At 43.6% G+C, this 144179-nt stretch overlaps 4 protein-coding genes across 6 annotated transcripts; 3 read left to right on the top strand and 1 right to left on the bottom strand.

Annotated features, from left to right (window-relative positions):
- Positions 1–43467: 43467 nt before the first annotated feature.
- Positions 43468–50434, top strand: eef1e1 (eukaryotic translation elongation factor 1 epsilon 1). The gene is made up of 4 exons (XM_068581847.1): positions 43468–43588; positions 44321–44518; positions 47141–47236; positions 48691–50434. Exons 1-4 carry the CDS (start codon positions 43505–43507, stop codon positions 48832–48834), a joined length of 522 nt encoding a protein of 173 aa, XP_068437948.1. The 5' UTR covers positions 43468–43504; the 3' UTR covers positions 48835–50434.
- Positions 50435–66291: 15857 nt separating this feature from the next.
- Positions 66292–69385, top strand: bloc1s5 (biogenesis of lysosomal organelles complex-1, subunit 5, muted). The gene is made up of 5 exons (XM_068582032.1): positions 66292–66587; positions 66962–67044; positions 67755–67875; positions 68114–68172; positions 68445–69385. The coding sequence occupies exons 1-5, from the start codon at positions 66569–66571 to the stop codon at positions 68616–68618; spliced, it is 456 nt and encodes a 151-aa protein (XP_068438133.1). The 5' UTR covers positions 66292–66568; the 3' UTR covers positions 68619–69385.
- Positions 69386–83917: 14532 nt separating this feature from the next.
- On the top strand, positions 83918–92655 carry txndc5 (thioredoxin domain containing 5). 2 transcript variants are annotated; one of them, XM_068581635.1, is made up of 10 exons: positions 83918–84129; positions 84943–85095; positions 85596–85701; positions 85806–85902; positions 86696–86811; positions 87761–87847; positions 88163–88309; positions 89576–89658; positions 89800–89929; positions 90572–92655. In XM_068581635.1, the coding sequence occupies exons 1-10, from the start codon at positions 83945–83947 to the stop codon at positions 90692–90694; spliced, it is 1227 nt and encodes a 408-aa protein (XP_068437736.1). In that variant the 5' UTR covers positions 83918–83944; the 3' UTR covers positions 90695–92655. The 2 variants fall into 2 exon arrangements, with proteins under 2 accessions (XP_068437736.1, XP_068437735.1); XM_068581634.1 differs by having other exon boundaries at positions 88163–88315.
- Positions 92500–131510, bottom strand: bmp6 (bone morphogenetic protein 6). 2 transcript variants are annotated; one of them, XM_068581632.1, is made up of 7 exons: positions 130981–131510; positions 107925–108117; positions 104329–104477; positions 103938–104135; positions 95627–95703; positions 94719–94829; positions 92500–94249 (listed from the first exon to the last, which is right to left on the bottom strand). In XM_068581632.1, exons 1-7 carry the CDS (start codon positions 131387–131389, stop codon positions 94100–94102), a joined length of 1287 nt encoding a protein of 428 aa, XP_068437733.1. In that variant the 5' UTR covers positions 131390–131510; the 3' UTR covers positions 92500–94099. The 2 variants fall into 2 exon arrangements, with proteins under 2 accessions (XP_068437733.1, XP_068437734.1); XM_068581633.1 differs by lacking the exon at positions 94719–94829.
- Positions 131511–144179: the final 12669 nt, after the last annotated feature.

The raw sequence follows: 144179 nt of genomic DNA, 5'->3' as shown, positions 1-144179 counted from the left end.
TCTCAGTAGTGACAGAAAACCTGGCCATAACACAGCATTTAGAGGTTTTTTTGTTTTTTTGTTCTGGTAGTGAGGGACCCCACCACCAGGCATTCATTCAAATTCAACTGATGCAAAATAAAGCAGCGGAGCACTAATCTTCTGGGCACCAGCCACAGTGTGTGAGTCACCTCCTTCTACTCCAAGCTCAGCCACATGGAAAAATGGGAGGGTTAGAGGAAGACGGGTAAGGAACGTGGGCAGGAGGCTAGAGGACCAGGTGAAATAGAGCATAGGGAACAGGGGAGGAGGCTCGGCAGCCTGGTAAACCTGCAGCTGCCATGTTGAATCCTCACTGCGGACTCACAGAGGTGCAGGGGGCTAACCAGTCAGCTCGGGCATCGTCCCAGAACATGAAGGGCGGGCTCAGAGGACACACACACACACACACACACACACACGCACAGCTATACCTGAGCGCGGCAATCATCGCTATCAGCAGGGAATATGCTACCATCAGGCCCCATAACGTCAGAGTACACCTTGGCGCTGACACCACATGACATGCATATGTGCAGAGGCAGCGTGAGGCGATGCCAGGCCAGGCAGCAGCAGGGGTTTGAAGGAGATCCCCATTGACAGTGGTCCAGTGAGGGAGGGGGGGCTCCACTGCAAAGGGAAACAGCAGGCCTTCTTCACCGCATGATAGGAGCACAAAGAGAGCAGCAGCGCCACACGGGCACTGAGAGAAAAGGTTTATGTCGGCTGGTGTGCGAGTAGCCGACACGCCGCATGGCAAGAAACGGTAACAAGCGTGAAAATAGGGATCTATGTCCATAATGGAACACTTAGTGCTTAAATGGGAAAATATTATATCATATAAAAGTCACATTTAGCCAGCAGCATAGATTATATGCTAGGGTTGCAACTAACGGTTCTTTCTATCATCAATTCATCCACTGCTTTTTTTCTTCTTCTCTCAATCAATCAAATAATCCTTTGGTCGATAAAATGTCAGCAAAGAGTGAAATATGACCCAAAACAATTTTCTAAAGCCCCGAGCGACGTCCTCAAATTGCTTGTTTTTGCTGGTCAACGGCACAAAACCCAAAGATTAGAGCAGCACATCCCCATCACTGATTAACTGAAATTGTTGTACTTTTGTTTGAAAAAACAAATTAAGAGTTGATCAAATAATCTTTACCGATCTAGACAATACGTTAAAAGAAGGTACCATTATCAAATAAGTCAGATCGGAGCTGAAAAACATCTCATGCCACCATTACGCTGTCTCTCAAAACTAGGGCTGATGATCATGAACAAGCAGGATTATGGATTTATTTAAATAATCCAACCTATAAAACCCTGCCCAGTACTGCCCACTGTTTTCCAATGAAAGTAGCTCGCAGCGCTGGCTCTGTAAGTTGATGAATCTCGTGAGAAAGTCGCCAAGTCGGCAACACTGACAGACCTTCCCTTCAGGCCTCCCTCCAAAGCCACGCCCCCAAACGTACCATTATGAACATTGTATTGTTAGTATTACGGCTCCAGAGAGCCAGCATATTGTACAGGTTGAGGATTAAACACGGTAGTAGTCAAGTCTTAACAATAAAAGTGCTTAAGAAAGTAAAATGTTTGGTTTAAGGGCAGTTTGGAAGAGTATATTTTTAGAATATGTTGTAGTCTCTTAATAAAGCATCTTTGTCTCGACATCACAACCATTAAATGACATCTGGAGCACTGATCTGTGCACAGAGAGGCCCGCCCAGCACTCAAACCCAAGAAACTCAAACCTGATGCCGTCAACCAGTTGGTGCTCCAGACAAAAGAAGAAACAACATAAATGAACACCTGGCAGACAATTATTCACGTCCACGTGATTCCTTTTATTCTTTTATGAAAGATTATGCCTTGGAACAGTCCACCAGTGAGACGTCAAACTGAGGCACAAATGTGCCCTTTATTTTTATTGAAATATCACATTTGTTTCTATTAATATTCTGGGCTTCGTTTTATTCCTAAATGGGCAAAATAAGTTTCTGTTCAAACATCACGAGACTAGAGATTATCAAACCTCCAACCATGTGATGGTTTGGAACAATTACATACAGTATCTTTTAACGCTACGCTGGGAAACAAGATCTCATTTAAAAGCAATAGCAAAGCAGAAGGCAGTTGTTCCAATATGGAGAATATAAAGAATAAATAATCCAGTTGTCTACGGCGCCCAACGCAAAGCAATTTAACGCATCAGTGGCAGCCGCCTATTAATTTCCTGGGGAAGGAAAGTGCGTGTGTGTGTGTGTGTGTGTGTGTGTGTGTGTGATGGGGGTGGGGTGGGTGGGTCTTGGAGCACTGATTGGAGAGACAACACAGCCGCATCATGTATCACTTCAGAGCCAAACAAGGCACACACGTGCAAATAAATTCATGAAAGCGCACGCACGTGAATCCCCACAAGCAAACGCGCGCGTCATAGTCGTAACAGTGCTGTTGTTTCCCACAATGTCAGCAGCGGCTGCATGCGAGCGAGGTGGCACTTTGTGCTTAATGATAGTGAATTAAAAAGGGAAGCCTCCAGATAGAGAGGCCCACATGTGACTCGTGTCCTCAGGGCCTTGCATCAATAATAGCCCCCCCCAGGCAGGACGTCCCTGCTTCTCCTATGCATTGCCTGCGAATCCCAGTCTGCTTTAATTAGGGACCCAGCTTCTGACCCGTCCCCTGCTTTCCCAAATAACTAAAGAGGGCGTGGCCGCGGCAATATCGCTGGCGCCGATCCAAACAACGACACCTCTTTCGCCACGGGGCAGGAAGAGGGGGAGACCACGGCGCTATAAATCCAGAGGTATTTGGACACGGGCCACCATCAGTCCCAGACGACCACTGTGGTGGCAGTAAACATGCAGGGGCCACGGCCAATAAATACACGATCCTAAAAACATCATAGCTGCTGAACCTCGCGCTGTTTTTCCTGCAGAGGGTGTCTTCAATTTCAATACAGAACAATCTGTTTCCCCAAACCCACAAGACAAACTAGGACTTCCTTTGTCACTTTTCTGCCTCCGAACGCTTTCTGTTTACCAGTGGAAGAGAAATTCCTCATTCTCGGTCTGAAAACCGCAACACTGGACCGGCTCTCTGCCACTGTGCCAGCTATTCATTTGACCTGTCTCGTAGAATCAGTGTTTTGTTTGATGCATGGTTTTTCATTATCACTATGGCCCATCATTACTTTCCTCTTATTATAGTCTGGGGGACATTGGAGACAGTTCAGAAGAGCTGTAGATGAGGGACAACACACACACACACACACACACACACACACACACACACACACACACACACACACACACACACACACACACACATATGCATACTAGCACACGCGCAGTCATTTCTTTCTTTTGGGGGAGAAAAAAAATACGTGCCCCACAGACATAATGTCTGTGTTTTCCTGCAATTAATTAATGGGTCCCCAGCTAGTTAGCAGTAGGCAGCACTTGTTTCACCGTGGCGACTGAGAGAGGGCGAAAGGGGTTGGAGCCAGGCTCGCCTCGGTAGCTGCAGGCTTTTAGTTGTGAGCCACTGGATTTGGACTATTTTTAACGAAATCCTTTTATGGATAGATAAATCTGATTTTATGCAAGAAGAGTCTCCTGGGTTTCAATTAACTGGGGGTCACGCTGCAGATCTATCACAAAAAGAAAGAGGGAAGGGAAGAGCGAGAGAAAGGGGGAGAGGAAGAGATAGAAGAGAAAGAGAAAGGGAAGAGGAAAGCCTTTGATTAATACGGCCTAATTAAACATTTGTAAAATGTATTATCTGCACTGCTTTTTTGTTTTTTTTCTCATGATGAGCCACGGTTGCCTAATTGTCTGTTTGTCCCCCTCCTCCCTCTCCTAAAAGTTGTTTTGTGGTTACATCATGGTTGTTAATAATGCAAAAGATGCTTTGGAGTCCCTTTTAACTGCAGTTTGTCTTTCCACAATTGAGGATTCAAAGAACATTTGTAATTGGGATGGCTGTGTTTCTCACCCTTCCACTAGAGTCCCCTGGGTGCCTTTTGAAAACATCGGACTAACTGCAAAGATTTGGTGGCGCGCAAGCGCGCGCGTGTGTGTGTGTGTGTGTTTGTGTGTGTGTGGGGTTGGTATGCACTTCTTCACGAGACTCTGGAAACTAATTTGATTCCTAAAACATGCGAGATGACAGCTTCCCGCTGCACGGCGGAGGTAGATTTGACTTTGAATCATGACACACTGTTTAATCACGGGCCACGAGGCATGGAGAGTCTAGACCTGAGGAGAGTCACATAAAGAGTGTCAAGCATGCGGGGCGAGAGATAGAGAGGGAGACACGGAGAGAGGGCGCGGAAATCCATAACAGATTAAACAGTGTTTGGTCAAAACACACAGCGTGATATGTGCGTCTATCACCTCGCCGCTCTCTCTGTCTCCCCGCGATGCATATTTCTTCCCAGCCGGCCCGCTCTCTCATCGTTAAACTACCCACAGGGCACTTCTTAATGTGAAGATGATCTCAGGTTGTAGTCGTTCTCACACACACACACACACACACACACACACACACACACACTTGCGTGCACACACGCGCACACCGGTTCCACTCAGCAGACTCAACCCCCATTGCTGCTGTGACATTTCTCTCCCCATTCAATTCCCAGCGTGTGCAGCAGTAGCAAAGCGTATTATGTCCATCTTTCTTCTCTCTCTCTCTGCATAGTGAGGGAATGATTCAGTTCATCAGAGCACGGAAATATGCTTTTATACCTTTGGCTAAAAAGCACACACACACACACACACACACACACAAATCACACACACACACAAACGCTGGACCACCACAGGTTTATTAGATGATACGAGTCACGTAGCTGAGCTAATGTAGAGGAGCATATACTCTCTCACACACACACACACACACACACACACACACACAGTAACACGGGTTAAACAGGCAGGTTGAACAGCGCCAGTAACCGGTTCCTCTTTCATTATCTTTTATTATCTTGAGCACAAACACTTGTGGGTCTCCAATAATCTCCGTCACACATGTACAAACATCCAGACCGGCTGGTAATTTTGGGCCTGGATATCAATATCAATACGTTTTTATTTGATTATCAATACTACCATCAAAGGCTGATCTGTGCCACGTTATCGACATTTTTAATCAACAGTAGAACACAGCTACAGCCTACACATTGTTTCCATTACCATCTTCAATTCATTATTGCTATTCTCCATTAAAGCTGCCTGATGTTTTAACATCCTTGTGGTGTTGTGGTTAAATCCATGTTTATATATTGAGAATAGGTCCCACGACTACTGAAAAGGGGTTGCTTGTAAGACGGAGCAGTGGAAACATCTTTCTAGCGCTACGCAGCTCTGTAGCTTGTTTCAGCTGATTGTTTCAAGCTTTCCTGTTTTGGTTCACTGTTGTAGCTCAGAGCCTCACGTTGGGTCACAGTAGGCAGCTTTGGAGTGGAAACAGCCGACTGTACTCGGCCTGCCCAGCGCCCAGTGGCCGACAAAGTTAGCGGCGCTAGCCGGTGAACATGGTGGAGCAGGCTGAGACAGAAAACAGAGCGGAGAAGGAGTGAATGCTGAACTGAAAACTCATCGCTGAGGGCCACCTGTCTTACGGACCGTTTGTAATTTGTACCGCCGCACTTTGTGCACCTTTATAACCCCACCCAACAGTGATGTCACTGTGTACTGATCACACCCAGGAGTGCACTTGTATGTACATCACTGCAGAAAAAGGTCACTGGAGCTCAGCAAAAATAGACATCCAGAGGTTGTGGAGTTACTTTTTAAAGCAAGAACGGCAAACTCACTCTGTGTGTGACACAAAAGTGTCGCTTATTGAGGCACTCATCTGTCACTTTAAGGTCTAATACGCTACACCCTAACACACCCTCATCCCCCATCCCCTCCTCTCTCTTCTCTTTCTACCCAGTTCTTGCTCTCCACTCCTCCCATCCTCCACCTCTCTCTGGTGCCTTTACCTCCCTCTCCCCTTTGACCACTGTCTCCTATATTGAGCGTGTCGTCCCTCGTTCCAAGGTGCTGGACGTGCAGGCAGTGCTATGGCGCTAGCAGGGTCTGCACTGAGCATGCCCGAAGAGCCAACCTTACTAATTAGAGATCCAACCTTGATGAGTTCTTTCTCTCTTTTTCTCTCTCTCGCTCTCTCTCTCTCACACACACACACACACTCACTTTTTTTCCCCTCCATAAGCATGTGTATCTGGGCCCAGAAATTACTTAATATGATATATTAACATATTTCTGGCAGGAACAGCAGGAGGAGGGTGCTCGTTGGAGACAAATTTTCCAAATTAATTTCTAATTTAAAATCCTATGCCTTTTATTATAAGCTGTGGGCGCCCTTGGTAGCACAGACACAGCGAGGAAGAGAGAATAAAGGCAGATAGAAACCAGTGAGGGAAGAGTGAAGTCAAGGATGGAAGGAGGAATAATAACCAAGGCCGGTCTTTGCCCACGAACCAAATGAATAAACGGAGGGGGATATGAAGACACAGGAAGGATTTAACTGCACATGGCCGGCTGAACTCGGCCCAGCTTAATTCAGCCATGAGAGAACATCCCCAGAGAGGAAGAAGAGAGAGGAAAATGGGCCCAAAAGTTTTAGGCATACTTGGATCTCCCCTTTGCCCTAATTAGGGCCTCACATCCTCGCTGAGCCTTTGAGGCAAGAGAAGCCAGCAACCACGACCATGGGTCAATCTTTTAGAAATTGTTATGAATCGACACACAATAACCCCGGGTGCTCATGGGAAATGTAGGCCTGGAAGCCTGTCGGCGAAAAATGGCAATGGAGAACTTCAGAAGATCAAAATGACCAATTAGGCCTTCTTATTTTGGCCAGAGATAATGCAGGAATCGGTCAAAATCTTCTGTTCATGATTTATGCCAATTACTGAGGATTAGCTGCACTCGTCTTTTCAAGGGCTGAGCAGTTACATGCAGTTAAATGATTCATTGAATCACAAGCCATGAGTTGTTATTACTGCACCAATTGGGAAAGGAATTCTCTTTGGTCAGAGAAAGCAGAGAGTGTGAACATGTGTGTGTACTATTGTGTAACAATATGTGTAACATGTAGGTCAATGTTCTTGTTGTCAATGTTTGATATTCATAAGACAGCGCTCTGGAAATCATGTTCAAATGAAAAACTGACAGAGCCCTCGTGCCTGCACTGAAGGTATTATTAAGCACTGATATATTGTTCTGAGTCGACCTCCTTCACATATAAGTGTCAGTGTGCATTTACTTTTACAAGTAGCATTACGTGATTAGTTGTCATTAACATAATTGTCACATCAAATCATAATTGTCACATCATTTCAACACCAAAATAGCAAAAAGTGTGTCTCTCTAATTACAGCTCCGTGTTTTGCCTTTTCTGAAAGACAACTGTGAGCTAAATCTTTTGTTTCCCCTCTGAAGGAGAAACATAACTTTGTTGACTGTACATTTAAATCAGGCACTTCCACAGTGGTTACATCAGTATGTTAATAGCGCGTGGATCAGTCATTATACTCCTTGTTAAGCTATTATCCACTGACGCACCACGCGACACGCATGGACTTGTAACTGCATGTTTAATCACCAATCTACCCAGGAGCCTACAGCTTGTTTCAGCTAATATCAAATAATAGCACAGCTCACCGTGTAATGAACAAACACCCTCTTCCCTACACAAAGACACACACACACACACACACACCCTTCAAACATGGCACAGGATCGCGGACACGGACATGGGTCTTCTTTTTCGGGCTCTCGGGGACGGGGAGGTTTGTGGCTCTTGTGTTTCAGCCGGGGTGTTTTTGTGCTGCAACTCTGGGTGCCGTGTTGGCTCGGGGAGAAGCACGGCGCTGTAATTAAGGACAGAGGGAGGAGGATGTTCGTTAGATGTAGTGTCCTCATTAGTGTAACTTCCACCCGGAGGTGGTGCTGAGCAACGAACACCTAATGAGACGCATATTGTAATGAAAGCGGGGAACCAACAACCGCCCAGACTCAGGCAAGGGGCTCCCAAATTGGGGTGTGAGAGACTTCTGATACGTACTGCACAATGTATAGATTTCTTTCTCTGGAGGGTAGATAATTAGTATCGCATTCAAGGAGCAGGTATAACATGACGGCGTCTGGGAATCTAAAGACTTGCCACATGTAAATGTTCTTCGGTGCATTCAGTGTTTGAGGTAAGTGAGCACGAGAGACGGTTCAATTCGACTTTTTGTTTTCTCTTTCACTCCTATCTATTAATTTAGATCTCAGATGATAAGCGCTGCATTGGTGTGCCAGGCTACAAATCACTGTTACATACAGTAAGCAGCCAGCCAGCCATACAGACACTGTAGGGGCTCACCTGCCCTGTGGCTAAAGACGACTGTAGCTAGCTACTGTACCCTGCTCACACACTCACACACACACACACACACACACACACACACACACACATATATATATATATGAAATGTCTCACAGCATGCTTCTCGCCACAAGTACTGTACAGGTAATCTCACTTAATCATCTCAGAGGTCACCGCAAAGCGAGGTGGGGCGATAATTGCTGTGCTGAGCAGCAAAAAGTGAAGGATTGCAGGGAGAGAAAGAGGGAGAGGGAGGCAGAGGTGAACAGAAGAAAGGGAGAGAGGGAGGATGAGAGAACAGAACAGAGATGGAGAGAAAATGTTTGCGTGTGTGTGTGTGTGTGTGTGTGTGTGAGTGTGTGAGACTGCTAGAGGGCAGATTATGGCGCTGCAAGGACGATCGTCGGCCCTGATCCTTAGACAGGAAGTGGTGCTTTAATGGGGGATAGTGTACATTTATATTGTTAAAACTATGTTATTTTGATTCATTTTGTGAAAGATTTTCCGCCAACGTCCAACCAGCGTTCTGTTATTTAATTTTTTCAGAACGGCATAACAAGTCACTGTGACAGCTATACTTGGTATGTGATTAGGAAAGCAAGAAAAAAAAAAGAGAAATAGATTCAACAAGAGGGAGGGAGGAAGAAGGATAGTGAGAAAGGGAGAGAGGCAGCGTGACAGCCTCTCTCCCCCTCGGGGAATAACAGGGGCTTCTGGCCTCCATCGGCCGCTGACAGCCAACCAAACAGGTACACCGTGGGATGATTTAAGGCGATAATAACCTCCACTTTGGCGGATGGATGATGCCTCTCGCGTGGCGGCTGACGCTTAATGAATGAAACATTAGTAAACACTACTAAAAACATGATTAGGGAGCCCCCCTGCTGACAGCAGTCGAGGAGGAGAGAGAGAAAAAAAAGATGAGTACGCAAATGTGTCTTCACCACGACACACAGCCGCTCGCCTCCCTCTCGTCACTCTGACTGGATTGTCCAATTTTTTCTTCTTCTTTTTATTCCTACTCAGCACTTTTGAATAAAAGATGAAAGGGAGGAAAGGGGACCTCAGGAGGCAAATATGTATCTGTGTGTGTGTGTGTGTGTGTGTCTTCTGGGTCTGTTGCCACTAGACCAAATGATATGTGTACAGCAATGTGTGCCGCCCGCAGATATGCACAAGCCATACAAAGTGGCTTTATGTATAGGCAATGAGACAGAGCTCTCCAGATGCGAGGTGAAAAGAGGCAAGGACTCACTAAAATAGATATGCACTGTCACTGCCCTACCTAGCAGCCGGCTTTAGTCGAGGAGTAATGGAAGGCACCTGTGATCGCCTCAATCCATGGGCGAGAAAATAAGGAGTCAGTTAATAAAAACGCCATGCGAGGGACCATAAACAATGATCTGGGCATGGCATGTTCTCAGGAGTTTGTTTCATGAGGTGTGCTTTTGAAAATGTATGTTAATATGCAAGAATGAAATAGTTGATGCTTCTTTACAGAAAGACAATATTTATTTGTCTCCATATTTGGGACATCACTATTGTGTTTTGGCATTATATACTCATATATATATATATATGCACAAACTTATGGTAACCTTAATGCCTCCTCTACAAAGAAGGGCACGTCCACTGAAGACCAAACTATAAACTGCAACCTGGCTCAGTGTGCAACAAGGTCGGCAGAAACAGCAGTTAACTGTCACCGAGGGGAAACGCCGGAGCGATATCGCCGGCTAGCAACGCTAAATAGGACAACAGCAAGTCAGAGGGGACACAACTAGAGGAAGTGCTCACTCACCTATTTCTAATCATGGACACGTCTTTGGCAGAGACGGAGGGACACACAAGGACACACAAGCAGGCCAGGCCTATCTTTGACTCTGGGAGGGACGATAAAAAACAAACAAGGGCAGAGAGGAGAGAGGGTTTGTGGCAGAGTTTGGTACACAAGGAGTGCAAGTGTGGAACGCAAGAAACAACATTTACCCTTATGAATGTTAATTATCAGGAAAAAAAGAGGTAAAAAGAAATGTGGACTTCAATAGTTACCGACAGAGCTTTTAGGTTGGTTATGAGCTCAGTTGACATATTGATGATAATTAGTACTGTGTGGAAGAGAGTCATTGCACTAATATGGTCACAAAACTTAAAAGGTCCCCACATATACCTAATACGTGATTATTTATGGGTCTAAGGGGCTCGCTCCTCATTAGCTCTCTCCAAAACTGTCAAGGGGACTCTTTGGTTAGTCAGATATACTGGAGATGGATGTAAAAGTCTCAAGTTAAGCTGAATTAGCATCAAATCCATTAATAACATCAAAGATGAGAGATAAATTTCCACTGAACATCGACGGTTACCATAATGTTCATATGTATAACACAGTGTGACTTCAGAGTCAAATTAAGTTCACTGGGCTAAATTATGCCAGGCTGAATTTACCCAGTTATATGACTCTTTTTATGGCTGATTCAAAGCCGCCTAGCTAATCAACGCTCTATTACAAAGCTCCTCCATGGCGGCAGTTTGATTGGCTTCAATTTACATAATGGTGGAACGCTGAGAAAGTGAGGCCTCAACTGCTTTCCATTTCTCCGCCGAGCCGATTAGATAGGTTTATGGATTTGAAACATGTGCGCGGCATTGATTTTATTTATTTCATTATTCATTCATTGGTCTATTGCACCCGGGAACAAGCAAGTTGTCGGCCTGTGACAATCATGAGGGGAACATTTCTCCCGTCCTGGCCTGCGCTTAGTGCCAGAATCCAATTTGTGTTTGGAATGAGAAAACTGTTTCATCTGCAGGTGTAGACCTCTGAACGTGACACAGATACACACATGAACAAGCAGAGGGACTTGCAACATCAATAGCGGTCATTTTTACACCTATGTTATTTGCACATTTAAATGAGCACCCTTGCTGTAACATGCAGTCACAGATAAGGACTTGATCATTTTGCTTCCTATATTTCAATACCTCCCTGTTTGACTTATCTATCTCCTCTTTTCCCCCCTTGAGATTAATTTATCTGTAGCTGTATTGATGTTAGTCATCTGCTACTATGCCATTAGGAGAAACAGCTAAAACAAAACTGTGTCTACAGTTAGCGGCTCTACCAGGCTGCACTTAGGCAGCGTTGCTTTGAGCTAAATGCTAGTGTCGGCATGCTAATACACTTACAATGACAATTCAAACATGCTGATGTCAGGCAGGTGTAATGTTTACCATGATCACCATCTTTGTTGAGCATGTTAGCATGCCATCATTTACTAAATAGGCACACACAAAGTCATTCGTTTTGCAGGTTTTGTGCCAATCATTGTGATAGATTGAGATATTGCATCGGGTAAGTGACAATATTCACTCGCTGGTTGCACGTAAGAAAAAAGCCAAGAGAACACCATCATCTTTAGGATTCATCCTCTGGGGACCATGAATGTCGGCACCAATTTCAGTCTGAATCAAAGTAGCCGACATCGGCATCCCTGGGGTCATGTGGACAGCCTGGCTAAAATTAGAGTGTTACCAGTCCCCTTACGCGAACAGAAGATTTTAAAAATACATTTCCACAGGCAAAATTTTGACTGTAAGCGTTTAATATTTTGTAGCTGCGTAAAATCAAATAAGAAATCAAATGTTGCTCAACTCTCGGAGTTGCATTTTGCAGTCACATCGTTTCTTTAGCATCCAGAAAGCACAAGGGTCTAACAACAGGTTGAACAACAGTACTTTCACAATGTATTATGCCTTTTCAGCTGTGCAGCAATTGAGAAAATAAGATAAGGGGCCGTCGTTCCTGTTGCAATAGGCCTTTTTATGCAAGATATGGAGTTTTTATGCTAGCTGCTACTACAGTGTATATTGTGGACCTGTAAAGAAAACTGGGTTAGGGAGATAATATTTCAATAACACAGTGGTCTGAACATAAAATACAGTGTGTGTGTGTGTGTGTGTGTGTGTGTGTGTGTGTGTGTGTGTGTGTGTGTGTGTGTGTGTGTGTGTGTGTGTCTGGCTGCCAGAGGCACCTCAGCAGGAATCTCTGCAGTCAAATGATTTCACATTCCCTTTTCTCCTTGGCTGCCTGTGCTGCCATTTACAAAAGAGCACCAACAGAGGACGGTCATACATGCCTAGAACACATACACACTGACACAGACACATACACACATGCACCAACCCAGCTTACACACACATGCAGCATCAAAAGCAGAAGACACACACCGTTGTCTTTGATTGAGGCCTTGTGGCAGTCAGTCCCCAGTTTTAGGAATAAACAAATGAAGTTAAGCCGTGTCCAGAGTTCATGTCACAACAGACGAGTAGAAATAAGGACTTCTATAAAACTTTGATAATTACAAATCACCTGTCAAAAGTCAAGGTGTCCTCATCTAACGTGAGCACAGCCTATAAAGCGTTATATCTCCTTGCAACACCTTCAGCTGTTTGTTTAAATTGTTTAATCTGTTTCATTAAGATCTTTGATCTCTCACACACACACACACACACACACACACACACACACACACACACACACACACACACACACACACACACACACAGCATCAAAGGGGGACGCCCCTAACGCAGCACCTCTCCTTTGGTCTCTGGCTCATGAGCAAGCCTGAAAGCCAAGTGGTGGAGGATATTAAAACAGGAGAAGAAGAGCAAGAAGATCAAATTTTCCAGAGCAGCAAAGCTGGGGGCGCAAAGCACCCATGTGTTTCCCCCTCTCATCTGACGCCACATGAAGCCTGGCGCAGGTAACTGCACTTTTTAATGATGCCATTTGCCTAATGCCTTCTTGTGGTTGTCAATCTATCTCACATTATCCCTCATCTCGCCTGTCTCGCTGTATCACCCGCACCCCCTGACTCCGGCACACCAAAGAGCAAAGAGCCTCGCCTGAAACATCGCTGCAGCGGCCCATTAGGAGCATCCTCCAGACTAATTGGATGGGGAGACGCCGCGTAAAAGACGAGCGGGAAACAACAACAAGCAACAACAAAAACAGGGGAGAGGAGGACGGTGATGGGCATATCTTTTATCCTGCATCCTCCCCAACTTCCTCTTTTCTGCTGATCCGACTGGTTCCACAGGGGCACAAATTGGGATGAGGGAGGAAGTCAAAGGGGAGAAACCTGTTAAGCCATAAGTTGACAGCTCACGTTGGAGCTCTCTCTGTTGCGTTTTCTTCCTGTGTCTGTCCTTGTCAATCTCCTCTGTACCCTTACACTTTTGTCTTAACCTCTCTCCGTCTATCTGCTGTGGACTCTCTACCCCCGTCTACCGCCGTTTCTTCTGCATCACATCCCTCGAAGGTGTCTACTGTCAAACTGTACTGTCTGTTGCCTCATATCTGCCTTCCGCGTGACAAATCGTCTGACATGACGGCGAGGTAGCTTTCTTTAAAACGGGGTGATAATTGGCGATACTATGCAACACATGCAGTTATGAGACATGTATCCAAATATTGCCACGCATGCATGCCTTTTTGTTAGTGCAACGCAAGCATTGTTTGAGTCTGTCAAAACGGAGGAACACAAAAGTCCACCTGCTTGTAGAGTCAAAGAGGAACACCTGAATGAGCAGGCACTGCACGCAAAGTTATAGGCACAGCACATACGCATACATACACACTTATCTTATTCCTCAAACTTGCGTTGGTGGAACCATGCGCACTTGAAAAAAAGACAAGTGTGTCAGGGATTTGGCAGACTCATTCCTCTCTACCATAAACACACCACATACACACCCTTCACCTGAATCACTGGCGCAAACACACACGTCTCCAGCACACATATCCCAACAGAGGCTTTTATGACAGGACCGGGTGACATGGAGTCCGCTGGATGAATAGTTTGATAGCCCCGGGCGGGCGAGGGGAAAGGATAGGCTGTAAATAGGATTGAAGTTTAAATGGAATAATGCGGCCTGGAAAAGAGCTAGGGCTTGGAGTGGGGGTGAACCCAGAGGTAATGTAGAGGTGACGAGTTCGCCTGGAGAGCGACTGGAGCAATAATAAGACTTATTTTTTGGGGATGGATGGAAGTGAGAAGAAAGAGGCGCTTGAGACAAAGTTAGAAGACGATACGACGGCACAGTCAGGAGTGCAGATGAGGAGTGTTGCCTTTAGCTCGTGCACACACATGGAGTCAGTGTGTTTGACATGTTTCGTCCACAGATTCTGTATTTTTCCGTCTGATCAGATAGGGATCAGTATGGATGAGACGCAGACAAAGGAAAAATAATTGTAGCATAATTTACAGGTCTTGAAAGAGAAAGGAAGGGTTGTCCTCTGGAACTGATGAGTGGACAGCCTGGTGTTCGGGTATGGGGGTGATCCCAGTAGGCCCACATTAAGAACAGAGCCCTGCCTTCGTTACGAGTCATTAGACAGCCTTAAAGCTGACGGCACGGGCAGAGAGAAGATTAATAAGTATCCAACAAGAAGGCCATTTGCAGGATGTTTGTGTAACATTTGCATGCTATCGCTTGTCTTGAACAATGTACTAGCTAGCTAGGTAACAATCCTACCTGATGTTCTTTAAGCAGCGAAATAATTAACTTTTGTAACTTGCAAAATTTTGCTTTAAACTGACAAACATATGTGTAATTTCTGGCGTGATTCAAACAGGATCAAGAAATGATTTGTCTCAATTTAAGGTTGCATAGTGGTTCACCAATGGGTGGGACTTCCTCTCTCTATATCACCTGCGACTGCACTATTTGTGCTTTTTTATTGTGTGCCTTGCATTGCATGAATGAAGAAACTAACTAAACTAATTATGGGCACAGCGTAGCCATACATGGCGATATTACATGGGCAACATAATATGGAGCAATGGTCAAATTGAGGTTGGATAACAGCTGCTTTTAGCCTGCTTACACATCCTTTACAGTACTTCAATTGAATTACCATCTTTGTCTGATCGCTGCAAAGGTGGTTGTTGGGACATAGCGCATCTTGGATTTCTGCCTTTTGCATGACTTTAATTAGAGCTAGCGATTGACAACCTAAATTAATATTATGTTTCCATACATTTTCTTTAAACTATAAACATAATCCAAACCTTCTCCAAACACTAATGTATATCTTAGCCCTCTTTCCTCTGCTCTCTCTCCTACTTACATCGATAAATAGCAAGCATAAACACCATTATGTTTGCTCCCCCAACAACTGCAGCTTGGGCCAAGCTTCACAGTAAATTAGCTACAATTAGCGCTGCAGCAGACATCGACAAGACCATCCCCCGAATGCTATTAAATGCCCACCCAATCATATCTGAGTTAGTACAGTCCACTGGATCATTTCTCAAATCAATGATCTCAGTAAGTGCTCTGTAAAAAGGCCTCCTATGTCTGATCAGCTGGATGTGGACAATTAGATTGGAGTTAGGGGACAGCCTTGATTAGCGCGACGCTCGAGGGCAGCGCAAGTCATTTATTATGCAACGCTGCGCCCGAGTACCTTGGTGCACAGTGACAGCAACAACGTCAACCTCACGGCATGCCGATGAAATGTGTTTTATTTGGGTGATCACTTCATGTTCAGAACCTTCATAAGGTAACTTCCAACATTTCTTCTTCTTGGATTTATTTTGTCATTCGTGTAGCTGTTCTGTTTCTTCTAACTGAGTGTACTTGTTTTTTTTTAACGATAGTGTGTTTATGGAGCTGTCAATGCGAGAAAACCAAACAAAGCCAAAATTGAACCTGAAATGTCTAGGTCATGCAACAGTTTCAGGCAATATAAAAAGGAATGCAACTTTGGCAATTTTTGCCATCAATTACGACTAACCTTAGCTTTCATTTTACTTTTGTTTTATCAAGTGTATAGTGTCACCCACTTTTCTTTCCTCATATCCCCAGCTTGTTAAAGTAATGTAGTCTTGTGCTTTCTTTTTTCCACTGTTACCAAGAAATTTCTGTTTTTTATCAGTTTGTTTTTGTGGTGCAGAAAGCAGCACGGGCAGATAGGACCCAATCGCAAACTGAAACAGTCAGATACAAAGAGAATACTTTTTAATAATTTATCACAACGCTTAATTAAGAATCAAAACACCAGCAGACACAGCAGACAAACGCAGAAAACAAAACTCCATTCAGAAATGAGGATGAATGGAGAAAAGACAAAGGGAGCGCAGAGACTAAATACACAAGGAAAGCAGGGAGATAACGAGGGACAGGTGACAGCAGCTGCTAACGAGCAACAGGTGAAACTCATGAGGGCGGGGCAAATAGACACACAGGCAGGAAATAAACAAAGCAGGAGGCAGAACAAGACACAAGAGGAGAGGACTGACAAACTAAAGCAGGAAGCAAACTACAACAACAATACGAGAGGAGAATAAACAAGAGGCACCTATTTTTCACAGCGGTGTCATTCTATTACCGGTCACGTGCGTTTAATTACGGTAATGTACTGGAAACCATGCAAAAAACAAACAAACTTGAACACAAACTCATGTATTGCAGGATTCAACCCTGCACTACACTATGCTCACTCAGCCATGCCACCCACAGCCACCAGGTAATAGTTCTGCTGCCAAAGCAGCATCAGCTTGTCCTCACCTCCATGAAATTAAGCATAAAACATTGATAGAGTCAGATTAGGTCTTAAAACCAGACTAATGTAGCATGAAATGCTGCGGCCATGCTCTAGCGGTTAGAAGCTCTGAGAATTGACCCATTTTATACCAAACTCCATCTAAGGTCTCAGTATTATGCACATGTACGCACAGGAATGCAGTATGTGTTATTGTATATTGTCTTTTTCATGAACGTTTTCACATATGTGCATATATGCACACAAATGTAATAAACATGATTTTTTTTTTAGCTTTAATATTGTGACAGATGAGGAAATGCTTATTCATTTGTGAAGAGGGGGGGCAATGATATGAAAATGTAAAGAAATAGCAAAGACACCAACAGATAAGGTACAACACTTCCCATTTAGCAATGTGAGAAAGTTCGTAGATGAAAATCAATTAGTAGCTCTGCAGCATTGCTTCATTATTGTCATTTGTCAGGTAAAATCGACCACCAGACTCACGGTGAAATGAATTGGAAAAGACTCCAAATGCTCTAAAGGGGAACAGACTGAAAAAGGTCAAGGGTTTGTTGATTTGGAGGTTTTTATTTGTCAAGTGGATGTTTACTGTGCTTCACTTTGGAGAGCAGAGTCTGCCCCATGAAGGGAAACCGAACAAAGACAGATAGGCAACGAAGCGGGCAACAGCACTGTCGGATGTTGCTGTTTATGTTCCCCATCACGCACACACCGAACACACACACGCACATGTGGGGACACACAAACACACGCACTCAGCAGCAGACAGCAGGGCCTTGTCTCCGATCACGACGGAGCATGGATCTGCAGCGTGGTGAGAGCAAACGATTTGAGGCATATGTCAAGTCCTTGTGGATTCAAAACAAAGCACTGTCAAGAACGCTCTGCCTTGGCCGGGCAGCCTGCTCCCTGCTCTGCTGTGCTCGGCGTGCGGCGGGCGATACAATCCTCCAAGTCCAAGACGAAACCCATCATCATCCTTTCACATCGGTCTGTTCTTTGCCCCTACAGACTGCTGCAGACTCCGCGTGCGCTGCTCCCGTCTGAGCGGCTGCCGCAGATTTGCCTTCGAGGCTCGAGAGGGGGCCACGACACCCAGGAGACTGAGTCCATTCACATTACCCACTGCGGGAGAAGCTGCATGGCGAGCAAGGGACGGGGGGAAAGGGAGGGGAGGGAGAGAGTGTGTTTGTATGTGTGTGAAGAAAAGACGGATAGAACTTGCTGAGGTACAAAGACAGTCAAAAGGTTTCGAAAAGAACACACAAAAAAAGAACAAAAGAAGTAAAAGTCTTCAGAGAGAGGAAAAAAAACGTCTCATCCAAAAATGCTGGCTCCTGAAAACATTCATGTTTTAATCAGAACCAAACTGTTCCTGTGATGTTCCTTCTAAACTGAGCTGGAGGTATTACTTTACATTTACCACGGACATAAGAGTATTATCACTCTTCTCTTCTAAATCTAGCTTCCCCATAATCTTGAACTATTCCTTTATTTTCTACTCCCCTTTCAGTAGCCTAATAATTAACTTACAATAATGATTTAATGTTAAAGCGTGCAAATCCCTCTCTTTCCTGGTTTACTCCACATCTAATTATACTCAGATAAAATAAGCTGAAGAGACACCTTCATTATTACAATCAAATAATGTGGAAAACGTCACATATAAAGGGGATGAAAATGCAATTTCGGGTGCAATTAGTGGCGACCAAAAATATTGTGGATTAACAGATGCGGGCCCCACTAATGGCATTCTCTCTCTGTTTGGATCATAATGACAGTGGGCTGCTTAATTTAAAGAGCCCTCTGATTAAAGGGAATTAAATAATCTCTAATTGCAGTATCGTGATAGTCTTAAACGTCTAATTCAATTATCAACACAAGTGGTGTAAAAAGAAGAGTAGAGGGGGAAAGAAATCTCATTGAACATGCCGTGCCATGTCAAATGAGTCTCCCCATTATCCAGAGTCAGAAAGTATTTCCAGCCGGCCCCTGTTAAAAAACGAATTGGTAAAAAGAGCCTTGTTTGCTCCAGGGCAGTGTTAGACTGCATAGCCTTGTAGGTAGCTTGCTAACCTCAATCACCATAATCCAACATAAGCAAATAAGCAGTTTCTCTATACGAAACCAAAGATATGAATACAAATCCATGCATGTGTATTGGTTTCCATATGTCACCCCATTATTATTTTTTATTGGAATGAACAGATAACAATAAAAAAAAATCTATCTATCAAAACTAGGACCGTGACAACATGATGCATTGGGAGGGAAGAAAAAATCTGAAGCATGTAAATATTAATATTTTTCAGGAAACAAATAGTCATGGCAATTAATTCTACTTGTATCGTAAGGATAGGAATTACAATACATGAACAAATGACAAAAGTCTAATTGTAGGTCTGAAATGCAACATAAATAAGTCCAAAAAAGCCAGAAAAAATATTCAAGGATATTGTTATGGCCATTCTTCATTTCCCTCTTTCCCCCCTCCCCGAAGCATGATGGATGTTTTTTCTCTGCACCCCACAGGGAGATGTATAATGGAGTTAAAACAGGGTTTGTTGAGTCCCATATAGACCTATTCTCGAGACCCTAGAAAATGACTCTCATAATCCTTCACAGCAGGCAGGAAGGATCCACTCAGTGTGGACTTGTCGCTCCCTGAGCCAACATGGCCGCCCTGACTTTCTCTGTTTATTTATCAGGAGGCCGTTTCCAACACACTCATAAATGATCTTCTCGTATTTGTGTCTGTTGTGCAGATGTTTTCACATACACACAGAAACATGCGTAAAGACATTTTACCCACCATCTAAACCCACGTCATACACACACACACGCGCACACACACACACACACACACACACACACACACTCTTAACATGCTGCTAATGGTATTCTTCTCGTTGGTCTTTAGTATGTAAAACTGATGTGATAGATGATCATAGGAGACTGGGAGCAGGCAGGAGCACAGTGGTGGTGGTCGTGGTAATACATGGCGCCCAGTTCACAACAGAGTCAACCCAAGGCCCCGGCTAACGACTCCTTGCCAAGTAAATGATGATAAACACAAGCTCTCCTTCCACCAGTGAGTGCGCATTACCTAATGATGTTCAATGGCAGTGGTGAGCGGTAAAGACAACAAATATATTATTCCAATGCATCTTAAATGGGCATCCCTAAGGAAACCCATCTGAATTGTAAATTCATGCACAGGCCTCATTTTTCATATTTGGCAAGGGTAAAATTCCGAACAACTGTGTACTTAATGTGCAATGTGTTTTTTGCTATTCTTACATCTTTATTAAGTACTTAGTGGGGTGTGTACGTATGTATTTACATGAAATGTGCAGCACTTACCCATTGTCAGAAATGGACTAGGTTTAGATTGATGTGTTCATGCAGTAGCTCGCCAGAGGTCAAACTTCTAATACTTTGTAACCATGAAGTCTGAGAAGTGGAGAAATTGAAATGTTAAGCTTATTTGTAATGAATAAATCTTAATATATTCAGGCTCTACGTCTGTCATGCTGTAAATCTCCCACTAAGAAACTTTATACATTCATGACTGCGTCTCAAATTGGAGCAGTAACTTCTCCTTTATTGATTTTCCATTCTTCCGTATTACTTTTAACAACTGACTCCAGTTTTGTGTCATGCCTTTCCAATCCAGGAGCCTGTGGTATTGCTATAAATCCTCTATATAAGCATCAAAAGTTTATTTGGGATCCATTACAGTGTATTTTGGGGATTTTAAAGACAAATTGCACACTCAGGTGGTCACAAAGACCCTTTATGTACAGAAACTAGGCTATTAGCTGGAACCAGAGATGTCCTTTAGCCTCAATTTGAAAGAATAGCTGGCATCAGGTCCACTACTTAGAAATCAAGCTGCCTTTGAGAGACACAAATTGCAAGAGATGGCAGGCCAAGTAGCGAATGAATGCTGGCCGGACTTAAAATGGTTGTGAGATGGATAACTGGCAGGTGCTTTGGTGCGGAGACAGGTAGAGTCTGTTGGATGGAAAGGGCTGGGAAGGTAGGGAGACGAAAAACAAGCGTCCAAAAAGTGGAACATGATCTGATAAGCCTGGAAAAGACTCGGGCCTGGTGACATCTGCGCCAAGGCCCTTTCAGCAGCTCCAATTTAAACGGCCTGGACCAGCAGGTCTCCTGGGAGAGATGGAATGGAGTAGCACAAAGAAACACACACATGGACCACACACACACAGCACACCTACATGACAAGTGCACAATGTACACATCAATACACACATCGTTACGCCAGATCAAATCGGTGCACATCTGTGTCGATGATGTTCACGTATACGCGCGTCTTCACATGTTTTTATGTTATTGTAATAAGTATAAAATTCAAAGGTTTATACATCCGCAGTATGTTTTTTTTTCGTATTAATACAACACATTCATCAAACTACAGTACCTGGAATAATTTCCCCTGAGCATCTTCCTTCTGTTGTGAGTATATTCAGACAGACTGCTGAGTAGCTGAACTCTGATCATTCACAAGCCGATACAGATCTTCAGTCACCCACCTCAGAACGAGGAAAGAATAAAGACAAGGAGACACAGAGAAAAACAGAAACATTTGATTCCCTCTGGGCCCACCTATCCACACTGTGTTGTAGGGACTGTGGATAAAACCGTCCAACAAAGGGCAAGTGCATCTGCTCCCTGAGTCAAATTTGAGAGAGGTCGAACCTATTCTATTTCTGAAATCGTGATCTGTGGGTTGTCTGGGTGGGTGTAGCACTGAGAGCCTCTAATGGGGAGGTTCAAGTGCATCCCACTCGCACACGCACACATACACACACACACACACACACACACACACACACACAGACACACACACACAGTGCCTCACGGTTAAGCAGTCAAACATTGAAAAGTAGCTTAGTAAATAAAAGAGAGCTGCCACAGCCACACGAGAGATGCACATGGCTGATAAAGTTCCTGCACAGATATATTGTACAAAAAAAGCGTTCCCATTGCCAGTGTACCCTGAAGCCGCCACCCCTTTAGCCTAGCTTAGCATAAAGAGGCCAGGAGCCGCTACAGTTAACACATAAACACATACGCACATTCACCTCCTCTTCTCGTCCTCACTCCATCGTGTTGAATGTGTCTCGGCGCTACTGAGGGGGTGTCAACAGGGGGGATTGGTTTGTCTTCTTAGATTCGGGGGCTGCTGTCGAGGCTTCCAGCCACCTTTAAAGTGCTGAACATGGCCCATCTGACACATGAAATAACACGTAAGCACTCACTCGCATTCAGAGCACACTTCTGTATATTTTCGACTGAAGGTATGTCAAAGCAGGGCCGAGGGGATAGCTGCTAGCATGTCACCAGGGTGGACGTTAGCTGTCACACATAAACACACGCAGACCAGGCTCATGCCCTCTCTGCTTTTATCTGCAGGCTGTATGATAGACAAAGCCCTTGACACTGAGGAGCAGGTTTGAATCTCTCTGTCATTGAGCTTTGTGGGGCTTGAAAGGAATCTGCTGAGGCACAGAAACTGTCTAGAGAAAGTGGTGGTGTGTTTGTGAGGAGGGTTGGGTTTGGCCTGTGATACCTTTTTTCCATTGGTCAAATCCCTCAAAAATTAAGATTGCAGAGGAAGTTATTTGATTCAGTATTGGATACAATGAGCCACCTCTCAAAGCTTCATGCATTATTCAATTCAGTTTATTTTGTATAGCCCAAAATCACAAATTACAAATTTACCTCGGTGGGCTTTACGATCTGCACACATACAAAATCTCTGTGCAGGGACCTCTCATTGGATCAGGAAAAACTCCCCCCCCAAAAAAGGAAGAAACTTTCGGGAAAGCAACCGAGGAGGCTCCCTCTCTCCAGATGAACAGAAGCAATATCATGTGACCAGATTGAACAACGTTATACAGTTACAGCACATTCAATAAATATGACCGATATTATTCATATAATGAGTAGTAGGCATGGACCACGATCCACGTCAGCAGAAGGCGGTAGAGAGGAGGGGCATCAGCATGGCAGGAGTAACTCCTCCTCATCATGACAATGTAACTCTCCAGTGAATAATTGTAATTAATCATGTCAAGATGTAACATGACATAAAAGGCTTTCAACATCAGAGGTCTCTGTACTCAAAGTTGCCTCAGGTAAAACTAGTAAACAGCATTATATGAAGGGTAAACAAAGGGTTAATGAGAAGACCCCCATGGCCACCAGTTTCCATGCCAACATTTATCCCTCCGTGACCTGAAACATCCCCAGATGATGTCATGTTGCTCCATCTATGTTTCCTCTCTGCGTCTCAATCCCTACCCTTCTTCTTGGTCTCGACCCCTGATGCCCGGCCCCGGCGGCCCCTGGGCCTCCTCTTCAGCCCTGCACGGCCCCTTCACACCAGTCAGCCAGCAGCCATCTGTCTGTTCATCCGTTTCCGTGCCCGGCTCATTTGGCCGCTCAGTAGGACTGTGTCGATTCTCCAGCGCTGGAGAGCTCTTCTTATCAGACCCATGCGGAGGGCCTAATTAGTCGGTGGGCTTTTGGAAGTGCCTGGCGGGTCTGACATACGCGGAAGCTGGGGTTAAGAGGTGGCCAGCAGGGCCTAAGAGGTGGTCCGCGCAATCCCCTCCAGCAAAGCACAATGTGAGTGGAGCAGATTGATATGGGGAGTTTGAATATTCAAATGTTTGATAATAATAGACACTGGTGTCAAAGTTTCCTCCCCAATATTGGTTTGTTAATGTCATTGTTGTGGGTTCTGTTTGTCTACTGTGGTGTAATTGGGAGCTGACATTGTCCACAGCACAAACAACATGTTTTATTGCCCTGGAGCCAACACAGCATATTGGAAATGTGTTGAAAGTATGACAAAATGTCAGCGAGCAGTTTATTTCTCTTTGGACTGTTGCTTTTTGAAGCACACAGGATCTCTGTTACACCAACATGTGTTTTTAAGCAGCCGAATTTTTTTAGAAGTATTATCAAGGATCACAGAAACTTTTATTTACTATGATGTACAAGTAGAGAAAGAGGGTAGAATTTGTTTGGAAAGTTAAGTGTCATGGTTGTTTTTTTACTGGCGTTGCAATATCTGTCATAGAAACTTATAGAAAATCACCATGAACACCAATAAATATAATTTAATCTAATCATTATTCATCTAGATCTGATGAACTGGTGCCTAAATCAAGGGGTCAGTGCTCTGAGGTCAAAGGTCATGGACTTGAACACACACCTTTAGCCTGCTGCGTTACTTACCGTAGTTGCAGCGGACAGAACAATGAACTCCGTGAAACCGACAAAGTGACGACGACTGGGAGAAGGAAAAAGGGCGGACGGGAGGCGTCTGGTTTGGATTAAAGTGGAGGAGCAATTATAGTGAAGAGGAGGAAAAGGGGAGGAGGAATGAGGAGCAATAGGAGGATGATGGGAGGGCGTTCAAAAAGATGAGAGGAAGAGGAGGCAGGGAATGAAGACCTCACTCAAACAATTAGGTCACTTTAGTGACGTGTTGTGTGGAAAGGGGTTTTGGGGTCACGTTGTGTGACGGCACGAGTGTTCATACATCTCTATGAGTGTGTGTGTGTGTGTGTGCGCGCATGAAGTATTGACATTACGAAGAGTGGGAGGTTATTTCAAGGCTGTCATTTCTCTCTCATCAGGTCACATCACAGCCTCTGAATGAGACAACCCACATAACCAACCACACCTCTAACGGGATGTGGGCACAGCCAATCACAGACTACTCACCTTTAGCAAAGCAAATCAGTGTCTGTAAGTTGTTGTTTTTTTTCCTTCTTTTTTGACAAAGAGGGTGCAGATTTTTATCCTTTCCCATCAGAAGATTTTTGTAAACCGGTTTTGACACAAATCCAACAGCATCACCATTAGCCTTCAACATTGATACCTTGTTTAGACAAGATCTTGACAGCCCACGTCAGCAGACTTGATGGGAAATGATTACCGTTATAAAAGTACAAAATACATGTTCCTGTATTTACAGTAGCTGGATAGAAAGATATAAATTAATAAAGGGGCGTACACTCCATCAAAGTCCTCTGAAGACGTCAGTCAAAAGGATTTTGTATCTCTGCACTGACAGTATGCAGTGATCTGAAATACCCAAAATGTGAAAGTCAACCAATTCATCACGTCTGATGCAGCATATGTAAAGATACGGCACGTCTAGAGGGAAACATATCTGACATGTATGAAATACAAAACATAATATGTTTAATTGTAGAGCCACGACGAAGCCCGCACTATCAGCTCTGACTCCTTCAGCTCTACGTGCTGCAGACAAAGCAGCCCTGCTGTACTCTTTGTATACCTGGTTAGCACTTTGTGTGTTTGTCATACATAAAAGAAGGCCTCTGAGCCTTGGCAAATTATTAGATACACACACTCACACAGGTGTGACTTCCTCCTTCGTCTCAGCCGGCCAGAACTGTGTGTGGCTTCGCACGTGACAGGGCCCAGGGTGAAATACAACGGCGGTGAGGTAAATTAACGAGATGAATGGGCGCGCTTTGGCTCACTCTGTGACTTTCCCCGTCTCGCCGCCACCGTTCATGTGGTGGCTTAAAGTGTGTTTGTTCATGCATCGGGGTCGTCCAATTAGCCCCCTCTCTCCATCTCTGTATCTGCCTCCACCTCGCTCCCACTTCTTCTCCCTCTGTTCTCCCGAGGCCCGTGGGCAGGTGATTATCAGAGACCAGTTCTTCCTTCAATTCCAGAGATTTTAAATGAAAGATGACTGTGGCCATCGAGTCATAAGTGATTCCTTCATCTTGGAAACAAGCGGTGGCCGTTTCATAGGGACTTTTGTGCATTTATGTTTGCGGTGAGGGAATGCTGTCATGGGAGATGCTGCTGGGTGAAGGTCCCCATGAGTTTTTCCAGGACCTTTTTGTGTTACAGCACGGCAGACTAAACAATTGCAGTAGTTTGTTTTTTTTGGAGAAGGGGGGCTTTATTATTGTGTTGCCAAATCAGCACATACGTTCACCCGCGCTCAAGGCATTTCTCCTAGACTTTACTCATCATCAACACCGTCTTTTCTCACAGTTTTTCCTTTGCACTGTGTAAAAGTTTGGTTCTTTAGATGTGTTAAGATAAAAGCGGTACGGCGATAGCCAGCTTTAAAGAGACTTGGTAGATTTTACCTGAGGAATGAAGAGATTTCTCACACCTCAGCGTTGGAAGCCGCAGCTATAAGAAGGACACGCCGGCACCATGCTGGCGAGGTGGGGATTGATTTGAAGGGAACGTCTCCCTTTCAAGCTCTCTTCCACAAACACATGCAAAGACACACACACACACACACACACACACACACACACACACACACAGTCGCAGTAATCATTCAGCAGAGACATGTGCAGGTGGCTCAGGAGAGGAGGCAGAGGAGAGAGTCAAAAGCCTGACTTAAATGAGAGAGAATGACCGCTGGCGCTGCTGTATGGTGTCGGGGTTTGACAGCAGCCTGAACAGAGGCCACTCTGACTAATTGGGCTAATTTGGCAGCAAGGGAAGAAAAAGAGTCTCAAAGGACCAAGTGGCTACTCTTTTCATCATCTCTCTCGCCTCATCTGAACCCACTCACACTCTCACCGACTCTCCTTCTTTCCCCGCTCACTGGCTCCATTTCACTTTCTCTTTATCTCGCTTTAATGACCGCCCCTCATCTTCCAATCAAGGGATAGTCGAGCCATCTGAAGTTACCTGGCTGTCAGAGCCGTGGCTATCCATCGCACAGATGTATGTGGAAACGCTACTCACGGGCGCATTAGAGTGGCCCTGCGGTCCCGATGCGCTGCTTGTTATATATCGTTCTTCTAGGTTTGCGCTTATTTATCCCCCTCTGTTTGTTTTTTCTTTCTCCGGAACAAAGCTGCCGGCGTGCCCTGCAAGCTTGGTGTTGAGTGAAAGATTAGCATGGCCAAGACACCTAGTGAAACATGATACGATGCACAAAAAAGGAAAAAGCACAGATAAAAACACACACCCTCCTGGAAAGCAGCACCAAGTCAGAGTACATGCCAAAGAAAAGATAATCTGCTTTGTGAAGGTTCCTCAAGGCAACGCAAAGACTATTCTCCTCCGATATCAATAAAACATACAGGCAATACATTACAGAGCCATGTTTGGTGGTGGCGGTACTCTGAATTTAATGCATTACGGCTCCTCTTCTGGGTTTTGATAGGGAAGATTCATATTATTTTGTTCCTCACTCTGGAGATGAATGATAGTCTATGTGACATGTTTCCAGAACACCCTCTTCTTCCTCCTGCCTTCCCTCTTCGTCCTCAGCCCTTGGCACTGGCAGACTCACTGGTCATCTGCACCAGTGGGATAAGGGGAAGAAGGGTGAGTCTGAGACACAACATATGTTATTCGCTTTTCCAATAGTGTGATGCCTCGCAGGGAAATTTGTGCTATCGCATTATGACACAGAAAATGAAAGAGGCTCTATTGTGCCCCAAGATGGAGTACGGACAGCCAGAAATAATATCTAGAATGTAGACATTGGGGGCTGGTGACAGCCGGCCCTGCATGGAGACATCACAAACAATATATCTGACTTTGACTTAAAAAGAAATACATCATACCAAAGATAGCGAACGATAAGAAGAAAAAAAAAACACTCGCAGAAATATGTGTGTCTGTTTGGAGTCGAGGAAGGATGGAGAGGAAATTACAAATTGAGTTCTTTTGTTCTTCTTTGCTCTTCTGCGTCTGTCGTGTTGAATTTGCACACGGATAAAAGAAAAATTCACATATCAATATGAGCAGGAGAATAATAGATGATGTAAGGTTTTGAGATAGGGCTGGAAAGCGCCTGGAGCACATGTTTCCAGCCCCAGCCAGTCACAGCTTCTGGCAGATTGTCACTGTTTGCTATTCTTAGTGGTCGCTTCTCTAAAAGGAAGATTAGCCCACTTAACAAACAGACATGGATCTGCAGATGAACAAATTACTACATTTAAAAGCATTAATTAAAGGCACACAGACCATACACTAAACAAGCATACAAAAATAGATACGCAACTAAATGCATCGTGCAAATGTTGTCATGTGCTATTCTCTCTTCTTTCATGCCTTGGTCATAAAAACAAGAGAAAGTTCAGAGTTGAACAAAATGGCAGCATGCCCGTACACTTTGAATCGTAAAGGCCTACTTTAGCAGCACACATGTAATCCTTGTACTTATGCACATATGTAATCACGTAGATATGACATACATGTGCTACATGCGGGGATTTCTGAGGATAATCACTCATAATCACCCCCATTTGCAAAACATGGGGTGTGATATATATATATATATATATATATATATATATATATATATATATATATATATATATATATATACAACCTGAAATTATTAATGCTTGTGTATCAGAAAGCTCGGCACCCCGCATTGTGCATTTATGCTCACAGTAAGACTGTAGCACCCGTGAATTTACAATCACTTAGAAGACGCCGCAGCGTGAACATTGCACGTTGGGTTGTTGTATGATCAGTGCGGGAGCATTCACAGCACAAAGTGGGAGGTCAGGAGCCAAGGACACACATGCACACACACAAACACACACCGACATGCACATACATGGTACAAAAGAAATGTACACAAAAACATACATGTACGAATGTCAAATATCCATGGACATAGAGTATTTGAATACCACACACAGTACATCTTACATCCCATCATCTTCCATGAGAAACAATACGTTCATTCAAGTTCTAAATACTTGTCACGTGCATATGCCAGTCAATGTCGGGATCCTGCATAACTACAAGTACTGCTGTTGTGTGCTGCTTTAGCTCACATGTGACGGGGCATCGAGATAGACGTGAGAAGAATAAATAGCTGGAGCGTTGGAATCGGATGAACCTCAGAGACGCTTTCTAACCCAAAACTGAAATAACATGTTTGTGCACTTGCAGCAGGGAAGGTGAAGCAGAACCAAGACACACAGGCACAACAACACAGAAGCACACAAGGCTCAGCAACAACGCAGGTCATCTGCAGCGATCTCGGAGCTGTGTGGCCAGGGTTCTCGCAGCAGGGGATCTGCAGGGCCAGTCGGTCCTCCATAACAGTGCTGCGCTGCCAAAAGCCTTCGCTCAGTGTCACAGCTCTGAATTTAGCAGAGTCAAACAGGCAGGAGAGGAAGGGAGGAGAGGAGGGAGAACAAACAGAGGGAGAGGAATGAAGAACAAGTGCAGCTCATCTGAGAGGGAACAGATATGAACGCTAACTTATAGTTGATTTCAATGCGATTCTTCTTTGATTGTGATTCCCATCTTTTATTCAGATTATATTATTCTGTTGTGAAAAATCGCACATGGTAAAAGCAAAGTTCTCTCACTGTGATTGTATTTATATATAAAAAAGACACTGATTAATGATATATCGACACCAGTATGAATGACAGAAATGTTTCTATTGTTAATGTTAAATGACAGAATATTCAGTTGGTGTCTCCTTTCCTTGAGCCAAAGCTGAATTAAACGTCTGAAGGATCCGGCAGCATACATATGTACTGTAGATATGCATGAAGGCAAACTTTATTACTACTTTCCACCTTGACAAAGGTAGCGCAGACCAGATCCACTCCTTCCATTCCATTCTTACCTTTCACAATAAAAGCTCTCCTGCCAGCATGAACAGTTATAATGAGAAATATGTTCTGCTAAGTATTTGGCATTTGCGTGATGTTCACATGTCACAGCGCCGGTACGTCCAGGCCTTCATGCTCCCCGTGAAGGTCAGAAGACAAACCTTTGGCTGCAGCTCCTGCAAAGGTGACAGGAATGCAGAAGAGGGGAAGGTGTGATGAAGACGTGACAACACAACAGACAACAGGAATAGCATTGTGAAGACTACGTCTACTGGTGGCACAATTGACACACACACACACACACACATACATTATGACACATTTGACACTTCTTGGTTGAATTCAGTTGAGCAGTAACTCAAACATGCACAGACAGCAAGGTAGTAAAATTAAAAGAAATGTCTTGTGGGCACACTTTCAGGTGCACACATGCCGACACACCCAACACCACTCCCACCGCTGCCTTGTGAAATCATTAGCAGGAGATAATGTGTGCCAAGGCACGGCAACCTAATATTACTAGCAACTCTCTCTCTCTCTCTCTCTCTCTCTGTAGTGTAGGTCCGATGCAGGCAGGTCTGGGTCACCCCCTCGCCTGTCTCTGCAGAGACGAAAGGGACAGATGTGATTGGCTGTGACAGATCCTTGACGAGTAATTGCTCTAATCACTCGACGGCTCACGACTGAAACAGCCCCTCCCTCTCTGGCCACGTCCCCCCCGCCCCCCCCTGTTCGTTTGCTCGTCGGCGTGGTAACAACACCGGGGTGTGGGCGGGCAGAGCGGCGCTGGGATGGCTCTTCTTGAGTTGTCCTGCGATTATTAAGGCTTCAGCGTTGACATATATACACGAGCGTCTCCGGCTAGCGGGATCTCTTGTGGTATATATGGTGCGTGGTGTGCTCCCCACTTTTTTCACCCTCCGCCTTCCCCTGTCACTCTCTTTTCTTCTCTGTCCATCTTCTCTTTACTCGTTACAGCCCTCCTTATTTTCTCTTTTCGGTCTAGATGTCAATTCCTGGATTTTTCTTCTCTCTCCGGTGAACTCTGATGTGTCTCCACAGAGCACACGACACAACACTTAGTGAGCCTCCTTCTAAGGCACTATATTGATAAACTGCATATTTACATATTTGTTCTCGCTGGAGCAGCAACTTGCGTCCGATTCTTTCTGCTGTTCAAGAGACGAGAGATTGAAGCAATAGGAGAGGCACACTCTGAGTAAATGTGCCAGACTTTGCAGAGGAGCAGGAGATGCACCAAGAGGGGGTGGGGTGATGGGGATGGGGGAAAAGGGGGACGTCGAGATATCCAACCACCCCCCAATTCAAGAGCAGCCACCCCCACGCTGCCGCACGCCCACCCAGGCCCACCCTCCCCGGAATAAGAGACCATCAATTAGGGCCAGTGGGTCCGCGACCGTCCCTCAACCTCCCCACCGCTCCGTTGAGCTGCTGCTCAACCGGTGCAGAGAAGACGGAGGAGGAGAGGGAGGAGGAGAGAAGCTATAGGTAGGCCTCTCGCTGTCATCTCCACTCATAGGTAGTGCTGCATTCATGGCCCTTAATTATACGTGGGTTGTCAGCACTGGTAGGAAACCCGGCCTGTGAGTGAGAGAGAGAGAGAGAGAAAGAGAGAGGGAGAGAGAGAGAGAGAGGGAGAGCCTCGGCCGTGGGAGAGTATAGTTAGTGAGATTGGCGAGCGTGGACGAGACAGAGATGACAGGCAGGCTACCCGTTCTGCAACAGCGTTGAGTCTTCCATCTCGCCCCCCATCCTCCCCTTTCCCCCCCTCTCCCCGCTCCGGTGCCATTGTCCCCGGCCTGACTGGGCCAGTTGACTGGGAAGGTGAGGTGGAGGCTCCCTGCTGTTACTCTGGGTAATGATGGGGCTGTCCGTCTCGGTCAGTTAGCGCTCGCCTTCAAAACAGAAGAGCCCAAAAAAACGAAATCGATATAATGCATCCCCATTTCATTTTTGTGTGTGTTTTTTGTTCTATTCTCAGATGATTTATGTGTACTTATTCACGGCCACTGCACGCATAGTCTGGTTGTCTTCAGACAGGTCATACTGGCTAATCTGTTGGGTTTTCCGGTCTGTTATTGCTGTATTGCTTCTAAAACACAGAGGGGTTATCATTATTATTGTTTGTTAGTCTATGCCTTGTTACATACACTACATGGTGGCCTATCCCATAAACAAGCAATAACAGGGTAATACATAGATAATCATCTCATAATAATCCTGTATTTATCCAACCAAGAAAAAAAGCTTGGACAATAATTAAACCGTAATTAACTTGTGAGATTAAACTCTTTTTTTTCTAACTGTATGAAAACATAGCAAGTGAAAGGTTGAATATTCAAAGAGGTGCCTCTTGTGCAATAAGAAGGAGCAGCCTGCACTGTATTTGACATTCATTTGATGAGTGACAAGACTAATAAACAGGACATCCTGGTTAAGTGTTTCCAGGAAGTGATTTTCTATCTGGGGTGATACACATCTCTCCTGTCTGTAAGTGGATAAGGCAGATGGGAAATTAACAGAGGCACAAACCCTAAATGTATATGAGTTTGTGTTTTTAAGCTGTGTTGTTTTTCTGTCTGTCTCCCTCAGGGCTCCACCGCCACTCCCAGAACCCCCAAAAGGTAAAATTATTCAAAATCAATAATGCACAAATGACTTGTTTATTCTCTTTTTTTTTGGTCCCTGGATGGATTGGGAGTAAAAGACAGAGAGAGCATAATTAGTATATTGTTTCACAGTTATGCGTCATCTTTGTTGAACCACAAACTCTATAAAAACCACAGAAACTCAAACAAAAGATGATAATAGATGATTTTGGTATTACAGCTAAGCGTTGATTTGCAATCTTACCTAGACAAGATCAATGCCCCTTTGTTTATTAAATATGATCCTTGTTCTGTCCAAAGGTAAAAGAAAACACAACCCACCTCGACGCACCTCGAAAGCTCACGAATTAACACATTACATCCCATTTGTTGAATCCATATCAAAAATCTTAAAAACAGAATTAGTGGACTTTGTGAGCATAGGCTAACGGTTTCCCCCTGTCTTAATGCTAAGCTAGGCTGACAATAGCTTCATATATGAAGTATCCATATATACATATATTTTGTATAAATGAGAAGGGTATCAATCAACTCATCTAACTCTCAACAAGACAACAAAATAGTGTAAATCACAGTGTCAAACTATTGCTATAATAGCCTTTTAATAGCAATACAGGAGAATTGTAGGAATAATGTAGATGGTGACACTGGCAGTATATTTTAAGCATGGATATTTTGACAGTCGGTGTTTTGACCAGAGAAAAAAACAAAATAATGCAGTCCAGCAGAGTAAACCCAGATATAATAAAACATATTTATTAACTTTGTCTGCACAGCAGCCTAGCGTGCAAACTGAGTTGGGCTGAAGTCCCTTCAGAGAAAAAGTTAGAAAACCATAAATGCACACAACATAACTGTTTGGATCTGGTTCAGCAAACAGTTTGCCATGTTTTGCCGCAGGTATGCTCGGTAAACACCACTAGATCCTAGTGAGAGTGACGAGCGCAGTGATTCCACCACAGAATAAATCTCATGCTCAGCCCCCAGCCTAAACAACCGGCCCTCATCGTGGCCTTCAGGGGCTTGGTCCCAAAACAAGGAGGAGAGCACCTGGGACCGCACTCTGTACCCTGACAGCTTATAACATCAACACACACACACGCACACTCTCACACACACACACACACACACACACACACACACACACACACAACCCATGCTTACCAGGGTCAACACTGACACACATGCAGGGAGACTGCGTTTCCAGAGTAGGTCACTTTATTTGTCAAAGTGGTTGTTTATCATCATTTTCTAACAAGCGAGGCTGGTTGGACTGCAGAAAGTAGCCATCAGAGTTCATCCATCAGCAATTAAATCAAGTACCAGCTTTGCAATGTTGTTTTACTTTACCAGTCATGTCGATTTAAATCAACTTTCAATAAAGCTGTCTCGAATCTGAAGTCAAACAAGTTAAAAATGTTGGTATTTTGGATGAAGAAAACTGAATTTCAAACCAGAGTTATGAAACCAAGTACTGGCTGGGCAAATGAAAAATAATAGAAACCTGTGAAAGGATAAGCAAATTTAAAAAAGGAACGAGACACTGTCGGCCAGCTCTGCATTGCTCATGAAAATAAAACTGTTGAGCACCTAACTTTGTTTTGTTTTAAATGAAATCTTCTTGTAAAGTGAGGAATAAATGAACCCTCTATTTACATTGTATTAATCATGTTACACGTGTCTTTGTGTCCATTAATGGCCTTTGGTTCAGAGTGCAGAGGCTGACGTTGACCCTGATAGAGCCAAATGAAAGTTGTTAGTGCCGGGTCATTAGACTGCTAAACTGGGGTGTCACACAGAGGTCTATAGGGGCGATGACATGGGTGAAAGTCTCACTACGCCCATATGTATGTATCTATCTGTCTATATCCTTTTATAGGTTATATCTATGTGTCGAGCTACCTCGCGACCTATTTCTAGCTAACTTGCCAGCTAGCGACAGAGTGGCTAGTTTGTATTTTGCTAGCTAACCAGCTGAATTACGGATTTACGGACGAATTATAAAATATAATGTTTTACATATAAGACCTTGTTTGAGTCGTGACAATTTCGGCCATTTTTACTCTTGTTATTTCCATTGGTCCGCACCAACATATTTTCACGTTAGATTTGTTTGTCCTGAAATGATCAATTCAAGCCAGCCGAGAGAACTTTGATGTCGAATCAGTAGGCCACACACATTTTTACCTTTTGGGCATTACACATAACAAATAACTCCTTCTGCGTGTGAAAAGCCTCGGAGAGCTATCTCTTTAAAAATAAATATCCCTGAAAACAGAGCAGCAACTTTCCAAGAAGATTAGATTCCTCTCGTTCCCCTCTTGTCGGGTCTGGCCCTGCTTCACTTCCCTTTATTGCTGTTGTTAGTCTCCTTAGTTTGGTAACAGTCCCTGTGAAGCCCTCAGCACGCTGATGCTTTGAAAGCATCCCAGAGTAAATCAAGATCAGTCAAGATTAACAATGGCAAATTATTCATGAACACAAGATCTCCTGGAATAGCACGGAGGGAGTGGCCTGGGCAACATGTCACAAAGCATCGGGTTAAAGGACAAAAGTGCACTCACACAACACACGCAACCACACACACTCAAACACACATCTCTCCAATACTTACTGTTGCCACCGCCACAATGAAGTGTTTTGGTTATTCACCGTGTACACACACTTCATCCCTAACAGCCAGAGGGAAGGCAGGAAGGTAGAAACAGGAGTGGGTGACACCAGAGGTCAACAACACAGAATGTGGTTATACTTCCATTTTTACAAGCATTACATCTGCTCACTGTTAGCCAATCTCTGTTTATGTAATCAATAACACAACGCAGTTTCGAACGATGAGGGATTTCAGCAACATGATTACCGGCTGCCTGACTGGCTGACTTGAGCGGATGTGGGAACAGCGGCCCCAATAATGCAGTCAAGGCTGGGGGAGCTCGGAGGGAGTATCCGTTTAGCAGTGACCAGCCGCGGCCCGCGCTGATTCCCCCGTAATAGGCTTTGGGCTCGGCTCCCACCGGAGAGTTTGGTTGACAATCTGACAAAGTTATCTCAAGATAAATGGGTTACGGGTCGGAGGCGGCAGGAGGGGGGAGAGAGAGAGTTAGAGTGACTTGACTTCTCTGTCAGTGGTGTTTTGATGGAGGATGTGTATAGCCGCCAGCTCCTGCGTGAGCAGGTGCCCCCAGGTAGATGGGAAGATTGTCTTTGGCTGTATCTGCAAACAGAGCACTATTGCATGTGTTTGTGTGTGTGTGTGTGTGTGTGTGTCTCCCTGTTTCTCTGTCTATTGGGAGATCTGATAGCTTTATTAAGAAGGAGATTTGCAAAGACAGAACACAGCGCATGAGAAGCGCCACCAGCAAACCCAAAGAAACCTGAGGCAAAGGTCACAACATTTTAGATGGACAATTTTTGGATGGGCAATGTTGATAGGCCTAAACAAGCGGACGCTCCGTATCAGCCCGTATCATAAGCCATTTAAGTAATAAATGGGCCTGTCTCTCACTTATACACACAAACACACAAATGCGTAAACCCAAGTTCACACACACGTACACATATACACACACACGCACACACAACATACAGGAGAGTACCTATCACCAAGCCAGGCCTCTTTTTACCCTTTAATTCCTCAGATAAACAGACTTTTCTCTGATCCTGTCAGTCCGCGTTATCTGCAACGCTGGTCAGCCGATCCGCAACTGTGGAGCAAATTAGGCCCTAAATGTCAGAATTGCTACACTTTATTAAGTTAATTAGAGGCCGAGTGTACATGGAGGCCGGCATAGGAAGACAAACATGGCCAGACAGAATGACAAACACTGAGGAGCGCTGACAGCGACTGCAGAGGATACAACTCAATGCACCAAAACCAAACACACAGAATTATATATAGAAATATAGTATACGTGCATGCATTGACTTGTACGGGACAGATGAACAGTCACACATATGGACTGTGCGGTACTATTTGTGCAATGAGGCAGACACTTACAGGCACCTACACACATGGAAGTGTATTATGTAATATGGCTTATTACTTTAATACAGTCCACTGAAATTAAATACCATAAGCCTGTGCACCTGCGTGTCTGTCATCGCTGCACATGTGGAAGTGAAATCATAATTGACTGCATATTGCGATAGATCTGGCCAATAGCAATAAACACCACAGTTTCTAGATATTTGCAATATATCACCAATACATGCACAGCATGACACCCAAGAAATCCATAAGATTTTGATTAAAGGATTTACAAGCTAAATCAAAATTCTCCATCATCAACACCATCATGAAACTTTCTGTTTTACTTTGATTTTCACATTTACTCTTACAGCCAAGACTACTATGTTTAAAAAGCCAGAGCACAATTGTTATCAGTGCATCAAATGATTGTAAGGTATTTTTCAAGATGACACCACCTCCAAGAGGCTCTTGTGTTTTGTTGACTTTAACCTTTCTTTCTCATTATTTGGGCTCCACTCACTGTGTTATGCTATATTTTCCTCTAACCAAATGTTACATGCAGACAACTATTTAAGTAGTTTCTCTTCCCTTTGCCATAAACTGGGCATAAATGAACAGGCAACATTGCTAATATACCAAATATGCAAATATTATACAATATATGGTTAATGCATGGACAAAAAGATGCTCATTTTGTTTGCCAACAAGTCATTTATAGACAAAGGAATGTACAGTATGTGGCCTCTGAGATGTTTGGGGTCAATTAGATGCAAGAGAGGTCTGACTCTCATTTGTGCGTCTAGCCCGAACGTGAACCCTACCCCTGCATAAAAAGCACTGTCAACACCAATCACAGCTGTAGAGCATATGAAAAGCCATTGCATTAATTGTTTTGCAGCTAAAGCAATGACATGACGAAACAAATCATATTTATTAACACATTATTTGCTCATGTAATTAACAAAGCAGAGCGTAGCATTAGGATAACATGACCTTAAAATATCTTTATAGAAGGAAGGAGTGAAAGTGTGCATATACTATTCCCTTTTCACAAAACCATAAGGCTTGATAGCTCCACTCGTATCCTCATACTCTTCTGCCTGACTATATTCAAACCCAAAAATGGAGATTTTATTCCACTTCTTACTAAACCTGTCCAATGCCCTAAAATCTGTATTTTCTAAACCTCTCCGCCATTCCGACACTTGAAAGCGAACCGCTGATCAATGCTTTGCCGACTGTACTAATCGATTAGGAGTGAACAGAGAGAGACGGGTCTAATGGCTGGTCCTGACTGAACAGGCCTTCTCATATGAGAGCAATTGTTCATTACAGGGCTATTTCATGGTGTTCGTCACTTTGCAAGCTTCTGTCTTTCATTCAGCAGCGTTGGATGGAGGAATGGCCCCGGGATATATTGTCTGCTCAGAGCTTGAATGTTGTCATGCTAGTTCCCAGTGATTTGCCTCGTGCGATTCAAGACTTTGAAAAATGGGAAAATGTGTTTCGCAGACTTGGGAGTGCAGGGCTGAATGTGATATCAGTGTTACCCAGTGCAGCCTGTTAAGAAGCGTCTGTGGGAGAATGGAGTTATGTTTCAGTTCAATCGGAATCTTCAAGTCATGTTTCAGTACTTATGGGGGCTTTAATGTTTTATTACAATCAGCGTTACATCCAGGTTTTAAAATGCTTTTTAATGTTGGGTACTCAGGCTGAACAATATGCAGCTCATATACAGCACAGAAAGAGTTGATGTGGTTCACATGCAGTGCAGTATGGCTTTGTTATAGGATACGCATGTTCAACAGTCATGTTACTCCGAGGAAGCCAAAAGCAATAAGTCACGGACAGATCCTTGACTGTTGCTCTGAGTTGAATTATTTACCCTACACTCCAACAATATGTAAAGTATCCAAACCATCTCAATCGAAATCTGCCTGCAACACAGCTCAGTGATTTTCTCCATACTAAACAGAGACCTCTGGGCATGACAGCAGCCATACATTATTTCTACCGCACACACACACACACACACACACACACACACACACACACACACACACACACACTCGTGGCTCATACATCTACACACCACACATAGCTCCACATATAACCTCTGATGCATTATTTCTCTAGCCTTCAGTGCGAGAGTCACAGGTGAGTCCTGGGCGCTTTCATCATAGTCTGGCTGTCCGGCTGGCTGGCTGCAGTCTCATCTGTCCCTGGGTTGAAATTGCCAATAAAGAGGGTCTCATATAGATCACCCCCGACGGGGGCTGGCGACCTGTCATGCGGACCATGATTCCTAGCTCTCAGAGAGGGGAAGAGGGACAAATAACCCTCTGAATCTCCCTATATCTATCTCTCCTTCCCTCCCTCCTCCACTCTCAGTCTTCTTTCTCAGTCACACACTCACATACACACTCATACATGCCCCTTTCACGCTCCTGCAGTAGGCCATAAAGTGCCACGCGAAAGGGATATAGTGGACACAGTCATAGGAGAGACAAGTGCCGGCCTGAGCTTTCACTTTCTCGCTCCAGAGGTAGTGAATCAAACTAATGGGTTAAAGACATGAAGACGGATGGGCGGGAGGATTAGGACCCGGGCGAAGGTTTCCCAAATGCGATCTCATACGCCTGTGATTCTTAAACATTTCAAACTTTGCAATCAAAAAGATGGAGTTTCATTTTAACCTTTTGGAAACTGGAACAAAAAAAAAAGTCATTAATGTGCCCCGGAGCGCTGCACTTTAACAAAACAGGCCCCTGAAAGGGACTAAACACTGCAACTGTTCCTCGTCTGATATTATGGAAGATGAAGTGACCCAGCTATTCTATTTACACAATATAAGGTCATGCGTGGAGCATGTTAACACATAGATTTGACTCTTTACTTTCTAATGTAGAATTATAATCTTAAGTGCCCCATTGTCAGCTGGGTAAGCTGAACATACTGCTTTCCTTCTTTTTCTAGATACAATGGTCCAATATGGGTCTCTTATATGTTTCATATATGATCCCATCTCTTTTTGTGAATCACTTTCTTATTTCTAAGTTCAAGTCCCAGTTTAGATGCAACTGGACTGTGAAGGGAGCTGGACTTTGTGATTTTTGAAAGACCCACAGTGCTCCCTGCTGGTGAAGCGCAAAACAGCAAAAATTCTGAAGCCGCACACTGACGCTCCAGCTTGAAGCCAGCGCTTGAGCGTGCGTTTGTGTGCACGCTTCAACCTCTCGTCGTGAGTTGCGTGAGTTCAGACCTCTAACAACATGGGAGTCTCCCTCATCAACCTCCTGGCCACAGCGGGAGCTCTGGCACTCCGGCTTCCTCCGAGACTTCGTCTGAATCACAGGGCGAGAGAGACCGAGCCAGAGAGAGAGAGAGAAGGAGATAGAAGAGAGAGAGAGAGAGAGAGAGAGACAGAGAGAGAGAGAGAGAGAGAGAGAGAGAGAGAGAGAGAGAGAGAGAGAGAGAGAGAGAGAGAGAGAGAGAGAAACCTGCATGGCCAGTGGGCAACTTCAATAAAAGACAATCTGACTTTTCAGAAGCTATAATAATCAAGATCCTCCCACCGAGGTTGTTTGTCTGAGGGGGACACGGATGGCTACGGGTAAGGAGGAGGAAATTCAGAGCAGTAATTAATAGTCCTAAGTGACTGCTGCTGGATGGGAGGCAGGGACAGGCCTTGTTGTTACTGCGAGCTGGTACTGTGTCCCCCAGCATGTCCCACAGCCTTGTGGGTTGGCATGTAAGCAGAGGAGGAGGAAATGGAGAAACTGCCTTTATTACTACGTTCATTTATCTCGAGGGCCTGTCCTGATCAGCCGGAGACTCAGCCACCCTGTTTCCACACACACACACACACACACACACACACACACACACACACACACACAAACGCACGCACACGCGCGCGCACACACTCATGAGCCTGCCCTCCAATGCTAATCTCGTGTCACAAATGTTAAGGGAAAGACATGAAATGCCACAAAAATGTCATCATTCCACTCCTGTCACTGGCTCACCCAAGCCTTCCATCCCCCTTGTAAACATATTCTAACATACACTCATTTGCATGTGCGCGTGTGTTTGTGCGTGATGGAGTAGGGGACCAGCTTGTTGTTTTTAGCCTTTGGGTGCCTGTTTCTGCATGGAGCAGCAGGGTGGTTCCTATAATCCCATCACTGTTGTCGTCACAAAGGCCCAAAGGTCCCGCCTGGAGGTACGACATTTCTGGCATCCTCTGACTCTCCTCCGCTGCAAGAGCCAACAGCTCTGGAGCTAAAAGACACACTGTGTGGACTACCACTAGTCCCACACTACACTGGCTGAAAGTCACTGTATAGTAGGCCTGGCTTGGAAGCAAAGGTTTTTCATGGAGATGAGGTTTACGTTTTGTCCTCAGATTAAGACTCCATATAGGAGCATTAAAACTAGAGCTGAAACAAGTCATGGATTAGTTGATTGAAAGGAAATTTATCCGCTACTATTTTTGATGATCAAATCCAGTCCAATGTGAGGATTTGCTGCTTTTCTCTGTTTCATGTGATAGCATACTAATAGCTTTGGGTGTTGGTCTGTAAGTGGGACAAACAAAAGCATTTTAAGGTGGCACCTTGGGTTTTTAAGAAGTGTATTTATTTGTTTTCCCCATTAAAAAAAAAGAAGATATTTACTCCACAGATTGTGTTGTTGAAGATGGTTGAATATTTTCTTTGTGTCAGTTTTCAAATTCCTCTTTCACAAAAGGCAATTCTGGAAGAAAAATAAATATATATGTTTAACTTAAAGCCTACTTTGTGTACTATACAAACTGTCCTCCAGTTATCAAAAATCAATTTTCCTAGTTTCTTGAAAAAGTCGAACATCAAGCATCAACCTCTTTGGACAAGATGAAATCAAAAATAAAACCTGACAGAAAGTGGAAGGTACGGGCAGCACGCCGGCCCCCGTACATCTGTCTGTCTTCATCTCACAACTTCTCCTTCTCCCAAACTGTCACCCCGCCTCCTGGCGCCCGTCCCCATGTTCACTCCGCGCTGGGGATCCGACCTAGCACCAATATGCAATTTCACCAATCTGTGCTGACAGCGTTCATGTCGACTACTCACAACCGATCCCTCCCCTCTCCTTCTGCGAGCATCTGTGTGGTTAAAATACAGTATTCAGTCAGAAAGCTTTCACAGGTCATGAAAGGTAACAGAGGAGACAGGCGGGGCTGTGGCCCTGCATCACAGCTAGACAAATCAGTGCAACGGCGTATTGTAAGTTACAGACTGGGCGGAGGGGGATATATCTACCAGGACTGAGGCTGGGTTTATGGCTATGCCTGCCTTGGGAAGCCCCACGGCACTATCGGTGACCCCCATTGTAGATTTCCTTACTAATGTGACCCCAGATTGTGTATCACAATCGCTATGAGAAAACTCCCACAGGCTACAGTTAGTCCTGGGCACTGGGGATCGTTGTCCTCAGCCCGCCTGAGTACAGACAGGATGTGGCAGCTTGGAGGCATTTAGTTAAAGGAGACACACTTTAACGCTGCAGGCATTCATTTATGGAAGCCCCACTATGGTAAAAGTGTATGACGTGCTGGAGCCTATAAACAAACAGAAAAAATGTAAGGTTAGATGAAAAGAAAAAAAAATACAGAAATTAGCCTTACCTTGTTTCATGGCATCTAATCATTTGTGATAGTCTGTGTACTCATTCTTATAATTAATCTGTTTTCTGGGACAGCTTTTTCTAAACAAATTGGGTTTAAAAATATCATCTGTTCTTTTATATTAAGTCCACATGGTGAAAGGGAAAGATGTGGATTCATGGGTTGAAATAGTTCATATGAAGCACTGACGCCCATATGAGAATCAAGAGCTCCATGATGCTCAACATTACACTGCTGTGCAGGACTAGATTGTGCACCAGGTATTCATAGTTATCTTAATATATTGTAATACACAGTGAGCTGGATTTTCATAATTGACCTGATTTATTAGATATGCTGTTGTCCTGACAAGATGACAAGACGTATGACAGCAGTGACCATAAGTCCATTGTGTAGTCGAAGCAATGTAACACACCAGTACAAATTATTTTAGATTATTAATACTAGCCAAATGATGATGACAATAAGGTAAAAGACAGAGAGACTCTTTATGTGTTTAGTGGTAATGTTATTACAAGCTGAACAAAACAATGTGTTGTTTGCTATGCCTAAAAAAGTTAATTTCAATACCATGATGTAGACTATAGACATTGTATTCATCTTTGTTGGGGATGCAAAGAAAGCTTATGGTGGGACATCTCAGTCCAGTTGTTTCTCTCGCTCTCTCTCTCTCACACACACACACACACACACACACACACACACACACACACACACATACACACACACACACATACACTTGTGCAGATATTTAATAAGCTCAATTTTGACTGACAGGTGACATTTCATGATGGAGAAATTGTAGAAGTTCTGTGAACATGCAAACAGACAGGACACACACAATGTCACAGCAGGACATGCAGAGACAGGACAGGGAAACGTTGCTGCAGGACTTCTGACTGAAACTCCAGACTTCCTACTGTCATTCTGATTTCATTCAACCACAAATCCTTATGGAGAAGTTCTGCAGAAAAAGGCATGTTGCGCAACACTCGTCTTTGATCAGATCATCCCACACTGCTGGAGAGGTTTGTATTTCAGAGTTTAGCCCACCTAAGGAATGCTGAAATGTATGCAATAGCAGCATACTGATAGGTTATATGTTATTAACTTAAATAAGTAGTTGCAGGTTACTATAAATCACATACATTTGATATACACAGATATTGATATATATATATATATATATATATATATATATATATATATATATATATATATATATATATATATATATATATAAATATATATGGAAAATGCATTTCCTTAATATTAAAATTAAGATTACAATTCTAGTTTGCCTACTATTTTTTATTTAATTGAGTTGTTATTTGTATATATATATATATATATATATATATATATATATATATATATATATATATATATATATATATATATATATATATATATATATATAGTTATTCTATTTTATTAATTTGATGACGGCTCATTCACTGACGCAACGTACTGGAGAGACTTGCAAGCTCTGTTTAATTGGTTAACTCTCCAGTCAGTCAAACTATAGTGGGCGGGACTTGAGAATCCGAGCCAATCGGATCACACGCACGCTGCACTGCCCCTCCGACAGTCAGAAACATGGCTTTACGGGAACTATCATCGCTGGAGAAATATTTAGGATTGAAAAAGCCGAACAAGTACAGTACACAGGGGGACAATAAGGTGACATAACCACACTTCTTTGTGGACTCCATTTCAGGCTTTAAAACGCTGTATTAGTTCATAGAAAGCTTGTACTGTAGTGTAAATAGGACACAGTGGCTAGCTAGATAATGCTAACAAGCGAGTCATGTGTGTTGAAAATATGGCACGCTCGTGGCATATCACCCGCGTGGTATCAGTTTATTGTCAGTGAACTTTTTCATGGGAGAGGCTGATGCATCAAATCCAGGCAGCAACATTGTGATGCCAGTTGTCTTAGTTTCACATCTCGGCACAATGGAAACAGACCCGTGTTGTGCGCATGCCCGTCAGTAGCAGTAAAGAGAGGGAGGAGTGGGACGCTTTATGGAGGAGCACTGAAATATAGTGAACCGTATTGATGACTGAAGGAGAAAGTCCAGTCCGCTTTACGCCAAGTAAACACAGTCTCATATTTATGCAAAATGTTGCAAACTATATTTCTTTAACCTACATTCTCAACCTCATTTAAATTAGTTTCTTTTCTCAAGTAAAACGTTGATAAGCACATGCATTCTTAAACACTCCCTTGGAGCCAAACAGGTTTATTCATGAATATGTAAAGATATAAAGGGAGCATGTTTGCAGTCTTTGGAGCTGAAGCAACATATGTAGATGTAAGCAAATACGAGGACAGCTGACGTCTGAATGTCTGGCTCAAATGTAATAGGATCCACTGTTCTCTCACTGTCCCCCCTCTCACGTCCCATGCAGGTGCCTGTGCTACAGAGTACCAATGGTCCTCCCCTGGTCGGTTTGGTGACTGTCGCCTGTCACCTGGTGAAAGAGGCCAAGCACCCGGAGCTGCTGGGAAACTCCACCGAGAGCAGGGCTGTGGTGCAGCAGTGGCTGGAGTACAGAGTCACCAAGCTGGATGGCTGCACAAAGGAAGAGAATAAGACCATCCTTAAGGTAGTGAAGCAGATATTCAAGGAATATTTTACAAATTCAATTTTCATCCAAATAGCTGATGCATGGCATCTGTATTCTCAAATGCATCCAAATTCATTGGTGGATACCAAACTTGCTTGATTGAGGCTTTTGCTTCCAGCTTATCAGTGCTAATTCAGTTTGTATTTCAAAAAGAAAAATTGACTGTAAGAAGAAGCAGGAAATATATAATATTTCCCTTCACCTTTGAGAGGCGCCACAGTCTCTCAGTTTCTCTCACATTCTCTCTCTCTGTCCACCAGCTAGGCCACTGTGTGCGTGCGTGCATCTTGTTAGAGTGCAAGCGACAGGGATACAGACTGATGTATGGCCCTTCAGTGACATGGCCCCCACACAGCAGAGACAAATGCCTTAATGTGCCTGACGCCAGTCAGCGTGAAATGGATCAGCAGCCACTGGTCTGCAGGACGCTAGGCGCCTCTTGGCGCTGTCATGTCAGCATGAAAGTGTGCGTTTTGTTTGTCTGTTTGTGTGTCGGCGCACTTCTCAGCGTGACACACTGTTGTGGCATGGCTGAGGAGTCATGCTGTGCGGCAGCGTGTTATCTGGACAGGCCTCTTAAATATTTTAATGGTGCCACTTACAGAAGGAAGTCGCCCTGAGCAGCTCAGTTCTGGTGCCTGCCCGGTGGCCCCCTGTCCTAGTCATCTCCCATTAAATTATCCGGAGATATAAAAAAAAAAAAAACCTGTCAACTGGAAGACTTCTTAAACTTTCTCACCCCAGGATGCAAATAAGAAACTCATAGTTTTATAAGCTGAGAGCTATTTCTGAAGTGAACATCTTGTCACTCATGTGATGTTGTAGTATGCGATGAACCCAAGGATAGCTGAATATTGAGGAATGTCTGTCACCCCACCTTAAACTATTTACGCCAGGACTAAGTGACTTCCTGCCACCACAGGAGTTGCTTCATAAAACTTGTGTTTTATGAAGCAAATGCTTGAACATACAGGCAATTACACCTTGTGGGCCAGTTTCCACTCGTCTTACGTCAAAGAAGACCACCACTATCCTGAACTCCATGTACTCTATTGTAGGCTTGATTTCTTTTTTTTCTTTTATCACAAACATTGTAAAAGATTTAGAAAACATAATTAATCTGAAATTTTCCTCGAGCGTTTAATGGTTTTCAGGCTTTAATTCTGACAGTTCTGATCGATCAACAGTAATGGATGCCTGAAGGCCCACAGCCACTATAAAGTTGCATTGGGACTGTAAATTTGCTGTTAGATCACTGTATCTGGATCAAGTCTGTGTAGAAAAGCAGCCACAATAGAAAATAGTGTCTGGACAGCAGTAGCTAAAGAAAACTACTCCCGAAAGAAATGGGCCCGAAAACATACAAGGAATTGCAATAGACGTAAATATCTCTTAGCTATTTATTAGCTCCATTTCTGTCTAATGTAAAACCATATATTTAAAAAAGCTGTGCTTTTCTGGCCTGTACATGATATATATCCCCAAAAGGTTAAAGAAAAAGAACAATTCAAAAGATAAACTCTTTAACAGTTATTCACATTGTCTTGAATTTCTCACACTGTTTGTCTTCGTAGAATAGTACTCTATCTGAATTTCTGTTCCAAACTTTGGTGGCATTGTTTAATCCAAATAGGTGTTCACAGTTTAGTTGGGGGCAGGTCGAGCGGTACCCAGGTTTTCAGCTCCATGTGTGCTGGGCGGGGGGGCAGAAGAGAGCTGCCTCTCCTCTGATGCTCGACTGGGCTTCAGCTCCATGGCTGTAGGCTAAGAAAAGCAAGGATCCGATTGTGGAAGGGGAGGAAGTCTGCAGTCTTCATGCCTTGTTTGGCATCACCCACTCTTGCCGCACAATAACTCCATTTGCCCCCGAGATGCTCTGTGTGCGTGGCGTGTTCCCTTCGCACAATGTACAAGCGCTAAAGATGGTCCCTTCCCCTGGGACCAGCACTTCCATGCACGACTTTGCACACACAGACACGGACTGAGAAACCCACACATTGTGATGCCCAAGTTTAGGGCCGGCTTCATTAGATCTGCAAGCGAGAGTTGTAGTCATTCGGTGGCGACGAATAGCCTGTTTTGTACAGCATCTGTGCGAAGTCGGCAGTCATGGGAGAGCCGCTAAACCCCCTCGGGTTACATATTATTCTTACCCACATAGCACAGCGAGCAGAGACACACACGCACCCACAGATATATAGGTTAACGAACCTGCTGTCATACATACACCCTTTAGGTGTGTAGTGTCCGTCAAGAGAGTCACATTTTGTGAAGAATACAGATATAACATTATAGTCGTATTTTACAGAGCTGCACACTACTTTGCTTTTTTGTACTCTTTTTTTTTTCATTTAATTTTTTTAGCAAAACACAAAACAGTCACAATAAATCCACGACAGTGTTTAGTGAGACACAGAACAAGTCATGACCAACGTCAGCACCGCCTCTCTTAAAGCTTCATTAGCTCTATATTCATATAAATACGATGTTCCTCTCAAGTAGTGTATAATCTATGCATCTGTCATGTGAACCTAAGTGTGTTTTCATAAAGCTACATGTCGCAATGCATACATTTACCTAATTTACTTTATTTTCTTGCAGGACCTCAACCTCTACCTGCAGGACAAGGTCTACATGGCTGGCAACCAGTTCACCTTAGCTGACACTTTCATGTTCAATGGAATCCATCCGCTCATAGTAAGTGCTGTTTATCACTTTAACTATAATGTGCCGCTAAAACGTCGGCTGAGGTTCAAGTGATGCGAGTTTGTGCGAAGAAATTCGGTTATGGTTGACGTTGCATGGCTTGCGACTTTGAATTTATTTTAATTTTAACCCAATAACCAATTATTTAAAAAATAATTATTCTACTCAATGTCTTTTTGGAGTATTCTGATTAATTGTGGCTCATTTAGATGCACTGCTAAGACACATTTTAAGCTTTTTGTAACTAATAATGACCGACACAACAAAATTAAGACGGTAAACTTGGAATGGAAGTTTTCCAAAGTTGTTTTTCGATTGCACATTCACGGCTGCATGTGACTGGTTTGTTGTCTCTCTACCATTCTCACCACCATTTTTCCAAGGACTCCAGCCATCCATCCATCTATCCAGCCTTTTCCCTCCCCATCAGCATGCACTTCAATCATACCACAACTTTAATAAGCAATTTGTCACAGTGCATAACACACAATTAGACCAGTCATATGGCCAAAGGGCATCAAGAACAAGTTGGCAATGAACACACGGGTTATAAACACGTTCTCACTTCTCTTCAGAGAACTAAAGCGATGTGGCACAAAATGATGTCTTTAGCCTCAGACCAGGGACAAGTAAGTTTGTTATGCCTTCCAGTATTGAAAGGAAGCGGGTTCAGAAATGGGGAAGACGGAACGAAATGGAGGGAGGGAGAGATCACATGTTGAGAGATGTCAGTGGTTGTGGCGGAGATGGAAGGTTGCCCCCCGCCAGCAGGCAGAAGAGCGTCACTTTAGTTCCCAATCAGTGTGGTTTTTAACCTCGGGGACAAGGGTCAGCTAGCCCAACCCTAAACCACAGCTTGTCCTGATGTTCAATTCATGGAGAACAACATGACACAAACATTAAACCTGACTGATGGGGGGATGGTTTGAGGCTGGATTGTTGTCTGTGTGGCGAATTTCCACATACCAGCTAATGAGATGATAAAAAGGCACACGTCGAACCTGATTTTTATCCAAGGACATCCTGACGTGTTCCGTCTTCAGGATTTATTGGGTTGTAGTTTGCCACCTGCATTGACAAATCACAAGGGAAATATGTTTGACGCAAACTTGCTTGTGACCAACAGGTTATTACATGAGTTGTGATCAGTTTGACTTGAGAAGGTATCCAGTATTTGACAGGAACTAAGATGCAATTTCAGTAATTTAATTAAATCATTTTATTTATTATCCCATTAAATAAACAAAATGTCCACTGGTCCAAATCACATTGTTTGCAACTAATCTGGCAACACTGACTCAATAGGTCATTGTTTAATTGTGTAAGATATTAAAGCTTTCACTGCTGTATGAATGGATTGCTGCTGTCAACCTCGCCAGCATTCACATACGGGTAGCCGATGTTTCTCTCTCTATAATCAGATGAACCTCTTCTCTCTCCCTCAGGTGGACTTGGCCATCCACGAGAAGGAGCAGTATGTGAATGTGACGCGCTGGTTCGACCACATTCAGCACTACCCGGGCATCCGCCACCCCCTTCCTCCCGTAGTTGTGCTCAGGAACAAAATTTACTCCAGCAAACACCACTGAGACCTGCACCTTAACCAACCAACCAACCCAGCCTGACTCGTCACATCTCATCTGTCCTTTGGACCGCACTCAGCTTTACTGTCATGAATCCTGCCTTTTATGTGTTGTCTCAGTGACATGTCTTAACTCTGCCTGCTGTTTGCATCTCACACAATCTGTTTCACCAGGACACACTTTTAGTGTAGCGGTACTGAAGCTCCATTAAAGGATTGCTAACTAATAAAATCAAATTATATTCCTTTCATTGGCCAGTGCCATTGGCTGTTGACTTTAACTCATTCAACACGCTTCATCAGACGTGTGGTGTCTTAACCCTTGTTCAGTATCATTGGAGCGAAAATGTGAGACAGTGAAGTTGCTCTTTTATGCTTTTTCTTGGTAATTTTGGCTGTTAGTCAGAATGTTTGTTTGGTTTCTGTCAAAGGGAAGGCTGTCCAGGTTGCAGGAAACTGCTGCTAGCTTGTTTCTATTTATATATTTGGTGGTTGAATGGTGATTTATTGTGTCTAATTTGAGCGATGAGCAGCGATTGCAAGTATTAAAAGAAGCCTTCAGAGATGCTACTCAACTGACAGTACATTATGTCTTTAGCGCTACCAGCTTCCTTTAGGCCGCAGGATTGCATTTTCAGCAACAGTCTATCCAAGTACATGTGGTCGCCGGCTCAACATCATGACCCCGTAATGAGCACAGTCATTCTGCCATCCCTCTGCCTTGGTGATTACGGCGGTCTCTCTCAGCTCTCATCCCTATCATGACCGTTTGTTTGTTTTCATAGGATTTTGTGTTTTTCACATGCATCTCCCAGACATTTCACTGGCCAGTCGAGTGTGTGTGTATGCGAGTGTGTGTGTTTCTGATTGCATCCACTTCCTCACCACCAGTCGTGTGGGCAGCAGTGAGCAGTTGAGCGTCAGCCCCAGAGTCAGAGATCAGAGTGAGGCTCCAATCAGTCCCACTACCACCACTGTTGATGCTGCAGGCCAGAGAGAGGGCAGCGGGCTCACCAGCTGCCACACAGATCCAGCCAGCCAAGGCCAGAACCCAGGCCCCTGGGCGACAGTCAGCCACTGTGTGTCATTTCAACCCTCGCGCTCCCACGGGGCTGCTTGAGAGAGAAGGACGAAGGGAGGCAGCGAGGGAGGGTGGGGGGGGAGGCCACAGAGAGAGGAAAAAGAGCACCCAGAGGCCGAGGGATCTTTTTGTGACATGTGAACAATGATCCGTGCCGCCGAACGCCTTACTGCTGCTGGCTGGCTGGTTGCTATTAGCACCATTAACAGGCAGATCCTGTAAATTAACATTATGAGACTGATAACGATAAGGAAATTAAATCCTATTGTAAAAAAAGATGAGTGCACTCAAATCTTTGAGCTAAAATAAACATGGATGTTGTCTGAGGCTCATAACAATGGGTTCTTTTGTGTTTGAATCAAAGTTTATGTTGTACTTTACGACCTTTTCAGCAAAGCTTTTTTTTTATTTCCTCCATCCAAACAGGAGCTTCGTGTCTTTGTGTCTGCCTTCTTTGTTTTTATCTCATGTCAGCGTGATGTCCATCCTCTGCTAATAAATGAAAAAGATGCGACCCCTGACCTCTCTGCAGATTTGTCAATGTGTATCTTTCAAATTGTCTAAGAATGTGTTTTCCGTCGACCAGCCAGAAGAGAAGAGTTCAGTGTGGTTTGCTGTGTGTTTGCATGTGAAGATGGGACGGATAAAAACAGCTCGCAGTCATCTGAGCGAGCCTTGTGACTCGCCGGGCCCCTTTGTGGTGTGGTCCTCCATTAAAGAAGCCATTGTCCGCTGCGTTATGTTAACATTTGGTTGCAACGGCGTTACGAAAGTGCAGCATCAGACAGCTGTACAATCTGATGGGTATTTAATGAAGTTTGGCCCACAGTAGATGCAGCAGGACAAAATGTTCTTTATTCACTTGTATTTGTGGTGTTGCTACGGTTACAGACCAAGCAAGGTTAAAAATACCTTTATTTTTAAGGATTTAGAGACCACCTTTTTGTTCTAGCAAGATAATAATCTATAAAAAAATGTGCCCATGGAAAAAACTATTTAAATTCATCCACTTTTAATTTAGTGCAACTGAACCCCATGAAACCGATACTTTAAATAACTTCTGCATGAATTCATTCATTCACGTGGCAGTGCTCTTGAATGCTGTTGAATTTGACAATATTTTCAATAAATCAGATTGTTCTGCCAAAAATGTCCTCCAAGAGGTTTACATATGGAGAATAAAAAAACATGGAAAAGTAAAAAGTATAAAGTCAATTTTTAAAAGGTGATAACAAATCGATCTCCATGCAAATATACTGATTAAAACAACTGAACATTACTTCCTAAAGGGTGTTTATTTTTCTATTGGTTTCTTACCATTGTCAACTTTTTGTTTTGGAGCAATGGTTTAAAACGTATCAGCACCTTATTGTGTGTTGATGATTTCCTTTTTAGATTATTTTTTGTATTTTGACAAAACATTTTGCAAAGTACTTGATAATGATTCAAACTTCAAACTATACAGAGATGATTAGTCATTTTGAAACTACTCTTATTCTGTGTGTGTGTGCGTGTGTGTGTGTGTGTGTGTGTGTGTGTGCGTGCGTGCGTGCGTGTGTGTGCGCGTGTGTGTGGCTCTGTGCTGATTGTGGGCCGAATCTCAAAATGCTCCTGTGCTTCGGTCTCACATCGTCAGGTTCCTTCCTGATCAAACCGGAGAGCAGTCAAAGCCACACGCGGGCCACATGGGGCCACAGCAGGTAACCAGGACACGGGCACCAATTAGAGGCGACCTTCCCTCCGACTTCTGAGGGCGAGAGGAGCAGCACTCTGCAGGGGTGGCCCTAAAAAGACACGCTCAAGACCCTCCCATTTTACCAACTGTGTCAAGCCCCGAGGCAGCGCACTGACCTCTGACCTCTCCCCCCACCGCCTGGTGAGGGGGGAGGTCAAATGGTCAATAAGGTGTGATGATCATCAGTATCTGCTGATGACTTCATCTCTCACGTGGAGCTGTGGCAGGAAGTGATGCCGCCGCCTCACGCTCTCACACACAGATCACATTGTGGGGATCCATTGAACTGGGATTCAGGCTCAGCCAAGGCCGTCATATGTCCCCCGTCAACCCCCTCAACTTTCAAATAACAGCTTAAAAATGCCATAAAATAATCCAATTGAATAATGGAGAGAGCCTCTGGTGACACTGCGCATCACTGGCATCGTGCTGCTGCAGGATTCACCTCAAGCAGGCGTCACTGTTTTCAAAGTCAAGCGTTCAGCTTTTACCCGCGTCACCTCCTCGCCGTCTTCCAACACCTTTGTCACCTTGAGTTTTCAAACCGCATCAGAGAGACAACCCGCCCCCTAATACACCCACGCAACAACAAAACCGCCGTGCCGCCGCCGCAGCCACCACCCTTCATTAATTCTTATTAACAACATCAGGGAGAGGGAAGCGCATCGGTCGTGACATCTGCTAGGAACAGGCCTCCCCGTCTCTCGCTGACTGATTCGGTGGAACAATCAGCGCCGCGTGGTGGTGAGGGCCGCGTTAGCACGTCGTAAGCTCTTTTGACAGGACTTATCGGCCACGCTTTACTGCGGCCTTACACTTTGTGACAGTTGTACCATGCGCCCATAAAGATGGCATCTGATTGTCTATTGCAATTACTTGAGTGTATGAGCAATGGATGCAGCTCCCGACAGACACAAGGATGGGATGAGGGGGGGCTTTTTTTTTTTATCTCAACATGTTCTTACAGTAAAGTTCTTCCTGCAGATGTGAAGGAGAGGAGTGTGTCTTTACCTCTCGAGGAATAGGAACGTGCGTCCCCGTAAAAATACCAAACAATGATATGTTCTATAACGTCTGTGCAAAAAGGCAAGCTTCATAAAAATGTTTCTTATGAGCAAATATCCACAATTTTCAGTTGAGAGTGATTCATCTTTTTTCTGATGCAATTTGTGTTATCGCGGTCTAAACATGTGGGGGAGTGGTAGTGTCAAAAAGATTGATTGATTGGTGATGCAGAACGAGCAGTATTAAACATCCCGTTACACTTCTGACGGTGCATTCATGAAACATCAGTCCTGTAAAGGGATGAAGTGACAGCCTTTGTAATGGAGATATAAAAGGAGAAAATCTGTAAATGCAGTGAGTAAAAGAAGTCTGCTGCGGTCGAGCGAACATGGACAGTCTGACAATCCTACAGATTGGGACAGAAACCCCAGGTCAGCCAAATTTATTTGGAAGAGACAGCAAAAGCAGAAATGATCACCCAATTTGTGTCCGATGTTGTGAAGTTGTTGATCTGAAGCGTCAAAAATCCAAAAAGTACTTCCACAAGAGCAACCATGTGGGGACCCCAGCGCCGGCTGCTTGTGTTTCCTCTAATAAGGTTTAATAAGAATGAAAATAACATGAGGTATGATATAAAAAAAATAAAGTTTCACTTTCAGGATCACACAGCAAACTCAGATTGTATAAATCTAAAATAGCAGCGAGCACAAAGTGGATCTTCCTACAAAGTAAATTGAATAATTAAACATAATACAACATAATTCCCCTTTAACTTTTTGACTATATAGCGAGCGCACACCTATCTCATGGGCCTATGGAGGAATGTATATGCTGATGATGCTTTCTTTCTTCACCATCTGTGGAAAAGTACTTCATTATTTTAACAACTGAATTGGACATCTGTGTGATTGCTTTCCTCAAAGGGTTTTATACCACTATTGTGAATCTGCAACTACCAGTTTGCCATATGTATGCATTTATGCCGAGAGAACTTCCTTCATTGTTTTTATTTCCTCTGTCTCTCGCTCTCTCTCGCTAGACACCGCCTCACCTCGGATTGCGTAAGGATCCCAGGTGTGCAGCGAGACCAGAGTTTTACGAGATGCAACTACTCAGCTCATCAATCAGGGAGATGGGTGGCTGATTCTGCACGTTGGTGCTAAAGTACATATGTGTGACCCGGGGCAAGGAGATTGCACAAGATTGCACCTTAAGTCTCTCTCTCTCTCACACACACACACACACACACACACACACACACACACGGATAACTGTTGTTGAATTAGCCGCCTCAATTGCTCCTCACCCCTTCTGCTGATCTACCTCAGCTGCAGCTTCTTCGCATTTTTCTCTCTGAGTGTGTGTGTGTGTGTGTGTGTGTGTGTGTGTGTGTGTGTGTGTGTGTGGTCATTCATGGGGTTATGGTTTTGGCCTGAGGGTAAGAGGTGAATTAGGGGTGAAGGAGGTAAAAAACAAAAAGAAGCCAAGAAGAGAGTCGACCTACTCAGCTGAATTAGTAAAAAAAAAAAGAGGGCAGTATTTGTAAAATGTTTTGAATATAATATGTTTATCTATACTCGGTCTTCCAAGTAGCGCAATTTTGAACATTTTTAGCAATTAAAATGATTCCATGAGCACTCTTGGCCTTCAAGTGACTTCTCATTTGCCGCGCCGTCCCATCGTGTGGTCCTGTCACAATCCTCGTCCCTTTATTCAAATGTTCCACAAATTAGCCATACATTTATCCCCCTCTCCTGCTCCATCCAACCCACAGGTCATGCCACTTAACTTCAGCCTGCCCCCCTGCTGTAATAGGTTCTGATAGGAAGCCTCCAGGGAAGTTGACTTCTCACTGAGAAGTGATACTAAAAGTAATTGCAGCTGAAACCCTGTGACAGGGGGTGTACTTTGAGGAAGAAAAAAAAGAGAGAGTGCAGCACAGGGAGGATGGCATTTGAAATAAGCACAGAGGATATATGGAGTGGGGGTGGTGGGGGTGTAGAGGAGCTAATAGACAGACTCCTGGGTGGGCAGAGAGCAGAGAGCACTGCCCTCAGCCATTTACTGTAATTTGACCTCCATGGGAAAAAAAAGAGCACCAACACTCTCCCTATTTGCATATTTCTCAAACTCATCTGCATACGTCACCAGGGCGCTGCATTTTTTTTAATTCCCCGTCCTCTTTTATTATAACAGTTTGGTTTTAATATGAGATGACTAATTTATTTAAACCTGGAGTTAAATGCAGAGCACTTTCTCTTTGTAACGGGTCTCATTTCCCTAATGATTAAAAAAAATACGAGGACTGATGACAGCGAACAAGGAACATAAACAAGGCTTCATATCATTAACTTTGGATATGAGTTGTTAACTTAATGACCCCCACCCTACACACACACACACACACACACACACACACACACACACACACACACACACACCCCTCCTCACTTTATTATTCTTGTGTGAAAACCAGCTAGTTATTTTTAATGAGGACATGGATGCGGTGCCTGGTGGTTACAGCTGACAGAGGAATGCTGTGAGGAACACACTGGCACAATACTTTCACCATGAAAACAAAAGATTTTCTTGTGAAAAAAAAAGTCCTTCTGAAGACAATTTGATAATGTAGTGAAAATGTAAACTCGCACTCAAGAGTCACCAAATTACGGAGGGACGAGGAGGGGGAGGGGCTGCATCGTCCATTATGAGCTAAAAGAAGTGATAGCACAACAGTACTTTAATTGATTGATCTCGAGGGAGCAGAATCATACAGTTTATTGTGTGTCTGTGTGTGTGAGTGTGTGTGTGTGTGTGTGTGTGTGTGTGTGTGTGTGTGTGTGTGTGTGTGTGTGTGTGTGTTACGAGGGTGGCTTCACTGCTGACTGGTTATCTACTGGACTAAGGGCATGACGTTACAATCTGGCAGAGACAGTGACAACACACTCACACACACACACACACACACACACACACACACACACACACACACACACACACACACATGCCAACACGCTCCCGACCAGGAGTCTGCTCAAATGGCTTTTTTGCTCTCCCTTAGTCTCACGTACAAAAAGAGACACACACATAGAGATGCACACATGATACCCAACAGAAAACCTGAGCTGGGTCATTCTCACTTTGTGGATATTTAAAGTATAATAAATATGCAATACATAGCTCTGCATGTACGTATGAGCTTGTATTTATTAGTGAATTCATTTTAATATGACTCTTTCTGCTGTTCTAGTAATCCATCATCACCTCCTATATTGATTCTGGGTTACTCAGATAAACGATTCATTAAGTCGTTCCTGAGTCATTTTTCAGTCTTTCCTTCGTAACTACTTACATTTCTGTGTGCCGCATTGTAAAGTGTGACCGAATGTTTAAATTGAGTTGCAGAAGACAGGAAGTCCTTTCTCCATATTCAGCACTGAAACATCTCTGTGTCTCCTGTCCATCAAAGTTCATTTAAGGTTTTCATTATTAGCTCCAGCAGGTGCAGCAACACAAACAAAATGAAATAAATAAATACATAATAAAATCTAATTTAGTTGTTTTATTTACTGTTTTGCGTGTCATAAACCTTCAGCTTCAGGGTAGACTGAGGTTGTTGAGTAAGCAGGCATGTGTGTTTTACAGTGACAACCATGGATAAGCAAGAGAGAAACGGATCGCTGAAAGGTTAAAGACAAGTTAATTCTCCAATTGACAGTGTGCGCCGCTGAGGGCCGCTTTCATTCACACTGGATGCGTCCCATGAAATGAATTACAGCCTCTGTCTACATACAGTACAATAGCCAGTGGCCTTGTTGTCAAAGTGAAGGGCCGAGGGCTTCGATTCAAACCCTCAAATCCAAGTGCCAGTTGCACCTCATGAGAAGACAGTCAGCAAAATCCCAATGGTAGTCGGCTAAATATGCACTACTGAGAGTCTGAGAGAATTTATGCCCGAAAATAAGATCCGGCTGGAAGTCAGAGACCCAGAGGGACTGTCAATGATTTGTGCACAGCATGTTTTACTGCAGTGTTAATAGCATTTGATCTTGAGGGAAAACCAAAAAAACATCCTTTATTCCAGCTAAATTTAACAGCACATGACACACAGCTGATCACTGGCCCCTCTGAAAAGCACCCGCAAATGAGGCTGGTGTGAAATCGACATTTGGACAGGAAAACACAAAGTCATCTCTGTACCTCCTGATCCTCTAATGTTGTGCTGCTGTGGTTCACACACACACACACACACACACACACACACACACACACACACACACACACACAGACACACACACACGCACACACACATAACCACACTCAAACACCCACAAACACAGTTTTAACTATCATTTAATCTCAAAGACGTCTCGGCCTTCCACTGACTTTGACCCATCCAAAACCACCAGTCTTTGAAGTGATATCCTGAAGATACAAACACACGGTCACACACACTGCCTTCCTCAGGGGTGAAGGTGGGAGGGTGAGCCGGCAAAGAAAGATGCCGTTGAGGATGTCGGCCGCTGATGGAGTGATGATAGGATGTACAATGGACTCCAGTGTGTGGCATTTGGCTTCAGGATCGGCTTCCTACATGCAAACAGAAGCGCACACAAATGCATCCGTATATTTGGCTTTATATTGTAAAACATGCACACATCCGTTATGACTATGGTACTTTCTCACACAGATGTATGTCCACAAACACTCAGGTCATGCCCAGAGGGAGGGAAACTTTGCCTTCTTTACGACGTTGGTGGACTCCCCTTGTGACTTTCTCAGCTGTCATGCTCCTCGTTACAGCCTTCATTCATCCACCAACCTCAGGGACAGGCGCATGTGACGATGCCTCCCTCCCACATATACACGCACACGCACACACAGGCACGTACATAGTTAATGTACACAGATGCAGAGCAAAAAGTTAAGACACTCGCTAAGTGCTGACATGGTGTTAATGTGGTGTGTTATTGGTCCTAATGTCATTTCACACTGTTCTGCCATTGCAATGCTAATGATCCGGTTATCAAGTAGCTTCTTGTGTGTTAGGTCTAGTCATCGGGGTTTGTATCAATGTTGTTGCCGTGGGAGAAAAATGTCTTTTTTGCAAATCCAATTTGATCAAAAATGGGTATATTTTTCATGCTTGAGTTGGGAAACTTTTTCCACTCTCAATGATCTGTCTGTAAAATGTCAATACAGATCCTTTCTGATACTGTTTATACTGAACAGAATCAATCATGTGTGACTGAAAGGTTTTAGTCACTGTAAATAAAGGCAGTGCATTCATTAGTGGAACAGATTTCATCAAATTAAATCATCCTCTCACGCTTTCAAAAGAAGTACATCCATCTGTATGGCACCAAAATAAGAAAATAGTGTCAGTTTTTTCACAAGGGTTTGATTTAAGAAAAAATAAACCTGATGCTAATGTGACACCGCAGTCTTCAACGCTTCATTGGGGAGTGTGACACAACAGCAAGACCACAATGAAAAGTCCCCTCTCCCTACAGCAGCTCAGTAGTACTGTTGAGGAGATGATATGACTTTTTCTCTCTGTAGCCAGGAGTGTAATGCACCCCGCCAGTTGGCTTTTGTGCTTTTTATAGGTGACACAGTGTGATAGACCCTGCCCTCAAACCCTCCATTACGATCATATTGGTCTCCTCTCAACTGTGTTCCTATGGGGCACCGTCACTGCCAAGACTGGCTGAAGTTTAGTCAAAGACATTAAGAGCTCCTCCAGGGACAAACATCAGCAGAGAGGAGAGGAGAGGAGAGGAGAGGAGAGGAGACGAGAGGAGAGGAGCGACAGTGTCTTGTGTGTCCTACGTGAAGCTGTTTCAACATGTCGTTATTAGTGTGCAATAACAAATAATACAACCATAGAAAATGAATGTGTCCTGTGGCATTCCTGCATTGATGGGAAGCAGACGATAGCAAAGCGCGAGACAGACAGAGAGAAGAGTATGATGTGTCTTTGAGTCTGTTCAGAGCCTCTACGTCTTATTGGAGGGGTCTCCTTTGCAAAAGAGGGTTCAATGGAACAAATTAAATGGAAACAAAGTCACAGTGCTGGGACTCTATGATGGGAATACCAGGTTAGAAATATGTTCATTCTAAACAACAAGAGGTTGAGATGATTCAGTCTGGACCAACATGGAGGACAGACCTACCATTGTATAGGTCTATGCTGCATGGAGTGAAATCTTGACTCAAGCGTTAATTTACTGGCTTTTTCCAAGGCTTTCAACTGCAGCTCATTGTCTTCATCAGGGATGGAGTTTGTCACAGATTGTTATCCGTCATGTCATATTATCATCAACATTCGGGTCAGGACCCTATTGCCATAATTTTAGCGGGGCAGATTGTTGTTTAGAAAAAAAGAAAATGTTTTTTAGACTTTATATGGTGTGATATTTTACATTTCCAAGCTGTAATGCCCAGTAATGTCCAATAAAGAACTCCACTTCAACTCTACTCAAGTGAACAGACAAAAAGACAAATTTGAGAAAGAAGAATGTCACTTTTCAAGCCTGAAGAAGCTCTGCAAGTAGGAACAATCGCACACCCACACTCATACAAACATCGAGGAGTGACAGTCTCTCCCTCAAGGAAGAGCGCTGCCATCTCTCGCCGTGGTGGTCATCAGCGCTAAACTCCTGTCAGGTTCCATCTTACACCCTAACACACACACACACACACACACACACACACACACACACACACACTGGTCTGTCTCAGGGCAGGAAGGCTCTCCAAAGGGGTCAGCGTGTTGTCACACACACCAGGGAGCAGTGTTGTTGTTGTTGGCAGTCCTTACCTCCTCACTATTGTCCATGTCACCTCACACACAGTGAACCTGCTGGGGCTATTAGCGTGCCAGCATGGCGGGGACACTTTGGGCCCAGAAGGACTTCACCTTGGCTAAAACTTGGCAGCCATCTTTTCTTTTTTTATATACAGCAGGTCCCTCTCCTGCTTAGTTTGCACACAGTGAATGAAACAGAGTCAAGGACAAAAATTAACTCAATCTTTTGTTTTACTGAAAATAAATATTTAATTTTAGTTTTAGAATATATATATATATATATATATATATATATATATATATATATATATATAGCTCAATTTGTCAGATTTGGACCTGGACTGAGCCACAGGGGCACCCCAAGGGAGAGTCTTTTAAGTTTTTCTCATCCAAGAATTGTTATTTCTTTCCTCCCGTGAGAGATTTAATGCCTCATATTTATTTAAAGGTCTCATAAGAAATGACTTTAATGAGGGTCAAAGTCCTTCACAATCGATGGTCAAGTGAAATTTGTTGTCCATTGACATGTTGAGATTTAATTAGATCAGGTTACTACATTTGAATGGCACTGATAGTCATCAATGGGAGCATACCAATTTTGCAATTCAATATATTTTTTAAATATTAGCCCCTCTCCTGACACCATTCACCTCGGCACAATCCCTTAGTGTTATCTTTTCAAAGGCTTAAGTTAAACCTCAGTGAGGTGGCGACCACAACAACAGCTCTAACTTAGAAAAGTGTTTTTTTTTTACTTCTTTTGTGTGTCTAGTGTGCGTTGTCTCCCTTCATGTCGCTGCACTACTTAGAAACTAAATGAACTATGTTTTCAGTTTTCCGCAGCGAATACGTGATCTCATTTTGACAAGATTGACTGAATCCTCGGGGCTTTCAATCATGCACATTCAACAGTTGTTTCAAATCTCACTTTTCAGGCAGGCCCTCCTTGATCATTTCCTGTGATGTAAATGTTCACTGAGGAAACATTTAATGTTTTGTTTAATGTCATTTTTGATCATGTGCTTGACATTCACAGCTGTCTCACAACTGGGACAAGAAGAGGTAGAAAAAAAAGGGGGGGAAAAAAAAGAAAAGAGAAAATCTTGAGTTTCCACTCAAACATGGTACATCACTCCCAGGTGACTGCTTAGCACTGGCAGTAATTGAAAACTTGCCGCTGGCACTGTGTGTGTGTGTGTGTGTGTGTGTGTGTGTGTGTGTGTGTGTGTGTGTGTGCGTGTGTGTGTGTGTGTTTGTAAATGAGCACGTGGGGTGCACATATATATGTGAAAGCAAGTCATGAGGTATTTGTACATGCAATAACGTTTTTTTTTCCACCTATGTCTGAGCATGTGCATCTGCTAGTGTCAGCATGTATGTGTGTGCATGTGTGTTTCCACTGATGCTGGAACCCAGTGTGTGCGTGTGCGTGCGTGTGCGTGCGTGCGTGTGCGTGTGTGTATGTATACATGAGTCCTGTGTGTGTCTTCATCACTAAGCCGACACACGGTTCACACTAATAAGTCCACCTTTCCTGATTCATGTTGTTGGGAGTTTTCTCAACAGGAGGATGAATTAATAACATTTCTTAACACTACTCCAGCCCTTCCTCCATACCCCTTCCCCCTCCTCTCTTTTTGCTCTTCCACAACGAGGGGCCAAATCTCTTCAGCATTTCCAGCCCTGTGAGCTAATTTGACAGCTCACGGGGGTGACGCTGATTCCACTTCGCAGAGACAGGTACCCTAGGGCTAGCCAGCTGGATCGCAGCGGATGCTTACAGATTTGGCTTTAGCTTCATGCTGGGTGTCATCTGTCTCTTTGGTCTGGCGCGGGATAATTTTTGTGTATGCGTGCATGTGCGTGTGTGTGTGTGTGTGTGTGTGTGTGTGTGTGTGTGCGTGTATGTGTGTGTCCGCCCTGACATCATGTGCCTGAGCAGTTTGTGCCTGGCAGGCCTTGTCTGTCCAGGTTGGCCATCAAACACAGCCAGCATGGCCCTAATCTGACGAGGCACTGCTCCAAACATGCCACAGCAGCCCGAGAAGTGTGTGTGTGTGTGTATGTGTGTGTGTGTGCGTGCGTGCGTGTGTGTGTGACCCCAGGGCAGACCCCCTTTTTTCCTACTTCTTGCCTTCCTCTTCTGCTCTGTCCCACGTCGAACATCACCGAACACACACACACACACACGCACACACACACACACACGGACACACACACGCACAGGCACACACACACACACACATACACACAGAGAAAAAACTTCAAAAACCATCAAGTTGAGCTCAGTCGATGCTCCCCCTCCACCTCGCAGTCTCAACTCCTCTGTGCTCAAGTTGCAGTGTGTGTGTGCATGTGTGCGTACGTGTGTGTGTGTTAATAAAGTGATGTGTGGGTTTCAAACGCTACAGCCAGGAGAAGCAATTTTGCTCGCCACAAACGGAAAGATATCCTCGTTCAGCGCTCCCTCCACCTCACATCTGTCACTTCCATTGTGAGCACTTTGCGGGACGCTCTGCCTCAACAGGTTTGAAGCCTCCCCCAGCCTGTTGCCCTCAGTCGACTTCGACACTGCCTCTCGGAGGAAGAGGCGATCCCTCCCCGTGTTCGGACGGGAGAGGACAGGGGCACAGACCCCCCCATGGGGGAAATGACAGCGCGGTTCCCGTTAATCTCCGGGACGAGCCCCGAAATGGCGGCTGGGGCCCGCCGCAAACACTAATCGCAGCCGACACGCTGGTCTCCCCCTGCACACACACACACACACACACACACACACACACACTCCCGGTCCTCCCTCAATGCCTCAGTGCCGATCACAAGCTCCAAGGAAAAGGGGCAGTCATCGCAAGACGAGCGTGACAAGGTTTCGTCCGTTTTTTGCTGTGAAAGAGAAATATCGTCCCTTCCCTGAAAAGCGCAGGATGATGAGTGCATATGTTGATTTTCAGGCTGTGAGCCATGTTCCGCCACTGTGTCTTCCCATCAGGCCCTGGGACAGAGTGACAGCAGGATAGTGTCACGCTACACAGTGACTTGTAAAGTGCCACTGCATAAAGGCCTTCAGAGTGTTTATCTGGGTCTCTACCTTCCCGCTGCACTCCATTCTGCATGTGTTTACTGACTATCTTTGATTCTATCTTCTGCTCTCACCACCTCCACCTCTTTTTCCAATGGCGGACAGCTCTGAAGTGCCACCGCCTCCAGCAGGTGGAGGGACAAGAACGTGGTGGCGCCGGGACAAACGACCTGCTTGCAGCCCAGGGACTGGAAGAGAGAGGGAGAGAGAGAGAGAGATGGTATGAATTATGAAACTGGATATGGACAGAGAGATGGGCAGAAGCGGGTAGGTGGGTTGCTGGGCCGCAGGTCCTCTCGTACCACCCCCACCTTCCCTTGGGCCCAGGGGCCTTGGCATCCAGTGAGTAACACCACCTCCTTTCCTTCCCTTTCCCCCTTTCCCATCACCACCCCCACCTGTTCGGAGCCACGGTGCAGTGAGTGGCGTTCAGCGTGTTGTGAACACAAAGCAGCGGCCCCGCGGCCCTCCGCCCGGACCTCGGTGTCAAGACCCAGACGAGTCGAGAGAGAGAGAGAGAGAGAGAGAGAGAGAGAGAGAGAGAGAGAGAGAGGGAGGGATAGAGCACAAGAGAGAGATAGAGAGAGAATGGAGGGGCAGAAAAATGCAGAATAATTATACCCAGTGGGTAATGTGAGCACCGTCGTTACAGGGGCGGCGTGGTTTTGGCCGGGGAGGGGAGAGACAGAGAGGCAAGAGCGTCACCGGGGCCGAGCTCCCAGGGCCAGTGGGCATGTTTGGTAAACCACAATCACAGACCTCCCACTGCACTGCTGGAGCACCGTGTGTGGAAGTGCTGCAGGAGATCATCTGGATACTGGCTAGCACGGACGCACGGGGGGGCGAAGCACTGCTGCGTTGGTCCTTCATACTGTGTGCAGATCTAAAGTTTAAGTGTAATAAAAAGATGAGGGAGAAGTAGTGTGTCTTATGTGCCACGGGAAAAGATACATGCATATATATATATATATATATATATATATATATATATATATATATATATTTATATATATAACTTATTTATCAGATTAATGTTAGCTTCATTCATATTTTCGACCCAGACTAACTAAACCTAAGTTGCAGAGTTTCAAAATGTCTGAATTTATTATGATTTATTATGATATGATTACATGTTCAAAATACATGATAATATATTCAATTGTTCATTCACACAGAAATATACTAATGTAAACATTATCATGCTTTATAATGAAGTAAAAAACAATTACTTTTGATACAACACAAATGTCATGAAAGGCTTTTAAGTCTGAACATATTTTAATTGTCTTTTCTCCTCTAATGTTTCTCTACTCAAGACGAACAATGACCTATTTACCATACATGAGTTTAAATTCTGTTCTATAACTTTGAAAATGTTATTTCCTTTTTAGTGACAATTTTGGAGAGTGTTCCAGAAAGGCTGTGTGCTCGGTGCAGGGGTGTCAAATAAAAAAGTAGAATTCGCTTAATAGACCAGTGCAACACAAATAAGGAGAAATACGTGATCCGCCTTCATGCAACAAGCTCTCGCATGCAAACTGCAGCCGAGCATCAGAATGCGTGCAGATAATGATGCAGAAGGACAGATATTTCCTCGTTATGTTGATGTCGACTTTGCCCTCCAAATTCTTTAATGCTGCAGAATTCTCCACTTTGGATATGTTTTGTGGACGTGCACACTTTGTTTCTCCCTCATTTGTAAAATGTATTATTTGTGAATTTGAAGTGCGTAACATTTATTTATTTTTCAAAATAATACTTATGATAGATTATTTAAGTTCTGAACAATATATTATTATTAATATCATTGTTGGGTCTACAAAATAATATTTTGTTATTTGTAAATGTCGAAAGTTTTAGTTTTTAACAATAACACTTTTACAAATAATATACAAAATATAATACGTAGTAAATATCTTTGCATCTTTTCTTGTATTAGTTTTTCTTGTAAACCAATTGGAGTTCTACGTTACTCTGCTTTTCTATTTCAGTCTAAAAATGGTAATAAATGCAGCATTTAACTGGCCTCTCCACCATTCTCAGGCTTGATCTAAATGTTTTTAATTTCACCCTGCAGATTCCTGAATAAACAAAACAACAGGATGCACGATGCTGTCACAGAGGCCTTTACTGGATCAGACGTGTTTAGCTGTCCGAGATCCTCTCGTGCTTCTCCAGACAAACGTGAGGCTTCAGCGAAGGACTTGTTTTTATCCCTCGGCTGTTGATCAATCATTTAATCTTCTTAATAGGCCCAAATCAAAACTAATGGTGCATGTAATAAGTGTTTAACTAAACAATGTGGACAGTGGGGGACTTAAGTGGTGCCTTAATTATTTTCTCTTAACTGAGCATGACAGTCCTAATGAATTTAGGGTTCGCAAACAAACTTTTGACAACTAAAATGCAACGCTTGCCCCAAACAATGCCTCTTCTCACTCTCACTGAATATCTGCATATATTCTGCTCTTGCCACTAGTGCTGTTTTTTTTTTATTAATACATTTATGCCAATATATTTGCATGTCATAAAATGTAATACAAGCTTTTGCTAATCCAACATAATTCAGTCACAGTGGTATAACCAGTCCTGGATTTTCAAAACTCATGTGAGGCATTTGGTGCCATCTTGTGGTGACTTTGGTGTTTTCAAAGAAACATAATATAAATGTTCTTGCATCTAATATCTACTGCTAATTTTACTGCAGATACATCTTGTTGCATGCATTAGCAACTAAATATGTATGTGTCCCAACTGAACGTCAGTAAAAATGTTACTTAGCCCTTTTTAAGATTGTAGTGTTTTTATTTAGAGGTAATCCATTTGTCTTGATATATTTATCGCCTGTGTTTAATTACAAATATTATAATCATGTTTCTACTTAGGTACCCTTTATTTGGGGTTTGCAACAGAGTAGCTATTAATCATCAATTTATGCTTTACATGTGAGATATAAGAAATGAATTGTCCCACTTCGGGGTTGTCGGTTTGTGGGGAAAAGCCCATGGTTGTTGTTTTTTTTGGTAATGATGCAGTTATAAGTGTAGGAAATAAATGAATATGTGTGCGTTTAACACATTCAAGTCTTGAGTTATAACACACCAGCTTGTTCCCACCCTTGCAACCTTAAAGATATTCTTATTAATGGCTATAATTGATAAACCATAAGTAAATGAGTTATCAACTGCGACTAGACCATTAGCTGCCATCTATTCATTTATTTATAATAAAGTTGTACCCAATTGGGGAAAGAGTGCACACAGAATGTGGAATATCCTACTATGTGTTAAAGTAAAATTTAAGTCACAAAGTCAGGATAAATTGGAGCATCTATATTTTAAAATATATAATTATGTGTATATACTTTATGATTGAACTGGATGATTTATGTACAAGTAACGTGTGAGTGAGTTTAAAAAGTAGGTTTTGATGTCACTTTGTTCTACCACAGAGCAAGACTGACATCTGCTGTCCTTACCCAAAACATCAGACTGTCACACACACAAACACACACACACACACACACACACACACACACACACACACACACACACACACACACACACACACACACACACACACACAAGCTTTTGCAGACAGCAGAATACAGAATTTTAAGTGAACTGATAAAAGAAATTTTAAAAAACAACCTCTCTCCTTTCTGTCGTCAAGGTGGATGTGACACCCCTCTCATGGCCACTTGGTTCAGTCCGCAGCCTCGTACCCGGAAGTAGTTGTAAATATTTACTTTGCGATCAGCTGACTTCCATTCACATGACTGCAATTAGCATAGGACCAATGCCGTTTTTATCATATTGCAGCTAGTACGTATTCCTATATATTTAAAATATAGGCTACGTTAATGACGGGTGGTTTAACAGCTATTTCGCTTTCACGATTAGCGGCCAGTTAGCTTAGCATTTGGGACATTCAGGCCTCGGAAGTGAATAGCAGCTGGTAGCTTGGTAGCTGTTTGAGCTAGCTGAGGCAAAACTTTGATTTAACTACTACAATTAACGTGTTTGTCAAAATGGACAAGATTGCTAAAGGTGAGTAAAATCCACAGGAGAAAAAAAAACTCTTGTTTTTCGGTATGCTAAAGTGTTTGGCGCACTGTTTACCTTTTTAGCTCTGAAAAATGTAATGTATTGCCATTAGCAGTGTGATAAACATTAGGAGTTGTTAGCTTTCATACATGTTTAAAGAGTTAATGACATGGCATTAGATTAATAATTAAGTTATATATTTTGTAGCATGCAGGCTATCATTAGCACAACATGAATAGCGTGCAGTGTTTCGTAAGGTGTGCATATAGTTGGTACTGTTTGAAATCATGATACTTGCTTCTCAAAATAATGTTGTAAAAATGTTGTTTCCTGTGTGTCCTTTGTGAATGTAATGCGAGTTGTGTTTGGTGCTGCAGATGTGGGTGATATCCAGTCTCGACTGTTAGACCACAGACCAATCATCAACGCTGAGATCCGTTACTTTGTGAGAGAGTTTGAGGTAATTGTCTTGTTTATAAGGCTACATAGCTAGTTGTTTAAACTCTTGACTTTAGGGTGCAATGCGACCGATGACAGATATTTTGACTTTTTACCATCATTTACATGTTTAACCTTCAACACTGCTGTCACCCATTAGGCTGTAGATTAGACACTCATAACCTACATGACAATTCAATTCGCACAAAGTTATGTGCCGCACTGGCATTAAATCAGTGCATAAAGTCACGAGATCCGAGCGCCTCCTATATTATACAAAAATGTGGCTGAACAGAAAAAGGATTGTGGTTGGACAGTCAACACAATATATGTGCACACTCCACAGTGAAACATTACGGGATTTCCTCATCCTGCTTCAACAATGTTCCCCAATAAATGAACTGCAAACTTCAAGACAGCGTATTGAACCATTTTTTTTTAAATTTCTCATTAAGTGAGAGAATCTGTCCAATGTTTTAGTGCAATTGAGAGAAATATCCCCAAACCAATTAACGTCTCTGCTGCTCCATGAAGAGATGAATATACTATCAGAAAAATACAGTATTTTCTCTTGTTCTTGAAAAGACAATGCCATGAAATTATTTCAACTCAATTGTTATTTTTTTCATTCATTTGAATGGAAATAATATATTGTGACCCAGTGCTAAATGGTTTTAGTCTTCCATGTGGTATTCTTGTGACAATACTGAGCTTTCCTCTGCCGCTGTTTAGGAAAAACGTGGACACAGAGAGAGCCGACTGCTGGAGAACCTCAATAAAATTGTCCCGGAAGCAAATGAACAAATGCTGCCGGCAGATTTAGAAGGCATGATGTCTGATGTGGTTAAACGTTGTAAGTCTCCTCTTCTCCTCTTTCATGTTAGACAAAACTCTTTTCATATATGTAATGTATTATAAACACACTTAATAATGATTTAATAATAATGTGTTCTACTCTTGTAGTGGAACTGTATACTTACTCTAATTATAGTGCTGTGTCCGAATGCATCTTCATATATGTATGTTGTGTTGGAGCAAATCAAAATTGTCAATATGAATATATAAAATATTTTCCTGCTTCTCTCTCACAGTGGAGGCTGCTAATCACATGGCAGAGAGAGTCCAGAAGAGGGAGCTAGAGGCACAGCAGGTAAAAACAACTGGAAACAAAGGATAAAGCGCAGGTGGACACATTATCGTAGTCTTTGAAAAAAATGTATTGGAATGCAGACTGTACAGGCATTAAGGTTTAGTTGCTCTCTGAGTATGAACCCGCACATTGAGGATGAATGCTCACCGAGTCTGTTTACGCTGTCTTTTATTATCAGCAACTTCAGTGTCGTGCATGAAAGCAAGAGGGTTTGACAGCTGAAGTATAGTTGAGACAAACATCATCATCCTCACCTTCTTGTGTCCTTCCAGAGCACCCAGCTGCAGGGGAACATGGAGCGTTTGAAAGATGAGTGGACAGAGTTTCTGAAGGAGCAGCAGAGATTAAAGGAGGAAGTGGATGAGGAGCACGCCAAGGCTGTCGGACAACTCAGCGCCCGGTACAGCGAAAAGAAGAAGGACTTGACCAAGTTTTCACCCGTCTGATCAGTCAGCGGTGGTGTGAGTGGTGAACAAACCTCTCTTGTTCCATGCGCGTGCTTGTTATGGACGCGGACGTCTGTTCTGCGCGTACAAAACAAAGCGACCGACTTCGACTAATGAACTCAGTGGTTGGCACAGAATGCAGAGGTCTCGCACAAGACTCAACATTTTCCAAATTGTAAATATTAAAGTGTGATCCACAATGTGGAATTTCACGGGCCATCAAACTTACAGGTCTCTGTCTTTTAGCACATGGAACTTTCACGGTGAACCAAAAGGCCTGCAATATGTCATTTTTAAACGAGCAATCATGTGATTGTTCATTGGCCGTGAAGTTTACAACATTTCAAGATTTTAATGGATGCCTGCCTGAAGGGTGCTGATGATGAATTTGCGTCGGCCTCTAGTTGAAAGGAACCTGGAGCTTGGCACCACGGCGAGATATTCTAAGCACTGCAAGCCAGATTATTACATGTTAGAAAAGCCCTTCTGAGCAGGTGTGTTTAAAGCACAAGACAAGTGTTGTAGAAATGAGCTCAAACTAAACCGTTTCCAGAACAAGTCATCTCTCAGCAGCTCTCCGTGTTTGGAACGTTTGACCTGTGACTTTAACTTCAAGTAAACCAACTGTCTATGAAGTAACCTTCATTATAAAAAGCCTTTGCTGAAACCAATAGTGATTGATCTGCAGCAGCTGTTTTTTCTTTACTTTTGCCTCTTCAAATCTGATTTTAATAAGCCACAAATCCAACATTTTTCTTCCATTTAAACAGAAAAGGAAAAACATGAATCAGATTTGGACTTTTTGGACTTCATTTTTTGGTCATGTTTACATTAAAAAAAAAAGATGGATAAACACAAACTCACAGTGTTTCTTTGCTTCTCCGTTTATTAATTACACTGAGAGCCATATGCTATGTTGGAAATCAGTTATAACGCAAACAATATAGATAAGTTGTTCCATGAAATCGTCCTTTTGGGTCTTTTCCCTACACGGGCACCCTGTGAGGTTGGTCTTTGACTCGCTGTACTTCTAATGAAGTGTTTTGTTTTCGCTCCGGACAATGGCGGATTCTTGGACAGGTTAATGGCTGGGCGGGCACATTCCTGGCATGGCTGAGAACAGAATTCATCTCAAACAACGTAATAGAGAAAATATTTCACATACCCCCCCACACAAACCCCTTCACAGCCTCACACTCTTTTAAACTGCCCAGACACCTCGGCTGTCGAAGAAGAAGTCTGAAGAAGCTGATTTGGACTTTGTCTCCTCCATCTGTCAGAAAAATAAGAGTCAAATGTAACAAGCCAGCAGATAAGTCCCTCCACGGCGTGGCAACACAGCTGAAGAAAACTCTATTTAGTGAGCAACGACCTGTCTTCCCCCCCTGCTCTCATGCAAAACCCCGCTTGGCCTGTGTCTGTGCTTCCACGTGTGCGAGTCGGTGATGGCTGGCGTCACAGATCAGAGAGCGACGTGCCAGCAGATGGACGTCTGCGTGCATGCCTTCCCTCCACCTCGGTGACTGCAGCTGTCCAAGTCGGAGACAGACCGTCATTAGCTAACGAGGAGCGACAATACGGAAACGCGGCCCACCCGCGCCCGGCGAGGCACCTTTTCATCTGCCCTTGTTTGCTCTTCTGGTTTTCGTTGGGAAGAAAGAAAACATGCAGTCAGAGTACATGAAAGGTCACCACTAAAGCCATGTGAGGGTGAGCTATTCACGAGTAGAGTCGTGAGCTCAAAGTGAGGACTTGTTGGGCCTGATAAGTACAGGATTTATTTCTTCTGGAATGGGTTTTGATATTGCAATGCTTTGGAAAACGTCTTTGTAAATAAGTCCAGACAACACATAAAAGTGCTTCTTCCAGGATTTAACGATCGATGTTCATGTAGATCTACGACTTTCACCATTTCTCTGGTTGATGCCAGGACTGCTCTTTGCTGTTCAAATCCACAAAAGCCAGGCGGCGTGAGGCAGGTCAGAGTAACCTTCCACCATCTTCAATCGCACTACAAGACCATTGCGGTCAATAATAACACGCGCTCTGCCAAACTGAATTGACTTTAAGCAATCTGGGATTCAGATCAACGTCTGTTTGTGACCGAGGGATTGCAACAAAAACAGGTTTCGACATTTAGAGGAATTTGGGTTCTAAGTTAAAGTGCAGGCTGAAAAAGTATGTAAAGCCAAGAATCTCGGCGGCTGGTAAAGTAATTGCTGAGCGCCTGGTGCTGATCAACAACAACAATCTGTGCCCTTATTAGTGGTAGAGAACAGGAAACGTTGCACGCTCTCGGACATTTTTATGGAGAATGTGGTTCATCTTGATAGATCTCATCAAACGCTAAGAGGAAACTGTCGGGCGTCCCATGTACGCAGGCCGATGACACCGAAACTTCCCCCTGTAGCCCGACCAGTCAGACGGTTCCATGAGCAGAAAAGCGTTGGGCGCTGGCTGGAATCGCCTCTTATCGTCCTCAGCCTGCTGCCTCAAGTCTCTGGGCCTTTGCGCCTGTGTTTTTTCGTCTCCAGTGTGCATCACAGAGCAGTGCGCTCTTCCTGTTTTGAAGAGCGAGCGGTGCTCTCGGGCCACCGAGCCGCCGCTCCCCGTGCCAACACAAACGGTAAAGGAAGCAGCGGCACCCAGCTGGAGCTCCACTGGGCAACACACGGCGATAAGGGCAATCTGAGGCCCCGTCTGAAAAAGAGCTTTCCACATCCACTGGAAAAGATGAAATGTATCATGGTCGGGATGAAATGCGCAGGTTACGTGTGATGGAGACGCTTAGTGGAAAAACAGGATCAGGTTGTTCGTATGCTGGATTGAGAGCCCGGCCTAACTGTGGAAGCTGAGCTCGAATGGCCGTTTCAGTTTTGATCAACCCGCAGCGCTACTCGGCACATTCTTCAGCCCTCCCAACATCTGCTGGTAACAAGTGGTCAAATTTCAACGTGTCAATGAAACTATATTTGACACTAACTGCAAGCATATGAACTATGTAAGGTGTGCTTTCCTTATTTCTGGCAACCCACCAAAAAATATAATATACTTAATATACTTAATAAACTCTCAATGCCATCCATGTGGAGCATACCGGTTAAGAAAGCACTCAAATTATGATATATTATTATTATTATTATGTGTCAATTCAACACTTTAGCACAAACTTTGACCTCCATATTTAACATTGTTAGTTCACGGCTTTCTGACAGGAAATACTGGATATTACAAGCTTCAAACTACATAAACGTACAGGTAATTGTCATTGATAATATCTCCACTGTAGGATTCTTTCCCGTGAGCTTTGTGAGTGCTCGGCAGATCAAACACGGTGTTTGAGCACACGTGTGTTGGCTTGATATTTACATGTCTGCTCACTCTCCTTTAGTGCTTTACTGTTTGAAAATTAATCAAATACCAGCAGAGGTTGAATTTTCTTGAAAAAACAAATAAAATACACATGACCTCGGGGGACTGCTACATTTTCTTCAAAGCTGTCAGCAAATTGGCCTTACTAAACATTTTCGTTTTGTCAGAATCACCTTTCCTTTCAGTCGACTGATGAGAAAAAGCAGTCTAACGGCAACACAATTTGACTTTTTTGTGTTGGAACAATAGAAAGCGAGGAGGTATTCGTTCACCCCCGCCTTCCTGACAGCTTATGAGAATTTCTCTGCCTCTGCGTGCTCCCTCCTTTTCTTTTGTGCTGCATGATGGGACCCTGTTACTCGATTACTAAGGGGTCCAAAATGAAAATGCCAATGAACAAAAGCACCACGCTTCCAAGTTAATAACCCGGCATAAAACCACCCCGGGGACTCGGTGATGGGTCTTGGGAGGATGGTAAAGCAGGTGGCCGTATGAATTCTTTGGCAATAGCAAACGTTCACCCGGTGGATTTCTAAATAAGAGAAGGAAAGCCCTCAAAGCCGCAGTAAAACAAATTAAGAAATTGATATTTCTCTGAGGGAAAGTTGCAAGGCATGCTGGATAGTCTCTGACTCTGGCAGCTTAGGAAAGGAGCACTGGGTGGCATATAAAAGCAATCACTGGAAAGAAAAGGGATGGAAATGAGATGCTACAAATGCCAGTGTTCCCTGATTAACAAGCACTGATATGCTCCCAAACGAAGGCTGGCACTGGAACATGCCAAATGTGTATTCTGTGACGTGAACACAGGCACATATGAACCAGATGTATTGATCAGATTATCTCTCTTTGAAAGAACACGTTTCACATTGCCTTCTTTTGTGCAGTGAAGAGCTTGATCAGCTGAACTGAGCGTGATGTTTTGCGTCTGCTCAGTTTCACGGGACAGCCTCGCTAATACAACGGCTCGGTGTTCCTGCCAGCTCCAAGAAACGCAGGTAGGAGTCCAGCAACAACAAACACCTTCCTCAGACAATCACAGGGCAAACAATAGCCAGAGAGGACGCGGAGAACCGCCTGTCATCGGGCAAATGGCCACCAGCAGCAAAAAAAAAAAGCTGTTGTCGTCTAGATTCCTGAAGCGGAGAGGAATGTCTGGCTCCACTGCCAACCTCCTCAATGCTTTGATTTTCTCTGTTTTCTGAGGTATTTTTTTGTAGATGTTATCTTTCTTTGACTGTTTCGATGATTCGAAACCCTAAAACTATTGAAACAGAATTTCATACGGCATTCAAATAGCAGCGAGAAAATGTACAAATATATAAAAGAATATGAAGAAAAACATATCAGATCAAGTGAATGGTTGTAAAACCTGAACTAATTGATTTGTGGCCACTTGTGGGCAGCAGAAACAATATAAACAGACACACACTATCACCTTTTTCTATTGATGGAACATATTTTCATATTTACTCATCTGACAGATATGACACGTTAGTCTTCATTTGGAGTCGTTCAATATTAAGTTCTGTTTTTATCTGTTTTGGTCTCAACCAACTCCCGAGGGAAGTATTTGGCTCGAGAAAGCAAAATGGGCAATAATTCTTTGTGAGTCATTGTAAATAATAATATTTGTTATGGCGGCTTTCCGTTATCAGCTCAGTGCATATTCAGTTCGAACAAGCACGAGTCAATTTACTTGTACTGAACTTCCTGCCAGCTCGTTGCACTCTAGATTTACATCTTCCGCCATTAAAATGTTCCTGGTATGAAATAAGGGGTATGATTTAAATCTGCTGGGCATGAAAAAACCATTTGCTCTGAGCCTTTTTGATCAGTTATTTATTACTCATTATCTGGGTATTGATTTATGGAGATAAGTCATGGAACAGAGAGGAGAAAGGAAAGCAATACGAAGGATGATTCAAGGCCACGGAGATGGATGTAACAGAGATGTTGAAGAATACAGTATATAAAGGAACAATATTTTGATAATTGAAAGTGAAATACTTAAACAGTGTGTTGTTCATAAGTTCAGTGTATGTTATTTAATGTGACTTTCTGAGAACTTCAGCCATACCCACAGGGCTTTTCCAAAGGAATATTTTCAGTTTCTGCAACGTTATGGTGATAAAATAAAACAGATTTCTCTGTACAAGTTTAAAAAGTCAATAAAATCAGACACCATTCACAGTGAGCATGTGGTTTCTAGATTTAAACTGCAGCCACAATGTCTTACTGATGTCTTATTTATCTTTAATAGAGACATAAATGGAAGTCAGTGCCAAGAAACAATCAAATACACTTTCATCAGCAATAATGTGTGACTTTAAAGATAACAAAGACGGCTGTCAATAACAGTGACTGTAGGATTTTCCTTGCTTCCAGAATAGACAGAAGCTTTTTGGATGTCCCCTGTACCTCATTATAAATGAAAGGCATACAAACAGGATTATCCGTGAACACTTTTTAAGAGGCTAACTAATGGAAGAAAAAGACACGCTCCCAAAGTAGCCAACATTTCGCAAAGGTAACTAAGCAGAATGGTCCTGAAAAAAAAAAGACCGTGGAATGTCTCCCCTGTTGTGGTCAGAGCGAGCCCTTCGCTCTCACTGAACGATCTCACGATGAGATCTCCAAGGAGCGTCTAATATCCCTCCGACCTCAGCCCCTAAAATCCAATAAATCAATCAGTTGTGCTTTACAAGCCTGCGTGTGTGTGTTACCCATTCAGGACATAGAGAGTCCCTGCTGTGGCTCGCAGCTTAAAACCATCCTGACTGACAGAACAATGAGGCAGGCGGGAGACAGGGGGAACAAGATGCATACTTGTTTTGCCGGTGTGATTTCTGCGTGTCCGTGTGTGTTTGTAGCGGCCCGTGAACTCCCTGCCGGAGTGTGAGTCAGCCTCTGATCCTGGCTTTCTCCAGGGAGGCCCTGGCTCTTGGCAGAGGAATGCATGGGAGTGGGCTCCTTCAATAAAGGCAACTCTTTCAGGGGCCCCAGGACGGCCCTGGGATTCGCTTTTCATCGTTTCCCTCCCGTGTCTCTCTGGACCCAAGTGGGCTGCTTGCTTTTGCTACTGCTGCTGCTTCGTTTCAAGCGTAATGGTTTTACCTTGAGGCTGCGGGAGAAAGACACAGAGGAAGAGAGTCCAGAGCTGAAATTATGACTCACCTACTGTATGCCAATGGTAAGCACAGGATGTCATGACATCTTGTTAGAGCTCGACATGATTCTGTCTGTCGTTCGGCTGATAAGGCAGAATCCCAAACAGATATGTTAAAACAGTCTGGGTTTTGAACTACCTTTGAGAAAGTGAAAAAAAAGATGGAAAGGAGAAAACGCATGTGGAGAAACCAAGAGAAACATATTGGTGATGAGAGAACCCGCGAAATATGAAGCTAGAGCCAGCAACATTCAGCCTGTGTTAGTGAGTTTGTGTTTGCTTTTTCCCATTTGCTTCCTGTCTCTATGCTAAGCTAAGTTAAGCTAAAGGGCTGGTAGTGGTATTGATTTCCTCATCTAACTCTGAGCAAGAAAGCCAATAAACACATTTCCCTAAATGTTGAACAGTTTATTTTAAAGGTGAAGACAGTTTTACAACTAATATCCATTTTCCTTTTTTTGTGCCTTTGCTACGACTCTTTTTAAATGATCCAGCGAATGCATAAATTTAAACTTGCACCCATTGCTCTGTGGTGTCGTTGAGGTCTAGCAGATGTGTGGCGGGAGTACAACTACGCTTTTTAACAGCTATGATACGGGTCAAAGAGAAAGTGAGCCGGGAGACTAACACAAACGGTGAATGAAAGAAAAAGACACATAAGGATAGAGACAAAAAAAAATGAGAGAAAGCAAGAAAAATACAGAAGGAAAAAGCGCAAGAAACGCTGAAAAAAAGAGAATCTAATGGAAGTAATGACAATGGTGAAAAAAAGACACAAAAGCCCTGAGAGATGAGAGGGAGAAAGAGAAGAACAAAGACAAGGAAAACGGAAGTAAAAGATGGGATGGGAGGGAAAGACACAGAGAAGGGAAGACTGGTCCCTGGCCTGTAGATCAAAGCAGGCATGAGCAGCAGCTCCAGGCCGATCCTCCCAGCACCTGCTGCTGCCCGGCAGCCAAGTCAAACACTTTATTCCAGCAGACGAACTGCTTAATGGCTTCTGTGGAGAGACCTTTACCGGGCCCATGACTGACTCTGCAGACGCTCAGAGGGTGGAGGCTGCTCTGACACACACACACAGAAACACTCAAAAGGCTTCCTTAAACTCGTTCTTACTCTCTGCCTACACAGGGCGACACATCCAGGAGAGCGCACACAACTTTCTGCGTGCGATCCATCCCATCATTTTATTGCACATCTGCGAAAGTGCCGAGAAACCCAGACACCTGTCAGAGTCATAAACTCACTCAGAGTGCCCACGGACTGATGAAGCAAGCATACAATAAGAGACATTTGAAATAAATCATAAGCACCTGATTCGAGCACCGTGCACTTTTCTGCCCAGGCTAATGCAGCGCTGTTAAAGGTACCCGGGTTGTGGTTGGACCTGAGTCAATACGTTGCAGAGAACAAATCATCCTTGGAAAAACAGTAAACATCTGTTTTGTGACTTGGCCACCTCTCACTGGCAATGTCAGCCTGACCTCAACAAGGCTGGGCCCCTTTTACATTTTCCATGAGAGCAAACGGGAGTACCAGTAAGTGGGTGACAGCATCTGTAATTTCTTTTCTTTTCTTTTTTTAAAAAGCAGGGGAAAATAAAAACAAACCTTGACGCAATGAAGGCAGGTACTGGGGCCCTCCTAGTCCTAACGTGTCTTGCATCGAGTGCCCAAAAAGAATAAAACCACGGATAGTCCGCACGTGCGCCTTTTGCTCAGACGAAGTGAAGTCTCGTTGGTCGATGATGACATTTACGGCTCGCCCCGTATGAAATACTGTCAGCTGAAACATCCCATCATCCCTGCTTTCCTTGGGAGCTACAGCCTACATGGCCGCCGCGTGATTTGTACGTCGGGAATGACATTTGGATGCATGACATTGGATTTTCTTGGACACAAACAGGATGTAATCCTCTATTGATATTCTTTGGGAAATTCTGTTTTCTATTTCTGCGGCTGGGCCTGGATGCAAAGCGGCACTCACGGCACCGTTATGTGTCTTGCTCAAGGACACTTTAGCGAGCGGCACGCGTTCCAATGTGTGGGCTTCAAGGGGATCTCTGTATTTTTACCACAATATTAATGTGTGTAGCATATAACATTTGATAAGGCTGAGGGGGAAGATTAATAAACCCCTTTTTTTTAAACTGGATTTGAAGGAACTTAAAACATCTCGAAAACGCTCAACATCCACCATGTATGATTTCTTTAATGATGGTTAATTAGAGCGTTAAAAACATCAAAAATATGTTGTGTTGTAAAGACCCCAAATCAACTCATATGTAGACTATTATAATATTCAGCAGCGCTAAAAACCTTCCCAGTGATCCTGGTGATGGAGTGGTGGACTCGTGGCTGGCCCGCTATCTGGAAACACCAGGAAGTCCATGAGTCCAGGTCTTCTTTTCTCCTCTTTTCCCGTAGTCTTTGTTCTCCACCTTCGCCTCCCTCTCTCTGCCCCACCTCAAACCCCCTCACAATCTGGCATGTATCCTGATGGCTTTACCAGCAGGAAGTGGGGCTTTTTTACAGGAAAGGCTCTCGACCAAGAAGCGTCTGTGTGAGGCCGACTCCGAGTCGATGTGCCTGTCACCACCTGTTGCGTCTCACCTCAACGTTCAACGCGATTCAGTGCTGCGCCACTTCTCTTATTTTTTTCCGACACTCATCAAAACCAGAAATGACACGCGATAGCGTGAGTCTCATGACAGGGCTGCTTACAGCTTTATGAGGAGCAGTAATAGGCACTGTTAGCAGTATGTGGGATCAGAAAGTCAATGTGTTTGCATTTCCATGAGACTCTCCTACAGCATGCTGAAGAAACTCTGTTGGTGCCAGAGGCCCTATCTGGTCACTCGGGCCTGAAAAAGGAGGACTTCTTCAATCAACGTTTTTTCCTTAAAATGTCAGTTGGACTTCATTCACACTTTGCACCTAAACAACGCTCAAAGTTGAGCATTTCGAGGAAGTAAAAGATGGAACAAATCTTCTGATGGTGAGCCTGCAGAAGGATCACTCACTTCCAGAAAAACTTAATAAGGAACAAGATTTAAAGGACAAATATGTAGAGTGAATAACCTAACGATCAGCCATGCTAGCTAGCGGCGCTGTGAGCAGCAGCACCCAAGCTTTCACATTGTTTTTCACAAATAGGCCTCTATCATAACCAGGTTAGGCCCTGAAATGCATTGAGACCTCTCGCCGCTGTTTCAGCAAAATACCTCCCGTATAAAATGTTTGATTCTTTGCCACAACTTACCCTTTTTAAAACATGTGGCCATTAGGGTTGTTGATTCAATATTGCATGACGATTGAAGCCAAAGGTCATTTTTTTGCCGGAGCTCGTTTCTTTTTCTCAAACAACGTTTGACTTTCAGTAGCACCTGTCAATATCCAGCCTGTTTGCGGCAGTGGAGTTTCCAGCAGTGGGAAAACTACCGACCGTGTAAGTACACAGGCCTTGTGGAAAATGACGGTAATTCCAATACTGTTGATACCTCGGGAAACTTGGCACGGCTTTAGTCGCCTGCCCGGATCCAGCAGAGAGCAGCAGAACATAAAAACACTCGGGATACAGCGGGGGTTGTCATAGTAATCCACAACCACCATAATAATGCCTTCTCTCCCTTCATATAGCCGATTTCTCTCTCCATCCCACCCTATTATTAATTATTCAGCATTTTCTTTCTTTCTACCACTTTTTATGTCCATCATTCTCTTTGATTCTCTTTCTCTCCTCGCTCTCTATGACCCACCCAGATGAAAAGACAAGGGGCTTTCCGAGTTTCTGGGATTGTTCCAATCATGTGGGAGAGCCCTTTCCTCGCTGTCTTTTCCCAGCACAGGTGCCGGCTGCAGTGGCTCTAGTAAGCTGTCTGCAAATGACATTGGTTCCCCTCCGTTGGTCACATCCTGTGTCCCGGATATGATACTGCCATGAGCCTCGGTGTTCCGAATGGAAACACGTCTGGCTTTGGATCGCATGATGTCCATCTGTGGGAAGACTGCGCTGAAAGCAGTTCTACAGAAAGAGTGTCCAACAAGGTAATTCCCATATGTTTACATGACAGAATTAGATTTGGTCAGAAATAGCCTCTGAAATGTTCCAGAAAGGCTTCTCTTTAAAGGTTTTCTCGGTGAGTTCATTGGCAGTGTCGAAAACGAAGAAATAGATACTGTTTGTGAGAGGCAGGTTCCAGCTGTTGAAGAGGAGGCTTTCTGTGATTCATTTACTTTTTTATGATGATTGAGTTCAAATTACTTCATGAGCAGTTTGTTAGGTTGACCTGTGGCAGTACTGTCAGAGTATATAAAAATGAAAAGCAATAGTGTGAGATTTTAACGCAAGATACTAATTTGTCTTCGTGCCAAATAGTTTTGAAGATTGATACCACTCTCATATCTAAGACTTCAAAACAACCATCTTTGCTCCGTTCCAGTGCTTTAAATCTGCCGATCAGCCTCTCTAAGGCTCTCTGATTAACAAGTTATAGACGTGCAAAGAACTTAAACTTCTGATGGACCAGCATGGGATCATTTGGATCCTGTTGAAATGCTACTAAAATTATACGTATGATGTCTGCCGATTTAGAAGATGATTTTGCCCTGAAACACCGCAACGTGTTCTTTCTACACGTCATTATAGATTCAAAATAAATCTCGAGACATGGGATAGGCAACCTTGGTTGAAGGTTGGTATGCTTAATGATTACAACGCAGAAGTGGATGATTTTATAAAGCTGTCAGCCTGATTATGGAGAACTTTTGTTTTTAATGACGCTATGCACATTGCCTGTGTGGATGGAACAGAATTTCAGATTAAAATTTGGATGTGGTGCCATAAATAAACCTAATGTTAAACCTGATGTTGACCTGGCACACTGATTAACAAGAAACTGACACTTCATATGAAAAAGGTTGCTGACCCCTGATATTGAGTATACTATCTCCTGCCTGCCAGCACTTTTTCATTCAGAAAATGTACTTTTATAGAGGAATGTAGTCTGAAGAGTCAGAGACACCTCATGAAAAAAGTCAGTGCATCCTGCTGAGTGCTATTGCTCACTCTCTGAAGGTAGTGGCCTAGAACTGAATCTAACTATAGCATGGACTGTTTTTACATTCACACACACTCCTCTTCTCTGTTATTCTCAGTCTCTTATTTCTCACTTTTACCCCGTTTGCCACCTGTCGACTCTTGCACTCTCAGGCACTAAGTTCAGGCAATTAAGAAAATAAACAGAATTTCCCCGGGTCCCCAGGGTCTATTAATCTTTCTTTTTCCTATTACACAACTCTATAACTGGCCTGGCAGCATGCCTGGTCATCAACAATGGGTAACCAGTAGACACCCACAACTATGCAACCCCCACCTCACCAGACGATATGTAAAATGTGTCAGCAGCAATTTGGTCATATTTACCACAGCTGACATGTTGAGATTAAATAGTGATGTGTGGTTATTGGCTTGCCATGGTAACAATAGAGCACATTTGGGAGGGCTGGGCCTGTGTGTAGATGTTATTTATCATGCGCAAAAGTGTAAGAAAATAATCTCATATATCATTTTTCACCTCCAATTAACCATGAAGGAATTTGCGTTGCACACAGTGAGCGGCGGCTGGAATGTCAGTGTAGCAAGAACGGTGGGTCACGAGTGGATGTCAAGGCCATTGTTTGATATAATAGCTCAAATAAACTTTAGTGGGTGGGAGTTCTCGTACTGCTGACACCTTCATGTCGGCACAGCGGTCTAAATCAGAGCAGGAATATGATCATAGCAGTCATAACAGTTCATACAGAAATACCTTTGAAGTGTAATGGAAGGTTCAAGAAGGCGGCACTCAGTGTGTTCTTTCACTCAGTGGCACACACGAGTGTTGAGCTTTTTCTTTTTTTTATAGAATAGACATTTTGCGTATCTCTTGTAAATATTTTAAGCTGGTTAAATAAACAAGATACATATGTCCATTTGTGTACCCTCTCTAATCTTTATGCTCAGCTAACCGGTTGCAGGCTAGCTTAAAATGTTGCACGCAGACGAAAACAAGTGATATTGTTATTGTCATCTAACACTCGGCAAGAGTTCAGCAAACTTCCCAAAACGTCCAACTATTCCTTTAACTCTTTGGCTATCAGAAAATGAGTCTTCAGACTCATATGTACACATATGAGTCTTCTTATGTGTACAGCTGAGATTGGGAGGCCAAAAAAACAATATTTCAGTCCCATTGTGCAATTCGAAACGGGTTATGGTTTCTGCAGGCTTCCGACCCTTTTGATTTATCAGCTGTTTTTTCCTTGTTTTCGCCTGGTCGCGACCAAAAGGTAAGACATTTCAAGTACGTTTGAGCTTTTACAGCCAAATTGTCAAGATGCACTCCTGTAAGGTCAATGTCTCTTATACTGCGTCTCCATTGAATGTTTGTTCTCCCTATAGACAACATTCATGCACTGTGTGTGTGTGTGTGTGTGTGTGTGTGTGTGTGTGTGTGTGTGTGTGTGTGCGTGTGCGTGCATGTGTGCGTGTGTGTGCTTGTTTAACAGTGGAATTTCAATGGTTGTCAAGGGAATAGCAGGACAATGTCCAAAGACAAGGACAAAAAAAAGTACCATAAGGCTCGACACAGAAGTTCATAAACACCTCAGTCTGAAACATATTTCAAACTTCAGACACTGACCTAGCATGGTAGAATCAATTTTCACCCACTTCTAGCATATAAACATTCAAGAAAAGCTGTTTTTATGAAAGAGATGCAATCATCTGGAGTAGTGTTATATACCATAGTGTGCTCTGGGCGACACTTCTGTCTGTTTCCATGCTGTAACCTCCTCCGCTCCTCATCCCACTCTTCCTGTTGTCTGGATGAAAGGAAAAAGGGGAATGATTAAAGAGAAATACTGGACATGTGAAGGTTGTCTTCATTTGGTTTCATGAAATCATGACTGTTAAAAGTGAAATGGAGGTCTTGCCAAAGAACTGTCAATCTGTGAAGCCAGCAGGTACGCTACACTGGGAACAGACACACACACAAACATCGTTGTGGGAATAGATGCATGATTTATGTACACTGTCACCATTACACGAGGCTACAGCCCCCACGAGAGGCACTATTTATCCAGTGCAATAAATTGGATTAATTATATTTGCCTTAAAATGTGCTCACTCTCAAGCATCGTTTCCATCGTTGAGGAGGCAGCTCTGACTCATATCTGACCATAGGTGTAGAAAACTAACAGTCCATCTGTCATCTGAGCCAGCGGTGATGTGACACCTATGCGGTTGTGGCCATGTTTTTATAGTTCATGCAAAACGCTAATTTGTTCTTTTAATCCTGGGTCTATTTTCATAATATTTCATATTTTCATGGATGTTTTAATATATTCCTACCATTAGGAATTCAAAGAGTGGCCAGTTTGTTCTAGAAAGACAGCCTTAGGTGTGAAGGAAACTTAGACTTCCTGCCAAAGGGGCGCAGTCAACCAGAACTTAGCGAACCAACTATAATCAACCAATTTGCCTTTTTCTTACTGTACCAGGGGTAAACAAACTCTCAAATGTCTCTTAAATTATATCATACTCTTTTTTCCCCCTGAGCTTCCTAATGTGACTTCACTGACCTTCCTTTAACATTTAAAGTGAAATGCTGTGAACTTTATATTCATCATCTTATATTTGATGCTAAACTGTTGACCAGGTGCAGAATTAGTGCATATATGTGAGTAGTATTAGTAGCTGCTATGAGCTGCTTTCCTCTAAAAATCTTTTTGTAGATTTGATACGGCCACACTCAATTCATGCTCAATGTTGAGTTTAGATCTGCATTCATTTTAACAGACGCAACAGCAGAAAAGGAGATCTCATGGAGATCGCTTTCGGCAAAACAGCAAGAATCAGCAAGTTGTGCAAGCATAACCTGTTAATCGGGTAACGTAAACATTTCCTGTTCCAAGTATTTTGTATCAAAGACGTTTTTTGCCTGTGTACTTTGTACTTTTGTACTAAGTTCTCACCTGTCAAAGTCTCCTTGAACAAGACACTGAAGCCCCAGTGCTTCAGAGCAGCACACTGCTCCTTAATTACTAAGGGTATGTAAAATACCCCATGTCCCCACTGTGGGATTAATATAGGATTATTACAATATATATATATATATATATATATATATATATATATATATATATATATATATATATATATATATATATATATATATATATATATAATTTAAATCAGCATTATCCCGCACCCCACCTGTAATACCTCTGTGCCCCATAGTTTGAGAATCACTGCCATAAGATTTTAGCAGCAGTCCAGGTTGAAATGTGACCCCTGGCCCTTTGCTGCATGTCATCCCCTCTCTTTGGCTGTACTAAAATACAATATGCAATGCAAATTCCAAAAACGTAAATACATAAATAAATTGTGACTATTTGAGTCTATCATGCAGCCATAAAAAAAAACATAGGACAATGCACGTATGCCTACACATTCAAGGACTAATGCAATGTGTTGGCAGCCCGACAACGAAGTCGCTTTTATCAAATGGGCTTCCATGCTTCTTCTAAGGATGGCATTTGTCGGAGCCTGCCAGCGAACGATTGCAAAGTGCTTGCGGGCTTTCACAGATCTCCACGCCGCCGTCGCAGCAATCCCCATGTGCAAGCGTCCCATCCACAGTCTGCATTCCTTTAGACGGAGGCTGCCGGAGGGGCGTGTCCGTGGAGAGTCGCTCTTTTTCACTCCAGCAGAGACACTGTGCACCCGCAGAGAGAGCTTCACCATGGCCTCAGCACTGAATTGCACACCCTTCATGTTGTGTTTTATTTATTTCTCGTTGCTGTTTACTAGTGTGTTTTGCGACGCTGATGCAGAAGAAGAGGAACATGCCAAGCACACGTACACAGTGGAGATGTTCAACGAGGCAGTCCCCACTGCGCCCCACTTTGTGATGTTTTACGCCCCATGGTAAGTGAACCGTTAGCTAGGTCACAAGTTTATTTTCTTACAACGTTGAAAGAAGGAATTGCAATAACCTGTGGAGCATTGTCTTGTTTCTGCACCAGCCGTGCAACGGAGAAACTGTTCGTTGAGAGGCAAAGAGAGCTCACCGGCAAGTTAGCAAACAAGCTAGTTAGCAGACATGCTAGTTGGCTACCTAGCCCCGGTCTACTGAACAGCTGGTGTGTTTAGCTTAGCTGCTAACTAGCACAGCCAAACAATTGGCTAACTGCACTTTACTGGCATTAGAGCACTTTTCATAAAGGCCTCGGTGCTTCCAAATGCTCGTAACGTTACTTCACTTCACTATTTCATGTAGTTGCAAACTTTTAGTGGACGTTGAACGGTGAAACTTAAAGAATTACACTCAGTTTGTGGCGCTGTGCTTATTAACAGTTAGTGCAGAAACAGTCGGTCACAGTTCACAGTTGTAGTAGTTTGGGGCGCTGTGCTTACGTGGCGCTCACTGATTGACTGCTGCTCACGTTACATGTTAGCGGGCTTCAAACTGTAGTCCGCGGGCCTTCAGGGGTACATGATGGGGTTCTCAAAGAGTACTGAAGAAGGCCACCATCTGCCTCGCATTATTTCTCAGAATGTAACCTCTCTGAACCTTGACATCATCTTCATCACGTGGCCGTAATGCATGTACTGTAGTTCCACATTTCCTTTGCAGTCGGTTCAAATAAGTTGTATGTAAATTGTTGCAGATGTAAACATGTGTAAAAGCTTTAAGAATGTTGTTATGTTGTACACTGACCGTACCACTAATGTGTCCAGGTGCGGCTATTGCAAGAGGTTACAGCCGGCATGGAATGAACTGGCTGACAAATACAACAACATGGAAGATCCCCCATCATATGTGGTGAAAGTAGACTGTGTCCCGGACACCAAGTTCTGCTCCAATGTCCACAAGGTTAAGAGCTACCCTACGTAAGTAATCGTCAATCTAATACTTAGAGTAAAAATAAATTCATGTTAAGTTTTTGACATGTATCCCTTCAACATAGTTCCTATTTTTTAGATCAATAAACTTAATTTCTTAATTTAAAAAAAAATGTATTGTACGCTGGTTTGTATTTAGTTTAATATTCTGCCAGTATCTTAATGACATCCTGCTAACTCTAGGTTGCTGACTGCATGCTGTATCCGCCAAAGCAGCAGTCTCTGGTTAAAGATTGACAGAAGCTTTATAACCAACTTGTTACAGTGTTCTATAGCTTGTAATAATGAGACTAGTTAGTAGTTTGCTGGGTCACTGTGTTTAAATACACTTTCTTGTAAAGTTTGTGAGCGTGAACCGTCTGTCATGCTACAATTCATTCTATATATATGAATGAATGAAAAGTACTTTATTAATCTCCAAGGAGAAATGTTTTAATAGTAGTATATATTTATTTATTTATTTATAATTTATTTTGTGTTACATGTAGGCTGATGTTGTTTAAGCCAGACCAGGAGGCAGTCAAGTACCAGGGGCCCAGAGATGTAAAGTCTCTGGAGACCTGGATGTTAAAGACACTCCAGGAGGAGCCTTCAGTGAGTATTGTTCATGGTTTTAACACCTTAACTTTTTAAACCAGTGACCCTTACAGTACGAGACCGGTGGTATTTATAAATGCTTGTGGTTTTGTGTCCTCCAGGAACCAGAGAGTGAACAGGAACCTCCTAAAGCCCCAGAGCCCAAACAGGGCATGTATGACCTGACCGCTTTAAACTTTAAGGCCCACATAGCCAAAGGTAAAGATCTAGTAGAAAATCTACAGTTTAATGACTCATGAGGTTTCTGTTCTACCACTTAACATAAGCAAACGAATAGTTGATGAACGTGTCCTGTTTGCTTATGCAGCTACATCCTGCTTGCAACAGATAACCTGTTTCTGCTTTTGCATACATTTTAACGACACTAAGTAGTGTTTCTGGATCCTTCCTGAGAGAATGGAAACACTTCACTGCCTTGATTGACATAACTGACACGTCAGTTAACTGGAATCAACTATATAACACTTGTCTCCTGTCACCTCGTGTTTCTGGGTTTTCAGACAACGAATGCTAAAATAAATAGGACTCACGATAATTGTCTCGTTGAAATTGTGTATTTTAAGCTCCGCTGAGGTTGAATGTTTTGGTTTTGAAGAAAAATAAATGATTTCTTGTTTGGAGAAGAAATAAGCAGGATATGACATAGGCATTTTAAAACAGTGTTTATAGGTCCCACCTTCACATCTTGGCAACAGAGCTCCAATAAACGTTGTGTAATTGGTTGCGTATAACCTCTGTATAGCAGTTGTATATTTTCATCTGCGACAGTCTGCGTTGAGTTTGTTGTGGAATCAACTTTTTACAAAGCTCCATCAAAACAAAAAACTCTTTTTTTGTACCTTTTTGTACATAATTGTGGATATGTGTGATGGTCCATGTAGAAATTGGCATTTGACTTTCTTATTCATTTGTTCGTATGTCTTTCTTTTTGAAATGTTTTCCTGCTGGTTTTCTGCAATTCCTTTTTCTAATATCTGAGCTCTTGCTTCAGGTGCCCATTTCATTAAATTCTTCGCCCCATGGTGCGGTCACTGCAAAGCTATTGCCCCAACCTGGGAGCAGCTGGCCACCTCCTTTGAGCACTCGGATGATGTCAAGATAGGAAAGGTGGGTTCTTCAGTTTGTTTTTTGTCTTGCAGGTTAATGATCAAATTACTTATGACAAGTAAAACAATAAAACACCTCTTACTGTGACGAGGGTAAAAACAGAACAACCACCAAAGTATTTGTTTTTTTAAATACTGGCATTCTTTCTTTCCACAGAAAGAAGGTTGCTGTAATTTATATTTAAATGCCAGAGATGGCAACAAAAAAAGTAAAAGTATTATGTTGCCCTCAAAGGGCCAGTTGTAACTGTAACACTGTATAAACTACTCCCTGACATATTTGCATTTGATCATTGTTTATTCAAGTGTAAAAATATTGTTCATGCATTTATATAAATTTAAATAATTTCTCTATAACGGAAATCCATTTAATTTAGGGTTAAGAAACCCACATTACTCTAACAACGAGCAAACTTAAAAAAACAAACAAAATAAAGACAAAGATGAAATGCACAGTATTACTTTCACTTTGTTCAAAGCTTTTCTTTTGCCAGAGTTGAAAATGACGTAACTCTGGTCTAACAAACAGTTGTGAACTGCTAAGAACATGTGTGACAGATGTGGTCAAGGGCACACCTGCTCACATACCTGCATGTGGTCTGGTGCACAGCTTGTCACATTGTGTTCCTTCATCACTGACATTGCCTCATAATATAGAAGACTTACCGGTTTCTCTCCTTAAAGCACTAACATGTATTTGCTTTCCCATCTTCTTTAAATGGCCTTTCCTCTGCGTCAATCTCTCTCTTGTTGGATATTTTGGAATTATTCGTCGATCATTTTCAAGTTAATCACTTGTCTTTAGTTAAAAGCCAATCACATCAGAAGCTACTGTTTGCGTTCTGCGTTTTTAAACGCACACCTCTCAATCAAATTTACAGGCTTTGTATTTGCACTGAAGTTTCACGTTTTAAAGTTTAATAACACATTCTCATATTTTTATGACCTAGGTGGACTGTACACAGCACTATGAGGTATGCTCTGAGCACGGCGTTCGTGGATATCCCACACTGCTCTACTTCAACAATGGACAAAAGGTACAGAATCTTTTTTTCACTGCAAAGACTTTTCTGTCCAAATGACCTCTGCACGCACAGCTATTCAACACACTCTTTGGCCATCGCCTGCCTGCATCTGACCGGCTGCAGCTGCAGCTGTCATGTTGTTTCTCGTTGACACCTAAGATTTATTGCAAAATACAACAACCTCCATGACATTACATCATACTGCGATGAATACAGCCATCATATGATTACATTGGCGCCATTGAAGATCTGAGTTTAACTATGAACAAAATGTGCAAGTACGGTATTCACTTCTGTGTGTGTGTGTGTGTGTCTGTCTTTTTGTAGACTGATCAGTACAAAGGAAAAAGAGACCTGGACTCCTTTAAAGACTTTGTGGACAACCAACTGAAGGCTGCCATCACTCAGGAACAAAAACCAAGTGAAGACCAAAAAGCAAACGAGATCCCCACTGATGAGCCAGCCAAAGAGGAGGTAACGGTGGGTGCAGACAACATAAAGAAGACGCGCTATACACAACAAATATATGCTACAGGTGTTCATACATTCCAAAATGGTCAAAGCATAGTTTAACAACAATTCGTCAGTTGAAAAAGTGTTTAAATGATTCTGCCTGGCACATGAAAGGCTTTCGACACCTGAACATACTCATAAAACTGTTCTGACTTTAACACGGTTTTAACATTGCTATGTTCTGAACGCTGCTATCCAACCAAGCTATAGAAGTGTCACAGCCCATATAGTAACACTTGGGATAAGAAATGTGGAATATTTGTGGATTCTGCTTTGAATAATAATCTGTAAATGGAGGAACAATAATTTAATGAATAGTACAATCACAGATGTTTCATTAAGGGTGGATGCCAGAATGTAAGATTGGCATGTTGATGACGATTAGGTCATCCTTTAAAAATGTCCAACAAAAGTGAAGCGATGGTGAAAGGCGTTTTTGTCAAACTGGATGCACCTTGGCTCGGTCGTTTTGGTGCCCTGATTTGACTAACCTGATGCGGTCATGTCAACACTATACTTTATAATTTTTTAACATACTACATAACTTTGTACTTTTTGACAATGACTTTTTCAATGTTTTTTAATTTTTTAAATATTGTACTATGTTGTTTTTTTTCTGACATGCTGAACTTTTTAATGACTTTATTAACATGCTATGCTTTTTTTCAAGACCCAATGACTTTTTCCTTCTTTTTTTTTTACTTTATACTATGATCTTTTGTGACACACAATATTCTGGCCTTTTGAACTTTTTTTCAACATACTATAACATGACTATCCTGTGATTTCTTTTAACATGCTATACTGTGTTTCTTTTTCTTTTCAACTAACTTAACCGTTTTTCAACATGGTATACATGGTATTTTTTTCATGACATTTCATCATACTATACAATACATATACTTTGATTATTTTTTTTTTTAATGACATGACTTTTTCAACATACTATAAAAGTACTTTTTTTAAACAATATACTGTGAGCTTTACTTTTTTTTTAACATTCTAAACTATTACCATTTTGTTATATTTTTTAAAAAACATTACTATTTTGTCTTTTTCAACAAACTATACGTGACTTTTTTCGACTAATTCTACTTTTATAAACATGCTATATAATGTGACAATTTTTTTAAAACTTTTTATAATTACCATATAGATGAGTAGGGCTTCTTGGTCGGGATCATCACAATCAGCACAGTTTAATATCAGATTTTCTGTCCTCTCCAGTCCAATGTTTTGGACCTCACAGAGACCAACTTCGATGAGACCGTGGCAAAGGGCCTCACCCTTATCAAATTCTACGCTCCATGGTAAGATCGTCCTTCTATTATTCTTCATCTTCAACATCCTTTATCGAAGTAACACTCCTTGACAATAACGTTCAAATGTATAAATCTGTCTCGGTGGCTTTAAGTGATGTCATTCCTGTGTAATCCTGCTGTCGGCTGTAGGTGTGGCCACTGTAAGAACCTTGCGCCGGTATGGGAGGATCTTTCCAAGAAGGAGTTTCCCGGCCTTACTGATGTCAAGATAGCCAAAGTTGACTGCACCGTCGAGCGCACGATCTGCAACAAGTATTCTGTAAGTATGCAGGCGTCGTCCGCAGTTTAAACCTTAAGACACTTTGATCTCTTCCTCTCACATTCACCTTCTGTCAGTATTTTAATTTTCCTCAAGATTAAGTGTGTTATACAGGATGGTTTTATTACGGAGCCATAAAACAATGTAACTGTCACATACTTTAATTCAATTCTACAGACTGTAATCCTAAAGCAGATTTAACGGTCACGGGGGTAAATAAATGTTTGCGCACACACTATCCTTTGTACTGCTCCTAGTTGTACTGCTTGCAGAGTTCTGGCATCAAAGGCCATCACTTCAGTTTCCTTTGAGTCGTAAGACTTCAGTGATGATCTATTGATGAACTATCCTGTCAACTTTTGTTGTGTTGCGCTTTTAATCAAATATATCTTCCCATATAACATGTTCTCACTATCTGAGTGTTTTTTCTACTTCCCTGTGGATTTGAACTCCAAGCAACAAATCATAAAGTTTGGAAGTTTTTTGAGTATGGTGCCTGAGTAAATTTGGTTTCAACTTCAGTCAGGCACCATTTATTTTAGTTTACTGGTAATTATTTCAATGCTGCATAAGAATGTAATGGTTTTGAATGATGACGAAGCACATACGTTAAGCCACTGCTGTTCTTCCCTCTTTATTCAGGTTCGAGGTTACCCCACCTTGATCATCTTCAAAGCGGGGGAGCAGGGTGACGAGCATAATGGTGGGCGGGACCTTGAGAGCCTGCACAGCTTTGTGATGAAGCAGGCGAGAGACGAGCTGTAGAGTCAAGTCGGCACTCCAATGTCCACCACTCCGCTCTTCCACACTGTATATCTGGCCATTAGGACACCACTCTCTCTCCTACAGTAGCCAAACATCTCTCTATCTTTCTCTCCACTCGGGTTCTCTTCAGAAAGGATTCAGCCAATCATGGAATGATTCAGCTGCGTGTTCGTTTGGGATGTGAATCTATTTTTCATTGCTGTTTCCAAACCTTAAATCTCCTAAAAATGGAAAATACTATCCTAACGGTTGGATCTGCAAATGAATTAATGTCGGACAACCACTTTGCGAGCACTGCTCAATCAATCACAAAAATAATACCTGGCACAGATAAAAGGTCTTTTATCAAACTGATAGCACTAAAAAGAAAGAAAGGTGCGCCAGTTTCTTCTGTTTTGAAAATACATTTGTTACTGATACACCTCTGTAGCCATTTTACTTTTTTTAAATGCTAAATTTTATACATGGGATCTGTTGTTAAATAACAAGCCATTAATGTTTTAATTGTTGTCATTCAAAATTTCTGAAAGTTAGTGTCAGCCAAATGTGAATTTGAGTGTTGGGTTGAGGGTACTGTCTATCCATGCCAGCGATGGCCCGTCTGACTTCACTCTCAGGGAAACGCCCCGCAGACTAGAAGAAGTGGTGAAAGAGGAATGATTGTTATCACAGGTCTGATAATGGACAGTTTGTTTCTTAATGATGAGCATTTTTATCTTTTGGAAAGAACACAATAAATTAGCGAGGCTCTGTGCATCTTTGTCTGACTCCTGTGATCTCAATCAGCCATCCCTCTGCTCCTCCTAGCCTTCAGGGTCTCGGGCCTGGACCATTTTGCCCCATAACTCCATTAGTGAACATCTTTAGAGTTACTGCTGCTACCATGTTCTTCATTTCATCTTCAAAATGTAGTACACACATTGTGAATGTAAGGTTTCTGTGGTATATTTCTCAGGCTCATGTCCAACAAAAACTTTGGAACCAGTAAGTGAGGCAGGAAAAGACAGTTGGGTCACTTGGTGTTGCAGGTCGAACATGCCTCCACTTTGGTAGACGCTCAGCTGTCATTCACAAGTCTTTGTGATCTTTTCCGGTAAATCCAGTTTCATCAGTGCTTCTACAACCTCACCTCCGTTGGACATTTTTGTAACGGTACCTGTGAGGGACTGAAATGAACATTCGCTGCAGCTCAGGGTCAGGTGGGCTGACGAGCATCGCATCACCCTCCTGACCACGATTGTGATCTGTTCTTACCTTTTAGTGAACCAGCTGCCTCTTGAGTCTATATCATCTGCTCTCCTGCTCCTAGATAATGCTTCTAGAAGTCAGACTTTAGGCTTTAACTCTGCTACATGGATAGTTGGGAGGATCTGGTCGTATGGTACAGCTACACGAGCGACTAAGTGTAACGAACCAGTAAAATTGTTTTGCATTGTTTATCAATCGGACCCTAAATAAGCCATGACTTGGCTGGTTTTAATTCCCCACTCTGACTATGACCTCTAGTGAGATGCTTTGAACTTCAATGTAAACTGTATCATAACCATCAACCCACAAATCCAAGTTGTAGAAGATTCAACAGTCACCGGCCAAGGAAATGTCACACAGCTGGTTGTAGGAGCATTTGCAGTTTCTTTTCTGTGAGTGACTTCGCCCACCTGTTGCGCCACGCCCATAACAGCTCGTGCTCTTTGACCCAGGCTATGTGAGAGGTGTATGCAGCACGATGCAGGGCACCTTTGTATCGTCTAACCCAGGAACACAAACAGTCAGAGACACAGCAGTTTTTTTTAGTCTGTAAAAGTTTTTATGGATAGCACATGGTCTAAGGAACTCCAGTGACAGAAGTATTTTTTTCCTTATGAGTCATGGGTTGTGCACTGCCCATGGGTTTTGTACAAAAAAGGTGAATAATGGCAAGTTGTAACATGAGATTTCATAATAAAATTTTTCAAAAATAAGTTTGTATTTTCATTTCGTCCTTGCATTGGTCTGTTAATACGGTATGTGTTGTCTTTTTTAATAAAAGGTGCAATAAATAAGCTGAGAATGTACAAGTATTTACACAAAAACAGACTAAACATGATCACAAATGTAAACAGCAGCTTACCAGAGGTATATTTTGTAATTTATGATTGGTTAGGCACGTACGGTATTGATTCTTGTTGGTGTTAGTTTTTCATTAAAATAAACTCCATGTCATTCAAAGCTCACAGTAACATATTCAATTGGAAAGACATATTTCTACCCTCCGGGTTGAAAAAGCAAAAAGGGCTAATTTCAGAAACGCTCGCACACACTCTGTTCTGCCGGCTGTTTTTGACCCGACATGTTTTTCCACAATCTCTTGATGGCTTGTCAGGGGTGGAAGCATTTGTTAACTTTGCGAGTGCAGCAACATGGAAATGGCCGTTTGCGGTATGTCGGAGGGATAAGGCTGTATTCTTCGGTTCTTTGGAGAAAAACATCAGTTTAGCCACAACATGCATCACGTTTAACCAGCCTGGTGAATCGCAGCGCAGCGCGTGCCCAGCAAATATTGACTCGGAGCGGATATTTGGAGCCGTGCGCTACTAAAATAGCCTGCGGTCACTTTGGTTCAGTCCATATTATATTTTGGGAGGGCAAATATGGCTTAAAAAGAAAATACATGAGGAAAGAGGAAGGAAATATGAATCTCCTGTCTCCAATGTATCATTCATTTAGATGGTTTGACTTAACATTTGCACTGAAAAGGACACTTGAGTTTGTACATTTCCATCTCTCTCAAACCATCTATGCACTTGTCATTTGACCAGGTGATGTCACTGATGACTGTTGGTTTCCAATGCTGTGACATCACTGAGTCCACTCCCCATGGCCGTGCGCTGTAGAGAAGCTGTTAATTAGTTAATTGAGAACTGATCCACCGTGTTAATTTAGCGGGAGAGGAGAAGGAAAAGAAAGCAGCACTCTGACTGGCCCCACAACAGTTCAGTTTAGCCCCCTCCCTCTCAATTAGGGAGACGGTGCAGTAGCCTCTTAAGTATTCACACACACACACACACACACTTCCATCAACACATAATATACAATCTGAAACACTCCATCCTCTCCACACTCGCACACAGTCATTCGTTCAGTCGCAGACCCGTGAAGTGAAAACTCCACAGCTAATAGAGGAAGTGATTGACAGCTCGGTGGCTCAACACTGGCGGGTGACGCTGCCTATAAGTGAACTGTCCCAAGAGGATGTGAAGAGAACAAGTCAACGGTCTTTCAGGGTGGACGTTCCTTGCAGGCTGAGGATTTGGACAGGAAGCTGCTGTCTAGTTGAGGTCAACATCGCCCAGGAGTCACTTTTGCAGTTGCAGCCCTTTGCCAACACAACTACTAATCCGGCATTATCGGCCCCTCAGATGGGTGTCAGTGGCAGCCACACGCCCGAACCACCATGTTCTTGTATTTCTTCAGGATGACGTTGGAGTTGTCGTCAAAGTAGAGCACTGAGATGGCGTGGAGCTTGGTGGGGGCACAGCATGGCTTTGGTACGTTCTCTGGGTTCATCAGGTGCACCTGAAAGTCAAAAGGAATTATTTAAACCTCTTAAGGCGTCAATCAAAACACAGTATATACTAAGACAATTTTTCATTACTCCTTTGATGGACAAAACAAAAGATATTCAACATACTAAACTGCGACTATTTTCAACATACTACTGTATATACTATAACTTTGCATGACTTTTTGACGACATTATGACCTTTTATGAGCGTTTTTGGCAAACGATGTTGTGAATTTTTTTATGACTTATTTGGCATACTATGCAATTACTTTTTTCAACAAACTATACCAGGACTTTTTCATATCTGTTGACATACGGCACTATGACCTTTTGATGACTTTTTGTAACAAATACGATTTTTACATGAGGCAATTCTCTTTTAACTGGACCTCATTGAATTGTAATTGAACACCCTAAAAGTAAAACTCCTACACTGTTTAGAATACATGAGCATAATACCCTCCTGAGTCGAGGCCTTACCAGAGTCTGAACTATGGCGTGGTTGGTGGCGTTCATGTGGGCATTGAGGGGGAAGGAGCACTCTCCATCACAGTAGTTGGCTGCGTAGCCTTCAGGAGCAATGATCCAGTCCTGAGAGAAACACGTGACGGTAAGCGTTAAAAGCAGCACAGTCAGAGCAGATGACACCAATGAAATCACTAAAACATAATATACAGTAATCTAGTCAGTGAAGATGTAGTAATGTCTCGTCAGAGAAGTACGCATTCAAACACTGAAAAGGTCAAGTCTGAATCCACAAGACGTTCCTTCTCTTTGCATCACTGTAAACAACTCAATGACAAAACGTGTGTGTGCGTGTGTGTGTGTGCGTGTGTGTGTGTGTGTGCACGTTTGAGATAGAGACACAGGAAGTGCTGGCAGTCTCCCTCTAGATGTCAGTGCTGTGTTAACAGCTTGTTGGGAAGGACGTACGCAACACTGCCCTTGTTTTCTTCCTCAGTCCTTCTCCTTGTGAACACACACACACACACACACACACACACACACACACACACACACACACACACACACACACACACACACACACACACACACAGAGACTTTGCAGCACCAGGTAATATCAGCTGGATATTCAATGGTGTTTATGGACTGAGTTCATAATATAGTGGAGCTTTTAAGTAAGAAACTATTAAGATAATTTCCTTGACTTCATCACCTGGTAAAATACATGTGACACTTATTGATGTTACAGTTGTTACACTATTGCTCATTGAAGAAGAAGTACAGTACGGTGCCTAGCTTTCAGTAAACATTAAGTAAAAACTAGCCCTTAAGCTCCATTAGGATCACTCCCACCTCACCCTTTTCATCACACGTGTGTTTTCAAACTTGTTTGGATGTATTAAGTAGAAAATAAAGTTGTCTACCTGCCAGCCCAGCTCTCTGAAGCTGACGTAGAGCTCATGTCTTCTGCACGCCGTCTTCTGATCGCTGCTGTTGTAATCTGCAACAGAACCACAGAAATCATCAGGAGATTGCATCTTGCACACCATCGTCATAGTGTCCCCAAACAAGAGAGGATAATTGAGACCTGTCATGAATTAGTAACATCTACATGAAGTTGTTCACGTCTTTCAAGTTGCCCAACATGATGATGGGATGGCCATGGTGAAGCTAAAACCTTCCCTGGGTAAATTCCTCCCAATTGAAGCTTGTGAAAGTGACTCATGACATTCAGAATCTGAGAGCAGAGGAACAACACAATACGCCTCATGTAATGCACTGGGTGGAGACGCATGCGAGGGCGTAGACCCCGGCACAGGCACTAAAGCACAGCGGTCACTGCGCTGTACGTGCTTCACATTCATGTGCCGTTTAATGAGTTAGAACGCGAGCCTAATTGAATTCATCGGCATTCAAATAGCGCCTGGCGTGAATTCAAGCGGTGACAAGGTGACAACCGTGTTTATGGACTCCCCTGCGCTGCGGTTTGTTCCTAATGATCTCCGTTCCATTCTGCAGCGGCGGGGCAGACGGCCACAGACAGTCTCAGGTAGAGGTTTGCTTTTCACAGCGGAGGAGGTCATTGCTGGCACCGGTCGCCGCGCTGAAGTCAAGACGGTGACACTGACTTTCCACTGACGTCCTCTTGCTCACACGCTCCGTCTCGCCTCGTTGATTTTATTGTTGTGATTCTTTTTTTTCTTCACAAACCACCCAGAGAAAGACAATGAAAGGGGGGAGAAGCGCTGCGGTGGTGGTGAGAGTCAGCTCGGCTTCTTGGTGGCCCCGCGACGCCTCCAACGGGGCTTCAGCCTGAAGCCTGCAAGGGATTCTGGGCCGCCTGTTCTCACATTGCAAAGTTAATTATAAAAGTGTTAACCCGACTGTTTTGACTGAAAACCCTCTTGTGGTTGACTGTTTTGGCTTCACATAGGCATCATTGGGGTGACAATACTGGTTTCTGTATCTATTTTTAGCCCAGAAGAGCTCGTGCTGAAGATATTTAGGCTACAATATCTTTACACATTGTAAGAGCAAAAAGAAACAATTTACAGCTCTGAGGTTATCTGCGAATGCTCTCACATTCAACACTGTCATTTGCTAGTTCTTCAGATTTGCTCATTGCATCGTCAGCCTGTTTGGTGTCGCCACTTATCCTGTCGAGCCGTGCCAACATGGCTATTTACTTCACAAAGGCAACAGAAAGGATCTGTTTGTCTCCAGAAATGTGCCTTTACGAGAAACAATTATCATATAATACATAACTAGCAATTATATAAATATGTGTGTGTGTGTGTGTGTGTGTGTGCGTGTGTCTGTGTGTGTGTGTGTGTGTCAGTGTCAGTGTGTCAGAGAAAAAATAGCAAGTGAGCCAGACTGCAGACGAAGATTCGTCACTCACAGCTACTCACCTCACCAACTCACCAACAGCGGACTTGTTTAGTCAGCTGGAGTTGGAGAGAGCGACACACACAGACACACACAGACACACACGCACACACACACACACACACACACACACACACACACACACACACACACACCAGAGACCAAACACACTTCAATTATGTAATGGTCATTGATGTTGGGTCCTTACATCTCTACATCTATCATTTATTACCACTGGCACTTACTGTACATACACAAATACACACACACGCACGCTCACACACACAAACACACACACACACACACACACACACACTCACAGATGACCTGATGTTTATCCGTTTCACAGCCAGAGTCACTTAGCTACTCATTAAAATGAAGAGTTGAAACTTAAATTCACAAGCGCTAGTTGCATTACGATTTCATCACCAAATCAATTTTTCAACAGACGCACTGACCGCACTGCCCAGACTTCTGTGTTTTAGCTGGACTCGCCTCAAATAAGAATTGCAGACAGGCAGGCGGAGAGAGGGAGGGAGGGAGGGAGAGCAAGTTGGAGTTGTTACTTGCATTCATCACCGCTTGAAATAAATGCGAAGGAGAAGCGAGACAGAAGAGCGTGGCACAGTTTGGGGTTTCAGTTTCAACCATCTGAAGTGAACATGTGCAGGTGATCTAACGACAACAGTTCATCTTTATCGCAGCAGAGCATGAACATGTCGTCAGAAGAGACGGGTTAATTCGGCAAGAGACAGGAAACGAGAGGGGACTCCGGTCATGACGAGGTGAGGTCAAATGTTCATCCGTAACCATCAAACACAGTCAGGTGTTTCCCCAGTTTACAGCTCCTTCCTTTCCAATAGGAAGGGCAGTTCACTGGCTGTCTGCTAATGTGGAAATACAGAGTTGTGTGTGTGTGTGTGTGTGTGTGTGTGTGCGTGTGTGTGGGCATTCGTATTTAACAAGCATACTGTATGAGGACCGTCACAGGTGAGGGAACAGGCTGGTTCTAGATCTGCTGCTAATAAATTGTACAGATATTTCTTAGAGTTATTAGACAAAAACACTTTGATTGTGTTCATGCAGGCGCCTTTGCAGTGTGTATCGTGTTTATACACAGGAAACATCCAAGGACAGAGGAACAGGGACATTGAAGGAACTAAGCCGGTTGGCTGAGTCACTGGTTGACCTCATATGAACCTGAGGTGATGTTTATAAGAAGAGGAATTGATCCGTTTCAGTGTTGTAGTCGGGAAGGGATTGACATAGTTAACGTGTACAGATTTATGAGTCCATATCGGAATATGGATCACATGGATTTTATGAACTTTGGGCGTGCCCTTTCCACGCCAGTCAACATGCATCTGTATGTCACTGTCATACTGTGCTAAATGCTTCTAAACACTGACACAGACATGTGCAGCACTGTTAGTGCACATGGTTGAAGAGCTGAGATATTGATGTATTATCAGCTGATAGTCAAAATATTCCTAAACTCATCCTGTTGAATCAACACATTAAAATATTGCCTTGCTTTTCCGCATGCTGTGCAGCACAGTGTATAATATTTAGCAGCGTGTTCCCTAACACTGATTTCCTTGCACCTTGGCCTTCAAAGCCATCTGCATTTACAGTCTGTGGGGCTCTTTAGGAGGAATAAAGATGATATTTACTGTGGGCTTTCAGTGAGTGTAAAAGCCCAGATTTGTGGTGCCCATAAACCACATCTCCCTTCCTGCTTGTAAAAATTCAATGCCACACAGCTACCACTGAGCTCCAGCTCCCGCGAGGCCTCCATTCATTTATTTTTCCTTTTTTGAACACAGCGCGGAGGTGGGAAGGAGAATCAAAGAGTAAAAACAATATGTTGTGGTTTCTTACGCTAAACTAACCAGCTGCTGGCAGGAGCGTCGTGATTAAAGGGCCAGCGTCAATCATATGTAACTCTGGACAAGAAAGTGAGTAAGCATATTTCCTAAAACATCAAACAATTATTTTAAGCATCGGCAGCACATGAAGAACCAAACCGTGCATTTTAATTGCACCTGCTTCTTGCATATAGCTGTCAGGGTCAAATATTTGAATATCAAATGGAAGTAGGATTTCCTCTTACTGACCTGACCATGTGTGCACTGAGCTCCACCACCGTGCTACAGCAGCTTACCTCAGTGTTTTACCTGGAAAGGTTTCTCTGTGAGTAGACAAGCATCCATTTGACCAGGTGACACTAAAACTCTCCACTGAAGCCAATTCATATTGAATTCACTGAGGTGGGGCCGCGACTGCCGGTTCCCCACCCTGTGTATTCAATAGCAGGGGAAACACTGCTCCTTACTGAGCACAAGCACTGTAGCTCTTTAACACTGAGACGTTCAATATAATGTGCTGGGCTGATATTAACCTCTCACTACACTACCTGCCATTCATTAGGCCCTCAAAGCACTTTCACCAGCACCTACGTTCAGAGGAAAAAGCTATAAGTTATATCCGTGACGTGTTGTTCCAAAAATACAAGAATTAAATGGTGCCAATTCAGACTTTATAGTCGGGGTGTTTGGTCTAGGAAGTGTATGTGTGTCTGTGTGTGACATAGGACATCGAAAAAAAATCATTTCAACCCCAGCACGCCACACACATCTCACAGTGACTCTGGAGTTGGCTCCAGCAACTTCTCAAATCAAGAGTGAGAAAAGATTGCAGCTTTCACAGGATCAATTACATGAAGCCCCATCGAGGGGGTGGTGACAAAAAACGTGGGTTATATAGGCCCGATGTTTAAGATAGAATCTGAGTCACTCGCTCAGAAGGAGGAAGGCGAGCGTCCCGATGCCCTCATTCCTTCCTAAAAGGGGAGAGAGGCCACGAACGGCGACATGAAAGGAGAACGTCACTGTTGTCCCTGACGTTTCTCTTCTTTTTCCCCTCCCACTACCACTACTACTGAAGTTTATCTTTCTTCCTGTCTTTCATCACAGAGGTTATTAAACCCTGCGAGGGAGCTCCGCCACGTCTAATTACTCCGACGGTAAACAAAAGGAGGTCGGGTGGGAAGGGAGCGGGGAGAATGAGGAGGTGGAGGGAGGAGAGGAGAGACAGATGAAAAAACACGGCTGGCCAGGCGCCGTGTTATTATAATTCTTTAAGCGATACTGTTAGCGCGGTCAGTCTTTTAGCTGTGCGGCTAATGACTGGCTAGGCCTAATTACAGGCCGCCTTTGCAGCCGGGACGTGATATTCCTTCCCCGGATGGTTGTTAACTTCCCCCACAGCCGAAGCCCAACCCGACTCCCATTACCTCCCCGGCCTTCTTCGCCCACAAAACCCCAAATTACCTTTAAAGGTGTTGTATTGTTCTTTTGGCAAGGTACACAGCAGCATTTTCCACTGTGCACACATCAGGCACACCCAGAGGGGGTGGAAGCATCGACGCCGACAAAACTATTCACGCATGCAGTGCAGTCAGGATTTAAGAAAAAAAAAACTAAACTAAACTAAAAAGACCAATATGCTCAATAATTAAGAAAACAAGACTAAAATCAGCCTGTTCTGCAAATCTGCTGATTTTGCGAGTGAAAAACTAAGGTGACTTTTTACACCAATATCTCAAGTCTTCAGATGACTGAATTGTGTCATCTGGAAGACATTTAATATCACATGTCCTTTTAAATCCGGCTCACAAAAAAAAATTGAAAATGAGGAAAGAACCAGGCCTGTGGCCTCACAGGGAGTACAGTAGGGAAAATTAAGTTTCACAGTATTTGTTATATCCTTTACAGAATGTGAGAGGCATTTCAGTCATTTATGACAAAGCAAAGCAGCACGGCCAAATGTATGAAATGAAAATTGACAAAAGGTATTTCACACAGTGTCAGTTATACTTGAGGACAACATGTGACCAAGCTGACACAAAAATGCAATAAAATCCGTGCAGTGGTGAAACCACACAGGTCTGGAGGCGGGCATCTATTTTTAGAAAGCACACAGAGCAAAGTAACTCATGCTGATTTAATTTTTTTAAAGCCGCTATGTGGAAGTTAGTGCACACAAGAGCAATTAAAAATAAACACATTGCTGCCTTCCGGCCTTCGATGTCGTGTTTTTTTAGGGACAAAAAAGTATCAGGGTGAATTATTGGGGAAATACTCCATTTAGTTCGCGCTGCGGTGGCCTGACCTGATGGACTGTAGCGCTGTGCCAAACAGAAACTGGGGGACAACGTCCACATTTTGTTTCTCCCCAAGAACGCTCCACAAGACGGATGCTCTCCCCATCCATCCTGTCCTCCTCCCTGTCTCTGGAGTGAGCGATGCGGTATTGAAACCATATGCCCTCCTGAATTCCTCACGGATCCTCCCATCCCGTCCAATCCCAGCAGTCTTCTGCTGGCCACGGACACTCGGCTGTCGCGAGGGGGGCCTCCCCGCTTCCTGTGTAGGATCTAAATATTTACACTCCCCGTCGTCCCGAGTGGCGAGGCGGAGAGGTCTTGATGTTTTGGGTTATGTAAAGTCCAATCCTCCAGGACGCCTATTTAACAGTTTGTCCTTCTTAGAGCTGATTTTTTTTTTTAAGAAGAGAAAGTTTTCTCATCCTGATGAAGTCTGGGACACAGAAGCAGATTACGGCCAACCCACCTTTGTCTATTGGCATTACACTACTTCCTCAATTATGAATTCATCATGAATTGACAAATGTATTCCTCTATATACTGAAATAAAGCAGAAATTCGTTACAGAAAGCGCTAATCCACATTGTGAGCACATGGTGTGCCTCTGAGCCTTCTGCTTCACTCGTGTACCCCAGTGTCAGTGTCATCTTCGGGGCAGCTCGACTTAAAGTCTGAAGACATCTCAAGCCAAAGACAACTGGGTAGGAGCACAAGTCTGGAGCCAAAACTGAACATGTGGTAGGATACACTCTAACCGTCCTGTAGCATAACAAGTGATGAGTCTTTGTTCTCTGTTATGTCAGCCAAAGCTTTCATCTAATGCAATTACTTCGAAAAAACCCTGCAGCAATTTCACTGACAACCTGTTGTGTTAACAGCAGCACACAGCAACCTACTGGGAAAGGGAAGGAGATGCACTGCACAAACAGGAAATAGAGCCAAAGAAATCTGAGCTAGGGTTCTTCAGAGTATTAATGAGAACAAACCCACTTGTCCCACAAATGCGTCTGTACACCACGCAGATGGTAGAGGCATTTAACAGGGGAGCAGGAGAAGAAATCAAAGGTAAATCGCTTCCCAGGTAGTCAGCCAAGTGGAGCCGCTTACAGCTGTGACAGTGCAGCTGTGTCCTGGCACCAGAGGACCAAATTAGCCGGCTATGGTCCTGATTTAGTCCGGTTTTTAAGGTGCAGGCTTGAACCGATTTGGGCTGAGAATCAGCTCAAGTCTCTGGAATCAGCTCAAGTACACTTCGGCTGATTCTCGACATCATTTATCACGAGTCTCACTGGAGACCGGCAAGCTGATGTGCACAGCTGAGGCGACCTGAAGCTCAGCAGATACACAGCGTGTTGAGATATTTAGATACACCATACTATGCCGTGTGCTTTGTAGACTAAACATTACTGTACTCAGTTTTACATATATGTCTGATTGTGGAATCACAGATTGAAGTGGTACAAGTAACGCTGATCCTTCAGGCGAGTATGCACGCCAATGCCTAGTGCCCGTGCAGGAAGCAGCGTGCAAACCAATGTTTAGTCGCCAGACCTTAACCACACTTTACTTATTTGAATTTTCCACAATAATCTTTCCATTGTTTTATATACTATACTGTACCATAGTTGCCATGCGCAGATGCTGGAGAAAGCAAGACTTTAAGGACACGTTGAACATGGGCAGAAGAAAAGTTGTTGCACATTAACACATAAATATATCACCAATACTCTGAGACATGTTGCTTAGAGTCAAAGCTTTGGTCCAGGAAAGCTTAATATTAACACAAATTAGCGAAGTATCCGCATATGAACAGCGGGCTCCCTGAGCGCTTGCTTTCTGTACTGCTCTAGTCACACAATGAAGCCTCACAGGAGCAGCTTAGCTGTGAGCGCTGTAGCGTCTGGCCAGAACCACGCAGCAGGTGAAAGGTGGGCGGATTAGGGTTTGATTTAATTTGAAAAGCTTGCAGAGTTCATAACACGAGGCTTATACCTGCTCATGACATCATACTGCTGAGTGGCGAGGGAAGCGGGGAGGACTAATGAGGAGGTTCAGAGGATGAGGTCACCTGTCAAGATGCATTTGCCGTGGATATTCATTCGGCCACATTTTTGTGGCTCTGACGTTTCGCCGTGTTGTCAAAAAATATCTCGTGAGCACTCAAACTATTCCACAATGCAACAGAAAAAAAGTAATAACTAGTCTCTCGGTCTCATAAATCATCTCTTCTTGTTACATGTTTTCTTCCTCCTCTATACTCTCCCTAACACCACCCATGTATCTCATACTCATCCAACTCTCTGGCTCAACTCGTGTGGAGAGGCGCCACAGAAACCCCCTTCATAAATAAAACATTGTGTGTATATAGCTCTGGAAAACACCACATTCACTGCTCAATACGCAGGTTTCAGGATACACTTCACCCATACGGGGAAAGTAAAAACAGACTTTGAACATCATCCCTGTGCTGGGATTTTCCTCTGATGCGGGCTGATTAGAGAGAAATCCGGATAAAGTCAGGTCCAATTCATCAAGCGTCTCAAAGAGGAGCACTTCAAACACATGCTACACATGCACCGATCCCAACAGGTTAGACGTCGGTTACGGATGTCCTGAGGTTGGATTGTTTGATGAGGTCAGTTGAGGTTCAGTGTTCGTGGAGCGGACATCAGACTGACCTGCGGGGCCGAGCCCTCTGGATCCGTCCTGTGGTTGCGTGGACCGGTTGCGGTTCTGCTGGCGACGTTTCCCGCCCGTGGAGCGGGCGCTGCGGATATGCACGTCACTGACTTTGAAGAACGCCACCATGAAAGGCTGCTTCTCCAGCGCATCGTCGCGCCCGACCAGCCCCGCCTCCTTGGAGCTGATGCTCTGGCCTGTTTCAGAAGACACGGCGCATAGAAAGAAAATGTACTATAATAGTCAGGATTTAATTACTAGAAGTTGCCTGAAGACTCTTGTGAGAAAGTGACTTACTTAAAAACTTTAAAAGTTGCTTTCCGCTATTATCTTGTGAGATTGTGTGCTTTAAAAGTGAAACAAAGACTGAAACACAACGACATGTCTTACCGCTGCTGGTCTCCACGCTGACCTGCAGGCCCAGATTGTGTGCCGGGTTCATCACCCACAGGTTGCTGGTGGCCGTGATGTCAAACTCCAGCCAGCCCTCCTCAGACGCCCACAGCCTGCGAGACTCCAGCAGGAAGAGGTCTGCCTCTCTGGGAGAAGACACACGCAAATGAACAGATCAGAGATTTTAATCTAGATATGTTTGGGACTTGACTGTGTCAAGAAGCAGGCGAAACAGATTAGCCAAGGAAACTTGTCTTGGGTACATTTTGCAACAAATGTCATCTCATAAAAAAAAAAGATGACGGGAAGGAAAGAAATGAAACACTGTTATCAACTGGAAAAGATGTCGTTGAAGCACTCTAAGTTAACTAGTGTATCTTATTATCCAAGGTGACCTTTGAGGTTCAGAGCAGGCGCGCGAGTCTGCACGCGTCAGCTTTTTGTCGACCAGGTTTTTAAGTTCTTTGAGGTTTTCCAACTATCTACCCCACTGGGCCGTCGTCGTCAAAAAGGATTACTTAATCAAACTAGGTGAAGAATATTATCATCATTTTAGAATAAAAGACGGAGCCAACACAATATATAAGAAAGGTACATGAAACAAACTATTTTGGTAAGAGAAGAAAATGACGACTTCCAGTGAGAGCGAAGGTGAAATAAAGAGTCTAATGTCTTTGACTGTTCATGATTATGCACTCTAGTTGTTGGTATATTGTATTTTCTTTTCTTTAGTCAATCAATCGACGGCGTAGAATAGAGAAGTACGGTAACGTGCCGTTATACTGTAGCTCAGAACACCAGCAGACTGATCGACCTCTTTGAGAAACCAAAGGAAACACAGGAGCTGGTGCTTTGTATCAGGGTAACAGGATCATAACAAAATGACAGAAAGATGAATGGCTGTACTTAACAGAAAGAAAACCCGACAGTGTATTGAACTCCACTGTAGGTTTAACCATACAGTCCACCTCTCTGAGGGACAGGGGGAAAAAAGGAAGGTATTAAATCGTTGGTATCAGGCTACAGGTATGTTTATATCATTTACAATATTGTGTGCGAACGAAATCGGGCCGCGAAATGAAATAACGTGTCACGCAGGGGAAGAAAAAAGACCCACGCAATACAACCGAGCAGGAATTAATGAAAAGAGAGCAGAGGAGTTGCAAAGAAAAGACAGAGTATGAGTGATAAGAGGGCCTGTCCTCCCACCATCCCATTACAGTAGTAATGACACAGCGTCGGGTCTGTCGGACCCTCTTTCAGAGCCAACATCAAAGACTCACAATCATCCAGGTGTTCGGAGAATGCCCCTGCAGTCATGCATCAGAGGCCCCTCTTTATTGGTCATTAATGAGAGTGTTTCTGACAGTTTCCGTATTAGCCTCTATTCCTCTCTCTCTCTCACACACACACACACACACACACACTCTCCTCCTCTGCTAAGTTCACACATTTGTCACAGCGTGAGCCAGTGTGCCAATGTTTCCACCTCATCGTCACAGCCGCTGTTTGGCTCACGTAGGGCGGTGGGGGGGGTCCATCAGAGAGCCGCCTGCAGGGTGAAGGCTACTGAGAGCCTACTGTAAAACCTCTCATTGACTGACTGCTTAAATGAACTGGAATAATAAGGTGAAAGGTGAAAGGTGTGGGTTTTTTTTAACTACAATAAATCTTCTTTATAAGTCTTGTCAGTGAATGTTGTTAAAAATGTAACGCAAGGTGGGAGAGCGTAGCACACAGCTGGCCTGGTTATTTCATGCGCTTTCATCTTTTAAACCGCTGAAAGGGACCATTTGTAAGATTGTAAAAGCAATAAGCAAGATGAATAGGATGCGGAGGTTTTTAGTACGAGAAAGAGATTTATAACTGAATCAGAGTAAAGGCAATACTACGGTTAAATACTCGCTCATGGCAAACAGGAATAATGTCCTCTTGTTAGGTTTAATAGCTGGTAAAATGCAGCTGAATGGGATTGGGTCACTACAAACAGCCTTCGCAGCAACTTGCCCTTTCTCAATACGATGTCAGGCTTGCCACATTTCTGGCATTGTAATCTCACACATTCCTTCCTTGCTCTTCTTAAAACCGCCCCAATCAAATGAAAAGTACAAAGGGTGTCAGGGTAATTAAGCGCTCTTTCATTAAGGCTTAGAGTCGAAACAGGAGTCAGGTTTTTACGGGAAGGAGGGGCACGAGAAAGTTAATAGGCTCCCCACTGGCGATTACATACATACTAAAGGTTTTGCAGAAGGCAGAAAATAACAACAACCAAGACTCGACAGCAAACAAAAAAACAAATCGTGAACTGAAGACAATGAAGACAGGAATGGAAAAAAATGAGAACAGCTGCAACTTTAATGTTGTTTAGACATCACTGGTCCTGTCAGTGGATGCCTGTTGCACCTTGAATCCTCTCCTACAAAGCACAAACACATCGGGAGCAAATATTTCTCCAACTGATAGCACACTATCAAGGCTGTAATCTTCTTCAAGGTGGAAACCTGTCCTACAATAATACAGAAATTGGAGATATATGGGCCCTTTAATCTCCAAATATCTCCAAAAATAAAGGGCTTTACCTCCAGGCTGGAGTGCACAAACCACCCATTGTAGGGTTGAAGGAATGCACTAAATAAGAAGGTCTTGATACCCAAAGAAACCGTTTGACAGACAGAAAAATATACTTTGCAAACATCTTAAGCTACCTTTTCAATCTGCAGGCCTAAGTGGATCAACTTTAGCCGAGAACTGTACTGAGAGAACATTTGGTGTTAAAAACCTACCTTAAGGGGTTTTGTATCTATCTTCAACCCACAATAATACATGAATCGAGTGTAACAGGTCTCCGTGCACCAAGCTTTAAACAAAACATAAACCGCGATGTGCATTCATTGAGAAACAAAATATACTGGCCGATATAAAAATGTATTTCAGGAATTCTCTTCATGTTGGAGTTCTCGCTGGGCGGGCTTGATAAAACACAAATATCATTCAGAAATCTTACTGGATGTTTATCTTCCCCTGCAGACGTAATGTAAATGTTTGGCGTGTAGCTGCGCTCATTTAGCTGTGCTATTTCTGTAGGACGTGGTCTTACTTGATTTTACAATATAAACACGCAAGGGCCCCGAGTCTGTGTAACACACATGCAGTGGGACTGACAAAGAGAAACACACATGGAGACGCAACTAAATCATAGTCTTCACCTGTGTGTATCCAGCAAAGGTCAGCAGTGCATGCTCGCTATTTCCAGTACCACCCTCTTTTCCTGACTTGTTGATTCCCAGTACAAGCACAGTGCAAACCTGCCAGACTCTACTCTGGGCGGATTAATGCACACGCAGGTTGTACGTTCAAGTCCACCGAACTTTATTCGAGATTTCACACAATACGCCAAAGCTTCATATGATGCCAAATATACACAACCGTGTGTATTTAGGATGCTGAAGTATCCATATGGTGCACAGAATTATGTTGTGCGTCATTTATGTAAGAAACAAAGATCTTTATGTGCATGTCAATATTGAAACTGCGTTCAATGTACGTGTGTGTGTGTGTGTGTGTGTGTGTGTGTGTGTGTGTGTGTGTCTTACCTGTGAGGATGCTCCTTGATCACCTGGTAGACTTTGAGGAGGAAGGTGTCATTGCGGAAGGCGCGGCTCACACACTCCTTGTAGAGGCGAAACTCTGCTGCGGTGACGGCCTCGCCCTCTGGGATCTGTGAGAGGTTGAACTTAAACTCCTTGTGGTGACGCCGCTGCGGAGAGAGCTCCCTGTCGTACTCCACTGTGGGATGGAAACACACACACACACACACACATAGGATTAAATCATTGGGCACAAAGAGAAAGAGACAGTAAAGATAATATCGAGAGACACGTGGAAAAACTTCACTCTCTCTGCATGAAGTTAAATACTGGAATGCAAGTTTTCTGCTCCTGCACTTAATGGTTTAATTACATTTTGTACTTCAGCAAGTCAATGATGTGTCCCCTACATTACTTTCCTATGGACAGCATTGTCTCTGAACTTTAATGTCCATTCAGTGACTTGTGTCTGGATTATCATGCATTCTCTACAAATAGGATCAAATTGCATATTTACAAACAGGCTTCAGAGTAAATATACAGTAGTAAGTGATAAGAAGATATCCTGCGCTGAGGTCAACCATAGAAGCCTTTAAAACGATCACATGTGATTTATCCTTTAAGTCTAATAGGGTAAGTGGCTTCCAGTTTCCCTAAATAAACCCCTGTTATCATCAGTCCGAAGCAAAAGCCCATGACCACTTCTGACGGCGTGAAATGACAAAACCAACAAATGTGCTCCCTCCTTTGCTTTTAAGTGCAATATGCACCATAATGATACTGTGCTCTCCGGGGATTTGGTTCCTGTCTCCGCTGGAGGGTTTTCTCCCACAGCAAAGAGCCGGCAGAGTCAGTCTGTCGACGGACACGAAGAGTGAGAGAGGGAAATGAATAAAGAGGGGCATGTCGAGTGCAATTAGAAGGTCGCGTACAGAAATACCCGTGCAGACATAAACAGTAAATGCAAAGCCTCAAATATGTGCTATATTCTGCAAAACACAGAGAAAAACTAACAGAATTGCTCGGGTACCCGGAACGCAGATCGACACACTCTCACTGTTCTTACTCCATCACACGCTTACTGATTTAAATACTTTCAACACACACACTCTCCATCATCGTCATCTAGTTTCCAGTCAGTGCAGCGAGCTTCAGCACCGCAGACTGTAAGTGCAGACGCACTTGGAACCAGCCAGGATGTATACAGTGGGACTAAACATATAAAACATAACACTGTAATGTTATGTGTTGTCTGAGCACTTTATCTCATACTTAATTTAATACACGTTGCACTGTGTTGTCGTTGACTGTTGATTGTTGCTCGTCTCGTCTGACGTCTCATGTCTAATGTTGCACGTCCCGCCGAGGTAAATTCCTCGTTTGTGAAAACATTCCTGGCAATAAACGGTTTTTGATTCGGATTCTCGTACGTCCAACATCACGCATCGAACTGCATCAGTCCATCTACTACTACCTGCAAGGTTTTAGTAAAGATCATTTTGGAAAATCCACTTATTTGTCTTTTTGCAAGGATTAAAAGAGAAGGTTGATACCACTCTCAAAAATGCAGAATGTAAAGCTACACACAGCTCGTTTAGCTTAGCATAAATACTATAAACAAGGTGGCGTTGCTATCCATGACATATATAGTGTTCAAAATGTCAAGTTGCAGCACAACTAGCTGGTCCTGTTAGCTTATAGAAGCATGTTGGACATATTCAAAAAAGTGATTACTTTATGCCAAAGTGTATGAAACACGTACTTTTACTTTATTCAAACAGATATGTTCTTTTTTTGAAGATTCCTTGGGATAATTTTATAGTCGAAAGCTCTGGTAAGAAGAATTTGGTTTTGTCCCCAAGCCAGGCTTGTTAAAACTTTCTGGTAATTTTATGATGTGGGGACCCACCCAAAATGGACCAATGACACATTTTGTTCCCCGAGTCATACCCAAAGAGAAAATTGTGTTGATGTGAGAACATTGGAACCAATCAGACTCTCCCGAAAGTGCCAGCCCCACCTTGTACCCACACCCAGGAAGGTCAAAGCTCCCCTCATCCCCAGACATTTCAAAGTTACATAAAAGCTGAAGTTAAGTAAGAAATGAGCAGAAAAGGCAGGGAGGGAGGGCGTGTCTTCCTAGCTTCATTGGGTTTCTGAGGAAAAACTTTGAAGGCCCGTCCTGAAGCACACGGCTGTGACTTGATCGAAACAAATTACAATAATTGAAGCCTCTCAGTTTGCGTCTGAGCCAGTTCTGCCTCTCTCTACTTCAAATGCTTTCCAATGGAGCAAACACAAAACAAAATCACCCACAGAGAACAAAATTGAATTCACGTCATCGTCACTGTGACTTCGAGCAGATGTGACGGGGACCATTTCATCATCCCACTCCGCAAGCTGCCCACCTCACACCACCGACACGGACGTCGCAGTAATGTGTGTGATAACTGGTCTGGTCTTGTGTTGAAGGAAAGATAGATCTGCTAAGCTTGTGTGTCAGTGTGTGTAGGCTTTAAAGCAGAGGTCATGGTACTCTAAATGACTTTACAACACTCCCTTCAACGGCCCTGGGCCTAAACACCAGCAGCCTGGAATTTCATTTTCCCTGAACAAGAATCTACCGACTTTTTGGCTCCACAACTCTTCGATAAACTGACTGTAGGTGGTGAGAAGGTCAGGAGGAGTTTCACATGGATCAAATATTTATTACATCTGCTGCGATGCACATTAAATGTACAATATATCAGGCACCTGGCCGTGTCGGCAATCTATGCATCAGAAAGCTATTTCAGATTAGATCTGGGGAACCTCATAAAAATATACTATTGGTTGCATTATGGGAAATAAAGGATGTTTTGGATCTTTTACATCTCAGCCTCTGTTGCTTGGCTTTTGAAAATTCTTCTTTTCTTATTTATCCGCCACTCACACATCCTCCAACTTCAAGAAAAAACAAATGCTAAATTGATTTAAAGCATCTTTAATGTTGGATGTTATTCATAAGTTACAGCCGCGCCATGATTGTGTTACCACTTGTGTTACAACCAGTAAGCCGACCTTAACAGGCTGCTCATGATAACCGTTTGAGATGACGTGAACGCGGCATTAGTAAGATAAGGTAAGATAAAATAATAATTTTTTAGTTCCTCAGTAGGGAAATTTGCAGCTTTAAAGCAGCAGACGGACAAAGTGTCCACAAGAGACACGTAGAAAAAACAAGTAACATAAATAAACAGTAAAACAGGAAAAGAAAAACAGTAAAGAATCCACAATATTATGTATTGATTGACAGAATACCTATACAGTACGCTCCTCTGACCTCTGAACATTACACATGCACAAACTGAGTTATCCAGTACAGCCTGGGTCTTCCAGTGAGAGTGTTAACAGCCTCGTCTAGTCCTAGATGTCATCGCACAGCTTCTTATAGGAGAGGGAAGTCGTTTTGAGCAGCCTCTATTGCAATTAAAACCATGAATTATGAAGACGGCAACAGTCTCACAACTCACATTATCGCACACGTTATCGCTGCAGTCCTCTGCGAGGCTGAGCCACAGTGCTAGCGGCTAAGTAGCATCCCAGCTGCCTCTCCACCTTCTCAGCTTGAAATTCGATTGAGATCCACTGAGGTTTTGCATCTAAAATCAAAGGGAAGTCTTCACACGGCGTGTACAGGGAGCGTAACCTCTGCGCTAATCTACCATGACGTGAGCTTTGAGACAGGAACACACAGAAGGGAAAAGGGATTTAGATTTGGATGATTCAGAGAGGAATTCAGTCAGAGTGATTCTAAAGATGGGGAAGGAGTGATTATAGGAGTGATTTGGTGCAAACGGTGCTCTATGGGAAGTGCTGTGTTATTGTGTCATGTGTGTGAATACTAATCTGTAGGTGTATTTTATGGCTTTATTTTATTACCATACTCCCATCGCTGGTCACGGGTTCATGAGAAAATGCAAAAAACATACAAAGTTTATGGTTTTCTTTCACTCACTCGCGCTTGAACCCACACAGAGGCCGTCAAGGTTAACCAGAAAATATGACAACAGCGGGGGAAACTTTCTCTGATGATTCACCAAAACACTGTGGGTGACTTAATATCTGGGAGGAGAAACAGAAAGACAACAAGAGAAATAAAGAGAACGAATAACTGATGCTGCGCGAGAGAGAGAGAGAGAGAACAACGAATGGAGAAAGAGAAAGCAAGAGAAGAATGAAAGATTGAGGCAGTTAGTGAAAGAAAGAAAGAGAGTGAGACAGACGATTGGCAGATTCACTTGGCCACTTTACTTCTCATTTCCACCTGCGCAACATCTGGTGCGGCTGTCTTGTCCCTGCTGCTGTAGATATGGCAACCCCCGCACAGACAGACACACACACACATTAACACACACACACACACACACACACACACACACACAGTGACCCTGTGAATATCTTGCTATCACATATGGTCATTATATTGAGTCAGCACATGCTGAGGGGTTATTAGTTCATATGTCCTGAAGAAAAACTGATTTATAAGCTTTGTGAATATGACTTGAAATTCAGTCATCAATATTTTTAAATGTAGAACATTAGAAACGTGTCAGTATATTTAGCTAATAGTCCAAGTCACATGGTAATTGTCTTTTATTATATGTGAATATCTCATAAATATATTCTACATTCTAAACAATATGCATTTGTATATATGTAATGGCATACAGATAAAAATTGTCAGCCTATGAATCTCATGAAACGAGATGCACGCCCCCTTTAAGAAGCGAAGGAAGGGAAAAGGTGCTGAAAGAAATGCATGTGAGTGAAAGTTGAGCCAGAAAGCTATCTGTGCAGAGAGGCAGGCGGCTCAGCAGACACATACAAGATAGAGGAAGAGACACACTTTAATGTGATAGTGACTGATAACCACGGACTCTGGAGTAAAAACAACTTAACCTTGAAGGTTTGCGAGGACGCAATCCCCAACTTGGTTGTTATAATAGAAAAATCGGAAAAAGAAGAAGGAATGGGATGAAAGTAGAAGAAAAAAGAAAGGAAGGAAGGACGACTCATTTGAGAGATTTCCAGGATGTTTAGCGGAAGAGGAGAGCAGTGTTCGTCGATGTGAAGCAGAAAAAGTGCGGCTGTGCAGGAGGGGCCTTGGGGTGGTTGACAGGCTGACTCGTCCGTGGTCAGTGGTCAGCGAGTTTGCTCATACTCCTGATGCCGTCCAGCCAATCCCTCGGAGGGACAGCTGGCGACCAGCCGCCTGCATCAAGTCCCTCCTGCTTTCTCTCACTCGTCCCACAAGCTCGGAGCAAAACAACCAACAGCCATCTTCTCTCACCAAAATACTTTTTTTCGCCTTTCTTCAACACTCACTCTGTCAAATTAATTAAAGGGAACGTTGTGGATGGTTTTCTCCAAGCTGGTGTCGTCACAGATCTGTCCATTTTAGAAAAGGGAACTATTGAACATTTCCAGCTTCAAAGCTGGAGGAGTAATTTATTGTCATTGTGGTGCCGAGGCCTGTGCAAGGAACAAGCACTACAGGCATTCGACACACGTTTGACCCAACTATCTGAAGAAAAAAGTGTGACTTCTATACATATATTATTGCTAAAATACTTTTCCAGTGTTACTGATGTAGACTTTTCTGTAGCAGCAGTGCTGCAATGCAGATTACAAAGAACAGAGCACCTGTGACCCAGATAATAAGAGTCTTATGGGAGCTCTTATTAGATCTGTCAGTAACATTTTACTAGGTACCAGTTTGATGACAGACAAAGAGATTTGGTTCATATGGCCAATTCAAACATGGACTTTTCATCCACCTACAGTTGCAGACAAGTAAAACACATGCAAATCCCTCCCCCTCAGACAGAAGCGCGCTGAACGAGTTTGTGGTATTTTGGGCCACAAAACATTCAGGCAAGATGATAAGCTTTGGCTGAAAAGTGCATTTTACAGGATAATGATACATTCATTTTCCAAGATTGTCCTTAAGTCGGTTGTTTTAAAAGACACCAATAATACTTATCCTGAATTATAGAGATTGAAATGGATCTCTTATGTACCAGAGGGACACAGCAGACTAATGCATTTCCTCAGAAGCACTCGGCACCTAATTGTGTATATATGCATTTACAAAAATTCACCCGGACTCACCCATGCACCACCATAACCTCCACAACATATTCCTACTTGATTAGCATGAAATGTAAATAATACCGTGCAATAGGAATGGAATTCCCATAATGCACCTCACAATCTCCGGCTTACTCTGCGTCTTCCTCCCAACAGCAGAGAGGCGATGTGGCCGTTCACTTTGTGAAGTACATTTTAAGTATGATTTAAAAGACATGTCCATGCTCTGGCTCGCTGTCTTTATGGTAATGTTTGGTTTCAGGCTTTCCACTCAGTGTCTCCTGGTAGAAATAGGATGATTGCCGTCGGAACCACTGACCTTGTTGAACTAACATGAGAACAAGAAGCCAGTGTAGCTGTAAAACAAGCTGAGTTTTCTTTGCAGGAAAGATCCCAGTACATTCTCAATGAGCAAGCTTTGTGGAGGTTTTATGCAGAGAGCATGCAAAACTGGATCCTGAAAGACACTCACAAAGATCTCTGCGTTCTAATTTAATCTTAAATTTACTATTTCCTCTGACCCAGAATGCATCACACTGATGGCTAGGAGAGGGAGGCAAAATTAGTGAATGAGGGAAAGGAAAGAATAATAAAGCAGACTTATATAAACCAATAATTTAAAAAAAAAGTTCTGGATGTGCAAGACATGACAAGAATTCATCTGTGATTACGTAATTACAGCCCATCTGTTTTTTTTCTTCAGATTGATGGTTTCTGATGATAGGTCAGACATGCTCTTGTCTTCCATTTATCGCTAATTCGTCCAAAGTCCCTAGTTAGTGGTTTGGCCCGTCAGGTTGACTTTCGCGGGGGAACGTTTGCAGTTGATACAATAACAACTCTTCAGCGATCGCCACTATTTCATGAAGAAGAATCGCATGCAGTAAGCACCCGGTCTTTCTGAAGAGGCCCAAACCAGATTGTACGCTTCAAACTTTTTAACCGTTGGCTGCGGAGCAGCGTGGAAAGATAAAACACGGAGACAGCTGTTAAGTTCTGCACAGCAGATGAATATTGGCAGCTTACAATACACACACAAACAAAACACCGCGGCGGTGCGAGCTGCCTGTGTTGCCACTATGCTCGGCCGACACCGGGAGCCGTTTCCGTCCTCTGCTGAGTGTTGTGGCTCTTTGTAGTCGGGCAGCTGGCAGGGCAGCTCCTGGGGTCGATGTACACAGACCGAGGGGCTGCGAGTCCACGGGGAGTCGTCATTAACTTTGAACAAGTGTGTGGTGTGTGTATGTGTGGTTTTGTCTTTGGAGACTCATCCTATGCTCTGATCTTCCCCTCTGACCCACCATCAAAGCCGACACACTGAGACCCACAGGACCAGCCGAGGGCCACCGGCAAGAGCGAGAGTTTATGTCCAGTACGTGGAAGCACAAACACACCTCAGGACGTTTCACGATAGGGCTTTCACGCACACGCATGGTGGGTCGTTACACGCATGTGCGCACGGGCATAGGTACAGATGTAAATGTCAAAGCTAAGAATGAAAAGACAACACTTGCGTTACAGGATCACACACACACACACACACACACACACACACACACAGTCCCGGAGGTCAGTGGTGTGAGAACTGATGGCCAGGCAGGAGCATCAGCCCATAGCGAGGATTTGAGGCGGTGAGACCGGCCCTTTTGCAGACGGTCAGGCCCCATTAGCAAACACAGCACAGCAGCAGACATCTTTACTCTCAATGTCCTGGAATCAGTACAGTAACAGTAAATACTGATTACTGGTATGTGTCCCATACAGACAGCCAGAAATATGCTTCATCTAACCAGGCCAGGTACCTGTAAGGGTAGTACTATTTCAAGTTTAAGTATTTGCAATACTTTTATTTAAAAAATTATATTTTTTGACGACAAAAACAGTGAGACAACCCACATGAAAGCTTTTGTTTACTGCTTAAATCAGCATGTTTGTTTGTTTCCTGGTAAAATCCAGTGGTGTACAGGAAATAATTTCAATGTTTCAAGCAGGTATGTTTGAAGTAAACAAAAAGAACCGGGTAAAGTAGCTTGCAGTGCAACAACAACAATTTTACTATTTAGATTAATCTTCGCTCGTCAACAGCACAGATTAGAAATTGTGGCATGATTCAACGTAATTGTGATTTAATTTGTTTTAAATTGGGTTTTTCATCATTGCAAAATGTACAGTCAAAGAAACAGTAACATGTGTAGGAAATCCAGCAGGTTTCCCACTTGGAAGCCCTTCAACACTGTTTGTGATTACAATGTGACAGCTTGGTTACGGGAGCTTTCCACGACTATGCAAGGCAGGATTAGCACTAGAACGCCTGCATGACTGTATATAAGAAGAGGACATAGCCGACGTGGCGTCGACCCATTGGTTCATGGACTGCCGTTTTGAAGCCTCGAATTTTAGCCGTCGCCAGCTTGGTTGCTGGCCGTCTGCATCTTGGCTTTATGTAAACAGATGTGACACGAGAGGGTAGATCCTAGTACCACCGAACACTACACACTGAATACAACATTTTGACTCTAAGGGGACCATCATTTACGAAATAAACATCATGTTGTATTGAAGAAGACTTGAAAGAAGTGATTGAGACCATAAACTCATGTTTACGATGTTTACTGGGGGAATAAATCAAGAGAGAAGTATGAGTCACCCCCTGATGGCTATTTAAAAGAACGCTTACTTAAGGCACTTCCGCAATGGATCCACTTTTCAGAGCCAGAGGTTGCCGCCTGGGTAAAACATTGTCTAAGTGCAAATAGCACAAACTAACACAGCTCTGCCTGGAAGTTTGGCTTTCTAAGCTGCGTTTTCTCCGCTTTCACACACACATACACAAACGCATCAATGGCGTGGATATCCAGCCTGCTCTTCTTATTACCTCCCACAGGTTACACTACAAAATGACCTCACCGGTCAGGCATCCCCAAGAACAAAGACCCCATTTGAACCATATAATCACATTTTTCTACAGTCATCGTCCTCCATATATTCCTTGAAAAACCATTTGGGGTTTTCTAAAGACCCATCCAAAACCATGACACATAATGTCTGGCGTGCTAACCCAGGACACACACAAAGACAAAAACTAGCACACATGCACCACAGAGTAAGATAATCTGGTGTTTGTTCCCACCATCCCGAGCTCTATCACCACTGTTCTGCATTCCATGCGAGATGATAAAATGAAGTCTGGATACACATCTATCTTTTGTCATTTTGAGATGTTTAGCCAGTGTGCAATGTGTGTGGGTTTGTGTGTGCCTAACCCTGAAGGTAGGCGGATAATTTGCTGTAATTGCTCCTCTGCTGGGGCTTTGCTAACAGATAGATATCCAAGGTATGGCTGCTGGACTGTGTAGTATCAGATTTTTTTCAATTGATAGACTGACAGTTGAGCGGTAGCAGTCATCAGCTCTCTGTTGAGTCTCCAGTTGGCTTCAAGGTTGCTGGATGTGTCATACCTGTGTGTCAATAGGAGATTTGATTTCTGCTCTTCAAGCGCTATTATGTAGGATTAAGATGTGGAGCCACTAACTCGGCTACAAGGAGCATTTAAACAACGACTTTGGGTTTTTCTGTTCATGTCATGGTCCTTTTCCAAAGCAATACTGTTCCATACCAGAGAGTAACATAAAGTTATGGTTACATAAATAAGATAAGGTCATGTATCATCAAGGCAGGAAGGTAACATAAGGTAAGGTCATGTAGTGTACTTAGGAGAATCCAGGATGCACCACATGAAGTAGTATAAGGAAAATATTACAAATAATTACAGAATAGACTCATGCTAATGAGCACAGCAAGTAAGTAAGTCAAAACCAAAAAGTGACATGGTTGAGTGTACTGTTCACAACAGGATGCTTCGGTAACACAAGAAGATCATGGTCTTCTTGTGTTACCGAAGCATCCTACAAGGCTCATGCATACTAACGCTTGGGTCATATTGTTCATATTCAACCTTTACACACACGTCTATCATCATTCATACGGCGCCTGTGTCTGCTTGAAGACGCACAGGTCTAAATGGCCACAGAGAAACACTCATTGATATTAATGGGCAGTTGTGATTTCCCCCAAAACTCCAGTGAAAACAAGTGTCCGTTTCATTGGGCAGCGGTTTGAGCCAATGAGCTGTCGACAAAAGACAGCGTGACATCTTTTTCACATTCATAAGGAAATTCCATGAAATCAGAAAAGAAATGATCTGAAAAATAAACAACGCCATTTCTTTTCCACTTTATGTGATGTTAATAAAAATGTAATTCTAGAGTAAAGCAGCTGTCACAACAGCCTCTGGTCAGACTAATGGCCGCCTATACTTCGCTTCAGCTGAGACCGGCGGGCTTCACACAGGACCTGGTCTTGTGGACGGAGGAGACAGATGACTGCTCAAATCCACAGTAGTGGAAAGAGCAAGTTCAGTAAAAAGCCACAAAATGACTGTGAGAGGAGTAAATGTAATGAGTTATTTCTAGTCTTTACAATCCTTCAGCGACAGACGGAAATAAGGACTCGGTCCTGCCATTTTGGTCACGGAATAATAGGTGCATTTTGAATTGAAAGATTTGAAAGGTGAAACACTCTTGCTGCTAGTTGGGCTCTTTGGATTAAAGCAGAACATTTCTGCTGTAGCTTTGGTGCATGAGTCAATGTTGTTCCTTCTCCAACATTTTGTTCTCTTTGGGGCCCAATTTGGGAGAAATATTACTGGCTGTTTCATTTAAACGCCGACCAGAAAATAAACGCAACCAAAGAGTCATAAACAAAACCAGTGACACCAAACACTAACGTATGGAACGAACAGCAACAACCCCAAACATGAACCATTAATCTCACGATACGCGGCACACTAAAAGAGACATCCTTCAGAGTTACTCGGCTTGTCAGGATTTGATGTCCTTTAGTTGTCATTGGATACCGGGGAAAAACATTTGTGAAGCCAGCAGAGGTTTGTCTGGGTCTGCGATTCTCAGCAATAAAATAGAAATTGCTGCCAATCCATCAGCGATCCTTTAAAATAAAGTGATTGTTGACGGTTGCTGTGTCGCAAAATGAAATCTCCCAATGTAGGATTACAGGTGGACCCATAATAGTTTTCTAAGATGCCATTAAATTCAGTATTTATTGGGGAAATCAGTGACCATGGCATACAGGGTGACTGATCGCTTGAAAAAAGGAAACCTCTGATCTTGTTTCTTCTTCCTGCAATATTATCTGTCCTTGATGTCTGGCTCCATTTCCTCTGAGATTTATATGACTGATGATGACCGCTTCCCTCTTGGGGTCCGACCGCAGAGCCGCTCACAAACGGCTCCCTCGGCTGCTTTAGAGATCGCCACCATCCACTCAATGTTCTGTAAACAGCGATGTACTCCCGTAGTGTTTGATGACAGTCCATTTTGAGCAAAACGAAACATTTCCGTGGGTTCAAACTTTTTCACTCGGGCCTCATATTTATGGCACGTTAGTACTAGGACGCATCATCAAGAACCTCTTTTTATTGTCGTGTCAGGCTTTGTGGGAAACCCTCTGAAGACTCCTCACACCGGCGTGCGTCTCTGTGTGGGGTAGCCTTCGTAGGTATTGTGCAAAAGCTGCTTCTTTGCTATTTTCGGGCTGCTTCCTCGGTAGTTGTTGCCTGTACGTGTGTGCCTTTTTTTCTCTGACGGCTCGTAATTTTGTGTGTCTTATTCGTCCATGTGCCTCTATCGACGTGCAGCAGTGCAGGCAGCAAAGAGGCCTGCTATAGTGATCTGTGGTTAGTGTCTGCTTTTGGGCAGCAGGTGTGTGTGTGTGTGTGTGTGTGTGTGTGTGTGTGTGTGTGTGTGTGTGTATGTGTGTGTGCGTGTGTGTGTGTCTGAGCAGGGCCAGTCTGGTCCCAGATTTAGAGGAGGAAGCCGGTGTCAGGGCCAGGAGATGAATCTCTCCTGAGGGATCCGATAAATAAGGAAAAAATATCTTTGAAAAAGGAAAACGCAGCTGTTTCCAAAGGAGAAGTCAACAATATTGGTGGCTTTGGATTCCACAGCCACAAGGTAGGAGGCCGGCTCACTCTGTGATGCTGATGGTACTACACGTCTCCTCCCTTTCACGATGAACATCTCCCTTTCTCTTCCTCGTCTACTTGCACGGACATCTTTTCTTCCCTCTTGGCCGCTACGTTTCCCAATCCTCTCATCTCTGTCTGCCTTTCTTTTCCCTACACTCTCTCTGTCATGAAGACAGCCGGGACAGAGTGTGATTCCCTTTGGAAAGTCTGTGGTGACCACAACGCATTTCGGCGGCTTAAAGGCAGAGCATATGATCCACTGATAAATCAGTCTGGGCCAGCTTCCATCTCCCCCCTGGGCTGACTTACATGTAAGACCTACTGCTTGTTTTACACACAGGCACAGCTCCAAAGACGGCGACGGTAACCGGATACCTGGATATTTAAAAAGCAGGTGGGCCTTGAGGAAAATCAGCCGAAAAACAATCAATGTTTTAAATAATACGTCTGTCCAGAATGTCAACACAATATTGTTGAGATGAAAGTGGAGAGGACTTTTGCTTTCAACATGTTTTTGGTGAAAGCCAGGAATGCATAATCCAATTTTACCTTTCAAAACTGTGTTATTTTCAGTATGGGGGGGGCTCAGTGGGACCTGATCTCGCTTTTCTCTAAATGTACAATTCAGTTGTGGTCAGTGGGTTTTTAAAGCTTAAGAATAGAAATGGTAAAATCTAATTCATTTAAGAGGTAAATAACTGTCCTAATCTACTTAATAATGTTTTTTTTAATGTATTTTTCGGTTATATTTTGGGGTGTCATAGATTAGTCCATTCAGATTTATTTTCTATAATCATCTGTCAAAAGCAGTGTAGACAGAGACTGATGTTTATGTAATAGTAATCAACATCATTCACTTTCTGCTCCAGATGATCAGCCGTGTAACCAAATGTTCAGCCACATAATTTATATGTGAAAACTGAAAGCGAGTGCACCGAAAACATTATTGATGGCCCTCATTGGACATGGAAACTGTGCGTGTGCAACTACAATAAGTAGAAAATAAGACCCAACCATTAATACACCGGCATTATCTTGAAATATGATACTTCTGACTAGTTAGTATCCCAAATCTGGACTATAATCTGAATATCTCAGATCTATATTACAACCAAAATGTAATCAAACAATTTCTGGACCAAATCTGTCTACTACAAAGGCCTGATATTTTCTAGACTAGTGACTATAATACAATAAGTAGAAAGGGATAAGTTATTGATTAGTGTTCTCGATCATTAGATGAATGTCAAAGTTACATTCGTCTTAAAGTGTACACAATAAGCAATTCCTCTCAAACAGCATAATGTGTGTGCGTGTGTGTGTGTGTGTGTGTGTGTGTGTGTGTGTGTGTGTGTGTGTGTGTGTGTAGCTCTGAACATACTGACCATAATGGGCAAGATGTGTAAAAAAGGCACCGACAGTAGACGCACAGCTCGAAATGTGAGACTTCCTCTTGGAAAAGGAATTCATACTGGACTTTTCAGTCAAATAAGATATCCAGGAGGTGGGGAAAGTGTCCGTACAGGAGGAAGGACTGGGCAGAGTTTCCCCTGCACATCCTTAGTGATAAGATCCTTTAATCCAGAAAGCCTCACGGCACTGGGAGTGGATGCATGTTTCTTGTGGGTGGCCTCCCTGGGAGTCAAACCCCTAACCTCCACTCCACGCATAGCATCTAACTTCTTTCTCACCTTCCTTTATCTTTACTTTCTGTGTTTGCAGTTTCAACATCGCTCAAAGTCGACCTGGGAATCACAGCAATTTGTGAGTTGAACAAGTTAAAACAATCGTGACGTCAAGTGATTTTAAGATTGCACGCTTCATTATCCTCCGATAGACTCGGCATATTTTCGTGTCTTGCCACTCTTCCTCCTCTGTGCTCTTTTCCTCATCTCTCTCCTCCACCCTGCCAGCCTCCCTCCATCGCTCCCGTCTCCGACTGTTTTCCTGTCAGTATCATGTTTGGAAAGTCAGCCTGCGGGTCAGCCCGGGGCTCGTAAATTTGTCAGCGGCAGCGCGGTTGAAAGGGAGGCTACTTGCTCGGGAGGGTCAGGAGCATCTGTGCTCACATGGGGCCTTTTTCTCACTGTGGACCCACGGTTGTTGTTTCAGGCACGTCCTCTACGGAGAGACGACCAGCCTGGGAACATGTGAGGGGCCGCGGGGTGCAGCGTCCTCTGTGACACGAGTATGCGATGAAGACCTCTTGTATAACGAGGTGGGAGTTCTCGTTGTTGAACAAGTACATTCAAATACACTCCAATTATCAGGGCAGACACACACACACAAGTCACATGTGTCTGTGTGTGCGTACTTGTTACGACTTTGTGAGTGACTGCCTTCATTCCCTAACCCTTGACCCTGACCTTTGAGGTAAACTCCCCCCTAACACACTCATCACTGTCAAGAGAACAGCTATTGTTGAACCACTTTGTGTTTCTGGGTCCAATGTGTTTTACGCTGGGGTATTTTTATCATTTGTAAGAATAACTGGCCAAAATATATTTACGTTTACCACAGGTGCAATAGACTGTTAGAATAAATATATAAACAGCAACAACACTGGACCAACATGCAGTGCAGCCACAATACATCTCATATTTAACACCACTCTTCTCCAAACCAAATTCAACACATCTGACTTCTTTCAACAGGTCCACATCTGGACAGAAAAGTCAAAATTACAACATGGTTCTGGGGAAATAAAAGGAGTCTCAGGTCATTGCTGATGGGTGATGTCACAGCAACATTGTCTTCTGAACATAACTATGACATGTGTAACAACGACCTTCAAGTCGCGTCCTGCTAACAGCAATGGACCAACAAACAGGCTGTGCGGGTTCGTCAAAGCATTTCATTAAAAACGGAATAAATCAAAGTGATGCTGACGCCGAACAAAAGTTGGAGGGCTTCATCCTCTCGGACTGAAGGTCTGTATGAAATGTCATGACAATCCATCCAAAAGAAGTTGAGATATCTCCGCGCGGGACAGACCGGCCGACATGTCGTTATAGCGTGGCATCATATTTCAACTCGTTTGAAATATTAAATACTTTCACAAGAACATTTGTGCACGCATAAATGTGTGTCTGTGGCTTCCAGGACAAACACACACTCACACCCTTCTTCCTCTGTTCCATCAAGGTCACCAAAGGCTTTAAATCACCTTTCATCTGTCCCAGAGTGTCTCAGCCCTCAAGCATCCACTGGGTGTGCCTTTTTTCTTTCCTTTCGAGCCTCCTTTCTCTCTCTTCCTCTATTCGTTTTTATTTACTCCAGATAAATCCCTGCGGGCTTCCCGGTGGCTTCACAGAGGAATGTGACAGCAGGAATGTTTGCCGGGACATTTACGTCGCTCCTGTCGGCAGCGGTCATCTCCATTACCAGAACGACGGGGTCACTGCGATAATGGACGGAGTTCACTGGGCACACGAGGACACGCCGGTCCGGGGTTCAGCGGTTCACAGGTTCACAACCTTTTTTAACGCCGGGATGAAGGAGAAATTCCAAGTCCTGCACTGTGTGACCCGGCAATGTCAAACGGATCCTCGAACAGATTTCAGCAACGACAGCGAACGAGTCCGATCGGGATTTTATTGATGTGAAAGCAAAGTCGTCCTTAAATAACAAGACTATGGAAATAAGTGTCTGTAGAAGTACACTGGTGAGGTATAGTATGTTTTTATTCATTTAAAATCAAGGTGTATGGGGCACCCACCATGAAACTTGGTATTGGATTGAAAACCACAGTTTGTTCTGTCCCCCGCTCTTATCAGCATTTCCTTGAGCTGCGTTTAGAGCGGCAAACGTTCCCCCTCACTTATTCTAACAGGTGCTATTTCTAACTGCGAAACTGTGAGCGATTATGTCGCTCATATTGTGGTTTTAAAAACAGAAGTGAATGTTACAGCGAGATAACCGCTAATGCTGATGCAGTTTGCACTAATGCCGCCGCCGGCATCTCCCCGTAGCGTCCCATGTTTTGCTGTTTCAGTCACTTCAAACCTCATCACATGCACCTAAGCTCAAACACAGCCCGCAGGTGTGTTTAACTTTCGGCAGAATGGGTTTTGTGGCTTTGGTTACGCAGCGTTCTGGGGGAAACGCAGGAATCAAAACAAAGAGACACATTTGTTTGCGTCTTTTGCTTCTCTGTTTCCTTCCTTGTCTCTCTGTTTCACATATACAAACTGTGTATATACAAACACAGCCTCACACAAGTACACACACACACACACATACATACACACACATGCACACACTAATTCCAGGTTAATGATCTCCTCTGCGCGGCCTCCTCATAGACAGTTAAACACAAGACAAAGGCTGACAGCTTTACGGCGCTTTTAGCAGGAAAGAAACATGCAGGAGTAAACTCTTTCTTCGCCTCTCCTCGTTTTAAACACACTTGTACTGAAAAACACGTAAAAACATGCATATAAAATAAACATGCGTGCAAGACTTCAACCTCTGTTGTCGGGCTTTTTGAGCCTTACAACAACAACACAATGAAAAGTCATAACACTGATATATGAATATTAGACTGAATATCCACTTGTGGAAATGTATCATTGGCATTACAGACATGCCAACACTTATAAGCCTCTGTTTGCTCTGAGTTTAAATACATGGGATTTGAAAAAAGATGAAATATTAACACATGTATCATAAAAACAGCAGCAGTCACTAAAATCCAATAAATGATGTTCATATGTTTGGTGAGATGACAGATGATGGAATACAAGACCTCTTGAAGAAGTGTCTCATTGCCTTGTTTTTCTTTTGAGTCTGGGAAGCCTTTAAAACTGGATCTGGACCGCTGAAACCAATACCATAATCAATTTGTTTCATACTGAGCCAGTAGCGCAATAAATCATGCATCTGTTTACATGAGCTCCTGGAGGGAGCCATCGCATCAACCTGTTTCTGATCAGCTGCCTCTTGTTGCACAGAATGCGGTCAGGAGCTCTCTCCTGAGGTTTACAGCAAACGTTTGACGCGGGGCAAAAGACGGCGAGTGAAAGATATGCGGAGGCCGACAGATGCGGGGAGAAAACAGCAGATGTGCGCCAGGACGGCGAAGCTCTGCCCCGTCCTGCTCGCGGCGCGGCAGAACAAACACAGCAAATTCCTCCGTGCCTGCACCCGGAGGTGATAAATGGGAGCAGCGGGCCCTAATCAGATGTTCCGCCAGGGTTATCTGCTCCGTTCGATAGATCGTTACCAGCCGCGAGTGTGCCGCACTTCACCTCCTTATCTCGTCACACTCCTCCATCCCGGCGGCCACTATCGCGCCCAACTGGAATGTCCGATGAAGACGCGAGACAGGACGGGGAGAAGAAATGTGGACAGAGAGAACAAACAAGGCAAGACGTGTAATCTCCGTACTTAGCCCCAATCTCTGATGCCATCTCGTCCAGTTGGAGAGTTATGGCGTGAGAGGGAGCGATATCATCGGGGTGGGTGGGCGCGGGGGTGTGGGACGGATGTGTGTGCGTAGCGGGATGTTAGGAGCAGGGCGTGTGACAGAGATGACTTCAAGTGTAGATGGTATGCTCCCCTATAAATGGCTATCTGCTGACCTTGAGGTCAGCCAGCTCTGTGTGTGTACATCTCCGTCTATGCATACACCCGCAAAAAAGGTTAGCTGCTTCCATTCCCTGAGGACAATGCTGACAGGAGTCATGCACAGACTCAGAAACACTGCGAGGACAATAGAGTTGTCCCGTAACACCTCGTCCTTTACGACAGACAGAGAGCTGGAATGGAAAACACATAATCGGGTTAACCAGAGACGTTTCCCCCCATCAAGCCTTTTTCTTTCTTGAGGCGGCTGTGTGTTTTGCCAAAGAGTTGACAACCAATACAATCCAAACATGAGAAAAAGGAAGCACTTTAAAACACTGTAACTCAATGAGCAGAATTATTTGTATATCTTGGGCCGTTCTTGAACATCACTGCGAGTTCAAGCGAAACTTGTAGCGGCAGTGAAATATCTGATACTGTAAACAGATGAAAACAAACACGGAGGTTTGTAGTTTGTTAATGTAACTTTTCTCACCATTGCAGGAAGGTTTCGACTGCCAAGTTTATGTCTCGGGAAAAGATCCTTTAGTCCGCAGCAGCATATCTTGAATTCCTCGCTTAACTTCTGGCTAATATTGTTTACGGTATGCTGGACGTTGAGGTGAAGTGACGGGTGGTCCTCTGTTCTGTTCTGTTCTGGTTTCTGAGGCTTTGCAGGAAGTGTTTCGAGACGGTTTAGTGAAAATTTTCCAAAGCTCCCTTCTGCATCAAACAACTGACTCTTTGATCGAGGCCAACTAATTATTTGATCATGCTGGGGCTTTGGGACACGTTTCGCAGCAAAGGAAGTGGCTTACCTGCTCTAAGGCGCTGAGAAATGCAGCCAGGCATCATAAGACAAGGAAAACAGCCGCTTAATAAGGGCATTTCATTTCAGAATAAGCCCATGGCCGTCTGGGCCCAGCTAATCTCCTGAAACCCCACTTCTTAAAGCTGTCTGGCTTATTTGCCTTTAAAGTGCGGGAGGTAGGCTAGTAGAAAGCTGGGCTGTTGACTTAGGTAAGAGGTAAAGTGACAGCTCAGCTATTGCCATGCAGTGGGGTGTGCAGAGCCAGAGAGGAGGAGAAGTAGAAAAGGAGAGAGCAGTCATGATGACAGACGAGCGCACAAAAGCATAACATCATCATATAATATTTGAGGAGGCAAGTGTGATTTAAGTCTGCAGACACTGGAACAGCCTTCAAACGGGCTGCAATAACTTTACAAGTGCAACCACTTCATGCTTCTTGAGCAGATTGGATAGCGGGCTGCTATCAAAACTGTATTTGAGGCAGATTAAGAGGCCGAGAGGCTGTTGAGGTGATAAACTTTGGGTCTCGCTTGAAGTAAATCCAGCTAAATTACAGTTGTTGTTAATTGAATCTTCTGTGAAACCACAAAGTATTTTTAGTAGGCACCAAACAGCTTGTGGTGCATTAAACCATCTTCTGGATTAAACATGTAGACAGGGAAAACCGAGACAAACGCAATCAGCTCTGTGATCTGGTCAATGGAGTCACATTTATGTGTTTATTAAAACTCCCCTGGATTTCATCCAACAATAACACACTTGAAATGACAAGTGCAGATCTGTGCTTCGGAAAGGAAAACAGGAGGGTGGGGTCAAGCTGTAAAAAAAAAAACGAAAGGGTATTTAAAAATGAGGGAAATGTAGAAAAAGGATGACTTTAAAACCGTGAATGGATTTTCTTGGATTATTATGGGGCCAACCCGCTGGTGAGACATCAGCAGACAAACATGCAATGGGAGCTTTGGCTGCGCTGCGAGCCAAGCCGGGCTCAGAGAGGCCTCCGCACCTGTCTGTCTGGCTGGCACGGAGGAGCAACGGCACAGCAAACCCATCACAGTTAAATGCAGATGACACAGGGACAACATTTGGAGTTCCTGCTCTGTGACCCGTGAAACCAAAGCCATTTCTGTGCATCCTTGACTCACCATAACCACGAGGTAACAGCTCAACCACACAAAAAAAAAACAACTAAGCCTGATAGGAATAGCTCATTTTCCCCTGCAGGCTATTATAGCCCTCGCAGTGGGCGCGGATATTTGCTCAGCAACGTGTCTCATTAATTGAGGGAGCATTGACCTCTTGTATTTGTTTTCCACTGAGATGCTCCTCACCAATACTGCCTAGTGTCTCCCCATGCGCGCCATGATATACAGTATTGCCTTGTGGGAGATTAATAGAAGGTCTGTGACCAGAGACCAGCATCCGAGAAGGGCGGGTCATCCTTTTTCCACTAAATAAGTCTCAACTGGAGTTCTCCTAAAATATTATAGTGAAAAAAAGAGTACAGAGTGCTGCACAGACTTCTCTGGATCCCCTGCACATATAATACATACTAAATTGAAACCTCTTATGAATTAAATGTGAAATCATTCATGTTTAAATTCAGCGTGTGGCTGGAGAGAGATCCCCTTTCTGTCCGAAGGTGTCCCGTGGAGTTTTCTTGTAAACAAACAGAGGTTATGTTTACGTTCAGTGTTTCTCGCTAAAATGGCCCTGCGTGCATTTTCTTTATAAAACACGAGCAAATCTGATATTGCTGTATCTGTACCGGCATCCTGTGTTTACAGCTTGCTGTCTGCTGGGCTGCCTTCGCCGGTGCATCGCAGCTTATCTTGGCAAATCCCCATCACCTGTAGATCAGTGGAGTTGGAAGAAGTCATTGACAGGAGTGTGTACTGCGTACAACACAGCTCCGCGGCGCGAGAGAGCTCTGAAACACCACAGGGAAGCTTCAACAGTGGCCCGCCGCCGTTCCCCCGAGCACCCAGCTGTGCATTAGGACATGTCAGGAGCTGCAGCGTGTCACACAGCATGAGTCATCCAGCACAGAGTGTCACTTCACTGGACCTCAGTGGAAAACAGGGACGTCCGCAAGGCAAACAGTGATGCACGCGCTTCTCTAGGAATGAAGATGAAAAAGGAGCTGGAAAATATACTCCTCATCCCGCAATTTGAAGTTTTCCACACCACTTGCTCGGCTCTTTTTCACTCTTTTTTTTCTCTCAATGGGTCATTCTGAACAAGTGATGAAAGCTTAGGAGAATGGATGACTGAACAAGAGGTCAACATAAATCATGCAGAGGGTAAAGGAGGGGGCGGGGGGGTGCATATGGTTCGCAGAGAGCACTTGAGACTGGATGTAACGCAGGGGCTCCTAAATCTATCACGAGCCCAAGAGGATCCCCTCAGAAAATGAGCTCTCTATCTGCGCTACTGCCGCAGCTGGCTGTGAAAGACATCAGTTGACGCCGAAGCTTAAATCACTGTCAGCGCTTTATTTGCTGTGGGTCAGTTTAAAGTCTGAGATTCTTACATGTACACCCTGGGAGGATTCGCTGGTGTAAGAAAAAGGCGACGGCAGCGTTAAATCAGATCACCGGTGTAAACGGAGCCGCTGCATTCTTCCTGGCTTTGATTTGCTTTCACAAACACAGATTACACGGTGAAGGTGCCTCTCGGTGAATAAATCTGCTTTAGGCTCGGCCTGTTAATCCACGCGCCAAATATTTCATTGTCTCAGACAGATTGTTTGTCTTCTCCGCTGTTCTTCTTTTCATTTATATTTGATTCTAATTTGTAGTTTCACTTTGGCCACACATGAAATCCAGACTTTTAGGCAGTTTTAGAAACAAGAAGAGACCACCCAGGAGTGTTTCGGGCCTCGTTCTACTAGAGCTTTCTAAATCACTCCAATCGAGCTAAGACACATTAAAAACTAATCGTACGGCGATGACACACGGTAGTCGTGCAAAGCCTTATTTGCAAAGCAGATGGAAAGCCTTGGCCTGTCCAACATTAATTACAATCACATTCGGGGAGGAAGCCGTCCCTCCTCCAGGGCGGTTAGGACTCTGTGTACGGCTGGAAGAGATGGCAACCTAATCCCCCGGTCGCCACAGAAATCTGAGGGAATCGTCAAAAGATGCACAGGACGCGATTAATCAAAGTCAAGAGCCAGATGTGCAACAACACAGTACAAACTCAAACTGACGCAGCACAGGAATACCAAAACCACAGACACACAAACACCACGCCGCCACCATCACACTCCCACACAGAAGCCAACAGAGTGGCTTCGATATTTGAGACCAAAGCGGCGGCCTCCGGTATCTGGTTTTCATCACTACATGTTGCAACACCGACACTCAGAGGACCAATAAGTAGAGAAAAATGTGTTTGCTTTTTTTTTCTAACTCCAAAACTGTTTCTCTTCCTCTTAAAACACTTTAAAACGGTTTATAAAGGTGAGGTCTAAAATAGTTCAAGGACTTCCTGCTTCAGTAAGAGTCAGAAACAACACGTTCATTCTCATGTGATCATTTCTCACTGCTCTCATGGCCACATCATGACAATGCTCCTAGTTTCTAAGAAGAATGACAATCAATCTGGATTTAAGCCTCCTTGTCCTCCAGCGCCTCTGTTTATCTTCAGGCACTTTGTTTAGAGTCTCCCAGTAAACACTGGCGCTGCTAATGGAAGGAAGGCCTTCAGGCTTTTATGTTCCAAACTCGTTATGATTAAAGTGTCCCTCTTTATCGTCACTGGAGCTAATTAAAGACAAATCTAGCTTCAGTAACACAAACATCGCGACGCACTTTACGCACAGAACCTGCAACTCGCTGCGCTGGAGGTCAACAGCAGGAATAGCCCCGATCCCGTTTACTACAAATACCAGCGGTGGTGGTTGATGAGGATACAAGCTCTATTTCCCCTGCGAAGACATAAATCATGGAGTAGATTGCACAGCAGGACTGGCCACAGAATTGTGGTTCTATAAACGAGCCGAGGGGAGACAATCTACCCGGAGAGGACGTGTAAGAATAAATTACCCCGAAACAATACAAACCTGATCAATGTTTCTATCCCAGAGGAGATGAGGGAGTCTGCGGTTCGCGCAGTGAGCTGTGGGACGTTACCGGGCGCGCGTACTGGTGCGCCTGTAGTGCGAAGTGTTGGATGAAAATGTGGGTCAACTATGAACTCCAAAGGTCCTTCAAAGTCCAATGTGAGGATAAAATAAATAAATGATTCTCAGATAAGCATGATCCTAATCCATGCGTCTTCTCAAAAGTCAGATGATAACATTGGGTCAGCTTTTTCCCAAGCGACCCTCCATCAACCGTGCTCATGCCAAACACCTGTTCACCCGTAGAGTTCCAAAACGCAAAACCAGATTTTTCATTTCATTCATATTTTTGTTTTGTTTTATTGTCATACCCTCACATGAGCGCAAATTCCCACAGATGAAAACAATCACGGATAAATGAAAATAATTTCAGCGAACTTACGGAGGTTGACGAAGCTCATCACCATATCTGCGTCATTTAGAAAGGAAGTTTCTTGATATGTGGCCAGAGGAGGACTCTGGGTCGTCCGCATGGACTCGTATCGGTCCAGGATGCCTTCCACTTGGCTCTTCTCCTCGCTCGAGATGGTGTTGTATAAGTCCAACATGAAAAGTGGAGCGGAGTTGTATTTTCCGTGTGACAGATGCGGTCTCGGTCTGTGCGGCAGCCCGAGGATGGACAGGATCTCCTTCTGCATCTCCCTCTTCTCGTGCGTCCGCAGCCGCCGGTGGATGAAACCCGGGTGCACTTCGTTGTGTCCATCCAGTGAATAATTACTCCCCGCAACCAGGAACATGCAGTAATAAGCGCTGCACCACAATCCGACCAAGGCAAGCCAGCAGCTGGTCATGGTGTTGTCCCGCTGTGCTCTCCGGAGTCCCAAGTGTGTGTCTGTCTCGGAGCTTTAGTTGCCTATCCAAATGTAAAAGAGGCGTAATGGTAACCAAAGTCCGTCGGAGCGCGCAGTTATCTGTCACAGCCGCAGATCAGAAGCGAGAACAGCTTCGCGAATCAAGCCATTTGAAATACTTCCTAAAGAGAAATGTGCGAAAAAGTGTCGGTCCTGCTTTCATTGCTGAGTCCCGTCCCGCGCTGTGCTGCTTCAGGACAGAGTGCACCATGAGAAACTTTATTCTGAGTCGGTCAAACGACGCCGTTTGAGACGGTGTTCTCAAATAAGAGAATAAGTCCACTGACTGAAGCCATTTCACTGACGCGGACGTGTTTGCTCTCCAAACAAAATAAGATGTTCCAACGTTGCGCCCTGTAACAGTGGAAGTGGTCTCGGCGACGCTCACGAGCTGAGTATGAGAGTCTAACAGGAATCAGCAGGTTGCAGTCCATAATATGCGCGCGCGTGTACGTATGTGTGTGTGTGTGTGTGTGTGTTGAGAAACCGCCCACTCCGTGCGCACTTAGCCAGAGGTGGAGCTCTTCAGGCTACAAGGACAGCTCCAACATCATATTTCCATATTTCTTTCGCAGCAGAATAACAGCCCGTCTATTCTAGTAAAAACACGAAGCTAGTCTACTTTGGCATTGCGCATAATGTTCCGGATTTTTGTGTTTGTTGCAGATGTTCTGTGCCGATTAAGTTCCCAAAAGGTTACACTGTTGTTTGTGCTCGGGTCCTTGCGCTCTTGTAACATATTCCTCCTCTGTAAAAAAAAAAAAAAAAGTCCTGTGTCATAATGAAGCGTGGATCACATCTTCCTCACATCCAGAGTCAGGGTGTTTTCCGACCCCGCTGGAGCAGAATAAATGTTGCCCAGTTGAGGCACGACCCCTGACGATGGAGTTGGAAACAGCAAGCAATGACGCACAGCAACCTCCAGAGGAGACGCGATCGGATCTCCTTCAGAGCGCTACGAAAATAAACGGTCTCCGTTTTCTAATTAATTGTACATCTTAGCATTTAAAATGGAAACCAGCTGGGGGATGGGGCTGCCCCTTCAAGTCGCTGCCTCTGTGGAAGGTGAACACATTGCACAGAATAGTAAATTGCTGCGCGACAGGTCTGGAAATATCAAAACATCACAACAATATGCTGAACATGACTCATGCATATGTGAGACGAAAATGAATACATTTAAATCCTTATTTGATTCCCCTCGCCCCTTCCTCTTCCTCCCATCATTCCTTTCACCCTAACCTGTGTTATGTCTTCATGGCCCCTTCAGACTGCGATGGTCCTGGTGATAAGGTCCAAAGGTGTCCATATCTCTCAGTGTCTCTGCTACTGCTGCTGCCGCTGCCAGAGCCGGTATCTTATCTGCATGTGAGGAGTGAGAACCAGCATCAAAGCTACACGTAGCACCAACAAACACACACACACACACACACACACACACACACACACACACACGTATAGCTTTAAGAGTAAATACAGAAACAGCTAATAAACCAAATAGCATATTATTACTCAACATAATTCTTTCTAATGTGTTCTTAACAATGCTGGTGTTTTGCCCGTTCACTAATATACTTTATTACGATTACTTGCAACCATTTTGTAGGGCACTCCATTCAAGAGGAGATAGTAACACTTTTAAATGTTCTTCCTGCCACAAATATCCCGTCAGTAGCCACCAGAATGAAAATATTGTGCAAAGACTTCTTGTTAGAGACAGCATTGTGCCTATACCTGTTCCATGTGTGTGTGTGTGTGTGTGTGTGTGTGTGTGTGTGTGTGTGTGTGTGTGTGTGTGTGTGTGTGTGTGTGTGTGTGTGTGTGTGTGTGTGTGTGTGTGTAAAGGTGAGGGGGTGGGGGGTTGTAAGAGGTGAAGCCGAGAGATGAAACGCTAAAAAAAACAGAACCAGGTCTGAAGACGTCCTAATGCTCTCAAGGACGTAATTCATCACATTCTTTCGTTTTTCTTGGACTCAACATTCCCATTTACACAAATGAAAGCTTATTCCTGATTTACAGCACAGATTTAGTGGTTGAGCTGAGTTTCAGCAAAACTAAATACTTCTTTCATTGGCGATGATACAGTGAACGGGTGAGTTTCCTCCAGATACCTTTTGGCTGAATACAGAGACGGGGAAATAGTCATTTTGCGGGTGAAACAAAAAGTAAAGGAAAAATGGGATTTTTACAACCTCGTATGAGTCAGCACATGGTGACAAACAGCCTGGAATCCATGTTTTAAACTCTTGACGGGTCATTAACTTTGGGCATGTGTCATATTAAACAAACACAGGCCAGCACAAAAGCATCCACAGCTATTTCTTCTTCTTCCTCTTGGTGCTCTCCAGCGGCCTTCCTGTGATAAACAAGCGGCACACTTTGGGTTGACAATGATTGGAAATGGTGCTTAATACTTCTATATGTCCTTCACATTTTACTTGACATTAAGCAACTGTGTGTCCGCGCGTGTGTGTGTGTGTGTGTGTGTGTGAGTGTGTGCATCCCCAGAGGCAGAGCAGGTGATGTGTGTGTATGCTGGGTGAATTGGAAGTAGAGGGAGGAGGAAACATTAAACAGAGGTTCTGTGTCCTGTCATCACACTGTCTAGACAGGACACCTCCTAACCTAATGAGGTCTTTGTCTGCCTGTATCTATCTCCTTTGCACACACACACAGACACACACACACACACACACACACACACACATATCTCCTTGGTTTTTGTTCTTTTCCAGTCCTCCTGTGAGACATTTTTTATTAAGGAGCATTAAAAAGTTCAGGAAAGAGTTCAAATAAAGTCACACACAGAGCGATTCTCGTACGCCGCGTGTTGTGTGCTCAACTAGGATGCACACACACGTCTGTCCGACATGCAAAATGAAGGGGGAGCGCGCTCCAAGCCCGTAGGAATGTTTACACCTGGCACAGATCTGACAAGAGGTGAATGTTCTGCAATAATTACAGCATATTGCTTCGGTTACTGGGTCACATGAACATACGTGTACATATCTCAGTGCGTTTCAAAGGAACAATGGTGAGCCGCTGCACGTTTTGTTCTTTTGATGCTTTCGTGATGGATTTGTTTTGTGGTCACGAGCATCCTGTATAGTTCTGCATTGAGCATCACAAACCGATAAAAAAAAAAAAAATGCAGGCGCAGGACCCATTTATTTACAAATAAACAAAATGAGCTTGGTTTAATCAGCTTGCAGTTTTGCATCAAGAAAATGAAAGTTGAAGTCTCAGTCTGCTTGATGTGGAGCCTCCGTTCCCCTCCAACCATCAGGGGCCAAACAGCCACCTGTCTGAAACAGCTGTGCACGCGCTGCTACGATGTTGAGCTTTGTGTCTTGTCTCCCTGGTATTTCGGATATAATTTCTTCCAAAACTATTCACAAAAACCTAAATATTTAAACCTAAAAATACAACAGCGTCTATATAGAATTGGGAGTGATGATTCGATAACAAGCTACCATGGTTGACAGGTTCTGATTGGCCTCATACTGCTTGTCTTAGCTACACAAAGGAAGACAGATTTAACCCCCCCAAAAAAAGTTTAAATAAAAAAGGGCAAATGCCACAAACAGCTTGATTGTAATTATTTAAAATAAGTACACCAGTGAAATAATCTTCCAGTCTTTTGATATATTATATGCTGTATGAATGTGTGAACTGTACCTGTGTGAAGGAGCAGCTGCAGGTGGATGAGGAGCTGATCCGCTCTGCTAACTGCACGTGAAGCTGTGGCTGCAGTGCAGTGACACAGATGCACACATACAGAACATTATGCACGCACATAGGAAATGCATCCACTGGTAACAATGGAAATGCATGCAGGTCAATCTGTCAATAACTTTTTTAAGTTTTTCTTACTCCAGGAACCAAGGTCGCCAGCCCTTCCCTGCTGCTTCCATGCTCCTCCGCTCCCTCACCCACATGAAAGCGCCGTAATATCCAGATCAGTCCTATGGAAAGAACTACGCCTCATGATGCCCCACTTTGATGCCCTGTGTGTGTAGTACGTGTTGGTGAGCTGCTACTTCTTCGCTTTCCTCTGATGTTAAACCTAGCGCTAAGTGATCATCCCTCAGAGAGGCCAATTAGGCCGAGGCTTGACTGTGGGAAGAGGAACTTCCTAAAAGAATTACGCTAATCTTTTTCTAACGTCTAAGGAGAGAGGGAGGATGGGGGTGAGGGACTAGATTCGCACATGGAAAGGCTTTTGGGGGGGATTTTTAAGGATACGGGAGCGTTCATGCATTCATGTTAAACAGGAAATGCCGTATTGAAATGGATGCATAACTGTATCCTCAGACTGCAGCTTGATGGAGTGAGGAGAGAGGAGTGCTGGTGGTGAGTTATGGCTTCAGCGCCGTGTTGGAGCCAAATTAAGAAAACAGATCTACTTTTGTCTGATCTTACCTGCAGGACAGTTTCTTAAACGTTATGTTTCCTGAATGAAAATGGGTCACAGGCCTGTTTCTCTGTTGTGTCTTCATGACTGGTATTCACAGTAAATAATGAGTTCAACGACCCCCCACGCAGCCTCTCCAAATCTGGTCTTCACATCAAATGCCCTAACACCAACAGTACAACACATCTTCACTCTCTTTATCTGTTGCACTGGACGACATTTATCTTGCGCTGTGCCTCCATCAACCAGGAGAAGTCCTGAAAGAAGCAGATGAGAGTTCAGTATTAAATATAGTCCTGTTGGCACAAGACCAGTGCATTTATACTTGTTTGCACTAAAAGTCAGTCAGTTTTCATCATTTATCGCCCCAAAAATCTACCTATTCTGTTGTTGAAACTTCTTCAATGGGATCATTGACTGCATCTTTTACAATATTGTAAATTGGATATCTTTGAGCTTTTGACCAAACAAGCAATTCAAAGGTGTCATATTGGGATCCAACCAATTTTGAATGACTATTTTCTTGATTTTGCAACATATTTTCTGACCGATAACTTCAAAAGAAAACTGATGAAAATAACTATAAGTTGCAGCCCTCTGCTGCACATTTGGAGATGCCGGTACGAGTGTAAAATATATCCAGAATACCTAAATTACCTGCAGACGAAAACCTGGATTACTTAACTGTGAAAGGTGGAAAGGTGGAAAGGAAATGCAGACCACAGTGTATTGAGTTCAGGTCTCTTAAAACTGTGTGAAAACAGCCAAAGAAACGTATAATACATAATATATTGCCGGCATTAATCTAGGTTATAACTGTCGGGGGAGCAGAGCATTGAAACAATTTTACTCCTTAACTGTAACTCTGCTTTCTTGCTTTCTTGCTTTCTTGCTTTCTTTCTTTCAGAACGTGAAAACTCAAAACTCCTCCTCACTCTCAGTCTCTCTGGACACATTTACATTATTACTGGGTGGACCGCAGAGAAAGAGGGACAGAAGGGAGAAACAAGAGCAGAGAGAGTACACTGCAAGGTACAGTAAGCTTCTGGCATCTGTCCTAATTTCTAAAGAGCACCAGCTGGAACTGGCATACTTTCTACCGTTCAGCGCTCCCAAGTTCCACGCCACAATCCCAACTCCCTAATTCCTCCAAGTCGCTGATTCTATTTGACCGCCCCTTATTGAGAGCACATGTGTCGGACATGTTTTCATAACCCCAAATCATCATGCTAGCTTTCAGGGTTATTTTTTCTTCTCCCCCCCCCCCCCCCCTACTTCTTTCATTCTGTTGGGAGTCGTGGAAATACTGTGATTCTATTGATACTACGCAAGCCACGCTCTTTCTGCATGCCGCTCAACTAAATTAAAGGGGAATACATGGAATACCAGCGCTAATACACATGCGACCAATCCAGGGGCCTGGTTTGGGTTCAGACAGTCAGCACGTACGGCGCTCTGACAGACAGAAGACTGTGATTAGGTGGAGGTAGAGGAGGGGGTGGGTGGGGAGGGGGCGTTATGCTGTCTGCAAAATACTACATATCACTCAATTTTTCATCCCCCGTTACAGGAGTGTGTCCTGGTGAAACGTAAATTACAGCGTGTGAGCACCCCGCGCAGATGAAATGCCACATAGATGACAGCTGAATTCCTTTTGCTGCAATTCAACTGTAGGAGAAGCACAGACGCTCGCAGCGCAGGTGTGTGTCTGGGTGTGTGAGAGGTTCAAGGTCTTTTCAATATTTACTGAGGAAACACCGGAGAGTGTTTTCAGCCGGTTTTGCTCCGTGGAGCTTTGTCTTGCACCACATGTGACTACACACACTTACGCGCACAAGAGAATTCCTACACAAGTATGTCTGTGCAACACACACACACACACACACACACACACACACACAATATCCTCACTTCAGTGGTTCCCAACCTCTACTGTGTGATGTGCACCGACAGCCCTAACTCAGCTCATTTATCAATGACTTTTAGCTATTTCGACCATTTGTGCATTCCTTTTTGCAACGTTAACAGTTTCTCACAATTCTATTTGAACCACTTTTCCTTTACTTTCACATTATTCCACCATTTTCACAGGACAAAGTCTTTCACAACGTATCCATTACTTTTAGCTATTTTAAACATTTTGAAATACACACACACACACACACACACACACACAACTCGCTAAATGTTTTAGCTTTTTTTTTTCCAGCATCTTTCAGCTCTCCAACCAAATGATTTACTAATTATTTTTAGCTTACTATTTAGACAATTCTGTCATTACTCTTGGGCATCTAGTTCATCCATTTTTACATTACAGCGGTTTTGTCTTCCACCATCAAATCATAATTTACTTTTTTGTATTATTTGCACAGCTACTACAGTCTTGCTATGTCCCTTCTGGTAACTGCAGAACCGTTGCTGTAGTCCTCAGCAACAGATGGTTGATTACTGCAAAGAGCGCCACCATGTCGTGTCCAGCACTATCTCCCTTGATTACAGCAAAAGACAGAAAGAGGAAGCAAACATAAATGAGAACGAGACAGGAGGCTGGCCAGAGACCAGTGAGAGGAAGACACAGCCTGACTCTAAGAGGGATAGATAAAGAGGTTGACCTCCAGTCTGTCTGTCTGTCTTTGGTGCTGCTGTTGGCACCATCGCTATCAGCAACCGGAAGGATCTTCCTTCTTATCCGCAGCACTCGTCTCCAGCACCTCCAGCCCTCACCCTCCTCTCCCCGTCTGATAGTCCCGTCTCTGATGTGTCCCGTTTGCTGGAATTCACACAGACCTGCGCTTTGTGCCACATGAATGGGAGCCGAGAGATTGGAAGAGACTCATTGAAGTAGTTTTAATTCAAAAGGCATGTTTGGCTTGAAAGATGATGGCTGAGGCGGAGAGCGGTGGCTTCTGATCCCCTATTCCAAGTTTCATAGAGGAAAAACGCCTGGCAGTGATCCTGATACAAGATAATCAGTTAGCGTCCGCAGAACCAGAAGTCTGGATTTGTCATTGTTGTTCTTCAGTAATGAGCTTCACATTTGGAAAGGAGCCCTCTGCCGTCTTGTTCAAAGCAGATAAAGCCCAGTGTCAAGACCGCGGCTTGTTATTAAGAAGGTTGAGCATGAGTCAGCAGAGCCTATTGTTTAATAACTAAATATAAGTGCTGGTTCTCTTCCTGCATCATCGGGCCATCGCAGCTTATCTGACTGACGTGAAGGAGAAGTTTCAGGGGAATGAAGGAACTTGTATTTTATCTACTTGCTCCAGACTTGGACGTAATGTGTCTCCCTGTGATGTCGCGACACAGTTCATGTCTTCCTGGATCCTATTGAGTCATCCCAAACCGTTTCAGTAAGAAACGTATAACGTATACTATTACTTGTACTGAAAGTACAGTAAACTACCATGGAAAATGGCCTTTTGAAAAGTCTTCTCTTTTTTTTTAAAGACATAATGTCAGCAGTGTCTTTGCTAAAAATGGTAACAAAAACTTCTAAATAAACATTTGAAAAGCAGTTCATCTATGTGTTTTCAACTGGAACAACAAACGCTGCATATGAGTCCTGATTGCATCGGCACATGTTTCAGTACATTCGTGTACTTGATCATATTTGTCTTAAAATTACAAGCATCATTCAACATGTGAAATCAAATCAGGCAGACGTTATTTAAGAGAGCCCCAGTGGCCGATTCACCCCGCTGAATCCCAACCAGCTTAAAGACTGCTGATCTGAGTTGACCTCTGAACCCTCTGTGGACTTGGCCAGCTCAAACAGAAAAGTCAGATTTTTCTCCACGACATTGGAACCGAGTCCGATGGGAGGAGATCTCACTCCGCGGGACATCACACCCAACACCTCCAGCAACTCGAAGCCTGAGAACAGAGTGTGAGACACGACACACTGAGGAGCTCTGGGCTGCTGCTGGTGCTGCTGGTATCCTCACCACATCAAAGCACAGCCCACTACAATGGCCTCCCATGAGGGTAATGAGATTAAGTTTGATGTGGATTCACGATTTCCGGATAACTCCAGACAGAAATGGACGCAGAGAAAAGAGCAGACCTTCAATCGGAGGCTCACTTTGAATACTCACTGAGAATGAAGGCAAATAGCTGCATTGGGCTGGGTCACTCACACACACACACACACACACACACACACACACACACACACACACACACACACACACACAGTTAACTAGATTTCATGTGTTTAGCCCACTGAGGTAACACCAGGGTTGTTTGCAGAGCGCCATTATATGAGACCACCAAGGCTGCAAAGGGGCCTTAAAGCATGAACACAGCAGAGGACAGAAAGCACCTCACAAGAAAGCACAAAACTCACATGGAAGTTTAAACATGATCAGATCCTATCAGGATGAATGAGCCACACTCATATTTTCAACTAAATACCTCTATATCGATATAAATAATCATCAGTAATGTGGATAAAAATCACTGAGTGGGTAAAGGCAAATAAAAAGCACAGCTTAGATTGTCTGGTAAGTTCAAGCTTTTGCAATATTATGACATCCCAAATCTGAAATGATATTTAGATTTAATGATTAATATACTATTGTTATATCACCCAGCACTTGTGCAATGTTTCTAATTATTCCAGACATGATAATCTTCAGATTAATACAAAGCCTTTTGTAACTGTTCAACATGAAGCCCATATCTTTATCCATTAAAGCTGTTGACCTCTGCACACGACTGCCTCGTCCAGTCAATCTTTATGGAAAAGCCTGCCGGTTGTGAAGCGCGATGATGCAATCACTGGACGGTGTCACTCAGTTTCAAACTGACTGAGCGAGTGTTTGAATTGGCCGCTGTAATGTCAGCTTTGGACGGAGGTTTGACATCCATTCAACATGTGGCTTCTTAATATTTGGCGCTCTTCGTCTGTCCCTCGTCCCGGTAGAGACGGAGCTTTAAACTGTGAAGACCAGACACTGACGTGACTGATGGGTGTGTGCGTGCATGCGCGTATGTGTGTGTGAGTGTGTGTGTGTGTGTGTTTGAGGGGTCTCCATTTGGCGGTCTCCACTTCAAACGGGGAAATCGGAGGAGTAGTATACGACGATCCTGGCCGACGTCCATGCTTGCCTGATTTAGCCTCACCATTTAAAGAAAAATCCTTGAATGAAGTATTACTGAACTATTTTAAGTTTCCTTTTCCGGTGCCAACTTTTTCTTCTTTTCTTTCTTTTTTGCTTTGTGATGTTCCTCTGGGTTAAGGAACCAAAATAACATCAGGGAATTAGGTAAGCACGGTGGTTTTTCATTCAGGTCTCTCAAAATCCAAACGAGCAGTAGACACTAATACCAGACTCCTGTGACGCAACCATCTCCTCCTTCTCATTTCCTCCTCGGCGAGGCGGAGGGGCCCCAGACAGGAAGCCACAGGTTCGGCAGCCAATCACGTGCCAGAAAGCTGTCAGATCCTTATGGTTGCCATTGGCCCACATCAGAGCAGTGCAGCGAGCCTCTGAGGTTTCTTCTTTTTTTTTCTTACTCCAAAGCCACCAGGGATTCCCTCCGGCTGCTGCCATCTGTGCCCGACCCCAAAACGGTTACAGAATTCAACCATTAAAAGGAAATAATCTGTAAGAAACACTGGATCTTTAAATAAACTGTGCGTCCCACAGAGCAGTGCTACTTTTGATGTAAATGGGCAGGGAAGTTCGGTTTCAATTGTTTAATATTGGGAAAATGCACTCTTTTTCCGCTGTAAAGTTGTATTTTTATTTTTAAACTAAACTCTTAGAGGAAATGTCGTATTGTGGAATGCAGCCCTGTTAAATCTTGTTAATGTGTGCTCACCCACGCCATGATTAAAATTACAATAACTACCGGCTTGAGAAGACGCTGGTTGTGCAGCATACAACTACGCAGAGTTTGGGTATGAAAATGCTGAAAACCAGCAGTCAAAGTAATAATCACGCTGCCAAATGTACATCTGACAAACCACAGCGGTTTCAACAGAGTTAAGGGGAAACGACGCAAATGTGTGGACAAACAAGCCTAAAGACGTGGCAATCAAGAAGCAGGGAATTAATTACTGGAAGGAAACGTGCAACTCAATGTGTCAAAACCGCAGTAAAGCTCATTGCTGCCTGCAAGAGGTCTGAGCATTACATTGATTTCCGAGACTAAGATTCTTCTTGAATCGGCTGGAGGAAGTCGTTGTCCAGAGACGCCCTGACAATCCATTGTTAAAACTAGAAAGGTGTAGTGAGTAGAGCTCAGATCTCTGCCAGGTGTGTCTGCAATGACCACTGCTGTCTTGTGCGATTTAACGAATACAACCCATAATTGTCTAACCCCCGCGTCTAGACTGCAAGTGGATCGGACGTGTTTCTCACTCACACACCTCACACTCTCGGGCAGATGTTGACGTTTCACTTCGGTCTCACGGGCATCACCGTGACTTGAAGTGTTTCGGGAGTTTTTTCAACGATACGTGTGTGAACGTGAAGGCTGACGGGACATTAAAATGGCGTTAGAGCAACCGTGTCTCTGGAGCAACAGAAGTGGTTGAGTGGCGGCGACGCATTCGGCTGTGTTGTCACGAGCGGCCCCGAACGGCCTGGAGCGTGGAGAGTGAGGCAGACAATGTCAGCATAAAACACACAATAAGAGAGAGCGTTTTGTGATTCACCGCCACATCGAATGGTCCTTTGCATGCAGTCTGAAGTGGCACCCAAAATATCAGTGCGTTTGCGGCAAAAGAAGAGGGTGCACACACACACAATCACATGATTATAACCCTTGTATTATAAGTCTTCTCCTGTGTGTGACTCCTCTGATCTGCATTTCGATCTTCAAACCGAGTGTTTTCCTCGTGCTCCTCATTTGGTTTCGGGCAGACAGTCAATATGAGTGTCTAGCATGCTCACTGGCCTCGGTGAGATTTGGATTCTAACTTTTAGATGCTCCAATTGCACAAATTAATGACATGCAATCGAAACGCTTTGCAAAACATTGTAATAAATACAACCAGTTATCGTTAGTCAGTGCACATACTATTCCAGAGCTTCAGTGCTGTTACCAAAAGGATCTTTTTTTTTTAATTTGAGACGGAGAAATATGCACACTTTTGTTCAAGGTATGGTGAATCTGCACTCCGACACCGCAGAGAGGCTGGAGCAAGACCTGGCGGGCACTGAAGACTCGCCACCAGACAGTCTGGGAGGACGGACAGTCAGACAGACAGAAAGACAAGGGCACTGCCAGGATGCTCTCCTATAAATTACAGGCCTGAGATGATAAGCCCTGCCTGTTTACACTCTAAATCTAGTACAGCCGGTAAATTATAGTACAACAGTTGTATTTTAAACCATCTTGCAGCGTAGCAAACACATATGACAGCTACACGAGAGATGCTGCAACGGTCCAACACGAGCCACTTTTATATAGTAAAGCAGACCACGACTTGCTGCTATCAGTATTAGCTTAAAGTGTTTACAGCAGAAGATCCAAAGTACTACTTGTTCTTCTAAAACTACAGCCGAGTCTGTGGGCAAAGCATGCCAGTAAGCTGCGAGACGCCAAAAAAGGAAAATGTTGTTTATGAGGAAATTGTGTGACATAAATAATATGTAAGCCCTGATTGGCCCCGCAGTGGAAACCTGGCAGAGGGTTGCTTCCTCTCCTACTTATCAAGACTGCCCAGCAGACTCTGGTCGTGATGCCAAAAGGTCACGGCCACCGGTGTTATCGCACTACGACTCCGTCCGCGCGCACAAACAAGAGGAGGCTGGGGTGATAACAGAGGACGGAGTAACAAAGTTGAAAAATAGAAACGCCGTGGACTTCCTGGCTTTCGGGCACACATGATGTATGCAGTGGACGCAAAGAAAAACACGAGGATACTTTCATGGACAGATATAATTAGATGAGCAAATACACAAAGGCGGAGGGAGCAGAACAACTGAGAATAAAGGGGAAGAGAGGTGGCGGTGCTGGTAGCAGAGCTCTTCCTTGTACTACTGTCAACGGGAGGAAAGACAAACAACTTAGCCATTAATATCACTCGTATAGAAGAACAGCCAAAGCTTCAACATCAGCAGGAGCTGAGCTTTTACTCGTAGCAGCAAGTGATAGTAGTAATACTGGGAAATACGACTGGTAGCAAGAAGAAGAGAGAAGTGGTGTGAAGTAGTTGTTAAATGCTAATAAAACTACTAGTACACTAAGAAGTTGCTGAATTTTTAGTAACTCCTGTAGTTTTAAACTAGTGTTACTTGTCATGGTAGTACTTTGTAGTAATGTTTGTAATGAGCTTGAGAAGAGCATGAGAAGAGCCTGCAG

This window comes from Clinocottus analis, unplaced genomic scaffold, assembly GCF_023055335.1.
Source record: "Clinocottus analis isolate CAN_PGR_092001 unplaced genomic scaffold, fCliAna1.0.p SCAF_18, whole genome shotgun sequence".
NCBI lineage: Eukaryota > Metazoa > Chordata > Actinopteri > Perciformes > Cottidae > Clinocottus > Clinocottus analis.
The sequence above is the reverse complement of the archived record's forward strand: the minus strand, read 5'-3'. Positions and strand labels throughout refer to the sequence as shown.

Excerpts from the sequence above, each read along its gene's own strand:
- bloc1s5 (XM_068582032.1), top strand. Across the intron at positions 67,045-67,754 it reads ACTTTGTGAGAGAGTTTGAG|GAAAAACGTGGACACAGAGA; the intron begins GTAATTGTCTTG and ends GCCGCTGTTTAG. Across the intron at positions 67,876-68,113 it reads GTCTGATGTGGTTAAACGTT|TGGAGGCTGCTAATCACATG; the intron begins GTAAGTCTCCTC and ends TCTCTCTCACAG.
- txndc5 (XM_068581634.1), top strand. The coding sequence starts at position 83,945 with ATGGCCTCAGCACTGAATTGCACACCCTTCATGTTGTGTTTTATTTAT. Across the intron at positions 85,903-86,695 it reads TAAGGCCCACATAGCCAAAG|GTGCCCATTTCATTAAATTC; the intron begins GTAAAGATCTAG and ends CTCTTGCTTCAG. Across the intron at positions 86,812-87,760 it reads ATGATGTCAAGATAGGAAAG|GTGGACTGTACACAGCACTA; the intron begins GTGGGTTCTTCA and ends TTTATGACCTAG.
- eef1e1 (XM_068581847.1), top strand. The coding sequence starts at position 43,505 with ATGGCTTTACGGGAACTATCATCGCTGGAGAAATATTTAGGATTGAAA. Across the intron at positions 43,589-44,320 it reads GTACACAGGGGGACAATAAG|GTGCCTGTGCTACAGAGTAC; the intron begins GTGACATAACCA and ends CGTCCCATGCAG. Across the intron at positions 44,519-47,140 it reads AGAATAAGACCATCCTTAAG|GACCTCAACCTCTACCTGCA; the intron begins GTAGTGAAGCAG and ends ATTTTCTTGCAG.
- bmp6 (XM_068581632.1), bottom strand. The coding sequence starts at position 131,389 with ATGACCAGCTGCTGGCTTGCCTTGGTCGGATTGTGGTGCAGCGCTTAT. Across the intron at positions 108,118-130,980 it reads GATGAGCTTCGTCAACCTCC|TGGAGTACGACAGGGAGCTC; the intron begins GTAAGTTCGCTG and ends TCCATCCCACAG. Across the intron at positions 95,704-103,937 it reads CAGAGGGCTCGGCCCCGCAG|ATTACAACAGCAGCGATCAG; the intron begins GTCAGTCTGATG and ends GTTCTGTTGCAG.